General features: G+C 40.4%; 1 protein-coding gene across 1 annotated transcript; it reads left to right on the forward strand.

Moving 5' to 3' along the window:
- The first annotated feature begins 3,246 nt into the window (after positions 1-3,246).
- pcdh17 (protocadherin 17) lies at positions 3,247-72,678 on the forward strand. The gene is made up of 5 exons (XM_004543356.4): positions 3,247-4,011; positions 4,750-7,545; positions 33,302-33,360; positions 33,792-33,964; positions 67,871-72,678. The coding sequence occupies exons 2-5, from the start codon at positions 5,050-5,052 to the stop codon at positions 68,566-68,568; spliced, it is 3,426 nt and encodes a 1,141-aa protein (XP_004543413.1). The 5' UTR covers positions 3,247-4,011; positions 4,750-5,049; the 3' UTR covers positions 68,569-72,678.
- The last annotated feature ends 71,501 nt before the right edge of the window (positions 72,679-144,179 follow it).

Raw genomic sequence — 144,179 nt, forward strand, 5'->3', positions numbered from 1 at the left:
TTGTAGAACTTGGGTTCTACAGCTTTGATATCTAAAATGAACTTCTTACATCAGGGCTGTGCTTTAAATTACATTTATTAAGACTCAGTGACTCACTATGAATTTAAAAATGTTATCTCCTTTTCAAAATTCATGGTGTCCTTTTCTTTGACTTTTTCACCCTGCTTTTCAATACGGCCACAATTTACCTTAAAAATAACAACGTGTTTCATTTGAAGCATACACACACTTTACCTTTAGATACTAAGGTATTGAGAAAGAACTGCAAGTAAACAGAGAATAAAAAGACAAAAACAAATGAAGCTGAAAGGGTATTATTTTATGTTGCGCATTTTTTTTATAGTTTTTTTGCTGTTCAATTTGAGGATATGTTGTGCCGTTAAAGTGCAGAGAGCTACCGCTTCAACAGCCTCTTTTAGACACTCAGGGATTAACTTGTAAAATATACAGTATTTGGGGTCAAATGCAGGTTGAACTAACTTTCAGTAAAGCGGATCTCATGCAAGCAACTTGTTGGAAAGAGATTAATATTTATAGAGCAGCAAGACTGGGTGGGTGCTGTAGCTAATGTACAGTGCCGAAGGCTTATCTCTTTGAAAAACAAAGGAGACACATTTCCTTAAAAAACATCATCAGTGTGAAGCTCTAAGCTTTCATACCGTCATGTGAGTAAAAACAAAGCCTTACTGATACATCGTTCACCCAATATGGCCATACAGTGGGCTGATAGATACACAGGAAACCAGCTTTTCTCTCCTGCTGAACCCCAGCAAAGTCATGTAAACACCCCCTCTCCTTATATGTGGCAAACCAGATGAACAGTGTAAAGAAGAAAAAGAAGAAGAGAGACATAGATACAGATGGCAACATGGCAAGAATTTATGTGGGAGACAAACAACAGCCGAGTAAAAAGTAGTGGTGACAGAGGTGACAGTTTGCTGCTGGAAAAAACTCTCCATGTGTAAAAGTCAGCTCTGATTTTTTTTCTCCATTCTTCTTCTGACAGAGGTAGCAGAGAAAAAGAACAAACTCTGGCTTCGTATGGTTTAAATTTCTTTGTAGTGGCAGGAGTGTTAAACTTTTCATTGTTGGGGGGGGGGGGGGGGGGGGAAATCAGACTATAGGAAAAGGAGGAAAAGGGAATTAAAAAAAATGTGTTAAACAGTGTGGCAGGAAGAGGCCTTCTTCCTCTTATTATCACCTGAAGAAAGGCTATTGCCATTAGATTGAAATTTAATTTACAAAATAGGGTTTTAATGCAGCTGTTCACCAGCAGCCCATTCCAAATACGGTTTCTGTCAGTGCATTTCCTGAGGGCCATTTAATTGGGCTAATGAAGAAAGCTGCTAATGGCTGGGTTTATCTCTGGCAGCACTGGCGACATTTCATCAAGGCAGGTGATTTTCCAGACATTGTTCGAGCTCACTACGTAGCATTTCATAGCTGAAAAGCAAAATAAAGCAATCATTTTATTTAGGAAAATTATGAAAAACCCAACGGTGAAGACAATGCGGTCTTGAGGAAAACAACTAATTCGACTTCAGTTCAAGAGCAGGCTGAATTATGTAGAAATTATTTCAGAGAATGCTGCTAATCAATCGACTTTAAAGAAGAAGAAGAAAAAAACTGGCTTGGTACAAGTCCACCACGTCAACTCTTAATTCTTTGAACACCCACATGAGAAAGTTTAAAGAAGGCCACAGTGAGGGAGTGGAAATATGCACCACAGATCCACACAAACACACACAGCGCACAGATAGAGACAATGATGTGACATTTACCTTCATCAGTTATCAACATATGGACATTAGTACATCAAACCTGCTGTTTAATAATGAGCTTTGGTCGCCATCTGACTGAACGTATCTGACACTTTTGTCATTCCCCCTGTCAGGGAGAAAGGTCAGCGGGAAAGTCAAAGAGGTTGAGACCCATGTATATACATGATTATATTGAGCAAAGCTGACGTGTTGAAATAGCAACACCAAATGAAAGGTTTAGTAAAGCCCTGGCGAAGCAGAAGCTCTGCTGGCGCTGAAGTGATGATGAAGCGATAGTTGAGCCAAAAGTACCACTGAAAATTCTTGACCTGTAATCTGCCGTTTTTGCAGATACACACCAGTTACTAACCGTGGGACGGATGATGACGAGCAACAGTGTGACACAGTGGGTTGATTGGAAAACTTTTTATTACTTTTTTCTAATCAGTTTTTCTGAATGCATGTCCTGACCCAGCTAAGGTGGAAGTGTCTCTGAGTTAGCTTGCAGTTAAAAGCTAATTGTATTATTAATATTGTTGAATCTGAATATTGCCTGAGTTAGTTGTCTGCGATGCTGCTAGGGAGAAAGACTTTAAAAAATAATAATAATGCACATCACATTTTCCTAAAGTCTGAAATGCTTTATTTAAATTCCTTATTTTGTCTAGCACACATTTAAAAGCACAGATAGTCAACATACTCTTACTTATGACTGAACAGCTTAGCCCTTGTTCCACTGCTTAGGGGACATTTACTGCTAATTGTTCTCGTTTGAAACAGCCATGACAGTTCACTGTCACTATCGAATAGGCTGCCTGCTGCAGTCCTTAATTCAAAATCTATCATAAATTCCCATCATACAGTTGCCTAGACATTTAGCAGCTTTAATTACATAGGAAATGATTAACGCAATCTCTGCTGCTTCTCAGGTGGCACGGCAAATAAAGCCTCTAGCTAGAACTTTAAATAAAAACCGCGAAAGGAGACCGGTAATTGCGAAGTGTAATAAGTAGCTCCTAAAACGTGCACTTCCCAAACACTCACAATCCCTCTTAAGAAAACTAAGACAGTTGTGCACCAAAGAACTAAACTGGCGCTTTTACGTCGGGATCAGGGAGGTCTCTGCTCTCTGTACCAGAGAAATTTACTTCCACTGGATTCAAATCTGTCGTCTTGTTATTTTTTGATGCTCTAACGGACACTTCCAACCACTTCATCCTGGCCCCAGTGCATATGTCGGCGAGCCTGCCCCCCCTCCCCGACGCACCGTTTCCTTTATTGTAAACAACAATGAAGTGCGGTTTGAAAAAAAACTCATCCGCCACCGGTGAACTGCAAGCCACCAATCATTTGTAGTCGGTACCCACAGCGGCTTTTGAATCCCCTCCTTCTCTTCCCACCTCTTCAAATTCATTGGCTGCCAGAGGAGTAGCGACAATGTTTAATGCACCATGCGGTGTCCGGAGTTCAGTCAGTGAGAGGAAGCGCTCCGTGGGCTTAGGGCTGTGCTGCGTGTGCGAAATAGTAAATAACGACTGTGCGTGCGTGCTGAAGGAAATCACACATTTCCTGACAGATATAGGGGAGACTTGTGCCGGAATGCGGCGTTGTTGTTGACCACCTCAGCAGCTGTCTCTCTGTGTATCTGTGTGTATATATATAAATATATGTGTGTGTGTGTGCATGTGTGTGTGCGTGGACTTTGACGGGGACGACGGGCAAGGACAAAAATGCCACTACGGGAATCAGTAACTCTGTGCTGTCTCGAACGGCGGAAAAAACACTGACTGCCTTTCAAATATTCACTTTGGATCTACCTTACCACACATCTGGATTTTTCCCCTCCTTTCTTCTTCGTAGAGTATTTCTCAGTTTTCCTTCCTGAAGAACGGTGACTCACTGCAGGCAGAAGGCGAGCCGCTGCATCCTAATCAGACAGCGGAGAGGACTTCAGCTCATTGACATTACAGTCATACTTTTCTGGAGCACTTTTTTTTTTATTTCCACTGCGCTGCACTGTAGCCTGCGTGTGCATTGGAGGCTTGTGGCTTTCCCCCCTCTCTCCCTCTTCACAAAGAGGAGAAGGAGGATACGGGTGGCACCTACCGAAGTGGGCTAAGGAGACGAAACTCTCCCTAAACCCTGCTGGAACTGACTGTTTTTAATTTTTGTCTTTCTCCTTTTGTTGTTATTATCTTTTTTTCTTTTTTTGTACAGTTCTATCCTTGGACTATTTGCGCAGTTTCTTTTGGTAAGTTATATATTTGTAATCATTTGACATCTCTTCTCTTATTTTTCCGCTGTCTGTTGCTCGTTTCCAAACCTTATCTCGCAACCATCCCCATGCATGCGGATGCAACAGCTTCTTCGTCTTCTTCCAAGGAGCGATGAATCTCTCTCACAGAAAGAGGGAGAAAGAGAGGCAGAGAGCTGACATGTTGGCAGCTCATTTCTGAATTTTTATAAGGCTCATTTTAAATATCCGGATTATGCGGATTTGTTAATGCGTGTAAGAGGCTCATTTTATACACACTTATTCAAATAGCCGCCACAATAGGCCGTGTTCAGTTGTACGCCTGCAGTGATACCACATTATTGAAGTTGTCCTATTCCAGTTTGAGTTCTCCTAATGTGTGAATGGGCCATTATCGCGCTCGGGTCAGGTAGTCCATTGTACATTAGAGATAGATTGAAAAAACATGCACTGAGGATGTGGTATTTATGGAGTAAATAAGCTACAAGGAGAATCATTATTTGCCCATATATTTTATGCTGCGTGGAGTGTCTTCCCAAGGTTAACTAATTGACAAGCTTCCTCCGTAAATGTGGAGATGAATTACACATGAGCTTTGTTTCATTTTTGGCTCAGAGGTGGATCTGATTTCTTACTGGCAGAATGGCCAGTGCGGCTCAGTGTCTTTTCATTTGAGTGGCTAATTGATTCATGTATATTATAACATCTATATCTTGTTTCTGTTTTCCTTCTTAGGTGGTTTTGAACACTTTGCAGTGACTATTCTGTTTGGAGACTGGATCCCGATTATTGCTCAGATGAGTCTGGATGCTCAGCTGAATATAAATTAGGTGCTCAGCGCCACCGATTGCTCGCAGAGGAAGAGAGCGACAGAGCAAAAACAATCCACAAAGACAAATGTCAAGGCCTTGCATGATGAACAGAACTCTTTATTTTGTCCTGGATAACAGAAATACCACATTTGAGCAAAATATCAACAGTTAAAAGGAGGGGCTAATCTCAACACAGATCATAGCAGCTTTTAACTGAGTGGAGATGTATCTTTCTATTTTCTTTTTCCTGCTCTTGTGGGCTCAAGCCCTGACATTGAAAAACTTGAATTACTCTGTCCCAGAGGAGCAGGGTCCGGGTACAGTGATTGGGAACATTGCCAAAGATGCCAGACTTGGAATTGAACAGACTGGGCAGGGAGGACAGGGTAAGAAAGCCAACTTCAGAGTGCTGGAGAACTCAGCCCCGCATCTCATCGACGTGGACCCACAAAGCGGATTGCTGTATACGAAACAGCGCATCGACAGGGAAACATTGTGTAAGAGAAACCCCAAGTGCCAGCTCTCAATGGAAGTGTTTGCCAACGACAAGGAGATATGCATGATCAAGATAGATATTCAGGACATCAATGACAACTCACCTATGTTTCCTTCGGATCAGATTGATATTGACATTTCTGAAAATGCAGTCCCAGGGACACGCTTTCCCCTGACCAGCGCACATGACCCAGATGCAGGGGAAAACGGCCTGAAAACCTATCAAATAACACGCGATGACTACAATCTCTTTTCTTTGGAGGTAAAATCCCGTGGTGACGGGACTAAATTCCCAGAATTAGTTATTCAACGACCACTGGACCGGGAAGAAAGAAGCCATCACACCCTTATATTGTCAGCCACTGATGGGGGCGAATATCCTAGGTCAGGCACCATGCAGATAAATGTTAAAGTTATTGATTCCAATGATAACAGCCCTGTGTTTGATCAGCCCTCGTATGTTGTGGAAATTCCTGAAAATTCACCTCCTGGAAAAGTCTTGATTGATCTAAATGCCACCGATCCTGATGAGGGGAACAATGGACAAGTAGTCTATTCCTTTAGTGGCTATGCTCCAGAGAGAATCCGAGAGCTTTTCTCCATAGATTCAAGAACAGGAGTCATAAAGATTCAGGGTGAAATTGACTATGAAGAAAGCCCAGTTATTGAGATTGACGTCCAGGCAAAGGATCTAGGTCCCAATCCAATCCCAGGCCATTGTAAAGTGACCGTTAAAGTGCTTGACAGGAATGATAACTGGCCATCTATAGGCTTTGTGTCTGTGAGACAGGGGGCCATCAGTGAGGCAGCTCCTCCAGGCACTGTCATTGCTCTTGTCCGTGTCACAGACAAGGACTCAGGCAGGAATGGGCAGCTTCAATGCAGAGTCCTAGGTAATGTACCTTTTAAACTCGAAGAGAACTATGACAACTTTTACACAGTGGTGACAGACAGGCCCTTGGATAGGGAGATGCAGGACGAGTACAATGTCACCATTGTGGCCAAAGACAACGGCATACCTCCTCTGAACTCCACAAAATCCTTCACAGTAAAGATCCTGGATGAGAATGACAATACCCCTCGCTTTACCAAGTCAGTCTACCTTCTTCAGATTCCTGAGAACAATATACCTGGGGAATACCTGGGGTCAGTTCTGGCACATGACCCAGACCTTGGGCAAAATGGCACCGTGTACTACAGCATAATTAACTCCAATGTTAGTGGGGGTGATGTCAACACCTATGTTAATGTAAATGCTGCTAATGGAGCCATCTATGCTGTTCGATCTTTTAACTATGAGCAAATAAAATATTTTGACTTCAAGGTTCTGGCTAAGGATGCAGGATCTCCGCACTTGGAGAGCAATGCTACAGTGCGCATCAGTGTTCTGGATGTCAATGACAACATCCCTGTCATAGTTTTGCCGCTTCTTCAGAATGATACCGCTGAAATCCACGTGCCACGTAATGTTGGCGTTGGCTACATTGTCACCACAGTGAGGGCGGTAGACAATGACTACGGTGAAAGTGGGCGGCTTACCTATGAGATATCAGATGGCAATGAGGAACATCTCTTTGAGATTGATCCAGTGACCGGCGAGGTACGAACGGCTCACCCATTCTGGGACGACGTGAGCCCCATTGTTGAGCTGATCATTCGAGTATCGGACCACGGCAAGCCGACTCTGACCGCTGCCGCCAGGCTCATCATCAAGGCCTCCAATGGACGACCTCCTGATGGACTGCCGCACATGAAGGACAATCAGAACTGGGACATGTCTTTGCCTCTTATTGTAACTCTTAGCATCATATCTATCATGCTTTTGGCTGCCATGGTGACCATAGCTATCAAGTGCAAGCGGGAAAACAAGGAGATTCGCACTTACAATTGTCGCATTGCAGAGTACTCGCACCCGCAGCTGGGGAAAGGGAAGAAGAAGAAGATTAACAAGAACGACATCATGCTGGTGCAGAGCGAGGTGGAGGAGCGGGATGCCATGAATGTGATGAATGTGGTAAGCAGCCCTTCCTTGGCCACCTCTCCCATGTACTTTGACTACCAGACACGTCTGCCACTCAGCTCACCAAGGTCAGAGGTCATGTACCTCAAACCCACTGCCAATAACCTCAGCGTGCCCCAAGGCCACGTGGGATGCCACACCAGCTTCACAGGCCCAGTCACCAGCACCACAGACACACCTACTAACCGCATGTCCATCATACAGGTAAGAGAAATTGCACTCCTTCACTGTTGTGCCACCATTTTTACGTCACAGGACTCACAAAGGTCCCACTTCCTGTATCGGCCCCCCACCCCTTGTTTTATAAAATGAAAGAAAAAAAAAAAGGACAAGGACAGGCAGAGAGGCCCAGAAGCACTGAGACAAAGACAAGAAAGGAGGGGGGGGGTGGGGGGGTGAGCATTAGAAGGATTAAACAGTCATTCTGGTGCTCTCATAGAACAGAGCCAGTGACATCAACACAAATCGGTTGTGCTTGGAATATGTCACGGCAGGCTTTTGAAATCAGTTTTCGGTCGCTGTCATCTCATTGCTGTGGAGTCAAGAGCTTAGCGTGTGTTATAAGCAGGTATATATCCTATTTTGGACCATTGTCATAATTCCAAAGAAATGTTCTTGCTTTAATCCAAAAAATTACATCTAGATCAGTTTTGTTTAAATGATTTTTACCTGAATATTTTCTAAATTTAAACATATACAGAGTGACAGCAACAGATGTCTTAGTGATAGTGAAGCTCCTCCAAGTAATGACTGATGCTTTTTCTTTTTTTCTTTTCTCCCTTTTCTTTTGGTGAGACATGAAATTCTATAGCTATATGAGGTTTATTCTAGTGGGTTTTAATTCCTAGAGATTAGGAGATTGTACCTATTTTCACAGCTACTTCATAAGTCTTTGAGCGGAGTACTGGGTGTATAAGCCTCTAATGTGATAACTTCTCTGTGTCTTTGGCCTTAAGCCCATTAAAAGTCTGTCGTGTCAGACAAGGATTAGAGCCTGCTTAAGACATTGGTATGTAATGCTGGGGATAATGGGCAGTCGTGGCACAGTTTACCCTTATTACGATATTTACCCGTTATTCTGGCCAAAGCGGCCGCCCACCCTGATTCTGGTTCTGTAAGTTTCTTCCTGCTAAAAGAACCTCCATCTTCTTCCCCACTCTCTCCAAGTGCTTGTTGGTTTTTCATCTGACAATGCTATGAGAGAACATATACCTTGAGAGAACATATGCTATGATTTGGCACTGAATTTTATATCATAGTCTTATACTGCTTGACACTGTTAGGGCATGACATTTTTGCCAGTTGCACTTTATTAATTTTTAGCTTTTTTCTTTTTTTCTTTTTTACATTTTTTGCTTCCCCACTGCTTTCAGTGGATGAGGACTTGATCGTGACGGTGATCAGATGTGACATATTCCCACCAGGGAGGAAGACCACTGTCTGTTGTTCTCACTCTCAGCCTCATCCCTGCTTCTATTATGAACCAGCTGCACAGGGCAAGGGTCAGCAAAAAGATCGTTAAGGCTTCCTAATCAGAGAGAGAGAATAATTGCTGGGCCTTTCTGCAGGCTGTTTCTCTGTTAATGTAGTGATGATGAATTGGACAACACAAGGCTGTCTCACACACAGACACACACACACACACATACAGTTTGAGAGCTTCCTTTTCGCTCTTTATTCAGACTGTCAAAGGGGAAACTAGCAGGAAAGGCAACAACACATTCCTTGGTGTCTTGTTTACAGACGGTCCCCTTCGACGCATCAGGCGTTCAGGGTGCTCTGTTGTATTATTCAACAGAAACCTGTGTAGAGGGAGATGGCCTGAGGCATTAAGTTTCTTCAGAGGCTTTACAGAAGCGTATCTCATTCCTCCCTCCTCCCTACTCCATCCTCGCTTCTCCCTGCGCGTGGACAGTAAGTAACCTGAGTCGGCTAGCGTGGCTATGGGAAAAATGTCAGGAAACAAAGACAGAATTCCCCTTCTATCGATCCCAAGGCCTCTCAGCCCATCTGTCACTACAGTTGTCACAAAGGAGAGGCTATATGGGAAAAAAATAAATAAGGAGATGGATAAACTTGGTGAGCATATCGCATGGTCAATCACTTTCACAAGGGCACCTCAGTGCCGCTGTCTTCATCTGTACATACAGGTTTACCAAACTTGTTCCAAGTAGAGCCGCTGTAGTTGTCTTCAACTTCCAGTCTTTCTCCATACTCCGGCCTCTAATGATGTTTTATAGCAGTGAGCTGGCAGAAAGGCTAGGGTTGGTTTCTAGCTGGGAGAAGGGAATAATACGAACACATCAGCAGAGCTCTGCTGCCCTTATCATTGTCACCACAGTGCCAGATTCATTTGTAGAGAGAATTCCTGGAATAAGAAGATGGATGATAAGTAATGATGCCTAATTTTGCTTAAGGCGTTGAAGGGAATTACTTAGCGTAGAATCAAGGTTAAGACCAGTCTGCAGCAAATTGTCTCAGTGTTCGGGAAGAAGGAATTACTTTTCATCACTTCACACTTAAGTCCAATCTGTCACGAGCATGCTTTAGGCAGCCATGTGCACCTAGTATGCACCTTCCTCTTTTTTTCCATTTCTTTTACTTTTGTGAACAGCTGACATCATCACTGTAACCAAACAGTTAGAGACACCTTGTGTCATGGCGTTCAAACGGCCCATATTTTATCATATTGATTCGTTTTGTTTCTAATTAGATTCACCACAAAACTCTAATTAAGCAGATTCTCGTCTTAGTGGGAGACCGTTCGCGTTAATAAGGTGCAAGTAATACAAAGGCAAAAAAAAAGAAATGAAAAGGGGGTGTGAGGAAGGCTATAAGAGCTGCCTTTAGGTGGCGGCATTCTGCCTTGTGTGGGGTGACGGGGAGGAACGGGGCTCCAGTCTCTGCTGACTTGACACTGTCACTTGTCATTTGCAAAGAAGACTCCCTGCTGCTCTAATGAGAAATGCCAGACATTCATACACATGAAATATAGCATTTTCTTTTTCTTGTGGATTTGCCAGGCGAGCAGCCGCACTTCTTTGAGTGACAATATCTGAATTTATGGAATTTTGGGATTGAGTTCACACACAATAAAAAGATCCAAAATCCTATTCGGTGAATTAAATATTCCTGGAATAAAAACAAACGTCAAGTGTGGTGACTGTGATCATTTGAAAAGCGTACTTACTAAGAAGAAGAAACAAACAAAATAAAAAATCACTGTTTAGACTGAGCACATACCTGCCAGCAATGTAGCCGGAGCAGATGTTGAAAATTGATGCTTCGAGGAATGGTCTTACTCTGCATAATTTAGGGAGATTGTGTGAGTGTGTGTGGATGTGTGTAGGTTTAACGTCATTGTGTATTCCAGGCGTGTGATTTAAGCCTTTAGCTGGCAGGCTCCGTGACAGAGCCCCTACTCTTTTATGAGCGTGACAATCTTGTATTTGTCCGAACGTTGAAACGCCCTTCCTCCAAGAAACGCGCGCGCTCGTGCACCCAAACACACAGATGCACGTGTGAAGACTGTTTTTGAGGATTCCGCTGAAAAGTCTTATCAAAGCCTCCGCTGTGCATTGTATTGAAATTGCTCCCACACCTCAGTGGCCACTGAGGCAGTGAATAGAAAAGCACTCTTTATTTCATTTCTCTCCCTTCATCTTTAGATAACTACTTTCCTCCAGAGCTTTCTGTTGGAACAAGTTTGGTAAACCTGTACGCACTGAAACCTTGATCGACAGCATAGCAACTGGATGCGCAGGCAGTCATTTCAGGAATGGGAGACAGTTAAAAAAACAACAACAAAAAAAACCTTTTTGGAATTTGTGTGCATTTGTCCCCCAGTTGAGGCTCTGAGTCACTGGGCAAGATTAATTTTATTTGAGCTTGCCAGTCCTTAAAAAATATCAGCTTACCTCAGGGTATATCTATATATTTCCTCAAATAAACCTGCTGCTACTGTACATAACGCTACACACTAAAAATCTGAATTATTAATAAGCGCTTTTATTTTTTTCTTTATCTCCCCAAAGCTCATATGATAGATACCAGTAGAGCGTTGCCTGAGGGAAGTGCTGTAAATTAGGACATCTCTCTTAAGCCAAAACACAGAAACGCTGTTGTTTATTAGTTGCCATTATTGGCATTTTCATCTGTGGTGCTCGCAAAGGTGCGCACTTCAACAGCGTTGCTGTAGCAGCTCTTGTAATGCACAGAACAGCAGCTATGTTTGCATCCTCTTTCATTAATAAATCATTTAACAAATCAGAGGAAAGCGGAAGATGTCACGATAAGCATCGATGGTCTCTGGCTACGTATTTGTGGAAATGGGCGGAAGACGGTGGGCAAGAACGCCGGCCAAGATGGAAACAGAAGACGCAGACTCTCTGACAGAAGCAGAATTTGAGCGTTCGTTCGCTTCGTTCCTGTCCTTAGGGTGCGTTTCGTTTTCCCCTCTGCTTGTGGGGCTGTGACGCTTTTAGATTTTTAGAAAAGTTACCTGAAAGACTTTAGAAAAGTCCGGTGTGGTAGTAACGCACACATCTGTTGTCTTTGTCTTCCTCGCTCACTGTTAATGTTTTCTTTAGACACAGAAAACATCACACAGGCTCACAGGCATAAAACTTCCATTCGTGCAATTAACAGTTCATTGCAAATACAGATGCTACGAGTATCCGGTGAATTTGCTTGAGATTTCACTGCAGCTGTAGAAGTCAATGTTTTATTTATTGCAAGTTTTCAAAAATCCAAGTAACCCTGCAGAATAATTGAAATGTTGGCCCCTGACTATATGCTCACCGCTACACACTCGCACTCCTTCTCTGTAACTTAAACTCAAGTCAAATCAAACTGTGGATCAAACTGAAACGGATATAGAAGAGACAAAAACAACGTGCTGTATGTATAGAGTGCCACGTTTTGGTGTTATTTAGATGTCCTTTTAGCGAGCTGCCGTGCCTGTGCGCTGCGTAATTTCATTATTTTTAACAGACCCACCAGGGTGACAGTGCAAGGCAATGGAAGAATTGTATTCTCTTTTTTTTTTTTGCGAGGGTAGAGAAAGAAACAGGATATGAAAACACAAGTTGAGCTCTGTGATAGCCAAATTGGCCGGACACATTAAACCAATTTGCTTGGTTCAGTAGGAAGCAGCCTATTGGAGATGACATGGGCATGATAATAAGACTGTGGCCTGTCAGTAGACATCCACTCCTTAGTTATTGTGTGTTTGTGTCTAATAGAGGTGGAGTGGATGAGCAGCACTCTTCTGCCTAATTCCCTGACACCAGAGCTTCATCTTATCATGTCATTCCATTGAGCAGCAAGTGCCGTTGATTAGCTTGGTTTACTTTTCATATGCGGGCTGGCGAGTCCTTTGCGACTTATTAATTACTCTGCTGTTCTGTAATTACAAGGCTGCTGAGACCACGAGCTGATGTTGGCTGCCGTTGTGTCTTATTTTCCTGACCACGCTGACACTGGCAGGTGCACGCCTACACCGTCGATGCTGTCACTTTACAACCATTCTACTGTAAGGTGTTCTTTTTTATAGAGAATACCCTCCAACGTGTCATATTTCATAAAAGGAGGAGGAGAAAAAAAAGGAAGACGGATGATTGCGATAAATAAACATTTGTGCATGTCCCTAGTTACGTTGTTGCTGCTGGCATTGTGCTCAAACAAGTCAGGCACAAGGAGCCAACCAGGCATTAACAGAGCTCCCAAACAAACGAGAACACAACATAAAGCATAACCTTCACAGTGGAGGAATCTAGCATTCAGCTACCATGTGTCTACCTGTGTTTGTGGGGGGTTTGTGTGCGTGCACACACATACCCTCAGAGCTACCACCAGCTGTGCTCTGAAGCACCGGTCTTGCTGGTTCCCTCAGATTGGAATGGGCTTCCCTGTAGTGGCCGCCTGCCCCCTGAAGACTCTTAGATCCCTCCTGGGGTCTTTAGACTTAACGTTTTAGGCAGCGGGGAGTCGCAGCCGCAGCAATAGATGGGTATAGATAAAAGTGACCACACAGTAATGCGCGCTAACATACACAAGCACACCGACGGCTGCGTGCTGCACACGGCGTGGCAATGCATTCTTTGAGCTGCCAGCAGCTGGGTCTCCTTGCTGTAAATCAAACACTTTCAAAGTCAAACAAAGTAGAACTCGCTCGCTCCGCTGTGTCTTGGCGCCGGTCCAACCGGAGAGAGCTTTTATTTCTGCCACATCTTCCTTCACCGTGCCCCCTAGGCATGTGCTGCAGAAACAACACGCAGCCGAAAGAATGAGTTATGCGAATCTGTTCTCACCTTCTATCTCATTAGTATTAGAGGAGTGATTTATCCCGCTCGCCTCTCTCCTTCTCTCTCACTCTCTCCCCATGTCCTTGCCTTTTACAGTTCAGCACTTCCACAGCTACATTAGTAATGAGATTAATTGATTGGAGGGATACACAATGAGTACCGTTTTATGTCCTCTAAATTCACCTAACTGCGTGTCAAAAACAGTCTGTTTCCGAACAACTTCTTTCCCTTTACGCAATCACTACCGATTGGGAGAGTACACTCTCTCCTTACACTCTTCCCAATCAGGAAATTACAATTTGCTGCAATATGAGGAGCATCTTTTTTTTGTTTTTTTGTTTCCTCACTCTGCCAGTCTCTGTTTTTTGCGTGCACGTGCTGTGAATGTCTCTGCGAACGTCTGACGCTCTAATAAGAGCGATCCAGAGATCCCACTGTCTCTTCTGTTCCAGCTTATCTGTAGCGCAGTTTGAAATCTGACTCCCATGTCTAAAGCCCTGCGCGCGTCTGAAGGGAATTGACAGCCGCTGTGTTTTGCAGTGGCTGTTATGTGTTTGTGGCAACAGAGGCGAATGAGTCGGCGCTCTCAGATGTTATTGTCTAAACAAAAGGCCCTTTAAGTGGTGGGCACACAAGATTTGTTGTCAGACGTCGCCTCTGCCTGCTCTTCGGGGTAGCGACGGCGATGCAGAGTGCTAATGGTGTATTGAAAATGGGATATTTGGCCGGTCTCATCTTTTTCTATTGTACTACACAGATGTACTCAATTGGCCCCCCTCTCTGGGTTTATGTCTTAGAAAGAAATCTTTTTGGGGCCTTTAGCATACAGATCAATTGCTGGTTTGCTCCATTTCTTATTGATTTTTGCTCTGTTTGGTACTGAAATACTGTTTTTCATTATCTATCGCTCTGAGCATTGTTTAGTAAAAGAAGAACTCGCGCTCGCTCGCTCTTCCCTGGCTTTCCCGTGCTTTCTTTCTCTCCCCATTTTAGGGTTCCCTTTCTTTCTGCTCTTGTCATCTCTGATAAGCGTCGCGATTGCTCATGTTACTGACGACCCAAGCCAAATTCATAATGATGAGATTATCTTGTCAACAGTACAGGGTGTATATGTCTGGCGTATTGATCTGCGCACTGTCCTAATAAATGAAGTACCACGATGGAAGCGTTGGCTCAGTGATGACTCTGAATGCGTCTTGCTTTTTATACACTCTCAACGCTGCTGAGATGATGAATGGAACTTTGTCTCCTTTTCTCCTGTTTCCTCTCTTCTCCCTCTCCCCTCGTCTCTACTCCCTGGATTGATGGGGTAAAATGTCTCTCTTCACACACACACACACACACACACACACACACATGCACATACACACTGTCTAAAAATGCGTCCTCTTCTGAGGTCACGTTGACATGCTGAGTCGATGTACTCCCAGGTGGAGAGACATGGGTGCAGCCGTGGGAGAAACCAATCAGGTAGTCTGCAAGGGAGGGTGAGAGTGGGGAGGAAACAAATTACCAGCGCTGGTGCCAGGGCCTGTGAGAGTGTGTGTGCGTGTGTGTGTGCGCTTGCCTCTGTGTGTGTCTTTAAATGACTGTGGTTTGAAGGGGAGTTCATCTATGCATTTGAAGAGAAGGTCACCGGGGTTTAGAGCGCGAGATTATGTGCGATTGTTTCTTCTGTGGGCTCGTTGATTAATACTAAAGCTGCTCTGACAGATTCTTAATGCACCATAGACACACTTAAAAGAGAGCGAGAGAAACCAGCGTCCGGAACTTTGACAACGGAGCATTATCCTAAAGCCTTTCCTGTCAGCCTTTACCCAGGTGCACGGACAGTATCCTTTCTGTCTTCCATTCCTTCCTTGGCTAAGCTGCCTCACCCCCGCTGACCCGATACATGTACAGTAGATAGGTCACCTTGAAGTGAAACATAGTCCATCTGCAGCAGACGGGGAGAACCCAGGTGTGTGTATGTGCACTTGTGCATGTATTGATATTAGACATATGCACGCATTCTGTGCCTTTTTTTCTGTGTGTGTGTATTTATGTATCTGCGTCTGGCCTTGGTTTGGTGCTTTGGGGAAATATCTAAAATCCTTTCATCCACAGAATGGCTCTTCCTCCATCAATTCAAACGGAATAATTTGCTCTTTAATGATTTTGTTCACAAGCGCTCAGCTTCTGTCTTGTTAACCCACAAACAAGACCACAATTTGTGATGGCTTGTTTTAGCACTAAATTACAAAAAAAGCTTTTTCTTTCTTTCTTTTTTTTCCTAAATAAAAATAGAATACATGTTGGATAAGTACACGATGAGAGGGTTTAATAATTAGTTGGAAAATGTGAACATAAGCTGAAGTCAAATACTAGCTTATTACAAATGACTCCAAAAGCTGAAGGATACAGACTTGGTGAGTTTATTTTATGAATGTCTTTTATGTATTCTTGAGTGTTTGCCCTACTCTGCAGATATTTCTAGTTACTTGTGTAAATCCCCATTATTTAATTAGATATTAAAGAAGAATTATTTTCTTCCCCATTTAGAATGAACTTTGCATAATAATTGCAGCAGTTCCTGACAATATTACCAAAATATTAGCTTGAGCCTCATTTTGACTGTGTGCCATATACAAGTATTTTAACTAGGTGTAGGTGATATGCCTAAAAGAAACTGCTTTTGTCATTGTCGTATGAAACATGCAGGTGAGGGTGGGGCTATCCTGGGGCAGTTTACAGTTTCAATGTAGTCACTTTAAACATAAACACATGGAGATGGTAACTTACATAGCCTTTGTCTCTGGCTGTTGCTATTTGCTAACTATTTCTTGCTATAGCAAACAGACTGTTTGCTTAACTTAGCTTAACAACTGTGCTTGGCTGGACTGGCTCTGTGCATCCCTTTCAATGTTATCACCCCTTTAATAGTTATTATCAGTAATCATACACTCACCAGCAAACTTTTTAGGCACACTTTGGTAGTACCGGGTTGGGGACAATTTTGCCTTCAGGCCTGCCTTAAATTCGTTATGGCACAGATTCAAAAAAGTGCTAGAAGCACACCTCAGAGAGATTTCTGTTCATATTGACGTGCTGCAGATTTGTCAGCTGCACATCCATGATATCAATCTCCTGTTCCACCACATCCCAAAGGCGCTCTATTGGATTGGGATCTGATGACTATGGAGGCAATTTGAGTGCAGTGAACTCATTGTCATGTTCAGGAAACCAGTTTGAGATGATTTGAGCTTTGTGATATTTTGTGTTATGCTGTTTGAAGCATCCATCTGAAGACTGGTCCACTGTGGTTATAGTGGGATGGACTAAACCACCAACAATGCTCATTTGGTACTAAGGGACCCAAAGTGTAGCAAAAAAACCAAAACCAAAACAATCCCTGCAAACATTGCACAACCAACACCAATCTGAACGGCTGCAGGTTAGATCCATGCTTTCATGCTCTTTACACCAAATCCACCCGTCTGTTGTCTAATTCTGGTGAGCTGGTGTGGTCTTTTGCTGCCGAGACTCATTTGCTTCAAGTTTTAACATGTTGTGTTTTCAGAGATGCTTTTCTGCACATCTTGGTTATATCAAGTGGATTTTGGAGTTAATGTTGCCTTCCTATCACCTCCAAGCAGCCTGGCTATTCTCCTCTGATCTCTGGCATCAACAAGGCGTTTTCACCCAGAGAACAGTTGCTCACAGGATATTTTCTCTTTTCACTACCTTTTTCTTCAAAGCCAAGAGATGGTGGTGTGGAGAAAGTCTCAGTAGATCAGCAGTTTCTCAGATACTCAGACCAGCCATATCCAGAATTGCTTAAATCACCTTTCTTCCCCATTCTGATGCTCAAGACCAGAGTGCAGGCCTAAATGCACTGAATTGCCGTGATTGGTTGATTCGATAGCTGAACATTCAAGTCTTGTTGTCACCATAAAGTTCATATTTAGTGAACAGACATTAGGGGGCTGTCAGTCTTCTGAACCAAAACAAACAAGCATATTTATCAAGCTGTCAGACTTTTTACTTCAAATTGAAAAGTGCTTAGTGCTCAAATACTATATTCCTGCTCCTTCCTACACTTAGATATGAACAGTGTGTTAGCTCTGCTTTAGATTTTCGGGCTGACTTGGCATTGGAATAATGAGTTAAGGAAGGTCAAAGCTGACTCATGACTTCAGTTAACTGCAGAGCTTTTGTAACTATTGATGAGCAAGTACTGAATGATTAGTATCTAGTGCATCAAGATCATCATACACTACACACCTTTTCTTTTTTTCATGCTTTCCCCTCAGTTTCAAAGGTGTATAAATAATGTAGCTTTAGCTAAAGTCCTCTATCTCCCAATCCTCATTCACTTTTCTTTTACCCCAAGTTCACATATTTTCTTTTATCAATAATACTAAGACTGGTCCCAGCTGTAAGCTTCCCAGACCAGCTGGTTAGTCTACATAAAATGTCTCAAGCATTGAGGGAAAACAACACTGCTATTTTAGAAAGCTGGCAAACTGCTGCGTTAAGGGTTTTTGTGTGTTGGAATAAATATGTATGCCAAAAGCCACATTTATCATTTACTCCTGAGGCTAAACTGCCACAGATGTGGATTGTGTTGATAGAAGAACAAACATGCCGTGTTGTGATGCCCCTCCTCTTCAGAAATGTTTTCTGCGAGCTGGCTGCAGAGATGGCAGCTAAGACTGGGCTGTATCATACCGTTCACGGTAATACTGGTATAATGTTGGGCAACGATAAGAACATGAAATATCGCGATAGAATATGGGTAAAACACACATGCGCAGTGTCTTTGTTTTCATACGCACATGGCGAAAAAGGCACGGTGGCGACGGAGAATGACAAGGGCGAAAGCGGATCGTTGAATGAAACGGATGAACCAGAATTGGTTTGTAAAAATGCTGCAACTTCAGTGGTGTGAAACTGGTTTAGCTTTCGTCCATCAGATACACAACAGAGCACTATTTTTGGTAGAGCATGCCAGCGGGCCGTCGTTATTACCGTGTTTTTTGGAAAATACGGCACACATAAAATCAATCATTTGATTTTTCTGAAAATCGACAGTGCCCCTTATAGTCCTGTGTGCCTTATGCATGAATTCTGGTTGTGTTTACTGACCTCAAAATGATTTTATGTCGTACACGGCGCTCAAAAATCTGTCAAATGTTTTAGTACGACTTTGCATTACGGCTATCGTAGGCAGGAGCCTCGCGGAGTGATACGTACGGTGCTTCAACATAATATTACCGTATTGTGTGTATAAACTCTTTTTAAGTTTTGTGGATATTATACTTGGGTATGCTGAGGATATGTCGGCCAATTTCCACTGGAAATGCCTTTTGGTTAAACTGTCAGCAAGAAGGAATTTGCATTTGTAGTGTTACATTTTTATATAAATTTAATGCAAAAAAACAGCTGCTTGTTTAAGTGAAAATACATTGATGGGTTTTTTTGCACTAATAAAATTGTGGAGTTGCAAAGTATTTTGTCTAGTGTCAATTATCGTCAGTTATATCGTTATTGCAAATTTTCAAATCTATATCGTGATGAATATTTTTGTCATATCGCCCTGCTCTAAACGGCAGTGCTGGTAGGAACTCCATCCATACAGTAATACTGCAGAAGATGACTGCAAATTTAACAAGGCCTTTAATTTTTGAGTAAGATTAGAACAAGGCGTACTTTTTGGAAAATAGAGATATGGTCACAACATGTTCCAGTCTGCCTCTTTTTTTTTTTAGGAGGCTGTAATTTAGGGCAATTTTATTTAATTTGCAGGTCCTATATAATTATTTTTGGCTTGGTATTTGAGTGCCAACTACCGAACAGGCTGCCTCATTATACTGCTCTGCACATAACTGCGACTGCACTTCATTATTCTGGCTCCAGAACAGTATATGAATATATACTCGTCTCAGTCACCACTTCATTCACATACGTTCACTGCACACTTTATTAGGGGAACCTGTTGAGCTCCTCGTTAATGCAAATATCTAATCAGCCAATCACATTATAGCCACTGAGCATCAGAATGGGGAAGAAAGGTGATTTAAGAGACTCTGAACCTGCCTGGTATTAACAGGTGTGCTGGTCTGAGTATTTCACAAACTGCTGATCTACTGGGATTTTCCTGCACAGCCATCTCTAGGTTTTACAGAGGATGGTCTAAAAAACGATAAAATATTACAGAGCTGATACAAATGCAGCATTAACTCAAATAACCACTCAATACAACCACGGTGTGCAGAAGAGCATCTCGATACAGAAGACCGCACTTAGTGCCACTCATGTCAGCTAAGGCCGGGAAAACTGAGGCTACAGGTCATAGTGGCTCGCCAAAAACGTCCTATTATTTTATCTTTTCCACGGCAAAATACAGTAAAGACTATAAAAACTGAGATGAGAAAACAATTTAATCTCAAACCTCCTCCCGCCTACCCTTAGAACACCAGAACAAGGATATAAACATACTTAGAAATGACTGATATGTTTTCTCAGTAATATATAAAAATAAGCAGTCATTTTATCTAACACATCGAGTACACTAATAACTTTGGGGTTATGTGTTAATAAGCTGCCATACTTTTAACAAAAGATATGAAGGGTTGCTAGGTAGCATAGCATAGAATTTCCCAACAGATCCTCTAATGGTGTATCTGATCTTTTGAAAGAGCTTTTGAAATGACACATTATTTATCTGATCAGATGAATGAACTATTGTCGGTGCTGAGTCTCAGTTTCTGCAGTTTTCTTCATTTGGATGGCACGTTTTAGAATTTGGTGTCAGCTTAATCACTCTGTGCACCCATCTTCTTATGGGCTCACATCAGGCAATGACGGCAACTAAATCAGGAGGAATCGTGGCAGTTCAGAAGAAAAAACTGGGTTTATCCCAGTATGAGCAAGATGTGCCTAATTCCTAACTGTTTATGATATGATATGATAAAGCAATTAAATAAACATGTTGAAAATTGGTGAGTTTGGTTTTGGAATGACATCACTAAAGGCACACTTACTGGCTAATAAATATATTCCTTCACTGGATCCACACACACACACACACACACGCACACATTTTCCCACGGTGGGACATTTATACTGACTTAGATTCTTTTTTGGCAGACCTACCCTACTCGCCTAATCATAACTTCTGTGGCCCTTTGAGACACAGTGTGCCAGCAACACCACTGAGCTCTGAAACCAATAATTTTAAATGGCTTAAGCGACACCTCAACAGTTTGTTGCTGTGTTGACCAAAGCACACCTGCAGTAAGCGCTGTCATGAGTTTGTGGACTCACAATGGTCAAAGCTCACATTGCTTGAACTTTGACTTCTGTTCATGGTGTCCAATACTTCAGGGCCATTTAAAACAATAGCAAAAATGGAGTAAAGGCTGATATGAAATCCTTCAGTCATGAGTTTGTGTTTATATCAAAACACTGGCAGGAAAATCCAAGTTTCAGTCCATGTGGACATATCAAGCAAACACAGTCTATTGGCTAGTAACAGCTTGGATTTATTATATAGTTTATAATACAATGATCTACCTATATAGGTCTGAGTTTCTCAACTTGAGTTAAATATATGCAGTTTTCATGGACTATGCTATTGAATTTGTTACTTAGGTGCCCTAGAACTTGTAAAGTATAGCCTTAAACTGAGTTTTGCCCTTTAAACATGAATTCATTTAAGTTAAGTTTATGCTAACCTGCTTTTGTCCCCAAAAGATCTGTAGGTACTCATAATGTGGCTGTGTAAACAGTGTTATTTCCTCACAACATGGATAATACAATGACACACACATGCACAGATGAACACATACACTGATACCCTGACACATGTAGAGACCAATTCCCCGGTCTGGTAGAAGAGGATTATGGCAGACTTCTCACTCAATTCCAAAACCCCACGGTCAGTCATAGGAATTCACTCAATTTGAATTTAGTTTGCAGCTTGTTAGGATGTGAATTGTGCCAATGCCACCCTTATGAAACTGGAATTAATTTTACTGCTTGAATATCCCACTTGCATGGCATTTCAGCAATCCCACATTTGGTTTGCCTAAAGACAAATGTACAGCAGCTGGTGAGCAGGCAGTGCAATTTTACAATATTGCATTCTTAGGGTTTCTTTTTTGTTTCTTATGTTTGAAAAATATGTCTAGAATGATTCTATTTTTGGGGGATGCTATAGGTAAACGAAAAAAAAAAAAGATTAAAAAAATGACAAAACTGTCATACCTCTGATTGGCAGTATTCGCTAATGCCTAATGGAGTAACTACCCCACATGGTATTATAGTACTACTAGTATCGCACTACTGGCTTTTAAGGTATGCACCTGTATACACAAAACCTCCAGTGTCTGGATTTCAAGATTTCTAACATGTATAGGAAGAGGATGCTTTTATTAACATTAAATATTTATTAAGAGTCATTTGCATTTCCCTCATTGATGGTCTGATCAGATCAATCTTCTTTATGAATGGAGCATTTTCATACCACAGATGCATCATAAAGTGGGTCACATTCATTTTGTTTACTTTCATTTAGGAAAAGGAATGAAAAAAAAAAAGAGACACTGACAGTTTGCCATAGTACATAGCATGTGTTGTGTGTTGCCAGTGTGGCAGATAATTGTAATCTTTCCCCAAGGGGATGTTGGTCAGCATTATTGTTGTTTATGAAATGTTGTTCGTTTTAGTTAGATAAGGATGATTCGCTCAGTACGGGCTTAATCAGCCAATTAATAAAACAATTACTTGCAAAGGAGTTAAAAACTGGTAATTATATTTATATATATGTATTATAATTTTGCGGTAAACAGATTGTTCTCTATCACTGCGTATTAAGACACAAGCCGTCTGTGGCGTTTTGTTTATGCAGGATGTAGTTTACCCCATCGTTTGATTTTTCATGCATTATAAAACAGGCTAGGTTGTCAGATCTCCTGTACCTGTGAGAGTGTGTGTGTGAAGTTTGTGTGTAAGTGCAAGCCAGGGAAACAAGTTCAAGGATATGCACTCTCTCCAGAGGTTTGCATTTTCTTATTGTGCGTGAGTTGATTCTCAAGATGATAATGACAGGCTTAAGAATAAGATTTTAACAATGCTTTGTTGACCATCTCTTAGACTCAGGCTGCGTTTATCCCCCAGAGTGTTCTTTTCATGCTCTCCAAGTAATTTAGTCTGGAAAATTAAACGACAAACATTATTACAAATAGATGAATGTGCTTTACAAAAGCAGCTCTTAGAACTGATAGACTCTTTCATAGCTGTTACTCTTAAAGGCAGATGCAGCAATCCCAGTTGCACATAAAGATCCTACCTTAGAAATGCTACCAAAGTAGTCATTTGTAGACAGAAGAGAAAATTATATATATTATGCACTTGCTGAGGCTCTTCTTCAAATGGAATGATATATCATCAGTAATCACACAGGCTGTCTTTCTATTTTTCTTCTCACCTATCGTTGATTTTAGTCTTTTATACTATGGTGTGGTTTGAATAACAATTCATCTCTTTCTTTTCTGTTTTCTGATTTCTTTTCAGTGCAGCGTTTCTTAAATAAAGACTAAGAATAATAATTTTAAAAAAGCCCTTGTGCCAGTTGGGCGACTCCATGCACTCTGCTGGGCCCCTAATAGTTTCTCTAATGCTGCTGTATGGTCAACCAAAAATAATAGACAATCAATCAGAGTGGTTGCATACAAATTATGAATATTGTGTGTTTGCTGGCGAGGAATGAATATGCAATGGAGAGGTCACGCTGTTTATGCGACTATACATAAAAGCCTCTAAAGTGCTACTTAGCCCTATCTAATGAAGAAAAGCCCCCACTCCCACTAAATGAATATGAACAATAAATATAAAAATTTATAAATGATAAGAATAAAAAGAAATGCATTTGTTATGAATAATGAATTGCGGCAAACCATGATTAACAAGATGAGACTATTGAGTTGGATTAGAGCTGTCTGAGTCACCAGCTACATAATAAACCAGCAATTTTACAAAAAGCCCTGTAGTAGTTTTAATAAAACACAGTATTTCAAGGCAGTGGCACCTTTAACACAGTGGCCAAGTTTATTCAGCCCGAGTTTATTAGATTCATGGTACCGAAGTGGAGTTCAGTACAAGAGATTGGAAGGCTGTCGGTAAAGATGCTTTAAATGACAAATCACTACAAGTGGGACAAATAATCAATATATTCTGAGATAAGCCCCACTGATATGTTTTTGTTGTGCTGCCACTGATTTCACAAGATGTACTCTGCTTTCTTCTCTTCCTTTAGAATTTCTGAAAAAACAAATCAAATAAAATGAACCCTCTTTCATAATGCATGGACAAAAGGATGCAGCATTGTGAATGCAGGAAATACATATAGTAATGTTCAAAATTCTTCAGTCAACCTTCATTTCCTTATGATTTGATAGAAAAATGGGAAATAGCTGCTGTGATTTATTGAAATACACGCAAACATAGATGTTAATACAGCATATAAGACAAAAACAGAGCTTGTACAATTGTAACGAGCTTGACAGTCAATATTTGGTGTGACCACATTTATTCTTCAACACAGCCTGAACTCTCTTAGGTATGCTTTCTTGTAATTTCTATAAGTAGTCTTCAGGAATAGTTAGTAGTAGTAGTACTTTTTTGCATTCATATTTGTCAATCCAGCCATCCAGTGGTCCAACACCACTGGTTGAAATGCAGCCCCAAACCAGTCTCCACCATGTTTTACAGATACCCGTAGATGCTTACTGTTGATCTCTTCTGTGCATATTGTTTAAACTGAAAACTTTAAATTTGGATTCGGCCTCCATAAGACTTGTTGCCACTGATTCTCAGACCAGTTCTTGTGTAATTTGTGTACCTCAGCCTTCTATCAGTTGCTTCTTGACACTCCCCTCCCAATGAGACAATTTCTGATGAGACTTTTTTGAAAGAGTAGGTGGATAAACTGAAGGGCCAGATGCATTTCTCAGGTCCCGAGTCAGGTCTAGGGCTGTGCGATATGACTAAAATCTCATATCCCAATATAAGACGTTTCTCTTTTTATCATTTGCGGATTTTAGCCAAAGTCAAGTCTTACCTTTGCAGGAACGATCTAGAAAGAGTGGTCCATGCTTTTATTACTTCACGGCTAGACTACTGCAATTCCCTCTATGCTGGCCTAGATCGTTCCTGTCTACATCGCCTTCAACTGGTGCAGAACGCTGCCGCTCGCCTGTTGACCGGTTCAAAAAAAAGAGACCACATCACTCCAGTTCTCTGCTCTCTCCACTGGCTCCCAGTTGCCTTTAGGATTGATTTTAAAATCTTATTGCTGGCTTTTAAGGTTTTAAATGGCACTGCACCTTCTTACCTGTCAGAACTCCTTAGTACTTATCGCCCCAGGAGATCTTTGAGGTCAGCCGACCTGATGCTTTTAGATGTTCCCAGGTATAAATTAAAGACAAAGGGAGAGAGGGCGTTTGCTGTGGCTGCACCCAGACTGTGGAACAGTTTACCTCCTCACGTCAGACTCTCCAAAAGCCTAGAAACTTTTAAAACCGCTCTTAAAACTCACCTCTTTTCATTGGCTTTTAGAAAGGTTTAATTTATTTGTTTTATATATTTTTATTTTATTTTTATCAGCGAGGTGTTATTACGAAATTGTGTTCTATTGTATTTTTATCTGTATTTACTGTACAGCACTTTGGTCAGCCTTGGTTGTTTTTAAATGTGCTCTATAAATAAACTTGACTTGACTTGACTTCTCATCCCGATAACGATACATCTCAAAATAGTGCATTTTTGTTCCTTCTCATCTGTAAACTCTCTCCATACGCTTTCACGTGATTCTTGTTTAGGTGGTTGAAGAGGTTTGTCGTGTTTGAACTTGTGGTGGGGATCAGTTTGTGGCATAATTTGCATAGTACAGTTTTCTGTCCATGTCAGACTTTTCAAAACCAAACCATGTCCATGCTGCAGAGGTAGCCGCTCATGTAGGAATAAGGTCCTCGATTTTTTGTGACTGGTCCTTCTGTTTGGAGCTACCTGGTTCTGCCTCATCTTCACTGTCCATGCTGGTTTTCTCTGTGCCTGCATCCACGTGGTGACCATCTAAACGATGAAAAAATATTGCGATACCATGAAATAGGGCTGTGCGATATGACCCAAAATTCATATCTCGATATTTTTTAGCTGCATGGCGATATAAGATATATATCTCGATTTTTTTTTTTAAAGCCATAAGTTAAGAACAAAAAGAGAGTTCTTAGTCACACTGTGTCCCAGATGTCACACGGGCACTTTTATTTACATACAGCGTAGATGTACATGAAGAAATTACTCAAAAATAAATTATCAGCATTTATTAAATAATCATGGTCCATAAATAAAAGAAAACAATGTTGTTTTTGTGCATAACAAAAAGCTCACAATTGTGCAGTCAAAATGTAAACTAGAAGACGCTGAGCATAATAACAAAGACAGATTTCACAGCTGCACCACGTCTCTGAACAGGTGCCATTTGTGGTCCTTATACACACACAGTACGGTAATATTATGTTGAAGCACAGTACGTATCACTCCGCGAGGCTCCTCTCCGGTAGCCGTAATCCTCCGACAATCCATCAAGCGGTGCAGCTCCGTAGCTTAGCAAAGTCATATTAAAACATTTTTTGACAGATTGCTGAGCGCTGTGTACCACATAAAATCGGTTCGCGGTCAGTAAGCACAACCAGAATTCATACATATTGCGCACTGTCGATTTTTGAGAAAATGAAAGGATTTTAGGCCGTGCAGCCCTTCCGGGCTGCATGTCGTTAGCGCGGTTAGCTCGCTAACACGTTGACGCCGTCCAGCCCCACACATGGTAACTCGCTAACGGAGATTTTCCGCTTTCATCTTGTCATTGCCTGCAGGTGAAGCTATGGGGGAGGGGGAGTTGTGTTCAGTGAAGGAGAGGCGAGGCCGAGTAACGTTGCGTAGAGACAAAAGTGGACGAAAGAGAGGCAAACCTGCGGCTCCACAAGTATAATTATAACGTAACATAGACTATATCGATATAAACGATATTGTCACATCTTATATCTCGTATGAAAATATATCGATATTTTTAAAAAAACTCGATATATCGCCCAGCCCTACCATGAAACAAACAATAGTGTATAATACGAAACGATAGATATTTTCATTTTGTCATCCGATATATTTCGTCATATCGCACAGCCCTAGTCAGGTCTAGTCAGGCTGCGATTTTCAGATACTATTCATCTGCTGTGCGTAGTTTTCAGGGTCACCACTTCTTCTTTTGTCTTTCACTGCTCCACTTTTCTCAAATGCACACCATAATGAGACATTATGATGTGCATATGGTTTTTAGCTAATAGCTTTTTGAGAATTACCTTGTTGGAGCAGAAATAGTCTTTTATGTCTGTGACACTGTGTTATCTTTGGCTTTTTTTAAAATAGATTTTTATCAAGTCAACTAAACAAATTGCCTTTTTGCAACATTTCTACTGGTAACAAAGTGGCTAAAGATACATTTAAAACTGTTTTTTTTGCTAATGTGTCTGCTTTATGTAGACAAAACACTGATTCTTTTCTCCACTTAGGTGCCCTTTTTTGTACTTGAATGATTCATAGGTCAGTGTTGTGGCTCAAACAAAACGGTCAGTTACAAGGACTGAGCTGAAGTTAGTGAAAAAGCAGCCAGTGTCAAAAGAAATAACTTTGAAAAGACCTTCAGAAAGTCTTTAAAATTTTGGCTCATTGGAAGCAAAATATCAAACCTGCTTCCCAATATGTTCTTATAATCGATGTGTTTTTGTTTTCATAAGAAAAGACAACCACAGGGTTTCTTTTCATGTGTACACATAATCAGCATATCTGTAAAATTAAAGTAGCTGAATTCAAAGGTTGCTGTACTAGAGGTGTGGCAAAATAAACAACAACAGGCCAGGTGTGAATGCCCCTTCCTGATGATTCACAGCACTGCATAAAGAAACCTTTTTTTAGCCTTTTCTCTGCTTTATACAGAGGGCTGCTGAGCACGCATGCTTGATTTTAGCTGTGCCTCGTGTCATTTATACAGCTGCACTCGCTCACACATGGGAGACACCAGTTTAACTACTGCTTTGAACTTCTGTCAACAGCACGGCTCACCCGGGCACCTTAGAATTATGCTAGAGGTTGTATTTAAGTGTTTGAGTGCCGCTGACGTGTGGTAGAAATGCAACCAGCGGAGAAATGTACAGAGTTTTTTCCTTTTTGCTTGTCATTCTGAGTAGAGCGACTTCAAAATAATTGCAAAGGATTTTTCTTTTGTCCCTGCATACATGAGATGATTTGAGACCTCCATATAAGTGTGATTTCCCCCCCACAAAAGAACTAAATCAATGGCACATATTTTTAATTTGATACAATTTAATTAATAATTACATTATTACAGTTACGTTTTTTAGGTCAGAAGGTTCAATAAAATCTCAGGTTTCCCCCCAAAATGTGAACTTTCTAGCAATTATTTCATGGTTGAGGCTTTACAGGGCTAAATCAAAGCCAAACTAAAAGCACTTACATTTAAAAAAAGATATAGAGTTGAAGAGTGGAGTCAGATAGGTCCGTGTGCAACATACCATAAAACGTTGCAAAAAGATGTTTTCCCTTAGAGAAAGCCTTCATAGTCCTATCGAAAGGCATATTTTCAGCCTGCGTATCGTGCCTGCGCCACATATGTCTAAAGAATGCCATGTCACCTTGAAATCCAAAATTGTCTTAATGTGAAAAATTCTTCTTTCAAAGACTATTTTATGATGATGTTTATACATTAGAGCAGCCCATTACCAGGGGGGAGGGAGGGTATGGCATTTTGCGTAGTAATGTGTAAAACTATAAGAAGCTTCTCTGTATAACTGAAGGAGTGCTATTAGTAAAGATTTAATCGTTCTGACTATATTAATGAGGGCGGTTTTGTAGATGACTGTATCTGCATACAAAATGCATCTCGTTTCATCTGAAATTGTAATTTTTTACTGAAATTTTTTTTGAATGCAGTGCCTCATTTCTTCAGACATAATGCTGTAAATGACTTTAAAGCACCAAACTCTGGAGACAAAGCCCCTCTGTGCCTCTGGCTGAGGGACTGTCATTATTGCTTCCTTATTCAGGAGTGAAGCTATTTCCTCCTCCACTGCCAGTCTCTGTGGTGTCGAGGGAAGAGCGGCACGTGGAATGCTGTCGAAAAAGGTGGAAGCTTTGTGGCAGAGTTGTAATGCGTAGCACTCGCACAACGTGCTCGTGGAAGGGGGATGCTGCAGATACGCACCCCTCTCTGATGCTGCGAGCGCTGCTTCTTCTGTCTGTGGTGGAGAAACCTGAAACCTGAACTCTAGTGTAAAATAACCTGAGTCTGATATGGTGAAAGGCTCTGCCATCGTTGGTGTATTATGATTGTTTTTATTCTCTCTTGTTCCTTGTTCATTAGACTATGTACACACAGAGCCTGCAGGTCACTCACCATTACCTGTGTGCTTGGTAGTTAAAAAACAAATAAAAAAAATGTATCAAAAAACCTTTAAATTTGCAGTGTTATATCGGACGACCTTCTCTTTGAGATTAGTCACAGAAAGTAACAGTCCAGTGGGGGGTTTTTTTTGTATCACATAGCAAAAAGAGGCCTTTCTTTACACTAAACATCCATTTGCACAAATCACCAGTTTGTTGCTGAAACAATGTTAAAGTAGTATCTAGACTCACACAGGCTAACTGTGGTTGTTGAGTTGTTTACTTGTTTGGACTGGACCCCTTTTAGGTTATTTAGAAGTTAAGTAAGAGCCTTACTTAACTGACGACTGATTGATTGATTGGTTGATTGTCTCTAGGAAGATATTTGGATGTTAAGTTGATCTGATCCCTTGTGCATCTGAGCCAGTTGATTATCATTGCAGTGTAATTATTGTCTCCACCCCTTTCTTAAGATGTTTTTCCCTTTGCTTTTATGCCTTTCGTTTTCAGTTTTTATGGGCGAGGCGTCCACCGTCTGCCTGTTCCTGTCACTTTACCTCCTGGGTAAAGTTAAGATGTTGGTGAAACTTGCACACAATGATCAACTAATTAGCCTTTATTAATCAAGGTTGCATTTGTTGCTTCACAGGAATCACTGCTCCCCTACAGGATTGGTCAGATTTTAGTGAAACGAGATAAGTTTGTTGTGGACATTGCTGTTTGCCAGCCTCCTTGACTTCTCGCTGGATTTTAGTTCTTATTGGTGGGCGCAATAGAGCCAAAAGACAACAAAACCTGTAACTCTGTGTTTGCACTTTGCACATTACAATAACCTCTAAATTGTGATGAGTCATGAACAGAAAGAGCTACTATGTTACTGACGTTCTGTTTTTTTTTTTTGTGTGTGTTTTGTTTTCATGTATTTCCAGCTTCCACTGCACAAAAATGATCGGTTCCTTTAATTTTCTCTGTTTTACATGTTTTTTTTTTTCTGTATAGCTTTAGCTAATCCGCTCTAAGTTTTCCAGTAGGAATGATGTCACTCAGATACATAGCAACGCATAATAACAGAGGGTTTATCTTTTAGCTTACAGAGAAGGGGTTGAGTAGGAGCCACTCGCACTGCCTGATGTGAAGAAACGCATGTGCTCACAAGCATACACTGAATGAGAATAATGTGTGTTTGTGTGTGCGTGTGTGTTTTCCTGGCAGACAGTAAAGGACAAATGCATGTATCATACCTAACAGGGTAGGTGGAGGGAGGGGGTGTACTCTTGTTCCTGTGAATAAAAGAGAGCAATCCATTGATGTGTGAAAGAGAATCTGCAATTTGTCCTCGTTCACCATTCCTACCTAAGATATCAAATACACACGCAAACACACACATAGGCTGATATGCACAAATATAGCCCCATAGAAATGAAGAGTGCCCCAAAATGCACCAGCATGCCCTGAGAATAGAATAGCACTCCAATATGCTCGTCCCATTTGTCTCAATCGGCCGGCTGTCTGAGCGGTCAGTCTTGGGACCTGAATGGGAATACAGAATAGAGTGCAGCTTTTTACACTTACTCAGCCTCACTGTACTCAGTATCTTTCTGACCTCTGTGGCCTTGCTACATGGAGCAGATACAACGCATCATTCACTTCAAATCGACAACATGCTTTTGCAATTTTCATCCACGCTACCAAACAACCTAACCTCTGATCATATCTGCACAAAGTAGATCGACCCAGAACTACTGAATTCATCTCGCGTTAAATGGGTTCAGTGCTTCTCTGAGCCTTTAAGGTCTAAAACTCATATTTTAGGCCAGTAAATGAGTCAGATTTTTAACCATCATAGGCCAAATATACAGATACTGCAGTTTTGGTCAGTTTAGTTCCACTCAATTTACTTAGATTTTTTTTTTCTTTTTATTCAGATCACTTTCATGAGGTTTCACATTTGGGAAACACGCAGTATGAAACAGTCAGCTGCACTTGTAATGTTAAACTAATTAATTAACTCTTTGATACAGTGTTTAATAATACTACTAGAAATCATAACAGTAAGATAACAGACATGATCCACTTTTTATCACCTTCCCTCAGATTATCCTGTATTCATTGCGGGCGCTGACCGGCTCAGTACAAAGCATCTCGTGCCGGCTATTATCGACCCATTAATTGGAAAGGGGCCCATTGTAGTGAAAGGGTTGGGCAGTACAGACAGGCAGGAAGAGATGGAGCCTTAAGATCAGCCTGGAATAGTTGGCAGGAAACAGGGTCCTATGAAGTGGCTTAATGTGCTTTTTATTGGCTCGTGCGGGGTGGAGCATGTAATTTAGGTGTGAAATGTCTCTTTTCCCTTTTTGATAACAAACCAAACAAAATACCATCGTATTTACCGTGCAATGGGGATGTGCATTTCCATTCATCGTGCTAATCAAAGCAAATTTAATGCTAATGTACAACAGACCGTTGACATTTCAAGGTTTTTTGGTCCATGTGGATGACAAAAAATAACTTTTTGAGTCTGTTGTAATAATGAAAAAGTAAAAGTTCTGTTCACAAGGATATTATTTGTTTTGTGTGCACAGGTGTGGAAAATAAATTAAACCATATAACCGGCAGGAAAACTATTTTCTGTTAATGTCCTTTCCTCCTGCTCAGTGCTAACAGAGCTGAGTTGATTGAAAAATATGCCCAAGGTTGATACCCTGGTCATAAAAGTACAGAAGGGGCACATCAATATAAAAACTCCCAACTCTCTTTTTCAAAAAAAAGAAAAAAAAAACGCAGGCTGTTATCATTTCAATGCCAAACGATTTCATTCATTCTTCTCCTTACTTCGTGGTCAGATTCCAGTCTTTGATATATTCTGTGGGTGTTTTCTTTTAGTATTGGTTGAAGGCTGAGGCAGAATAAAGTGTTTAGGTAGAGATAAAGGTGCTGGTGAAAGCATGGAAGGTCAAAGAACTGAGGTGGCCCGCCTGACCTTCACACACCCTTTTTCATACCGAGCCACCGCTGCGCACGGATGACATTGAAATACTCTATCGACTGTGAGTCAAGCTGTGCATGTGAAAAACTCTGGCACAAGTAGACATTACTCACTAAACATGACATTTAACCGCCACGAATTCAAGACACAGAGAGTTGTGCACAACACAGGGTAATTATTTGTGTTGCTGTGATGAATACTGCTACAACACTATGAAAGCTATATCTCTCAAAGACATTTGTTTCCGCCATTCCTCCCTACCTGAGCATGACTTGGTTTATATCCTCGCAATAATTTCGCCTAAATATAAGCATATAACTTTCCCTCTCCCTGTGTTTTTGCTGAGAAGTGTATATATCTTGCAAGTTTTTTTCATTTTTTGTAACTTTAGCTATTTCTGGAAATTCTGAAGATTTTCCTTTAACATGATCAAAACCACGACACTGATCTACCCTGTAAAACTTCAAGTCATACAGTGCTTTATCCTGTTTATGCAGTAGGGCTTCTACCAGTATTTCATTATACTGCTATGCTTTATCACAGACGTCATTCTGTTTCTTTGCATCCATGTGCATGTGTTTTAGTTTCCTATCGATTCACGTTAGTAGAAGGCCCCTGTGTGCGATCGGGTTACCCATATGAAATAAAGCACCACAGGGTCCAGCACATGCAAGATGCGCTTCCTCACAAACAATTTATTTTTGTGCACAAAAATAGAAAGGACAAAAAAAAGTGCAGGATATTCTTAGAGTGTCAGCAGATTCCCGTGGAGATGTTGTTAAAGGAACAAGGAGCAAATAGCATTTTAAATTCTGCACAAACAGTCCGACTAGGACTCCAGAACCGTATCGGCAATGTTCTCTATTTTCATCGAGACTGTTGTCCTAGCGCTCATTGATTATATGATGTCTGCCAGATTTGATGTTCAGCTCTGTGGTTTACTCTCAAATGGCTAATTAGCCTGCCTTATGTGGTTAATGAAATGCTCAAATCTTGGCCATGTAGGGCTCCCTTTTTTTAATTTTATAGCTTTTATCACCCCTAATCTGTCCTCTGCCTTATTTTTTTATGCATAATTAATCATATGTCACTAGGAATTCTTGTTTCGCAGCAGGACTCATTTCTTTCGTGCTTACAACATACTTTTGTCTCTCTCTCTTCTCAACAGACGGACAATTTCCCCACGGAGCCTAATTATATGGGTAGCAGACAACAGTTTGTTCAAAGGTAAGGGTTGAGATCTGTGGCCTTGACTAGACATCAGACCCTTGTTTGTTCGTTTTTTTCAGCTTTATTTTATTCCCCACAAACTACTTTAACATTAACTGCGCTGACAATGAACTGTAGTGAGTAATAAAAGGAAGAAGACGGTCGTGTACATTAAATTAGCTTGAAAGTCGGTCACTAAAAATATTCTGTGTTACTAGAACATTATCACACTCAGGATTGGACTCAAAGCAGACAGCAAAGCTTGTGCAGTATTTTTAGAAGCATTTTATTACATCCTAAATCCTTAAATCATTATAATAATGTTCCTTGCTTGGCATTCAAGAATGGTGTCTCTAAACTTCCTTGGAGGGTTAAAAAACACCCACTAAGAAATCCTCCACCACACTCAGCACTCACAGTCCTTTTTTTTTATTTGTTTGTTTGTGTAGTAGTTCAACATTCAAAGACCCTGAGCGAGCAAGCCTCAGAGACAGCGGTCATGGTGACAGCGACCAGGCTGACAGTGACCAGGACACCAACAAAGGCTCCTGCTGTGATATGTCTGCAAAAGAAGCCCTCAAGCTGAAGGCTGCAGGCGTGAAACCACCACCCCTGGAGCAAGGTGAGCCCTTACCGGAAAAAAATGTGATTACACGAGAAATAAAGGAGCGTCGTGCAGGCCAACACACTTGAATAAGGGAAAAAGAAAAAAAGGACTCAATTCGTTTTCTGTGCTCAGCTCAAGTTATTTGTATTAATGGTTGAGCTTTTGACTTGCCTGAGCGCTCCCAATCTGAACTTATACTTGGCTACTTTATTTCCCCTACTTTGTTCTCTGCACTTTTCACATTTAAAGTGCATGGGGGTGTGCGGTTGTATCGGAGGGTGTGAGCGAGTGTGCATTCTATACACGTCCTCAGTTTATCAAAGCAGACAAGCCCATTATGTTTTTATAAGCCCAACTACTTCAGCTTCTCCATTTAGTCCCCTTCCTCGAGCACCCATCTCTGAAACTTTGATAATGTAACATGGAAAATGACTTAGTGAGCGGCAGGCGATGTAGCTTTGTACTGCGGTGATTAAATATGAATAATTATTCTAAGCGCTGCGGGTCGGGCAGATTACACATGACATGTGTAGAACAATAACTCCCCAGATATGAGTTGTTGGGGTCCCTCGCACCCCAGCGACCTCACATGATTCGTGCAGGGTCAGGGGAAGGAAGCAGGAAGTCAAGATCACACACGGGTGTGGTGTAAGGTGATAGGGCGGGAAGGTGAAATTCTCCCTGCGGTTTCAGCCAGTCGTGTACATCGGCGTGCATCATTACCTGCTAGGAAAAACACAGATTCCCACAGAGATACAGATTTCCCAAGTCTGGCTGACAGGATGCGGCAGTACAGTCCTGTATCCTGAACATGGATTCTCAATAATGACGCTATTAATCCAGGGAACAGACGGGCTGTTTTTACTTCTTGCGGAAGGACAATGACAATTTGTGCAACACTCTGTGCTGCAATATGCATGTCTCACTGGATAGCGTTTTTTTTTTTCCTTTTCACTGGTTTTTAGAATGGGAAAAAAAGCCCACACATGTTGGCAAGAGAAATTGGACAATTAAAAAGCTCCATATGTTTCTCATTTTGAAAATGTTCTCATTTAATTGTCCAAGAGGGAGTAAATGGATCGCATTTCTACACACAAGACACATGACAAAGGGAGACGAGAGAGTTTGGGGCATTAGTCGGCGTGCAAAAGCTGTTGCTGGTGGTGTCGGACGAATGCGTGCTGACCCCGTCGGCCTTTGCGCCAGCTGCGACCCGTCCTTCCGCCCTTCCTGCGTGTTGCTTCGATCAGGAATGTCTTGTTCTCGTACAAAAGATCGCATCAATACGCACATATACGCGCGAAGGCCAGCGGTGCTGGAAGCTCAGTGAAGGGCTATAAACTGCCTGTTCTCGCTCACTTTATTCTCACCCTCTGCTCTGTTTTCAGCCCCGCTCCATGACTTTCGTTACACTTCTCTACCGCTCCTTGTTTGGGGAAATCGATTGATGTGAGATTAGACAGTTAACTGGCTGCAGCTGGCTGTGTTTTGCCAATAACATGCAGGCTTAGCTAGGCCTGTGGGGGAGGGCTGGAGCAGGAGGCCAAACCCTGGTGCTGGAGTGGTAGTGAGAAGTGAGGTGTGGTACACATCGCTCTGGCGGTGTTCCAGCTTGTCTTTATTAACTTGCAAAAATACCAGTTGAATGCTGAAAGGCCTCGCTGTGAGTTAAACCACACCTAAATATTACACGATGCAGTCATGGTCAGTCACTCTTAGTGCTACTGTTGTCTTTATTGGTACTGAATCATTTTATGCCTAATTGATGAGACTTTCTTTTAAAAAAATAACCAAAAATCAAAGAATAAATGCAATAGAGGAAACTCAAACGTGAACTATTAAAAGGGAATATGATGTGGCCACAGTCAGGTTCTGCCTAATATTTAAATAAAACTCTGTGTGTGTGTGTGTGTGTGTGTGTGTGTGTGTGTGTGTGTGTGTGTGTGTGTGTGTGTGTGTGCGCGCGCGCACTCTCGTGCTCCACATGGAAGGACGCAGGTCTGTCTATTATCAGATGGGAGAAAAAAAGGAGAAAGAAAAGGGAGATTGTCATTGGTCACTGTCTCTGGGGTCGTATTCCTGCAGGCTTATTTTCTTCAGATCTCAGCACTTAGCATCTCCTTCATAGGTCTCTCTCTCTCCCTCTCTGCCCCCCTCCTCTCCTTCCCTCGTTCATCCCATCTTAAGTCCTCTGTTTCCCTCTAAGCGTAGCCCTCCCAATTACTCTCTGTAGCTCTCTCTGCTTTCCTGCCAGAACACTGCGGCCTCATTCACTGGCTCCGTATAAACAGAACTACAAGTGCACAAAGCATGTAGTTCAAGTCCCAATCAATTCCCAACCCTGTTTTAGTCATAGCCCCTATACTTGCTAGGTTGTAGCCTACAGCGTATCTACAACTGTGTCTTTGTTTTTTATTTTAATTTCTATTTTTAACATTCTCGTTGGCTTTTTTCCTCCTTTCTCCTCTTTTTCAGTAACTGCCACGAGTAACATACATTAACCTCGTACTGTCCGTGCAATCCATCGCCTCCTCTGATGCCCAGTGTTCAGCAGTATCCTGCTAGACAACATCATCTGGACATCTTCGCACCACAGATCACTCTCAAATTGATTAATTAGCTCCGCAAAAGTGGTAGCAATGTATTAATTAAGCTTATATTGAGCTTATAATTAAGCGTATATCAAATGCATTTTTTTGCCAGTTTTAAACGCCGATTAATTGATTCTCCAGCGTGCCTGCTGCAGCAGACATTAATGCGGGCTTGTCTGGCTCTAGCGGAGTGGCTGGCAGCACATCGCTCGCCTCTGTGGAGATGACTGCCACAGTCGCTATCACGAACAGACAGGCGGCAGTGGTGTTGGGAGATGTTACCCACTGATATAGCTGTCCGAGCAAATGGAGAAAGAGAGAGAGAGAGAGCTGATGATTGAGGAAGAGCAGAAAGAATAGAAGGGGCCGGATGCTGTTTAACTGTACCAGCTGACCTATCCTAATTAGCTGCGACTGGATTATGATAATCAAAACGCCTCTTGCCTTGTTTTAAAGAGAGATACTCGAGTGTGACAGAAGAGGAGGGGGTGGGGGGCAGGGGGAGGATATGATACTACAAGGACAGTGTGGGTACAGTGAGGGAAGACAGCGAGAGACGTGTTTCTGTGACGGCATGGTAGAAAGTGATGAAATGTACTTTCCTCTGTTATTTGTTGAGGGGTGATAAAAAATCCCCACCCCCACAGCATCCCACAGCTCGTGAATGTCTCAGAATAAGGGGAAATGTCAGACTTTTGTCAATTTTTCGCACGCACACAAACTCCTGGCACAAATATGACTAAACAGTGATGTAAGTGCACGCACAGATCTGCTACATAAATAAATGATGATGCCGTATTTAGCTCTTTGTTTCCAAGATGGTTGTCTTCTCTGTAGGTGTTCAGCAATTTATGGTGATGAGAAGAGAGTGAGTCCTGGGAGCTGGGAGGCGAACAGTTTATATGTATAAATATATATATAATGGGTACATTTTATGAAATTGGATTGCCTCCCTGGTGGATTTTAAACATTTTCCTTGCCTAAAAAGTTGGTAAGGGATCAAGAACGTTACAATTAGAACCCAAGAAATTTGAAGTTGGTCAGCATTGGCTTCAGATTGACTTCATCTTTATTGTCAGTACTCATACTATGTCTTGGTCAAGGTATTTGCTGCTACAGTGGCTTAGTAGGTGGCTAAATGAATGAATGAATGAATGAATGAATGCTTTATTGGCCATATGCAGGTTGCCCCACAGAGGAATAGGACACCCCCCCCCCCCGACTTACACACACAACAACAAGACAACACAAGGGAATACAGCTATTCAAATAGACAGTTGAATAGCTAAAAACATACTCTGTTATGTTATGTGAACATAATGTGCATAATGTGGGGAATATCTGCAATTTCAGTATAAAAGTATATAATGAATTCCTTACTTTTATACGTATAGGATATCATAGAGTCCTCACTATGGCCTTGCAACACTTTGGAGATAAAAAATAAAAGAGGGCATGACTTTACATTTTTACATCCGAAACAATCAGGAGGAAATTAAGTCTTTTAAAAGTTATGTTGTTGAATAATAAGCTTTCTCTTCCATTGCACACTGGAAACAAACTAACTATTCAGACTTCAATCCATCTTAAATATTCACCCATCTTCCCCCCGTGGCAGCCTTAATCTTAAGACTCCTGCGTTACTGTATTTTTTCAAAGGGTCTTGATTCCCCACAATTTCCTTCTTTTTTTTTTCCTTTTTATTCGGAGCAATTAATTTTGAATCGCGAGTGAACCTTTTGATAAAAGAAAATGCAATTCCAAGATTAATTGACTGGTCAGAAGTCTGATCAGATGCCCTTTTCACACTTGTAGCCATGGCAACCTCTATCCTTCTCACTCTGGCCTTCAATAAACCTTTATCTGACTTGTGGAAAAGGCCGTTCCATTCAGCATCATTCATATTTCATGGACAGATAAATGCAGACACGTTTTTCATAGGGTGGGTAGATGTGTATTACATCTCTAATTTGAATCCTTCTGAAATTGTATTCAGAATGCAGCTCAGTAAGTACACTGTCTGTTCGCTATGTGCACGTACATTATTGATACAAATAGTGAATTTTGGCCAGTAAACGGTGCCTATTGTGCTTAATCATGATCACAGTGTTTATGTCATTTGAAGATATTCATATTTAGCCTTTTTTGTGGCCAACTAATTCTACAAGGAGCAAAAACACTGCACACACATATTACTGAGATATCATTGTTTTCTTGGTTGTATTTGTTAGCGCAAAGTTTTATTATAAATAGTTATGGTGAATTACGGTTTGTCACAGTCTGATGGATGAGTTCATGCCACTCTTTTTTTAAATAATAATTCTTTTGTGGGTTTCCTTTTAGGGATGAATTGTTGCTTAGAATAAAAGTAAAGTTTTCAGTCAAAGTGAGTGAAAGACGGAGCAATCAGAAAGAAAAAAAAAAGTCATTAAAAAAAGTCAAACTGCTGAAAGACAAGCTGCTTGAAGATGCATCCTTCTCCTTGAAACATTTCCGCTGGGCATTGAATCCAAATTGGAGTCTTGATGAAATTACGGCACAGCCAGAACGTGACTCCGATTTATCGGATGAAACTAAAAAGCAACAGCGACGAAGGAGCTGAAAAATGATGACTCAGTATCAGAAAACGTGGTTAATGGTTCACATTCCTATTACTAGATCCTCCATACCTGTGATAGTTCTACACAGTGTAGCCTGCACCTAACTTAACCCCTGCCCAGTACTCTGTTTGTCCTGCATGAGCTGCTCATTAAAAGGTTTAACAGGCAAAGGCAAAAATGAATATTACAATTGGATACACTCACAAAGGGCAGCTGTAATCCTTCTGGCCTGTCAAATAGTGGGCTGCTTAGGTGTGAAGGGTTTGAGCTTTAGAACTCGCTGGTTTTCAAATCTGCTCTTAATATCACAGCTTAATGTGCATCAAATTTTTCTGCAGATTCATCTTCATACCTCTTATAAATCTTAACGTGCAGTTAGAACATTTGTACATAATCAGCTACGACAAATGCAGCATAATAGTTTCAGTACTGTGCAGAAGCACTGAACTTTCTGCACAGTACTGCTACTACTGAGCCTTTCATGTATGTTTCATTTTTTCTGCCTTTTAACTCATTTTCCGTCCAGTTCTTGTATCTGACCTTTCTTTAAAGCAATTACCACCGAGCTATAAATCATTTTGAATAAAAAAAGCACCTAATTCAATGAATGAACTAGTGTTGTGTCTATATAAAATAGACAACTTAGATGGAACCAATTTTAAATTGTATCTTTAGGCACATTGTTACCATCAGCATGTCACAAAAGCACATATTTTCCTCCCATGTCTTTAGCTGAATGAAAAATGCCAGTTTGACAGGCACAAAATAGCATTTGTGAACCAACAAGGTGATTCCCAAAGAGCTATTAGCTGGAAACTTGGCATATCTCAGCGTGGTGTCCAGTGTGTCATAAGAAATTGAGAAAACTGGACCAGTGGAGGATGAAAAAAAGTAGTGGAAGGCCTGAAAAATATCTTCCACATTCGATCAGTACCTAAAAACCAGAAGAAACAGGGAAAAAAGTCACCAAGGACCTGACATAGGACCTCAGAGATGCAAATGGCCTTTCACTCGATCCATTTAGTACTGTTTAGTGAAGCCTCATCAGATTGTCTCAGTACAAGTTTGGTAGTCAACAAGCCATTCTTAGGAAAACAGAGAGAAAAGGCTGAGGTGTGACAAGTTACACAAGAACTGGACTAAAGTGATGAATCTAAATTAGAAGCCTTTGATTCAAATCATCATATGTTTGTACGATGGAGGTCAGGAGAGATACAGCAGTGACTGTTGGGAGCTGCATTATAGCCAGTGGTGCTGGAGATCTTGTCAAAATTGATGAAATTGCAGATGCAGAAAAGTACCATCAGATTTTGATCCACCATGCAATACCATCTGGAAAGCATCTGATCAGCAACGGCTTCATTTTTAAGCATGGCAGTGATCCCAAACACACTGCAAGTGCAGTAAAAAACATATGTGACTAGAAAAATACACAATTGAACACCATCAGTGATGGACTGGCCTCCCCACAACCAACATTATAGAAACAGTTTGGCTTTTGTAGGCTTTAAGAAGCATGAAGAATACTCCTGAAGACTGATTTTGCATCATATTCTGTATTTCAATGTATGTTTGCACATATATGTGTTTCAGTAAATGAAAATGGAAACGCATATATATATATATATATATATATATATATATATATATATATATATATATATATATATAGATAGATAGATAGATAGATAGATAGATAGATAGATAGATAGATAGATAAAGCTAAACTTTAGTGTGCACCCTGAGAGAAGGGGCATTGTTAATATGTTATTCTTCACACGATGTTAAAGTCTTTTTTTCCTGCAGGTTAATGGACAAACATCTGCTGAGAGAGAGGCTTCGTCAGAGACTGTTGTAATTAGTCAGTTTGCAAACATTACTCCAAACAGGTAGCATATGGAGGAGTCATAGTTTCGTGTGATGCCGTCACATCTGTCTTTTTAAACATGATTAATTGAGGCCATCGAGGTATGTTTACACCCAGTGCTTTGTGTCTACACCAGCAGAGACATGCATGTGCATGGTTCTGATGAACTCTTGCAGCGTGAGCGTCTTTTTTATGCCTGTTGGCTCTTTTCGTGAGTAATCAGTAATTTAAAAAATAACAACAACAAAAAAACAAGCAGAGTTTTAGTTTCTCCTTATTAAGTATCTGTCCTGTCTTAGTATCAGACCACTAGAGAATCCATTTATAAGTGTGTAGCATGGCCTTGGGTAGTAGATTAGAAAATCGACCGTCATCTGAAAACAGCAGATGCTCGTGTTTCTTCTTACTGTTTGTGCAAGCCATTGAGAAGCGAGGATTTGTCTTTCATCTTCTCGTGCTCCTCGTCTTCTCAGCTTTCTGTGTCCTGTCCCTGACTGGGCTGATAGTCTGATTCATGGCAGCATCACCAACCACTTCCCTTGTGGGGAAAATGAGAACCATCAGCAATCTGGACTTCTCACTCAAAGTCAAATAAGATTTGTGAGTGTTTGTGTGCTCATACACATGTGCCAGATCCTGTGTTCACCCCGTTCTTAGAGGATGTGGCGGTATCGCACACAGTGAGGCGATTTGCAGCTAAGCTAGTGGAATCCTGTTGAAAGCCTAAAATCTTGTGGGGTGAAGGGAGGGGAAATATCACAGTCTTAGGATTTCTTCTCTCTCATTACGGGAGATTGAAAGGGATTATTCTATTTTCCTCAATACACAAAGTTTTATTAAATTCCACTGTTATGATTGCAGTTCACGAAGGGTAATGTCCGTTCTTGTGTCCTTCCTCTCGAGCTGCAGCTGATGAGCTTGGCTGCAGGAGTGCGAGTTCCACCTCTAAACCTGGGCCCGACTGCATGGCGCATCACCCCCTGATCCTCATTCAGCTAGTGAAGCCTCTCTCAAGCACTGTGGCACCACAGTGTTGGAGAGGATTGATGAATATCTCTGACTCTTACCACTCGGGCCGTAAATCTCTGACATTATCCCTTTCCCCTGGTAGCCGCAATGAATAATTACGGCATGTTTATGGAAGCAGTGAGTAAAAATATGTCTTATTTCATTCTAAGCACCATTATAACCTCTCGACATAGCATGATTGGACTTCTGATCTTAAAAACTCTGCAGGAAAAAAAGAAAAGAAAAGAAAAACAACACAGGGAATGCGTTTCTCCCGCTGAACCTGAATGCTTACAGGTGCCCCGGCCCCTCTCTCCTCGCACCGCTGTGTAATGAGAACATGACAGGGCATTAATCCAAGTGTGTGCCCGCTCATAATACATCGAGAGGACACACAAAGCCGTTAAACACTGTGAGAATGTTACTGGAAGCTTGATGAAAAAAATGTAGGTGCCCTAAGTATAGGGATTAGAGTCATGGAGATTTAAACATAATCACACTTCAACCATATTGTTAGGGCTTCATCCACTGTCAGGCCAACTGCAAAACCTCAGGGACGATACCGAGTATTAAAACACTCTGTAACATTCAACTGTTAACCCAGAACTGCTTCTATCTTCTTTGTTTTGTATCAGACGCCACACCTGGCAGATGAATTTGTATGCGTTTGTTTTACTGCCTCATTTGAGCGTAATAGAGCTCAGAAAGCTGGGCTGGGCGGTTTGAATAGTTTGCATGTTTCATATTTACAGTTTATACACGCACACAGTCTTGCTTGCTGTAAACACACTAGTAGCTCATATCATCATCGTCGTGTTCATCATCCAGGGAGCGTAGGCTTTCATTCTGCAAACGTAACAAAAAAATAACTGCCACACGTGTTTGCGCTCTACACACCATCACTCACCCTGCGTGCGTGCACGAGAGAGAGAGACACAATCCAGTTATTTATCAGTTCCATCATCGTGACAGACGTGTCTCCTCTCCTAGTTGTTCTCGTTGTAATCACATGAACAACAACCTTGTAGATGTAGTGTCTGTACTGTAAATTAAATTAACATTGTGTGCCTGAGCCCCATGGCTGTGCAGCTCTTTTCTTTTTTCTTTTTTTTTTCCAGGCGATAACCTCTCCCTGGAAATTAAATTTGCGATTACAACAAACACAATTAGGGTATTATCTTTTCTAACTTTTGATTCAAAGATATTTTAAGATAGAAGATCTCGCACGCTAAATTCCCGGGGTTCTGGGGTTTTTTCAGCTCCTGGGTGGCACGTGGAGTATTCGTTTAGCGAAAAACATCCGACAGGCTTAAACGGTTATTCGGAAGTGGTGTGTGTCTGTTAGATGCACAGACTGAAGGGCAGCAATAACTCCTGTCACCCTGGTTTGCAAAAGGCTGATTTAGTGGGTTTTAGAGCGGGCAGTGTATTACAGTCAGACCGTCCTTGTGGCTTTCTTTTTCTGCATTAAAAACAAAATCATCGATCATTGTGTGACACTGAATTGTGGGCTGCAAAATGATCATTTTTTCCCTCCACACCCCCAACTATCCAAAAGTTAAACAAAAGAACAGTTACGAGGCAAGTTTGTTGTCACAGCGCCACTCTTGGAGTATGTGCTGCAGAGCAGCAGCAGAATTGTTCCAGTATCTGCTCTCAGTGGGTGAAACATGTTGTCCAGCACAGCAGTAGGGAGGATACTACGGAGCAGATTATAATGATACAGAACATCGTCACTCCCTGGACCAGAGCCACTCCGCGGCCATCTGTCCTCTTTCCATGGACAGCTGGGCATTTGTGCTTTTGTGTGTGTGTGCGTGTGTGTGTGTTAGAGAGTTTCCGATGTAATTCTAGACATTAACCAAGCTCTTTTACATATGCTTTGATAGCCTCTGCTTCCCCCCTATCATTTTTCAGCCGTATACATGACCATTCTCATCTCTCTCTCTCTCTCAGCGCTCTCTCGCGTACACCTCTGGGTTTCCAGTTTTGAGGCACGCTAGGGTTTTACAAAGTAAAAATATCTAACTTGTACTGTTAATGAGCAAGGCGCTGCTTGTTTTGCTGCTCTTCAAATCATTATACATTAGATTCAAATGGAAATTAATTAACTGACTAATTGACGGTTGTCATTCTTTGCAGTGCTTACAGGCAAAAGATGAGTTTGTTAGTGGGGGAAAAACAGTCCTTGAAGGTTTACTGCTGTTGCAGATATCTGTTGCTATCTTGGCACTCAGAGCAGTGCTGGCCTCGGGAGTTTTTGCCTTTTTGTTTTTGTGGTAATTTATGACCTACTTCCACTTTGGAAACATTTTTACACCGGTGAAATATCCAGATTTGATTTGATTTATTTTTTATTTTTTGAGGCCAAAGTTAAATCTTTTATATGCCATCTTACAATAGCTTCCTTTAACTCTTTCCAAGTCAGCAAGCACCTGCAAAGAAGAAAAAAACAAACAAACAGTTATTTATGAAAGTAAATCTGACCTTACCTGTCATTAAAGAAAGCTCCTAGACTTCAGGAACATCCTGTATAACTAGTATTAACCCTACATGCTGTTACCTGCCAGCCGTTATGCTCTTAAATGCACTGCACACGAACTTAATGATAGGGCTTAATATAATTTCTACTGTGCTGTTCCTTTGCTATGGACAACACGAGGTGAAAGTAAAAACTCGCTCTCTGCAGCTGCGGCATGACCAGGCAGTGAGTCGCAAACACCAAATGAAAAGCAGTTGTTTGCACGGAGATAATGATAATGTCCAGAGCTGTTATAAAAAAATACAGTTGAAGGCCTCAGCGGAGTACAGTGGAACCCCGACTTAAAAAAGTAATTTGTTCCCGAGGGTCTTTCGTAAGTCGAAAATTTTCGCAAGTCAAAGCACCCATCGCGCCTTTTGAGTGAACGATAGGCTATAAGCTAATTGCTGACTGCAACAACAGCGAAGCGCAAGTCACATGATTCGAAAGGTATTGTGGGCATTCTGGGCTCAGCCAATCAGAGCCAGCGGATTTCGTTACGCGGGCATTTTGCCGTAACACGTAGGGCTGTGCGATATGACCAAAATCTCATATCCCGATATAAGAATTCTATCGTCCCGATAACGATATAAATCACAAAAATTGAACATTTTCTGTAAATTCTGTGAATCTCGGGCAGCTCGACTTGAGTGAAGTGTTTCCAGCTGCGCGTCGTGTACCTGGAGTCGAGTTTTTTAACAGATGCATGAAACTATACATTTTTAGACATAAGTTGTAACGGCCGCCGTTTTCTTTGTATTTATTACACGGCGTGCTGCGGGGAAAAGCCTGTTCTAACGTTTGAGTCTAAGGTTTATTTTTTTAGCACCTGACGGCTTTTTTACTTCTCATCCGTAAACAATCTGCTCTTTCACGTGATTCAGTTTATTTTGAAAAGTCTCAACAGGATTTTGAGCTTTATTGTGAAAGGTTTACGTGGAATATAAACAAGCGGACACGCAAAGGTGTTACCGTTGCTGTTGCTAACGACAACGCATAAAAACAGGCGCTTGTCCGTCCGTAGTGTGGTTATATTACATATAAGAGAAAGAGAGAACTTTAAGAAATGAATATAGCCACTACAGTGACCATCAGAACGATGAAAAAATATTGTCATAAACAGTTTATTTTGCGACACCACGAAACAAACGCTAAACGTAAAATGAAACGATAGATGTTTTTATATCGTCATCCGATATATATTGTTTTATCAAACAGCCCTAGTAACACGGGCAGAAATATTGCCGTTAAGTGCCTTCGTAACTTTAATTTTTTGTTAAATGGGGTATTTGTAAGTCGGGGTTCCACTGTATATGTGAGTAGAATATGATAGTGAGTGACAAAGTGAAGGTTATGTTTTTACTTTAAGTTAACACCTATCAGACTGCTTAAAAAGAATACTGATTTGATTAAACTCCCACCTCCAGCGAGCGTGATCGCTTTCAAATCACGAGAAGCTAAAGAGCCGAGAGGATAAAGGCTATAAAATTTGAGACACATTACAAAGGTCACAGGAAGTGACATGTGACAGTTCATGTTTTAGTTTTTACGATCATATAATTGTATTTACATGCTGTGTTTTTGCACTTTTTTTTTTGTCTTCAGTAAAATACTAGAAATTGGAAGTTGTGCCTTTGACAGCAAGAGTTGCCTGTTCTGGGTACAGTTCGTATTTTTAATGGGCTGAGGATTATTCTATGCTTTACTTTAGCCCAACTTTATGCTATGGCTTTAAATGAAGCACATATAACATCTGCCTTCGTTACAGAGTGACTGACGGAAAGACACAGCTTTTACCTTTAAGCGGGGCCGTGTTACATATGTCAGATTCACACCTCTAGACAGTTCACACAAGTAGAGATGCCCGTTCTCTTGTCAGCTTTAACAATATCGTGGGAGGTAAAGCTATGGGTTGCAGAGATCTTTCTTTTTTTCCACATGACTTTGTTTCTGATCTCACCATCCTGCTATCTCTTAATGAATTCTTGTCTCATTTAAGGCAGAAGCTCCGGTGCTGGATTCGGAGACTGCAGATATTGGTGCATTTTTTTTTCTTCTGCAGTGATATCTGCTTTTACTGACAATAATAGTCTGAACACTGAATCCCTCGTTTCTAACAGGTGCATAGTTTATTTGAGGTTCCAGGTCTGAGTTGGTGTATGTTTTGCATGTTTCATGTCCTCTGAAACGTAAACATTACACCGGATATCTTTTCTTCTGAAAGTATTTAACTTAAAAAAACAGACCCGGCTTAAAGAGGGCATCTCAACATGATGTTATAATACCAGTGGTTTTGTGCGTGTGCGATTTAATTGGGTGGTCACAATCAGTTGACTAAAATGTTTTGTGAGATTTGGATGCCACAATGCTGTATAGTTGGACTTGTATTGTGCTCAGTTATACAATATTGAGTGAAGTACCAATATAAATTATAAAAACAACAAACGACAGATTGTTTGATCAATTCTGTGCAGTCGGCTACAAAGTGGGCGAATTACTCCGCTTTGATTATGTGAAAATTCCTGCAGTGAATTCTGCACATCTTCCTCTGAATCACTGAGATGCGAGTGCGAGTGCCCCTCTGTCTGGGCTATTTTCTTGGCTGATGTAAATGAATATCTGTGGTGCCCTGGGGCATTGTTTCCCCATGTTACACAGCATCAGGAACCAGGGAGATAAATGGGCTTGGCCTGTCCAAGGCATCGGGACTTCTTCTCTGCTCAACCATAACTAGTAATGTCCTTTCATCCTCTGCCTGCAGTGCTATAGATAATGGAGTATTTGAAGAAGAGGAAATGCTAAAACAAAGAGACGAGATGTGGTTTATGTGATGGCAGTGGATGGGATAATCAAAAATGTCAGAGGAGAAGCAAATGTGATATAATATAGAGAAATAGCAGTGGGGTTTGAATGCATGAAATATATATATAGACAAATATAAATGGATTAAAATATAGGAAATCTAAGAAACAGTTGCCGAAAAGGAAGGAAGAATATCTCAGGCAGTTGTAAATAATCAGAGGATGAGAAAATCTCATGGGTGGTTGGATGGAAAGATGGATGAAGAGGGGCGGGACAGCAGGCAGGCTCCATGGGAGATTGGCTTAAGTAGCATGGTGCCTGGCTCCCCTGCAGTCACTGAGCCTCAAGTTCAAATTCAAAAGAAAGAAAACCTGTCAAAGCAAACACATGCCCTTCTAATACACGCCTAAACCCAATCACATGCACACAAAATCAGGAAGTTCTTTGGTGTCACTGCAGCAGCATAAAAAGAAAGAGCCCTGATAAATGTGGGATGAACCATTTGTAACATAAATGTAACTTTGTGCTGTTTGCCCTAGTAGCCGCAAGAATTTCATCAAACATCTTTTTCACATGCTTGATGGCGCACTATAGCTTTCCCTTACCGAAGGAGATCGAGAGCATGTGTATATGTGTCTCTTTGCGAGCATGTGAGGATGGCGACTGGGAGTGTTTTTCTCCGATAACCTCAGTTTGTTACTTTTTGATCCTGCTAAATTAAGATAAGGGGCTTGGTTAATTAAACTGTCACATGGCAATACCTTGAGGAATTGCCAGGCCAACACAGATTTAATTGGGTGGCTGCAAATGTCCCCGCGTTGCCTCTCTTTTTCGCGAAGCAGCCCCACAGATGGGGAGAAACACCCTCATGGCTACTGGCAAAAGACTCACGAATGACAGACATGAACATTTTAATAAAGAGGGGTGGAGCCAACGAAAGGTTGATCTGATTACTAATGTGCTACTGTAAATGCTGTTCCCATAGCTTCCTGCTTTACAGGGTTAACGCTAGGTTAGACTTAACGGGACAGATTTTAATTGCTACTTGAGTATGCGCGAGTGAGATTTGTGTAATTCTTCTGTACATTGCAGGCGTCTCCTAAGTGCATTAGCTGCAAGGGTCTCCAAAGCCCGGTGGACAATGTCAGCAAGCTTAAGATGCATCTGTAATCACCAGCAGCCAATTAACAAGCTGACCTCACCTTCCCACCTCAAACCACAACAAAGATCTATTATGGAGATTTGGAAGGCTTGCAGTGTAAACAACTAAGTGCGATGGATCTTCCTACAGTGCTTATGGGTGTTTGCATACATGTGCTTCATTGAAATTCAGAGCCACAGTGAGGTAGACGGATTGATGTTTTGCTGATGTGTAGGTTTTTCTGTAACAGGTTTAAAGAAAGCATTTGATCAAAGCACATATCCCCCAGATCCATTCAAGTTTTGCTTTTACTTTAGGAAGCTAAAAGTATTTACCAGAGTGTCCTATCACGCATAAACACTCAATGTTACTCATTTTAAAGGGAAGTGGCAGCAATTTGCGGACACACAATGAATGACGTTAATTGAAATGTTTTAATCTGATGCCGTTTTTAGAAAATCAGCACCGCTGAGATTAGTGTAGGCTCTTTAGCGGCGTTGTGGGGTTAGTGTTGCTGGAGGACATTTCCTTGATAGCGTAGCGCCCATTCAGTGGCGATGTTTTGAAAACAGTTGTCCATCTGCCCCTAGAGGTGATCAAAATCTGCCTTGATTAACAAGTGGGAAATCTCGGTAATGGTCCCTTGTGCTGACTCTCATCCCCTCCCAAGTGGGGATCAAAGAGGATGAAGTTTTGAGCCCAGGGATAATCTAGTTCCCTAGATTGTGATAATGCTGCTCGGGATGATCGTGTGGATCAGAGCGGGTTGGGGCGTGCTCGTGCCTGTGGGTTTTATGCTTGCATGTACTTGTGCGCCAATGTGTTGGTGCTTAAAAGAGAAGAGGCAGACAATAGCAGAGTGAGCCACTGGAATAGTACACATAGCCTGATGGAAAATAGGATGTTGCTGTATCTAGGCAACCACATCAGAATTCAAGACATATCAAACAACAGGTGATCGCCACCATCTTCCTTTTTAATTTTAGGCGGATTAATTGTGATCAGATATTAATTGATGGTTTGCAACAATGCAGCTGTTTACAAACAAATTGCAGTTTGACATATTTAGACAGGCAGACATACGTGGGTACTGCTCTTTGATACAGCACCTACAGATGAAGGTGAAGGACGTGTACTCATGAGACTACAAGGACGGTTATCATTTTTTCATTTATTCCACAAAGTTTCAATAGATGATGTGTTACTATGTGGATACAATTAATAGATCCTTTTCGAAGAAATTACCCCTTTAAAACATTTTTCACAAGTCTCTACAAGTCTCTGACATTGACTGTGCTTCACTTGTGAGATGTTAGCAGGTGCTGCCTCTTCAAAAGCATTTAATTAGAATTGATAACTTGAATTGATTCATAGCCAGCTTACGATTCAACAAAGGATGACCCCGGGTTAAATTTAGCACTCATAACATAATTTCTAGTTGAATCAAATGACTGCAAGTTTTAAAAGTCTGTGACACTGCCTGTGCAAAGATTCAGAGTTGGTTTAAAGCGGCTCAATTTTGACAAAAAACTATTGTGATCAGTATCTTCATCTTGATTTTTTCACATGATTATTCATTTACCTAACAAGCAATATGGGGTTACTAAACTTTAAAGTATGCATTTTCATGTGCTTCATTTCCTCCTAACTTTTAACTTAACTGAAGTGCACGAATGAAAAAAAAAAAAGGTTCACGTTATATCGAGTTTAACACCTGCCAAGCACTCATTGCCCCCTGCAACTATCTTTGATTCATCTGTCCAGAACACATCATTGTAAAAACGCCTGGTTTGCATTATTCCAATCTGTAATTTAGCTCTAATGGGTTTTTTTGGCCAACAAAGGCCATTTTTGTGGCACATGTCCCAAATACATCAGATTTGCCAAATTTTGTTCTGACTTTAGACTTGTGTGCCTTGACATCATCGACTAAAAGAGTTAGCAGCAGATCCAATCGTTTGAATTTTGAGGGATTCTTATGAGCTTCTTGGATCGTCACATGGTCTTGGAGTTTCAGCGTCTCTCCAGTAGAGCTGAATAACAAAGTCTTAGCTGTGCTTTGGCTGGTTGGTTGGTTTGTTGGTCTTGTTGAATTTGGAGAGGGGACCAATACCGGATCAGATTGGCAGATATTTGAAATCTTAAGGATCACAAACTTTTGAAGATCTTAGTGATTATTTGAAGTGTTTGGGATTAGACTGGATGACTGAATCGTCATCAGGTTCTCTGGCTATTCTAGTTACGACTGCAGCAAGTTCAGTATTTAAACCGATTTAGCAAAAAACATAGATTTTAATTTGAAATGATGGAAAGCTGCTAGTGCTAGCAAACACTCACTTTGCAAACCAATCTGTTGTTGTGTGAAGCTTTAAATTGTGCTCAATTTTATTTTGAGTTTTCGGAGTGTTTTCTCAGTTTTACATTCGATTTTTTTTTCTTTTCCTTTCTTAGGAAATAAGTTGGCAGGAAAATCACTAAAACAGAGAGCTCTTCTTCTTCTGCCACGATGGCACCACATGCTTTAAACCAAAAGAGATTTAAAGCACCGAGGCTGTATCTGTCAGATCCTAAGGAGCTATTTATTAGTTGCCCTAATATGAAACACATAATTGTAATCTTTATGGCTTTAAAGGTATCCAAAATTTATATCAATTAATTTTTAACAATTTATTTAAATAATGAAGATGGTGCCATTTGCTCAGGAGCATCACTGTTATTTCTTGCCATTGTTTTAAAAAAGTTGCAGTGTTTGGTTGTTCAAGTCTGTTGAAAAATTCAACAGTTTATGAGATGTTATGTTCATCCAGTGCACCTCTTTTGGTAGAAAAAACCCCCAACATTTGCAGTGTGAAACAGCAACAAACTGGGACTTTGTTTATGAGTTTGTTTGGTTTTTTTGCATTTCTTTGCGACTTACAGTTTGCAAAATGACAGTAAGCTTAAGCTCTGCTGAATCTCATTTAGGTCTTAACTTCCCTGTTGTTCTGCATGGTCTCCTCCCACCCTGATCTGTGTCTGGTGTTGGCGTCCAGCTGTTCCATCAGCACGACAAGTGGTTCAGGAAACTCCCTCATTGTTCACTGACCAATCGCAAACACACCAGAATGCTGTCAACGAGCATTTTCCACCCAGTGGTTTGCATTTGCCTGCACCTGTGGTTTCGGCCCAGAGGGCATGGGATGCATGAAGGGGGTGGGGGGCAAAAAAGGAAGAGGCTGGGCACTGGCGTGGAAAGGAAGTCAGATTTCGGATTAGACTGTCTTTCTGTCTGTCGAGATTAAACGTAATAGATTCATTCTGAGTTTCCCTCTTTTTGTTATGTTTTCCTCAAAATGGATCAGAGGCCAGCTAAGCCTTACTACCCACCCGTATTTGCATTTTCGCAATTTGCATGAACTCATTGGAGCTCGGAGGCAACTTACGGTTGTGTGTGCACATGTGCAGGCATGCGTGCGTTCCTGGCATGTGCTTTGTACTTTGACAAGCAAAATAAAGAACTAGTCCAAACAATCTAATAAACGTGGCCGAAAGAAGCTGCGCCGCATTCCCTGGGTTCTTGGCCCCAAATCACCTGGAAATACAAAGCGTTTATTTTCCAACATTTACTGGAATGTTAAGAAATTACATTCACCGCCCCTCGCTGACTTATCACATGTTGTTACACTGTATCACACTGCAGCTGAGAGCCTACTGAGGAGAGTTACTAGGATAGATGCTCAGTCTGCACTGCAGTGCTTTGCTAGCCTGGGTTGTGAATCTTATCAGGCAGAGTTGTGGTAGTGGATTGTGTGTGTGTGTGTGTGTGTGTGTGTGTGTGTGTGTGTGTGTGTGTGTGTGTGTGTGTGTGTGTGTGTGTGTGTGTGTGTGTGTGTGTGTGTGTTTGTGAGTTTGTGTGCCTGCGTGTGTGTGTCCAGGCCCCTCTGGAGTCCATTAATCCCAAATCTAACAGACTTACTGCAGAGGCAGCCTTTGATGTGTGCTGAATCCCTCTCTGGAATATTGGATGCTGCTTCCATAATACCCACTTCCCTCTCTCTTGTCAGGAATACATTGTTTTGTTTTTCCCCCCACGACGCTGATATTGTCCGGCAGGACAGGTGGCTGCTGTGTTATGAGTGTGTTTTTAGTGGTTCTGTGATCTGTAATTTTACATCTCTGAGCTCCTTTAATCCCATTCTTATCTTGTGTAAGCCTTCTAATCTTTGACCCTAATCTTAAAGCGTCACATAGAATGGAGCAGTGCAGATTGACAAGAGTTGTTTTTCTCACCTTCAAATTCAATGCATACATTTGTCAGCGAGAGCTGGGGTCCTCCAGCCTTGGGGTTTTCTGTCTTATGAGTTGAGTCTGAAAGGTATTTATTGTTATATATTTCTATTTATTTGTGTTTTATTGCAGTGGCCGGGACTTGAACCCAGCCTATTTTAAAGCCTCGCGCTTATAACCCTCTAGTCTCAGGAGTGAAACAGATGGAGAGGCAAAGAAAGTATAAATTAGATAGTGAGATGGAAAACACATTTCTATTTGAAATGATTATCCTCCCCGACGGCTATACTAATAGACTGTTATTGCATTTCCGTCAGTTTCTTTTAATCTAATCATGCTTATAAACAGATGAGTGAGAGTGTTAGTGTTTGCGTATATTCATCCATACAGAGACATAAGCAACCAGTGTCTAGACGGCAAACACCAATTTGGCTGGCGCATGGAGGAACATCAATGCTAAAGCAATGCTGCTGAAACACTAGGCATGTTCTTCTGCATGGAGAGGAGATTGCAGTGACAGACAGAGAGCGATAGGAGGAGGAGGAGGTGGCGCAGCAGAAATAGAGAGGCTGGCAGAGCTCGCTGTTGCTAATACATCCAAAGTGTGTCAGTTAGCTCTCTAAATGTGTTAGGCCCCGGGGCTGAGAAAGCCAACACCATCGACTCAACCTACCGCACTTCACCTTTCCACTTAGCCTCTGTTCAACACCCGCCAATATCCTTGGAGGGGGTGGGTGGGGTGGGATGGTTGGGGGTGTGGGGGTTTTTCCATTGCTGCTCATTGGCACGACTGATCAGATGACTCGGTGCTAAAGTGTACAGTTTTCCTATTATACATATTAGTCTCATGAGTACACGTCCTGAAGTGCTGAATTTAGAGAAGGTAGGTGGTATGCAGCGTGGCAGGTAGCTTTACAGTTGGTGTGCTTTCACACTTACTTCCCTCCTTTGGCAGCTTCGCTCCAGTGTTCAGCAGGCAGTCGGGGTGTGGGTGATCCCATTTTATGACAGTAAGTCATCATACTATTTTTTATATGACGGATCATGCATACAGAAGAAGTCATTTTAACTTGAATATATGCCATTTATTGTGTAGCTAGTATTAACTTGTGCCATAATATTTAAAAATACATGTAAATGGTGTACATTCCTGTAAAGAAATTACATATATATATATATATACATACATATATATATATATATATATATATATATATATATATACATACATATATATATATATATATATATATATATATATATATATATATATATATATACACTGAACAAAAATATAAACGCAACACTTTTGTTTTTGCTCCCATTCCCCATGGGATGGACGTAGAGACCTAAAATTCATTCCAGATACACAATATAACCATCCCTCCCAAACAGTGGTCACAAATCAGTCCAAATGTGTGGTAGTGGGCACATCTGCTATATTGAGATAATCCATCCCACCTCACAGGTGTGCCACATCAGGATGCTGATCTGACATGAGTAGTGCACAGGTGTACCTCAGACTGCCCACAACAAAAGGCCACCCTGGAATGTGCAGTTTTTTGTTCTATTGGGGGTCTGGGGACCCAGAACCGGTCAGTATCTGGTGTGACCACCATTTGCCTCATGCAGTGCAACACATCGTCGCATGGAGTCTATCAGATTGTCAATTGTGGCCTGTGGAATGTTGGTCCACTCCACTTCAATGGCTGTGCGAGGTTGTTGGATATTCGTGGGAACTGGTACACGCTGTCGTATACGCCGGTCAAGCACATCCCGAACATGCTCAATGGGTGACATGTCCGGTGAGTATGCTGGCCATGCAAGAACTGGGACATTCTCAGCTGCCATCTGCCCTGAACAATGTGAACCATGATTCATCCGTGAAGCGCACACCTCTCCAACGTGCCAGACGCCATCGAATGTGAGCATTTGCCCACACAAGTCTGTTACGGCGACGAGCTGGAGTCAGGTCAAGACCCCGATGAGGACGACGGGCATGCAGTTGAGCGTCCCTGAGACGGTTTCTGACAGTTTGTGCAGAAATTGTTTGGTTGTGCAAACCAATTGTTCCAGCAGCTGTCTGGGTGGCTGGTCTCAGACGATCTTGGAGGTGAACCTGCTGGATGTGGAGGTCCTGGGCTGGTGTGGTTACACGAGGTCTGCGGTTGTGAGGCCGGTTGGATGTGCTGCCATATTCTCTGAAACGCCTGTGGAGACGGCTTATGGTTGAGAAATGAACATTCAATGCACGGGCGACAGATCTGGTTGACATTCCTGCTGTCAGCATGCCAATTGCACGCTCCCTCATTGCTTGTGGCATCTGTGGCATTTTGCTGTGAGACAAAACTGCACATTCCAGGGTGGCCTTTTGTTGTGGGCAGTCTGAGGTACACCTGTGCACTACTCATGATGTCAGATCAGCATCCTGATGTGGCACACCTGTGAGGTGGGATGGATTATCTCAATATAGCAGATGTGCCCACTACCACACATTTGGACTGATTTGTGACCACTGTTTGGGAGGGATGGTTATATTGTGTATCTGGAATGAATTTTAGGTCTCTACGTCCATCCCATGGGGAATGGGAGCAAAAACAAAAGTGTTGCGTTTATATTTTTGTTCAGTGTATATATATATATATATATATATATATATATATATATATATATATGTAGTGCATATATATATATATAGTGCATATATATTGTGCATGATCTCATATTCTCGTGTTGCTGTTCTTCCTACGCCATCATAGTAATGTTAGTTAAACATCAACATCGCAAATGACCAATGATGTTGTTAACCAGGAAGTTATCAAAAGCAAACCCAGCATTTACTGCATTTTATTAATGAATAAAGCAAAAGCTTAAAGTGTTCATCATTTCTTCTAAAAGATTTCTTATATAAATGAGGGCCTTTTTCTCTATGACATCAGAACAACATGACTAATGTTGGTCCTGAACCAACATTATTATGATGATGCAGGAACAACAACGACAACACGGCGATATCAGATACTCCGTATGATGTAACAGCTGATCCATCCCTTATTTATTTCATCATTTACTCCAACATTTTTGCACTCTGGACCTTTGCGCATATAAATAGACAATAACAATATGTAGAGCATATGTCACGCTGATACTGTCCGTATCCGGAGGCAAGTTCCCTGTATGTGTGCGCGTACTTTGCCAGTAAAGCCGATTCTGATTAAAGGAATTGTGATTACACTCGATTAATGTAGACAGACTGACTTTCTGTGCTCCAGTGAGTCAAAGTGGAAGAAAAATGAAAATATTATGCACACTCTAACAAGCAGGCTTGGTCTGTCAGATTAGTCTGTTTGAAAACATCTGAGTGGTGTCATGTCAGGTACGTGATTAAATTCACAATTATTATTATTTTTTTTTTTTGTGGGGGGATTTTCACCCAGGGGATGCTTTTAGTTCAGCCGAAGTAATGTAACAGAAATACACATTTTTAAAAGTGTCACTAAGAAATGCGAAATGCTCTGGTTGGTTGGTTTTTCAATTCTGTAGAATTTAGTCTGAGAAAAACGAATGTCATAGCAAATCACAAGGGTTTGTCCTCCATCGTCATCTAGTAATATTTAAGGCTTCTTGCAAAAATTACGATTAAAAAAATTGTGATTTGCAACACCGATACTGATACTTGGTAATTGAAAAATCTGATAGATTGCACAAGATTTTCTTCTTTCACACACATTAAACAAATTTCCAAAATATTTATCAAGTATAATTATTTATGAGTTCTTGCTATGACAACATAACAATGCGGTTCAGCTAATATATAATATGTATTGCTGATATTATTGATCAGGCTCTGCTGTTTTACTTGCTAAGGAAACAGTATTGCTAGTAGCAACAACCTGTCGAATATCCACAAGGCTTGCAGAATTTTCCATTTGCCCTTCTTTTGTATGATAATGCATTTTATCTCAGACTTCGGTTGCAAAGCAGAATAGTGCTATCATTTGATATGAGGGAGAACCATGTCCTAATGCAATAGTAAGGTTAGTACTATTCTGCTTTATGCTGTGTGTGTAAGTGTTGTATTACAGTGATGGTTCTGTGGAGACAGAGCGTCAGAAGCACTTTCCCTAATCCTGCTAAAGCAGCACACATGGGAATGATTACTTGCACAAAGCCATGACACTCTGAGTTGTTCAAATCCTTTTGTTCAAAAGAGAGCGACAAACAGAGGGGCAGACAGAGAGCGGGAGACAATAAAAGAAAGTGATTTAATTCAGTAAATGTGACATCATTTTATGTCTAGTTGATCTTCTTGTTGTATGGGTTGCCCGAATGAAGCCTCCACAGTTCTTCGTGTTGTTTTGGGTCGGCTATCAGGACAGGGCCGCGGCGCTTTATTTTTAGGCAACAAATCGAGTCAGTTTAAGAAAAGATCCCCCAATTCTAGAGCAATGGAAGTGGATCATTAACGCAGCATGGCTAAAATGTAAAAATTTGTCGGAGGGAAGCACTTCAAAAGACGACCCTATGTGAATTTGAAACAAAAGGTTTCCTTTCATTCTTTCTTTAATAGGGTGTTTTAAACCTGTTTTCTCCTTGGATAGAAACAGGATTTCTGTAATGAGCTGGTGAGTCACTGATTCTCTCGGCTTAATTTTTTTTTTTAATTCCCTGCCTCCTCCCTCTTTTTTTTCTCTTTCTCGCTCTCACTTTATTTCTTGTGCTCACTGTCTCTCTAAATGGGCCAAGGCAACTTTCTTTGCCGTCTACTGGGGGAAGGAAGTAGATTAAGGCTGTTAACAGGCAGAAGGATGCTGATCAGCCTTTCTGGTCTCTGCTCTAATGCTCGGTCCATACTGTGCTCTCCTCCTCCTGAGGATCCTGGGCTATAGGCTCCCTTTGAACACATTGCGTTTGTTTTGAACTGGCATGCGGTGGAAGAAGTGCTGTTTAACTGAAAAGCCCATTTGATTCACACAAATATACCCCAAAACGATTTAAAAGTGTCATGCAGAGACGAAGACAAAAGAAGAGAAAAAATAGAGTGCACTGTCTTCACATCTGCAAACAGTAAGTAGTAGTGAGTAGAAATAAAGCATTGTGCAGGCCTGCTGTGTCTATTTGTGTTGCTTATGAGTGAACATGCTGTGATGCGCACACTCTAAAGACAAGGCACACACAAGTACGCTATATTTAGATGACAAACTGCCATAAACCCAGGCTAAAGGGGGAAGAAATAAACAAAAGAGAGAGGGGGGGAGAGAAGCAAGGCGGTCCAGAAGCATCCCCTGTCACGGTGCAATCCCCCATGTCCTAATTACACAGGCTCAGAGGAAACGGAGGATTAGCCACTGATTCACCACGCTTCTCGCCTCATCTTCTAATAAGTTCCTTTCTTGTCTCCTTGCCACCCTTTGTGCCACCCTCCATGTCTTTCTCTCCAGGTAAAGGTAGCAAGATACTATTGACTTGCGGCTTTCTCTCTTTCTTTGTTACATCTTGTCGGCATGCCAGGCTCAGAGAGCATGAGCATGTTTTACTTTCAAACACGTCGCCATAAAGAGTCTTAAAGAGGTGTTTGAAAATATTACTCACCTGTGGATCTGTTTTTGAACATTTATGTAGTTCTACATGCTTTCAATATAAGAAAAAACATTTAAAGATTATTTATAGTACAATTTCTATATTTATTTTTACAGATATTTAAAATATTTTTTGTAATCCTGTATTTATATGACTTTATATGGCTTATGCCAAATGCATATTGATAACCCATTGCAGGATGTTTGTGAGGAATTGTCTTTAAAGTCCTCTGGACTCTGGCAACATTAAGATTTTGTTAAATTAACTTATGATAAACACATTGCATTGGAGCTGATTAGTGCAGAGTTGTTGTAGAGTTAGCTTGTATAAACAATGGCTAATGTTCTTCAATGCTATAGATTTTTCAGATTTATTGTTTGCTAGGTATAAATAGCTTAATGACAGTAGGATAGATGTCTGAGGGCTGTTCCTCTCAGACATCTATATCTAATAGCTTCCCTGTGGCTACTCTCCTGAAATTGCTCCACCATTAAAACACTTACAGGGTGAAAGAAAGAGGAGCGATCTATTGCCAGAGGAAATGTGAATTATACAAGGTCTTAAGTCACAGGTTGGAAAGGAAGACTTTTTTTTCGGGGGGTTGGGAGGATTGTCTGTGGAAAGAATCTGTCTTGACTGACCATACAATATTTAGTGAGCGTCTCTGACTGCCGTGAACACAGAATACTCAGATCTGCTGCATGCTCGATAATATATATTTTTTCTTTGTTTATTCTGCGGTTAGCCTTCTTTTCCTTTGTTTCTGTGTCTCCAGCATTGAAAATCTCTTATTGAAGAACACGCAGAACTTGGCTGAGCGGGTTTCTCAAACACAACAGTGGGAACTTTGTCACATGTCGAAGATGTGGTTACAGATAAACAACAGTTTGTCTGTTCTCAGCTCTTTTTTGGCTTTGAATAGGTTCCCGTGGCCGTTTATTACTGTGGAACCTGTTCTTCTAGTCTGAGATTTGCCTGTCAACAAACAGAGAAATGCTGACATTCACCTCTTTTTTATCGCACTTGTGCGTAGGCTGACCTTTGCTAACAATTAAGCGGGTGGAAATCTTCTGTAATTGATATTTTTGTCAGGGAGCTCATGGATTGTGTGTGAATTGCAAGTCTAAAACATGTTCTCAAAATGCACTAAATTCAGGGAAGTCTATTCATATTCGAACTGGGTATATTAATCGAGGTTCATTAAAAACCAATCGATATGTCCTCAAGTTGCCTGCACACTGGCACGGGAAAACTGTAAGTGGTCACTCCGCAAGGACGTCAACAGGCACACACATGTGCGCTCACAAGCAGCAGCGGTTATAAAACCACGTAAATCATTTGCAAACACATTTGTATTTATAAGGACTGCATCCCACATTTTACTGCCCTCATTTCTGCTTTGTGTTAAAGGAAAAGTGCTGTTTGAGCACACCGTGTCATTTAAGCTAAGGAGCATCCGCCTGCCCTCATCTACACAACCCACAGACCCTTCTTGCCACCCACTGCACACAGCAGTGCTTGCTCATCATTGATTGGGCTTTGTGTGTTTGTTTTTGTTTGAATATGAGCTTATGCTCCTCTTCCTCTTCCTCTTGAGTTTTTATCCCTCTCTCTCCTATGCACAAAGACTCTTTCCCCAAGGTGTTCTTTGAACAACTTAGCCAGGCATTAGCTGACGGAGGGACTTGTAGCTCATGAGGGAACGCCTGAAGAGAGGACGTGTTTGATCCTAAGATATCTGCCCTTGATTCTGTCTCTTCTGTGCCAGCCACCCAGTGCTCCCCACCGCCGCTGCCAAGCATTTCTGCCTATAAGTCGGCATTCTTATGCCTCCAACTGAGATAAAATCTATCACGCTGGAGAGGACTACCCTTCTCATTGTGCAAAGTCACCCACTGCACATGAAAAATAAAATCTACTCACTCAACATCTCTAAGGTATGCTTTACATCGACTCCACAATTTAGCAGGAACATAAGTTAAAGAGGAGCAAAAAAGTCTATTTAAACATTCAGCTTGCTCCAAATTACCAATTTATATCACATCACAGGCAAAATTTAGTGTTGTTTTTGGTTTCAAGCGGAGCAGTAGACCGGCGTAAAATGCTGGTCCCCTAGCAAACTGTGATGAGTACACCAAAGCAGCAGTTTCATGGAAATACTATTGTTTTCCAGCCTCTTGAAATTAAGTTGGCAAAATATACTGGCCAACTGTAGAGAACAGCCAACGTTCCCAGCACAGCTTTGTTTTAGATTCATAACAGTATCGGATGCAGTAATTCACTTGAGTAATGTCCTCATTTTCAACACAGCAAAACTGTGCTGCTAAAAAGAAATATAGACTGACTTTAATCTGGAAGAAACTAAAGCATAACAGGTCTGTCAACAACTTAAATGACAGAGGCAGCATAAAACCACTTCCATAGATTTTAAATGCATTTACATTAAAATCTATTTCATTAATAATCATTAATTAATACTGCTTTCTTTTATATATAATTTATTTTCTTGTGTAGCCCCTCCAGTCTACCTTGACAACTGAATTCTTGACAAGATAATGTAGCACAGTCGGCTCACTAAGGCCCAAAGTCTGAAATACTCTATTTAAGTACTGTTTTTGGTCGACCGGCGACCTGAGAAGTCAGATATTTAGCAAACATTAGGCTCAGTCAGAGTGGAGACTCTCTCATCTGTGCAGTCCAAATATTTAGTTACCCTGATTGGCTGAGAATGTGGGAATGTGTGTGCGTGTGGGGTGGGTGGGTGTATACGGATGGATCAGCTGGGCTAGATAGAACTAGGTGAGGAGATTAAAAGGAAAATGACACACACACATGCACACCTAAACCCACACTGCGAGCTCCCCCAGGTGAACAGGTGCAGTCATGGTCTGTCACAGATGCTCTGCGCGATTCGTCAGCTGCCATTCCTCCTGTCCACCTTGGGTGGTATGGGAGAAATTCACCACAACACAACCGCAAATATACACAAATGCACTGACTGATTTTTTTTTTTTTTTTAGCCTCATAGGCTACTTCTGTAGCTTATAGAGCTGTCTAAAGACTCCCCAGGTGTGACTGTGAGGAAAACGACTGATGAAATTTATGATTTGTAACTTTTTAACAAGTTCTTGAACTTAGGGAGCACTCTAACATGCTATGGATTTTCCCAGTGTTATGTTTTTGCTAGCCGCAGCCTTTGAGTACACCTCCCTCTTGGTTCACCCCTCCCTTCTCAGGAACCACAGTGTGTGACAGTGGGACATTAATCACAGGGCTGGGTAATAAAGCGAGGAGGGATGGGCATGTAGGGCCAGGGGGGCAGGCGTCTGGAGGGAGAAAAGGCTGTTTAGGGAAATCACACCATGCTTTATGACACACACTGATACACAGGCACACTTTTACACTCACAGGTTTCGTTGCACACCCTGTGCACATCATATTGAAAGCATCCAGCCTAAAACTTTGAAAAATTAGTTGAAGAGGAGAGAAAAAAAACAACTCATTATTTAGAGAGATGTGACCATTACCTCTCTATTAGTCACTGCTTTGCCTGCTTGTGTCATGTCATGTGGTCCGGTCCTTGTTAATGAAGTGTTAATTTAGAAAGACTTTCTTTTTGTCAGCAAATGAGAGGGAGGTTTTTGGTTTTTTTGCAATTTAGAAAGACTCAATAGGTGTTTGCGGCTCATTAAAGAATAACACCTTAACTGCTGCTGTGCTGCTGAGGTGAATGGAAATTTCTGTTAAGCTGAAAATGTGAAACAGTAAAAGAGTGTGAATGCATGTGATCACTTACTAAACGATAGCACGACACAGTTCTTTAATCTACTGGTTGTGTAACTTTTCAGCCTCTTTTTTTTTTGGTAACATCATCTTCATTCTTTCTTGGCTTTTCACTCTGGAAACTCGATTGTTATTCATGTAGTAGGTTTATGAAAGGTTCCCGATTATAGATCCTACACTTCTGTGAAACACAGCTTCAGCCCGGTAGATCCTTAAGATCGACCTATTGAACTGACTGAAAGCAGAAAAAAATGTAAACCAAACTTTTGGACTATGTAAAGACTCTAATTCAACCATTACTAATAAATCAGCTTTAAATCTTCCTCAAAAGACGTGTTTTTTGCGATAATTCTTAAATTCTTAAAACTTATTTACAGTACATGGATTTCCTTGGAAAACAAGGCCAAGGACAACATCACAGAGGAATTCAAATTGGTGTTAATAAGTATTAATCATATACAAAATGTTCTGTTCTAAATTTGATCAAATGTAGCATAACAAAAAAGGGTAATGGCTAGCTTTCAGTTTAGCTAGCTCTCAGAGAGATTTAGGCTACGTTCACACTGCAGGCGAAAGCGCATCAAATCCGATTTTTTTGACCCTATGCGACCCATATCCGATCATGCTATGACAGTGTGAACGGCACAAATCCGATATTTTCAAATCCGATCTGGGTCACTTTCGTATGTGGTACTGAATCCGATACATATCCGATGTTTTAGAAAGCGACTGCTGTTTGAACGGTCATGTCGCATTAAATCCGTCTTCTATGTCACCGACACAAGACAGACGCCAATTATCAGCTCCGGAGAAGACATCGAAACTGACAGTGAAACTGTTGGGAAGAAATCGTTGGAGAAACGTGAACATTTTATTTGTACTGTATAATCTGCAGATTCTGACAGAAATCTGCAACTATCCTTTGAAGCACCGCTCCTCTCTAAAACAGCAATAAGGATCATTATTAGGTTATTTGCATTATTATGTAAATTTACATTATTATGTAAATAACAAAATAACTTAAAGCAAAAATTGGGAAACGGAAAGTCCAAAGTCTTTATATCAACGGCCATCTGTCAAACAATATTGTTTGCTCTTGGTCTAAACAGAGCGCGTTGTGTGTGACGTCTTCTTTGAGCTTTGAGCGTTCACACTAGAGCGTGTTTGCTGTCGCATTTTATTTGTAGTGTGAACGAGCAGACAAAAAAAATCGGATTTGATCAAAAAATCTGAATTGAGCAATAAGACCTGCAGTATGAACGTAGCCTTAATGCTCAATTCCGATTTTTTGATCAAATCCGATTTTTTTTTGTCTGCTCGTTCACACTACAAATAAAATGCGACAGCAAACACGCTCTAGTGTGAACGCTCAAAGCGGCCCGCATGCGCAAAAGAAGACATCACACACAACGCGCTCTGTTTAGACCAAGAGCAAACAATATTGTTTGACTGATGGCCCTTAATATAAAGACTTTGGACTTCATGTTTCCCAATTTTTGCTTTGTTATTTTGTTATTTACATAATAATGTAGATAACCTAATAATGATCCTTATTGCTGTTTTAGAGGAGCTGTGCTTCAAAGGATAGTTGCAGATTTCTGTCAGAATCTGCAGGTTATGCAGTACAAATAAAATGTTAACGTTTCTCCAACGTTGTCTTCCCAGCAGTTTCACCGGATGGCCAGGAAGCGTTCGCGATGTCTTGTCGGGTGCTTCTCTGGCGCTGATAATTGCCGTCTGTCTTGTGTCAGTGACGTAAAAGACGGATTTAATGCGACTTGACCGTTCAAACAGCAGTCGCTTTCTAAAACATCGGATATGTATCGGATTCAGTACCACATACGAAAGTGACCCAGATCGGATTTGAAAATATCGGATTTGTGCCGTTCACACTGTCATAGCATGATCGGATATGGGTCGCATAGGGTCAAAAAAATCGGATTTGATGCGCTTTCGCCTGCAGTGTGAACATAGCCTTAATGATGTTGTGGGTTACATGGTGTTACTACTGATCATTAGGTCATTTTAAAGACAATAAAGTTCCTTCATTCAGCGTTTTTTTTTTCTTTTCACCAAACGTATTATCTTATTCTGGCTCATCTCACAAAACTGATGTTGACAAATAAAACAGTGAACACGAATCATGTACTTATTTGCTTTCTTTTGAAACATTGTGTCCTTTTGCTATTGCTGAAATATTTCTTAGAGCAGCTTTCTGACTTTTATATCCATTTTAATGTGCTTTTAGCATTGAAGATAACTGGCAGCTACAGAGATGTCCTATCAAAGTCACTGTCGCGCATTCTTGAAATTTTGCCCGTAAGTAAGGCAATTAACCCTGCTAAACGTAGCAGCTCTGTTTCTCTTTAAGAAAGTATTCAGAAGTTTAAAAAAAAAGGTGTGTGTGGAATTAAACCTTTTTGCTGGCAATAGAGGTATAATACATATCTGATTTCAATAAAGGATTCAGGTCAAGAGTCTACGATATGGCTACAAAGATACAAAAATCAACCCTGCCTGACTTTGACTTGGAATTTTGATAAGTGTTACAGTCCCACTTTCCCTTGAAGCTGCAGCTGAATCTTACCTCTTCTTTCTAACGATAAGATGTTCTAGTCATCAATCGCACATTTTTTGCTAAATATGAGTGGATCACCCTCCTGCCTTTCATGGATTCCCATTTATTTCACAGACACTGTACTGGCCTTTTTGAGACTTGAATGTAAGATGAAGTCTAAAAAAATATATATATCTCTTTATAATGTCAGTGCCTGGTGTTTAGGCCAGTTTTGTAAATGAGTGAACAAAGAAAGATAAAAAAAAATCTCTGTGCATGGTGAAAGTATATATTAATATCTTCATTTTCATCTCAAGGTTTTGATTTTACAACAAATATCTAGAATACCGACTTCAAATTGAAGATGCCAAACGAGTGCAGGTATAAAGCGGTGGAGATATAATGCAGGTAATGTGCTTCCTCGATGATTGGCTAATATAAATAGGAAATATTTATACTGCCGTATCAGTTCAGATGAGCAGATTTTCAGTCAATCGGTGTAGCTTATATTGGACCACATAATCGCAAGAGAGAACCTGCTGAGCATGCCCCTGGTGGCCATATCAACACAGGCAAATGTGTCCTTGATCCAGACATCTACTGCCCATCCCAGAGAGCTGGTGAAGCCTAGGTGAAGAAAGTGAGAGAAGGAGGGAGAGTGCGAGATGAATGTCACCTCTGCTCTCATATGTCATATTGGTAGTCATAGATATGAGGAGAACGCCTCAAGGTTGAACGTGCAGCTGAGACATGAATAATCTATCAGAGGATTCCTCCAACTAAACAGAGGGAAATATGTCAAAATGGATTATTTATAATTTAATTTACACGTGTTGAATGGACAATCACGAGACATTGCTGAGGCCAGATGAATTGTTTGTGTCTGGAATTCACACACTGGTTTGTTAACCAAGCGTGGTTACATGTATTCCCTGTACGCTGTAGCTTGGTGATGGATCACAATAACAGCGCGTTGTCATTAGAAAGTGCATTCAGGTTTGTTTTTTTGTTTTTCATGCACAAGCTTTGGACCGAATCGCTTTGACATGTTGTTTATACTTTCTTACCCAAATCACTTTTTGCACAAAACACAGGCACACACTCTCCCATTTCTCAGTGCGTGCAGACGCATGCACTCACCCCCACACTATTTAAATGTAGTCCGTCTCGTACTGGTCTGGCCTCTGCTTTCCAGCTCACCTTATTTCTTCTTCAGATGACTGCTTCAGCATGGGAAATGTCAAGCTCTCTTTGCCAGCACTGTTTGGCTTCTTCAAACATTTGTGAAGTGTTAAGCTCATCTCTACAGCTTAGGAGGGCAGTCTCTTAGGAATCTAGACTGCTGACCCGCAACACAGCAAAGACAGCCTAGCCAAGTGCACTCAAGCACATCCACTCTGCCTGCTCATTCGTATCAACCAAAGATTGTATTAGTCCCAAGTTTGTGGTCTCTAAAGCAGCACCCTCACCGTGCTGCAGAGGTTCATGCATTGCATAATGGAATTGATGGGGGTAGCGTCGCAGCTCTTAACAGCAATGTTGTCTTTTCACATTTAGTTGGAAACAATAGTGGAATGCTGCACTTAGTAGCCTCATTTTAACTGCAATTAATGTTGCCTTTAAAACAAAGCCAAAGCAAACACTCTCCTTGGTAACAAATTCATCTAAATTCCACCTACCGATTTGCATTTCAAGAGCTGAAACCACAACAGGCTTGTTAGACGAAGATAAATTACGCTGATTTTTAAAATGTGCTTTGGTTCCAAACTTAGTGTGCAACAATGAAGAAATCAAGGTTTAAATCATTAACAGTCAGCCAGAGAGGTGAAAGAGGTGACAAGCTGTAATGAAAATGAGCAAGAGAGATGGCTATGTTCAATAATTTCTGTCTGCCACCTGTTCTGCTCTCACTTTTACTGAGCTACATAAACAGATATGAAAATCCTGTGACTAGAACTGCCTTGCTTCTCTCCCTGGAGACAGCTGCCTTAGTGTTGCATTTCTGCAAGAAATTGGAAATATGGTGTTTACCATATATGGTTCCACAAACAGAAAGAGGCGCATGGCGTATCTCAAAAGTAATATGCAATTAGCTTGAGCTCTTTAGACGTCTGTGCAAATAACCTTTTCTATTATACCGGAGATGGCTGTTAAATTTTCCTGTGTGTTATAACATTTGTGAGATTGCCCCAACCTGTCCCTTTTTAAGTTTATGCGTCTTTAACTAATGGCGTGATAATGTTTTTCTGTCACATTTACAGTATATTTCACGGTCACATCTCATGATGATGGGAAACAAGGACCTATTTGTGTTCATTTTATTTGTGCTCTTGGAACTGTTCAGATATTGTCTTTCTGTGTGTCCTCTTGATTTCGTCCCACCCAGCCAATGTAGAAATTCCATTTAGTATGGGACAACAGATGCTTTTTTTTGGTTGTTTGTTTTGTTTCATTTTTCACATTTTTTTTTCACTTATGCCCAAAAGGAGGGGAAAAAAGTGCTTCTTCTTTTATTATTATTCTTTTTAAAACCAAGTTCTGGATCCGTTTGACACAGGCATGAACACTCCCATAATCAGCCAGAGTGTGCATCCTTCTGCATAGAGATGAAAGCGGGGAACACACACACACACTTATACACACATGCGTGCACACGCCAGCAACAAGAGCACACAAATAAACAGGCACAAACACACAGGGAAGAAGCACAAGCCATTTGGCACAGCCTCTCTGTCTAGGGAGGGCTTCAAAGCCCACTGACATGAATTTATGATAACGGCACTATGCCTTTGCCAAACCTCAACTGTTGTTGTTTTTCCTCTTGCTCCCTCCCCATCCTTTCTGTATGCTTTGCCATCCCCTTGATCAGGGCTTTGGAAATTGCTAGCAGGTGTCCCCCAGTCCCCTTGAAAAGCTATGTGCACGTACTATATGTGCATGTGTTCATGAATATAAGTGTGTGTGCATGCGTGTTTTGATAGGGGGAGCCTGATCGGGCACTTCCTTTTTTGCATCATTTCATTAGGACTGGCTCTAGTTCTAAGACTTAAGGCTCCAACTTCCTGTGCAGCTCAGTTCCATGATACTTCTATGAATCTTCTACCCTCTCCCTGTGTGGTTGTACTCAATTCTGTGCTCACTACTGACATAAAGATCACTTTCTTCTCCGTCCACTCACTCCTTCTCCCTTTTTTTCTCTCTGCAGATGAGGATTGTCTGAACTGTACAGAGGAGTGCCGGGTACTCGGTCATTCTGACCGCTGCTGGATGCCCCAGTTCCCCACTGGAGGAAACCAGGCAGAGGGTATCGACTACCGCAACAATATGTTTGTGCCAGCAGGGATGGAGACTGTGCCAGAGACAGAGACCTACGAGACTGTCAACCCCAATGGCAAGAAAACATTCTGTACTTTTGGCAAGGAGAGACGTGACCACACCGTCCTGGTTGCCAACGTCAAGCCCTACTTGAAGGCGAAACGTGCTCTCAGCCCACTGCTCCAAGAGGTACCCTCAGCCTCCAGCAGTCCTACCAAGGGCTGCTTCACCATGTCTCCTTGCTCCTCAGTCAAAAGCCCCGCCGACGGGGCCGAAGGCAAACCACCTCCGGCCACCTGCTCTGGTCACTATGGTCCTCCTGATGGTCAGTACCTGTCACCCACCAAACAAACCAGAGAACAGGGGGTCTACCCTTCCTTGCCTCCTTCAGACCCAGTGGCCAAGGTGCTCGCAGAGGCTCGCTCTAGGATCAGCCAAGAGGCAGCAGGTGAAATGGAGTGTGTCCTGGAGCAGGTGGAGCCAGATGCAAGCCGTGACGGAATGGACGCTGACCAGGTGGTGAGAGACATCGACAAACTATTGCAGGACTGCAGGGGAAGTGAAGCCACTGGCACACTCAGGAAGTGACACAAAGAACTGCAGCAAAAAGAAGTCAAGACGGTAGAGAGAGGAGTAGGGTGCTATTCCACAAACTCTCATACCAAAACTCTCACCAAAACAAACTGAAAAAAGCTTAAATGGCTCTTATGACAGGAGCTCTTTTCACTGTATTTGTCGTAAGAAAACACTGAACATTTAATATATCAGTCATTCAGCACCAGTTTCGGTGCTGAGATCCCTACCAACAGAAAGGAACTTGGTAACAAACATCTGAATTCTTCTGAATTTATAAACTCTTATGTTTTGGATTCCTAAGCAAATTGCAGAGGTTCTCGCCTCAGGCACCTCGCAAGCTTATTATCTAAGTGCCCACCAGCTCATAAGTGTGTTGTTCATGGTCTCGTGAAATCCTACATATTTAAGTGTGTAGGTGGATTTCTGTTATGTGTGATGGACATGAAAAACGATCGAAAAAGGACTATTTATGGTCAGATGCGACAATCGACGCGGACGCAGAAACAAATTCTAATCATTTTGGGGCAGTCAAAAGACCGAAATCCACAAGCCGACCTTATCCTTTTTGAATTTAATCTAAGTGTTTGGATCCTGTGTCTGAAAAGATTGGTTAATCAGGGGTGTGTTCGCAGGGGTTTGTTATGAACTGGGGGGTCGGAGTGGCTTCAGTGTCCCGCTGAAGGTGAATTATTACCAGTGTAACCATGCTTCACCTGTCATCTGTAGCTACATGTGTAAGCTGTGTCTGTCTCACACCTCTATTTAAATGTTCACGTTGCTGACCGGTGTAGCTGCACGCACACAAGTTTACACACGTGCACTACACTTTGCGCAAACATACGCTGACACACGCACTGATGCCTCACCACACTCAAACAAACACACACACGCACACATAGACACAAATGCTTAAACACAACTGTCCATCTGTGGAATTGTCCTATACATGTACGTCATCAGCTTTCAGTCCCTTGTGTACGGTGAATTATCATGTGTGTGGCTCTGCCTTAAGGCAAGTTGTAAAAAAAAAAAAAGGGACATTTTTCCTCAACTGTGAAAAGATGATATCTATATGATTATATAGATGACTGTATGTATGAATCCATGTATAGTGTCCAAATATTAACAAAAATATTTATACATTTTGTAAGAAAACGAAAAAAAAAAGAAGACGAAATGAGGAAACTAAACGAAATGTGTCCTGGCGTTAAGGTCGAGAGCGGCGTATTAACTGAAAGAACTACAGAGGACACTGCCATTGTTTCGAAGACAAATATCCAAAAATATAAGCGAAGAAGAAAATGTCCCTTCACATTCTCACTATACATAATATCATTATATGTGTAAATGTATCCAATTTAGATGTGTTTACATCAAAAAAATTGACATATTTTTTATTGATTTTACTGCAATTTCTGTGCATTTGAGCCAAATTGTTATGTGTACAAAAGCTATATTGTGTATTTTATTAAATTAATATATAGTTGTGTTGCAATATACTTGGGCTTATATTGTATTTGGCAAAAGTTGCCTTAGTAGTTGTCGAACTCTGTGAGTTTGCTTTAGTTTGGGTTTTATGTTGGTGTTTTCTCTTTTGTTTCGTTTTTTTCCATCTCTATTCTGCATCTTTGCAGGCTGGCTTCAGTGCTTTTGAGATGTCGCCTCTTTTTACCCTGAGATCCAGCTGGATCAGATACAATAACTGTTGAAAGCTTCATGAGCCAGCTGATCTAGAATACGGTTCGAACCAACGACAAAAAGCAACAACCACAAGAAAAAAAACAGTTCAAATATTTTTGCTGAGCAGATTTTTACAGGGCAGCTATTTTCTTTAACTAGTATACGTATTTTCTGTTCATTATGTTTTTACTTTATCTCCAAAAAAAGAAACCTGCCATATGGAAAGTGGAGTGGTTTCCTTGGTGATCATAAAACTGCCTTACTGTCTCTGCAGAGAGCTTGTTGTATCTGTGGAGCTTGTGACTGCTTATAAAGCCCTGGTCCACCAGAATGTGCATTTTCTATAAAGGACCAAACGAGGTTCTTTTTTCAGCAGTCTGTGTTGTTTATGTATGTACTCAATACCTGTTAGAATTATCATAGTTTGCAGAGAAACTTGACATCTAAAATTCTATCTGAAGTTCTCTTTTTTTTCCTTTTTTTTGATGTCTTTGCTGTTTAGGTACATGGTTTTATAGAGCCATGTGACTTCGCATTCAGGCTTTCTTAAGAGGAATAAAAAAGATACAGACATTTATTTTTGAAACAATTTTGGCACATTTCGGCCACTCTCTGAAATAATAGCGGGAGGTGCTTTTTCTAATATTCTCTGGTGGTAAAATACGCAGAACAGTAGGCTACTAGATTAGATGTGTTTTGGAAAAATGTGACCACAATCACCAAATGTATGTGGAGATGCAGCCATGAGAGGGAACAGTGACTTCAGATCCATACGACTCCTGGTACGTTTAACACCGGGAAGAGCTGAATGGGAATCTCAACAGCAGATATAACACCCTCAGTCCTGTGAACACATCACATCCGAGTTCTTTTGCTTCCTTTTTCTTAATTGAGATGCATGTTTGGACATTCTCTTGTCAGTCTGCCATTTTGTTGTACCTACTTGCCATGTTTTTTTACATTTTGTGCATTCTACCCTTCATTTGCTTACTTTTCTCCTCCTAAGCCACTGGCTTTCTCGCCTCTGTGGAGCAAAGTATGCGTTGCCTTTTTCTCCTCTCTTTCATCTGCAGAGTATTTGGTTTCGTCTTACCCTTGCTCTTTTTCCTGGGAGATGGCAGAGGCTGTTTTTAGAGAGGACTTGGAGGATTTTGACAGAGGAAGAAAATATTTATGGCTCTTTTTAATTGAGTTTTTTTCCTCTCTCCTTGTTGTTATCTCTTTCAAATATCTGGATAAATCAAGCAAACCTGACATTCACAACATACAAACAGTTAAAATGTGCTGTTCTACGAGCACGCTACAACTGTGATCCATAAAAAAAGTCTTGTCACACACACATACACAAAAATAACACCAAGGCACTTCAGCTACACACTGCCTTTTATTTAAATGCTAGCCCCTTGGAGGTAAAGGCTCAAAGAGAGGGCAAAACACTACCCAGACAAATGTGACACTTCCACACTTTTCTTCATGCTTTATTTTTCTTTTTATCTCTTTGTGCTCAGTCTTCATGCTCGAACAAGCTTTCTGTGCGTGTGTGTGCGCGTGCAGAATTCACTTTCATGCCTTCATATTTTGACTAAACACTCCTTGATTTCTGTTCCTTCTTTTCGAGAGGTTTAATTCGCCCTTAAATTAAACCGCTTTTGTTGCACTGTCTCTTTCTTTTTTTCTTTTTCTTTTTTTTTTTTACTTTGACATTCACTGAACAACAAAGGTCAGAGGTCATCCCAGGATTCTTGAGCCCTGCTGCTGAAAGTGCTGTCCCCTCTAATGGCGTTCCACAGGCCCAGCCACTGTCTGTACGCTCCCAAACGTGAGGGCAAATGGGGAAATGAGCTGGGTTCAGTGGACAGAAGGTATTCTTTAAAGCCATGGCCCCTCTCTCAGGCTTTTTGCTGTTTAATAAAGCAGAGGCTGCTGCTGAGGTCAACACATAGTGGGAGGTGGAGCACAATGTAAGGCCTTTCATTGTTGTCTAATTACACACTGTTGGCATCATACACTGTTAGCAGTGCATTACTGAACTCTAGAGTGGGTTATTTTTGCCCACTTGAGACTGTTGGTTTTATCAAGTGATTAGGACAGGGCCTTGTTGAATGTGGCTAACCACCTCTGGTCTCTGACTCACACCGACGCAGGTGCACATGGACTCAGACAGCCACTGCTTCACACACACAGACAACATGCCTTTTTTTTTTTTGGTAGTTACAGCAAGCACCCAATGTTTGTCAGTGTTGTCCCCTCACCCTCCAGGCCCGCACTGATAGCATAGGACTCCACGCTACAATGGGCAGCTGGTGAAAAGACCAGAGACATTCATTTGTATGGATTATTTCAACTGCTATTGTCTAAAGGCTGTGTTCATTGTGATCTATCTGAAAAAAAAATGAAAAAAAAAAGATGAAAAGTTCAAATAAAAAAAGCAATTACTAATAACGTTTGCTCTTGTCCTTTTATGAGCCGGTTGAGGATTGGTTAGTCGCAGCTTTGTTTTGATTTCCCCTTCGTCTCCCGAGCGATAACCTCGCATTTGCGTCCACGGAGCCAATCTTTTTCTTGTCAAATGGAAATGCATTGTTTACTCAGCGAGTGCCAGATTAGTTTGGAACAGATAAAAGACTTCAGAAATATTTCCAATTGTGTTCTTCAATGTTAAATTCACATGCGCAGAGCAAATCCTACCAAAGTACACACACATAGAAACTTGCTGTGGGCAAATGATCCTCGATTCATTACATTAGTTCACATTTTCACCACATAAAGATTACTGCTCATGTCTCTTTTTCTTTTTTTTTTTTGAATTGCTTAGGGGCAAACAAATTGGCGGTTGAAATTATGTCTACTACTGCTTCTCAAATAAGATTTTGTATTCTACCCTTCAGCTAGATTTTCATTCAGCGGCCAATTTGATGCCTTTTCAATGCTGGTCTGGTTAGATATACCACATTGCTCCCAAATCTGGTTTGCTTAATTCCTAATTTGTTTGTGTGTTACGTTAGAGATGCTCCGAGTGGCAGGTTTGACCTTCTTTTTAGTGTTTAGTGTAGACAAACTTTTTTCTTTCTTTTGAACTGCTGACTGGTGCTTAAAGTATTATTGCTTTGAAATGGGTTTTTAATGTCTTATTTCAGTGTTTCCCAATACAAAATGACAGACCATGGGAGCTAATGATACACCATTACATTTATCTAAGGAAACTATTCCATCATTACTGTTTAATTGCAGAAGTACATATGGCTCTTTGTGTTTGCGACTCCACGGATCCATCAGCGTACTGCTGTCTAAGGATTCGAGTCAGTAATTTTCCAGACTGCGGTCCTTCTAAGCATTCACACGGAGATGTCCTACAACCTGAAAGTGGATCATTTCTCAATGCTGATGTGATAAAATATCACGATTTTTTTTCCCCACATACTTGCGTTTTTTATTCTAAATACGCTAAAATGAATTGTATCAGTAATATCGATGTGTGCAACATTTCAATAACAAAAAGAACAAAAAAAACTTTTTTGAATTGGGCTCAAACAAACTCTTTTTATTTTGGCCACAGAGAGAGTGTTTTACTCCAGCCTGGATTTACAGACCATTGGTATGCACCAAAGCTTTTTCTATGTTTTTCATCTAACTAGTTGCCTCGAGGCAGATATTAATTAAAAAGATAGTCGAGGCGCTCACACACAGCTTGTAGGACTGCAGTGGCTGTACACGCATCGCATGGTTGTCTCATTTGGCCCAGTGATAAGAGTTTCCTTTCAACCTAAATTGTACCTTCCTACCTATATTATATGTGCCAATCGTTTCTAATCAGAATTTCTCCGAACTCACACAAGTTGTTATTGAAACTGCAGTAAAGTGCGAAACAGTAATGACGTGATGTAATACGCGATAAGTAGAAGCCACAAGTGCGCAATGTGACTGTAACTGAGGTAAAAGACACCTCTCAGTGTCTGTTAGTACATTGTGTACACTGTATTTCACAGCATGCATGAGTAAAAAAACAAACTGATGTCAAAGAGAGGACAGAATCATAAATTCTATTTATAGCTTCAGTAATAAGAACAGGAACATGGTGTTTCTATTTGTTTGATTGTTTGCTCGTTTTGTTATATATATTGACCGCAGTCACTAAAATGAGTTTGTGATTTAAGCCTAACACAAGATAGCAAACTCATATTTCAGCATTTTAATCAAGGTCCTTGATCCAAATAACTGTGCTGATGGGATTTAATCAAGTGCTGTTCTGTATTGATCTGGCTAAAAGGGCAAATGGAGAGAAGATCTTTTCAACATGAAGACAAGAAAGTATTCATCATATTCTATTGTTAAAGGACAAGGATCCTCCTTTCATTTGTGGTCAGGAAGGTACTGCAAATTGAAAATATGTGCGTTATGTGTATGGCTGTAACTGTGTGTGTGTGGTTTCATAAAAGAGACGTGAGGGACCCTGGTAATATAAATGTATGCCTCACAACACAACCCTGTCACCTAAAAATGATGTTCCTATACAGTTAAACTGCTTTCCTTTCTTGTGCTTTCCCAGCTTCAGCTTTACTGGAGTCAGCCAGAGAAGGTTGTGTTGGATGGCAGGTTTACAAAGTGCAACACCTTTACGCCTTAAATAACAGTAATTGTGGATTTATTTATTTTTTAAAACCAGATGACCTTTTTCTAACTTTCCTTATTTCCATTATATAACCTAGCGAAAACCAGCGCTACGGGCTGTTTCTGCCCGGCATGCATTAAACTCAGTTACAGCTGAGAAAAAGAAAATGTTTATTTACTAACAATTTGGAAACGTTAGAAATGCAGTAGGAAAGTATAACTCAGGAGAAAAGAAGGAGTGGCAATGGCCCCATTCTGTACGTGTATATCATCGTTAGCTATTTACGCTGATTGTTATACATTTCTTTTCTGTTATTCGGAAGCATCAATGCACCTATAAATCATTAGCCTTAATAGCTTCATTGCCACCAAATTACTACTAAACATGATTTAAACATGACTTCATTTGAATACTTTTGGAACTGCTCACGATTCTTTGACCATAGCATGCAAATGTCCGGAAAGATTCCCGTCTCTCTGCCGTCTGTTGTGACCGTTTTTCACCCTCAGTTAATGTTAAAAGTTTGGCAGATGAGAAAAATTAAAACTTGCCAATTGTTAAAACTCAACTTTTAAATGAAGTGCAGACTTTCAGTTTTAATTCAAGGGGTTTAACAGAAGTATTGCATTTACATTTTAATTTATTTTGTTCCACTTTCAGAGGCTGAAAAATAATTGGACAAACTAACATCATTTTAAATGTGAACGTTTGTTTTTACCACTTGGATAAAAATCCAATGACTGCCTGACGTCTAGAATCCACAGGTATCACCAAAATCTGCTTTTTCTCCAGTTGCTGCCTGCTTGTGTGTCTCGCTGCCTTCGTTTTTGTCTTCAGTAACTGAAAAGCATGCTCTATTGGGTTGAGATTAGTTGGTTGCCTGGGTCACTGAAGAATATTCCATGTCTTTGCCTTGAGAAATTTTTGGGTTGGTTTTTGCAGTATGCTTTGGCTCATTATCCATTTAAGTGCTATTCCACTTTTGTACACTTTAGGAGTCAACCTGTTACTTTTGTTATCAATAAACATTAGTGAGCCGGTTTCCCTGGCAACCATACATGCCTATACCATAATGCTGCCTCCACCATGTTTGACGGTAATGTGGTATGGTTCACATCATGAGCAGAATCTCTCCTTCTTATCAGTCCCAATCATTCTGGTACAAATTATATCAAGTTGATTATTTCCAAATGTTTTTCCAGAACTGAGCAGCCTCTTATTGATCCTTTCTGGCAAAGTCTAATATGGCCTTCCTAATCTTGAGTATAACCAGTTGGTAAACCCTCTTTATCAGCATTCATGGTGAAGTATTCTGATTGGAGAATGATACACCTACCTCCTTGAAAATGCTCTTTCCTTAACCAAAGAAAGATTTCTGTGATTCTCTGCTTTTATTGTTTTCCTTGGTCTTAAAGGCCTCTCAGGCTTGCTGAACTTGTGAATGCATTCCTTCTTTTTAAGATGTATTTGGTTATTTGTTTGTTTGATTGTTTGTTTGTTTGTTTGTTCGTTTTGCGGGGGGGGGGGGGGGGGGGGGGGTGTAGCCTTGTGGTGGCCTCCTTAATTTTCTTCAACATCTCTTTGGACCTCATTCCAATGAACAGCTCCCAAAATGCAAGTTCACCAACTGGAGTCTTTTATCTGCTTAGTTTGTCATGAAATAATGAGGGAACAGGCCTCAACTGGCTGTGAGACTGCTGTCAGTCAAATGAACAATTACTTTTGAGCCTCTGAAAATGGGAATATGCATGAAAATAACTGTAATCCGTTCACATTTTGCAAAACCCCTGCAATTAAAGGTAACAGTCTGCACTTCAATCAGAGCTTGATTGTTTGATTTAAAATCCACCGCGGTGGCGTCCAGAGACAAAATTACAAAGACTGCATCATTGTGTAAATACTTATGGACCTGACTGTACTTATTACTGCACCCAGTACCTTAGACTGTCGGTTCTCTTCACATGAAAACCCTCCTTTCAAGTGTGTAAGTGTCCACGTGTTTCTTACCCGGAGCAGAATCAAAAGCAGCAAAATAATGGCTCTAGACAGCTTCCGTGAAGGGGCCAGCTCACATCAGTGAGGGAAAATGCTAGATGAAAAGGTCAATAAGCAACACGGGAAACTTAATATGAAGTAGACATATGAATTCCATCACATGGATTAGCGCCCCTGGCAAAGTGCAGGACTGACTGACACTGCTGAATCAATTCATAAATATCCAATGTCTCATGTGTAAGACACTCAAGTGTTAAGAGGACCTTTCACTAAATGCCACCTAGACTTTTAAAGCAATGCTGTTCACCTATTTTGTTTCCCATTATGGGTATTATGATTACTTCATTTTATCTCATTTATTTATTTATTTTACTTTTTGATGTTTCAGCTCAAGTTTGAGAACTCTGAAGTTGTTGGAGTCTCTGAATTTCTTGCAGTTTCACTACCTACTACTGTACATATGGATGTTTGAACATGTGGTCTTTCATGTTTGTTCACATTTATAGCAGATAGAAAGTGGTGCGTTCCACTAAACATCTGCAGTACACTGCTGCCTGTAATCTGTAAATCTGTGGACATGATGACAATTTCCTTTCACTTCCTTATTGCATTATGCTCGCACCGTTATTTTAACAGTGAACAAGCAAGCGATTTGGTTGTTAGGCTTTGCGGCTTTGTTGATAGCTTGCCACAGAGGCCATCACAGAAAGGATGTATTGGATGAAAGAGAAGACAGATACCTAAATGGCTGGACGATAACAACAGGATGTGATTTGGACAGAATGTCAGGAGGGAACAGGAAGGTCAATATTACAGTAACAGAATATGACCTTCGGGATATTCTTCTTACTACTGAAGCTTTTCTCCTTTGGCACAGCTGCACCATTGATCCTATGCTCTAATATCAATTAGCCATGCCATCATTAACTGAGCCTTACCACAATGTCATTTTGACAATGTTCCTTGGAATATATCCTGAGCTACCCACTCAGTGAACTCTATATTTAAACTTTCTTTGTCCAAGAGTCATCTTTGTGAAATAAGTTCCCGGGTAGGACTAAAGACAAGGTTAGAAAACTTTAAAAAGAACAAGCATCATCCAATCTGAGGTCAGCGCAACACAAAAAACAAACCGTGCACGACGCTGAGTTAAATTTCACTCAAATATGTATGCAGGCAGAAAAGCAAACACACACACGCATACTGAAGTGATTCCATACAAACTCCAATTATGTTTTGTTGCACAATAAATCTCATGATAAGGAAAATAAATTAGTGGGGCAGATAATTAATTTTAACTAGCTTGTGCTCTTTATCTGCCATATTGACTCTCTTTGTTAAAAGTAAGAACATGAATGACATTTCCAAGCAATTATACAAATCAGTGCTACGAGTTCTGTCTGGTCTGTGGGCTTTTTCCTCGCCGGCACTGCCGCTATCCTGAAGTGGCCTACGCAGGGTAGTTGGTAGAGGGTGTGGCAGAGAAATACATGGCAAACCATTAAACAGAGATCCACTGATCCAGTGAAAATATGCTTTGCAGTTTTAAACAAAATGTTACACATTTCCTGTCATCTATAGAGTGGAGAATTTATGGCAGCTCATTGAAAGTCTGCATGAACTGCATGATGAATGGTTTTACCAGGAAAATTCTTCACTGTGTTGGCTTAAGGCTTTGGCCTTGAAACCCAACTGTCCGCTGAAAATCTGTGAGACATTTGTCTGTTGGCACATTTTCAATTGTTCTATTTCAGTGAAACTACTGGCTTTGGTATGCTATAGCGTATACAACAATGGCAACGGGCAACTTTTAGTCGGATGAAACCCCTATTCTTCTGCCTTGCACCATTGTTTTCAAAGTTTATGTATATCCAGTATGAGCACAGCAGTGGGTATCATGCAGGGATGTCGGCCCCTCTCTGAACTCAGAGGCATGGCTGACAAAGGCGATTAAAGCCTCTGACAGCATGCCTGCATATGATTAGACCATCCTTTAGAGCTCTGAACCCCCCCAACTCCACCGTCAACTATTCCCCAAACTTATACAATGAAACACAATGAATACGCAGTCCACATCTAGGAGTGAGAAACTGAACGATCAAATAAGAATCAGCAAGGGAAAAACAAACAAAGAGTTGCTAAATAAGCAGCGCGACAGACAGAGGCCTTTTCCTCGGCTAATGGCTATTGCAAATAGAATGGGCCTTGTGGGATTTAAAGGGCTGCGGCTGACAGTTAAAGCAGTCTAAAGCTGATCTCCAACAAAGTGAGAATGTGATGAATCCGCACAGCACCAACCTCGACAGGATGAGAGGGTGTAAATAACAGGCACTCCCCAGAGATGTGTGCCACATAGCACAAAGGCTCCCTGGTTTGGGTGTTTGATTTGTTTGACTGCTATCTGACATTTACTTAACCAGTTGCACGGAAATTATCTTAAAAGATTCTCAGTTTGGCTCAACAATAGTAAAATCATTTTACCATTTGCCTGTCTGTGTTTGAGGTTCCACTGCACAAATGTCTGCACTGCATATATTGGATTAAAATATCTTGCACATAATGGGTAATGCACTGCACATACAGTATTTTGCCTGTATTTGGGCGGGGTAGTAATTCAACTTTATATGAAAGCGCAATTTAACACTGAAGCACTGCTGCAAGCTGTGCATTAGGAGTCACAGTTAAGTCATGTTACCCTTAGGTTATCTGTGAAAAAAACATTGGTGCATCTCCATTTATGTCTCTTTCTGTGCTTATCTGGTCAAACATCCTTGCCATCACATCTCCGTTACCTTAATGGAAAACATTAGAGATGCCCTTCTAATGTTTCACCCTTCAGATATACTGCTCTTTTCCTGCCTCTCTTTGCCTCCCTCCTCCTCCAGACCACCCAGCAAACGAGTTACGTGAGTGTGTAACTGTGCGTGTGTTGTGCATCTGGGCTAGTGTTACAGCTCAGATCACAGCCCAGTGCACATCTGAACACCCTGTTTTCGAGTGTCAGTTGAGTGGCAGGGGGATAGTGACAGTGCTGTCTCAGATCCTCTGCCTGTGTGACACAATGTGCCTGACACCCGTTTACAATAAGGTGACACACTGTGCGTCAAAGCCTGCGAACGGGGATAAATTAATCAAGCCAAATGGCTCATTTTGAGTCTAGAACTCATGTGTAGTTCTAAGTTGATTAATGTATCAATTTATTGACCAGATGACTGCTCAACAGATGGCACTATTGATAAAACTATTGATTGTTTTCACACTAGATTCACATACCCAAGCTGCCTAGCCCATATTTGCTAATGAGACACATCAATATACCAGTGTTTTGCACATAAACATATTTCTACAGAAAAGGAAATAAAATCCTTCTAAAGGAGAAACTAGAAGCAAAGAAGCATTGGAAAACATTATCATGACCTTGTTTTTCTGCCTCTACACTTTGTATAGCAAGTCTTATATGCATATACTGTATTATGTAAATGCATATAACATGTGTTTTTTCTAACCATAGAGTGATCAATCTTACTTGTCAGTAATTACCATAACGAAGTAGCTTTATATCTTAATCATAGAGGTGGCAGATTAGACCACACAAAATGACCACTTCATTTGTATTCATACGACAACTAATCATAATCACAAGTCATTTCAGTGCAGTTTACCTACAAAGGTCAACAATACAGTACGAGACAATATTATAGGAGAAATACGATTATTCCCCTTTGAGCATGCACTTGGAAACAGTGGGGAGGAAAATATCCTTTTAACAGGAAGCAATCCCCAGCAGAACCAGCCACAGGGAGGGTAACCATCTGCCTTCACCGGTTGGGGTGAGAGAGACGCAGAGTGAGAAAAGATGAAAACTTGAGAAACAACAAACAATGAACACTTGGCAGGGTGGTGGAGCCAGTAACCACATATCAGAAACATGCAGTTCTGGAGGCAGAGATACCTGCAGAAAGAGACAGGGAGAGGGCGAGCGGAGAAGCAAGAACTACTTCAGAGAGAGGAAACAAAGGTGCAATAGAGGATCACTGGGTTATTGAACTGACAGCAAATCTTATTTGATTTATACATATGTGAACTGAAACTCAAATATGATGTTTTAGAGATGAAAGAAATAAAAAATTGTAAAAATATGTTAAGATGAACTTGGAAAAGCAAACAGCCTTAAAAGGTGACAAGTTGGCTCTGTGTAACATGTCCAGTGACAGGGATTCAGATTTCGTGAAGCACAGAAGGACAGATATGACATATAATTATATTTAAAAATAAAAGTGTGGCAAACATTTAAACGACAACACCCTTTTTAATTTTAGTGTGACAAACTGAACTATGTGATCAAGAAGCATAAATTATAAAATAAAAAAGGGGAATTTTGCGCTGATCATGTTGTCCATTCATCACCTCCAAGGTCATTTTGACATGCAAACACTCTTTAGAGGGCCAGATGGTTCAGACCTGATGTACATGAACCGTTAAATTTTCAAAGGTTGAGATGGTGCCACGAGTGGCAAAGCTGCATCTGGCATGGTAGTGAGAGGCCTGTGCGGTATCTAGACCACATCCATTCCTGATGGCACCAACCACAGGGGTACAGACTGATGCCCAGTGATGACTAACAGGGTCATTTAAAGCATTTCCCAATGCCTGCATGCCTGTGATGTATGTACATATGTATGTATGGTTGTATATATGTCCAGTGCTTATCTGTCATAAAAACAAAATACAAATATTTTAGAAATCTATCAAAAACTTCTTTGAAACTATAAATTGTAGGTTTTTTGTTTTGTTTGCTTTTTAAAGAAAATAACTAATCAAATTCAAAACTTTACACCCAAATTTGCGCCGGCATAATGGACTTCTTTAAAAAAAAAGTCATAAATTAATCAAGCATAACATTCAACCACTAAAAATATTTTTTTTGTCCTGAAATGCAAGTAAACAACCAATTTAGCATATTAATTAAAAGAATAATCATGTGTTTTACTATTTTGTCAGCTTTTCTTTGGGTGAAACAGTTAATATGAAAATTAATGGATAACAACAACAATAATTAGATTTTAGCATTATAAAAATCATTTTTATCAAAGAGTTTGAACATGCTGGTAGATTAATGATTATAGAAACAATAAATATAATTTTGGTAATTACCAGCACTGTTAATTTAGGGCAGCTGTGACATAAAGTTTACATGAGGTGGTAGTTTGTAGCGTTGTATGCATGTATTTGTAGGAATAATGTATGTAACACTACCAGTCCAAAGTTTAGACTACCTTCTTTATTTTTAGCAAGATATATGGACTTATATAGCAAAGGAAAAATTGATAAATAACTATGTCTTATATTTTCCTCAAATTACTCAAAGTAGCCGCTCTTTGCTGTCAACAAAGGTGTTGACAGCTCTTTGCTGTCAACACCTTTGTGTTGACAGGTGCCTGAATTTCTTGCCTTCTTAATTGGGTTGGGACCATCAGTTATGTTGTGCAGAAGCCAGGTTGGCAGCTGACAGCCCTATTTGACAAATGTTAGAATTCATATTATGGCAAGAACCAGTCCAGTCAGCTAAGTACATGATGACCACCCCAGGAAAGGAAGACTGAGAGTCACCTCTGCTGCTGACGAGTCACCAGCCTCAGAAATGGCAAGTTAACAGCACGTCAGATTAGAGCCCAAATAAATGCTACACAGAGTTCCAGTAGTAGACACAGTAGTAGTAGAGACATCTCTACATGAACTGTTCAGAGGAGACTGCATGAATCAGGCCTTTATGGTCAAATAACTGCTACGAAACCACTACTAAGGAAAACCAGCAAACACAAGAGATTTGTTTGGGCCAAAAAACAAGGAATTGACATTAGACCAGTGAAAAACTGTGCTTTGGTCTAATGATTCCAAATTTGAGATCTTTGGTTCCATCCGCCATATCTTTGTGCGATACAGAAAAGGTGAACGGATGGTCTCTACATGCGTCGTTCCACACCGTGAAGCATGGAGGTGAAGGAGTGATGGTTTGGGGGTGTTTTGCTGGTGACACAGAACCACCATGGCTACCACAGCATCCTTCAGTGAAATGCCATCCCATTAGGTTTGCATTTATTTGGACCATCATTTATTTTTTGATATGACAATGACCCCAAACACACCTCCAGGCTGTGTAAGGGCTATTTGACCAAGAAGGAGAGTGATGGAGTTGTGCACCAGATAACCTACAGTTTCCTAAATCCAGTCAAGATGGTTTGGGATGAGACGGACCGCAGAGTGAAGGCAAAAGGACCAACAAATGCTCATCATGCACATCTCTGGGAAATCCTTCAAGACTGTTGGAAAACCATTTCAGGTGACTGAAGCTCATGGAGAGAATGTCAAGAGTGTGCACAGCAGTAATCAAAGCAAAAAAAAAAAAAAGGCTATTTTGAAGAATCTAAAATATAAAAAATGTTTTGAGTTATTTCACACGTTTTTGTTTACTACATAATTCCTGTGTTTTCATCCATAGTTTTGATGCCTTCAGTGAGAATCTACAATGTAAATAGTCATGAAAATAAAGAAGAACCATCAAAAGAAAGTGTGTGTCCAAACTTTTGACTTTTTTTGACAAACTTTTTGGTAGTGTATGTGTGTAGCTTTGTTTTAAGCTATATTCATACTGGGATGATCATATTGATTAAAAACAAATAATTTCATAATACCTTGTAATAGTGAAAGTAATAACCAGATACAATTAACTAAGGCAAGGTAAAAAGGTTATAATAGCCAATGGAAATATCTGGATAATAATAGAAAGCGAGGTAAAATCAATACCAATAGTATTACAAGAAGTTAATAACATTGTGGGGATGTTTCTAATAATTAAAATGCTTTATTTGTACAAAATTTGGATTCCAAAATGGTATCATGATGACATATTACAGTGATTTTTTTTAATTGAATTTATATTTTATTCTTTTATTTTTTTTACATTATAAAGTCTTAATCTGAATAATACTGCAACTTCTTACCTGGAAATACTTGTGGTAGCCTTTCATAAATCACGCCTGTAAATTGGTAAATATTAAATTACATTACCAAAAATCAAAAGTCCTAAGGCAAATTGCTTCTTTAATTAGCACAGCCCTTTTTGGTTATGCTGGCATAATTGGATTTTTTTTTTTTTTTTTTAAATCAATCAGCCTTTTAACACGATATACTTGCATTAACAACACACTATGGTACTTGAAATCTTTATTGTATTTTTGTAGGGTCTTTACCTTACAATATAAAGCGCCTTGAAGCCACTGCTTTTGTGATTTGGTGCGATGTGCATAAAACTGAATTGAATAACTACCAATTTCACATTTCTGGTCATTCTAACTTTAAATGCACAATTACATTCCACTGACCTCAATTAAAAGTAACTCTTATCATCACACTTTCAAAACCTTGGCATTTTACACCCAAAACTGTCTGCGTAGATCTTCCTTAGAGAAGCTAAATATTATGATCGCTGTGAAGTGGCATTTCACTGTGTACCTATAGCTCAATGAATAGGTATTTTGCACATTAAATTGCATGAGCTGCCAGTGTGTATGGAACACAAAACTTTCCCTTGGATAGCAGACAGCACTCAACAGACGACTGCTTGTTGTCACATATAGGTTATGTAGGCCAGGATATGTAGACTGGAGAGTACACAGAGTGAGAGAGCACTCAGTACCTCCCCCTAAAAACTGTTCATAAATACTGCAGCGTGACGCTTTGTCTTGCTGCTGCACTAAACCTACCCTCACTTACAAGACAGCTGTGCTTTGGCAATGTTCTTCCCAGCCAAACACAGCATACAGCCTGACAGCCACCATATATTCAGTTGTATAGTTGTTAAAGTTTAAACGCTTTTACTGTCACGCCAATACAAAAACACGGTAATGTACTTCCCCACAAGCATGAGATGTAGAAATGGAAAAAATAGGGTGTGTGAAGCCCTTGGAGATGAGAGTTTGAATATGACTGATGAGACTGCACAGACCCACAAATCTGACATCTTTACTTGTGGAATTGCAGCATTTCGCCGGCATTATTTATCTAGTTTGCACAGGTGACAGCATAAAGCTTTACATGCAGAGTACAGCTCCGTGGCGGAAGCAGAGATGTTGTGCTAAGCTCTTTAAGGTCACAGCAGTTTCAAATAGCAAAGAAGGTGAATCACACAGCAGACACACCTGATTAAAAACTTAAAGCTCTCTGCCTGCAGGAGATGTTTCTTCGTTAGAAAAGGTGTAATTTAGAGAGGTGGGAGAAAAAAAAAAGTCTGCTTTTGACAGGCGAATGTTGGCGAGGTTTGCTTTTCAGCACGAAGCCTGACACTTGTTTACGCAGTAAATTCAAAACTGTTCAGCTTACAACGTGATACAGCTGCTTATTTGGATGGAAAGTACCCCATAGAAACATTTATTTGCATAAAACCTTTGATTTAACACAGATGAATGCGCAGAAGAAAGCAACAGCCGCTTTGTTGAGATTAGAAGACTTTATTTGTCACATTAGTCAGAATTACCTGTGTTGGTGTCAGCTGTGTGGAGAAGGAGCAGCACAGGAGGTATGGGGAGAGGAAAGGTGAGAGAGAAGCACTGTAGGGGAAGGTACACAAGAGGGGGTGAAAGGAAGAAAGAAAAGGAAGAAAAAGGTGCAATCATTCAGCGCCTCATTGCCTTATAAGGTGCTCCCTCACCTTCTCCTACTGATAATAACTATCTTTGCACACTGAGAGCCACAGGAAAGAGGAAAAGCTCCCTTTGCTCCTGCTTCCTACGTCCTAGGAGGGCTTGATGTGTTGGAGAGCATCTCTGCTGGACTCAACCTCTTCTCTCCTCAGTGTGGTGGCTGGAAAGATGTCTACTACAGCAGCTGGAAGTCTGTTGTGATGAGGGAGGGCTGTGGAGTTAGATAAACTACCCACTGATGTCTGCTTTAGAAGGCAGCGGGCTCTGTGATGCAGCCACTCACACTAGCAGACTGAACTCGACTGAGAGATAGACAAAAAGATTAAAGAAGCGGCATGTGCGTGGAAAGGAGCGTGTTGACTATAATATCTGTTTGTCATCTGGTGCATCTTCTAACTTCACTTTTTGACTGAGGCGCTCGTGAGGTTCTGTGCCAGAATCGTAGAGGTCACTGTAAACGCTGCATGTAAACAAAATGGAGAAGAGAGAGCAGATCATCAAACAGTCTCCACTCACATGTCCTGATTCTTGTTTCTGTCTTGGCTGTTTTTTCCAAGAACAGATGCTAGAACAGATGAACACCATGACACTGAAAAGGTCAAGCCATCTTAGCCCCGCTGTAAAATTTGCAGTAACATTTGGCTGACCAGGCTAACTTTGTTATTATTATTAATATTGTAATAATGATTATTATTATCATTACAACTGGATTTCTACCTTGACTAACTCAGGTTTACCTTTAAACCAAAAATTTTGGTTGCCAGTCATCACTTTTGATACCTTTCAAACGAATCCATTGCCTGCACCTGGATTTGGTTTAGCGGATAGAAATACCGATAGTATTGATACCTACACTGGTATTGGTATCAGATCGATAATAGCACAATAGGATTGATACTTTAAGTACTAAGTTCAGTACACAGCAGCCCACTGAAATGTGTTAAATAATTATGTATTTATTTTTGGAAATATACCTCAAACAAATCAGTTTTATTTATATGCTGTAGCACATTTAAACAGAAGCTGACTCCAAGTGCTTTAGAGACAGGAAGGTTTACATTTCAGGTCTACACGAAAAAAAAGATTTCAAAATGAATTAAAAGCTAAACGTTTTGTTTTGTTGTATTAACTAATTAATGTAGCAAGTAATCACAGTAATCATAGTAAATTACACTGATTTAGTAGTCATTAAAATATGTTCACATTTTGTAAATTAATGAGGATTCATTTCATAAATGATAACTCACTGCTTTTCCCTGTATAAGCTTTATATTGTAAAAGTATCAGTATCAGTATGAGTACTGGTATAATAATGACCCTGCGTTTACTTGGTATCAGATTAAAACCTAAATTTGCAGTATGGCACAACACTAGCTTGTTTCACCTCTTCTTTTATATCAGTTGCGTATCCAAACCCTGGTGGGATAGTTTGATAGACTTCCATGAGCAGTTTCTGCCCTTGCCTATGTCTAGACCTCTGCTTATTCTAGCACAAAATAAAGCAGGCTATACACTAGTTAGCTGGTGTTATGCATCACTCTGCTGATGCTGCAATCTCATTTGAGTTTCTTTCCTCCCTGTTATTTCATGATATTTTTTTTTGTTTCTGCTTCTCTTGGCTTTAAAGTCTTTTTGCCAACTTTTCACTCTCATCCCCCACCCACCCTGCCACCCTCCTCTCTTCCATTATATCTCTCCTTGTCATACAACTCTATAACGATGTCTTGCTATGCTTCATGAATTGAAGTGTTTCCCTGAAATTAGAGTCCCATGCTGCCTCTTATCCAAATATAAGTATGTGGCAGGCCTCCATATTTAGGTGTCAGTCAAAGCTACAAGCCTCCACTCATCACAGTGTCATAGGTGCTGATGAGAAAAAGACTGTAACCTGTATTCTCATACGAGCATTCGGCAACAGCTCAGCGGCCCCATCAATTCTGCCTCCATCAGCTTGACAGAGCCGTAATAACACAAATCGCTGCAACTTTCAAATGCAAAATGAAGGCATATCAGTAGTCTGCTCACATCTTCTGCCACTTTCACAATGATACAAAAAAGAAATTAGGCAAGGTGATGTTATGAATTATAAAATGTACTTTGATGGTTACAGTATAGTATCTTAAGACAGCTCTTAAAAAACAAAAAACAACCTGATTTTCTAATGTCGACTTAACAAAACGAGGCAAGGTAAGAGTCACAGCAGGCAGCCAAAAGCTTGCGAGCCTGACACCCACTCAGGGTTTTGCTCTCACACTTGGCCAGTACCATTACAGGTTTTTCTATGTTGGCAACTATGTAATACCCCCAGAACAACTGATGCTTCAGTGCCTTGCTCAACTGCATTTTGATGGCTGCTATTGAGGGTAAGAGTGGTATTCACTCAGCTTTTGTAATCAGCTCAGATCTGGCAAATTTTCAGTCAGACTGCTGTTTCTCTAACCTTCAAACCTCTAAAAAAAAGTTAAGTGTGTGCAGTGCTAGAAACTCTGGTTGGAGGATGTTTATCTTTGTTTAGTCAGGAAGTCAGAAAGCTGAAAAAATAATAATAATATTATTTTAATAGGACAATTTTTTTTACAACAAATAATTATGAAATAACCAAAGCAATAACCGATTAACTAAGGTAAGGTAAGGTGAAACAAACTGTGCATGTTTTTGTTTTTTTATTTTAGGTTGCTATCTGCCAAATATTAAAAAGTCTTAGAACTGAAAACTGATGATGATGTATTAAACTTCAACGACTATCTGTTTTATTGTTTTCTTTTCTTTTAATGATTAGTTTAGAGAATGGATGGATGGATGGATGGGTGGATGGATGGATGGATGGATGGAAAACCTGTTTTGAAAATGTCTATCTTAATGCTGATTCAAGAAGCTGGAATAATAATGGCAGATTAGGTCACGAGTTACTAGTGTAGAAAACCTGTCTAACACGGGTTTGTAAATTGTACTTTTTAATACCATACTGCAACTTACTTTACAATTATCCTATCCTGTTTAAATCACTGAACTTTGATCTAAACAAAAATCACCTATCAACAGGTTTAAGCATATACTAGAAAGGCAGTAGACTTCCAGGCAGCCAGTAGTAGCAATCATGAATCCATTGCTATTGCTGTACTGCAGTGTCTCATCACCTTTTTGACCTGCTATCAAAAAACCAAGAGGGGATTCATACCAATTTAAATAAGGTGTAGTTTTTGATTTTTGTTGGGCGGTTGAAATAGTAAATCCATTTTTTAACACTTATCAACAGAGAGAGAAATGTCCGGAGAGTTATCTTTTACGATTTTCTTACAGTACTTTCAAATTTTGTCGATGTGCACTCTGGGTTTATTGCTTGTCTTCCATCCAAACATGTTCAAATCAATTTTCTCCTAAAAAACAAACATACCCAGAGTAGATAACAGGAAATGGAGTCATCGCACAAAACATCTTACAGTATTTGGCATTTTTTGTAATACACAGTGAAAAAAGGAATATGGAAAATTGTAACCAAGCTTTTGATTATACTTTAAGACTTTTTGATTTGATTATACTTTGAAATTTGACAGCTAAATTACTTAACTTTTATTTAATTCAAAATACATTTTACTGGAAAAAAAACCTCATCTGATTTCCTATATTTTTATTTGTATGTTTTTTATAAAGGAAAAGCATGGAAATCTCCAAGTGATCCTATGTTTCCAAGCTAATGATGAGCCATGGCTCACCGAAATAACCGCACACAATCTACTGCAATCACTGCCATGTAGGTGCATCCTTTAACTGCAGTAATGAAGCCATCTCTCATTTTTATTGCATGATAATGTCACATACCACAAGGCTAAGTCTGGCCAGAAATGGGTACACAAACATGACAAACTCAGCACACTGCTGCCTTCCCTGTCAGTAGATGCTATCGCATAAGCAGCAGGCTGATTTAAGTAGGGAGACCACCCTTCAACTGGAGTGCCTGGTTTCAGTACCCTGTGACTGAAGGCCACACAAAGACTGTCTTTAAGCTTGTGCAGCGTCACAGACTGTATGGGCTCATCAGCAGAATAATTTCCCTTTTCCACTGTTGTTAGTGAAATGTGACCAAAAAAACTGGGTCAATATTAAATGAAGATTAAATGCACTTCCAGTCTTCACATCGTATTTAGTCAATTTAACACCACTGTAAATATAGGAGTCACCATGAGCCTGTGTGTGTGTGTTTTCATACCATTCGCCATCTGCACTGCAGTTAACTAAGGCCATTTTGAGGGCAAACCTCAGTGTAAAAAGATTATCTTCTATATTTGTATCTTTTGAATATATTACACATGTTGCATCATAAAACATCTGCCAGTAGTACTCACATAATCACTGATGCTAAATATAGATAACCCTGTGCTGCCAGTTTCAACCAGCAGAGAGCTATCAGGGGAAAGAGGTGTTTAAGGGAAGCTTGCCAAAAGTGATTTCAGACAGAAATACACTAAGCCAACTATTTGGGTTTAAAGTGCACAAAGGGCTGCTGCAGATGAATCAAGCTGGAACGGTTAAGTGGAAGCACCGAGCTGCCCTCCGCTTTGCAGTATTTTTCTTCATTTGACATCTTGTGTTTTTAAATCTATTATTAATGTACTGTAAATCATGTGTGCTACATTGCTTCTGTTTGGATGGTAACAGAATAATAGAATGAATGGATTGTCTCCTGTTCTCCATGCATGAAATAAGGAAAGCGAAACAAACAGACCATGTCATCCGTGGACAGCTGTATTGAAAAATTACTGAAGAGGATGCAGATTTTGAAAATGTCTGCATTGCAGTTAATGTACACCCAGCTTAGAGAGGCTACATGATGGCAAATCAGAGCTTTTTCAGCAATTTAATTCTTTATTAACAGAAATGGATGTGAAGCAATGACAAATTTCACCTCTAAATATTTGCCCTTTGTTGTTGAAGCTTATTCCCAGTGTACTTTGAAAAAAAAGTTACTGCACAGCTCTGATAGTGACATTATGTTCAAATAGTAAGAGGAGGACAGTGCTCACTTCTATTAAAGTAAAAACATATTTAAAATGTGCTGAAATAGAAGACAACTTCATTAAGTTTGCAGACACAGACAGTTGGAGACATCACAGATGAGGAGTCATTCCTGTTATATTGCTTTGACGTCAGCTTGAAGTCTGCCTGATGAGTGCATGCGCAGTTGGTGCATTGTAATGTAAAGTCTAAATGGATAATTCTGCACACTCACAGAAAATTGGGACGGCGACATCTGCTCAAGCGCTCTGTCTGAAGACAAAATTGGCATCACCCGGGCCTAAGTGGAGCCTAACAATCTCACAGATGCGGACACTATAATATACCTCTCATGCTGGGAGGAAGAAATTTATGTATGATGTTACAAAACATTGTACTAAGATTATCTTATCCGGATTCAACTTCCAGACCAGCAGTTACTACAAACAAAAACTCCTTCAAACTCAGTTGCCCAGTTAACGTCAGCTCAGGGGAATTTTTTTGCTAACAACAACAGATTTCCAACTCGGAAAGTTCCAATTTCATAATTCAAAATGGCAGCAGTTTTGGCAAAAAACAAGAAAAAAAGCAGGCATTGTGTTAAATTACTGCTGATACATACATGGCTCTTCTTTGCTTCGGAGCAAAGCAAATCCTATCCTGCAGAAATTCACTATGGTGGATGTAAAACTTAAGCAGAACATGAAAGAAAACTAACCTTCAAAGAAAAAAAAACAAGAAATAAAAGAATAGACAACTAACATTATAGACAATAAATATGAAATCAGAGGTTACAAGTCCACAGATGAAACAGAAGGAAAACAGACAGGAAATGCTAAGGAAACTACACACATGAGAAGGAAAAATAAAGTCTGCACAGGAACACCCTCAATAAAATCGGAAATTCATAAAAATTAAATATAAAACCATTAAAGTGATCCAAAAAGGATCTCAAAATGTCATAAAAAGCCCCATCAGAACTCAAATAATACCACAAAGCTCAGCATTGGTAAAGACAGGAATGAAAAGAGGAATCCAGACCGAAATCCAACACAAAAGCCTGTGTCTCCTATTATTAATTTTGGTCTTATTTTGTTATTTGGATATGCAATGATGATCACCTTGGAGTTCTCTCATATAAAGAGATCTCCCTTTATTGCCTGTGTCCTTACTATGATGCTCAAATTTGGAAAGTCATTCTTTGGCTTCGCTCTTTGCTCTGGCTTTAGACGGTGTGTTGATGTTGACGGGATGCATTTGCCAAACTCCTGAGCAAGAACAGCTGTAAGCAGTTTCAAAGTAATAGGTTTTTGGCTTTAGAAGCGTAAAGGGACATATGGTGAAGGTACATTTTCAAATGAATTCCTCTCATATTTATGGACAAATGCTACAGCGAGACAATGCCAAATTATGGCTGTCAAAATCCCAAAGCAGATTTATGCTTTGACTTACAAAGAGCGGATAACAAAACAGCAGATTGTCACAAAAGCAAAGTGTTTATTTTTATTCATTGTGCTATCACTTCAGATTGGATTTATTAAATAAGAAGAGATAGGAAGAATACTGTGTTTCACATGCACTTTACGTGTGCACTTAATTAATCCTGATCATCAGAAGCTGTTGTGCATATTGGTTAACTTTATGCAATGTTAAATAAACAGAAAAACAAATAGGAAAACAAATTGATGGATTTCTAAATGTTTCTAATGTCCTTGATTGCATATGCACTTATTCACATGCCTGTAAACAAGATCTTTCAATTAACCTAAGCAAGTAGTTTTGGTGTGTAAAATTAACCAAACCACATCTGCAGACAAAGTCCTGGGAATAAATCATGTGTACAGGGAGTGCAGAATTATTAGGCAAGTTGTATTTTTGAGGAATAATTTTATTATTGAACAACAACCATGTTCTCAATGAACCCAAAAAACTCATTAATATCAAAGCTGAATGTTTTTGGAAGTAGTTTTTAGTTTGTTTTTAGTTTTAGCTATTTTAGGGGGATATCTGTGTGTGCAGGTGACTATTACTGTGCATAATTATTAGGCTACTTAACAAAAAACAAATATATACCCATTTCAATCATTTATTTTTACCAGTGAAACCAATATAACATCTCCACATTCACAAATATACATTTCTGACATTCAAAAACAAAACAAAAACAAATCAGCGACCAATATAGCCACCTTTCTTTGCAAGGACACTCAAAAGCCTGCCATCCATGGATCCTGTCAGTGTTTTGATCTGTTCACCATCAACATTGCGTGCAGCAGCAACCACAGCCTCCCAGACACTGTTCAGAGAGGTGTACTGTTTTCCCTCCTTATAAATCTCACATTTGATGATGGACCACAGGTTCCCAATGGGGTCCAGATCAGGTGAACAAGGTGGCCATGTCATTAGTTTTTCTTCTTTTATACCCTTTCTTGCCAGCCACGCTGTGGAGTACTTGGACGCGTGTGATGGAGCATTGTCCTGCATGAAAATCATGTTTTTCTTGAAGGATGCAGACTTCTTCCTGTACCACTGCTTGAAGAAGGTGTCTTCCAGAAACTGGCAGTAGGACTGGGAGTTGAGCTTGACTCCATCCTCAACCCGAAAAGGCCCCACAAGCTCATCTTTGATGATACCAGCCCAAACCAGTACTCCACCTCCACCTTGCTGGCGTCTGAGTCGGACTGGAGCTCTCTGCCCTTTACCAATCCAGCCACGGGCCCATCCATCTGGCCCATCAAGACTCACTCTCATTTCATCAGTCCATAAAACTTTAGAAAAACCAGTCTTGAGATATTTCTTGGCCCAGTCTTGACGTTTCAGCTTGTGTGTCTTGTTCAGTGGTGGTCGTCTTTCAGCCTTTCTTACCTTGGCCATGTCTCTGAGTATTGCACACCTTGTGCTTTTGGGCACTCCAGTGATGTTGCAGCTCTGAAATATGGCCAAACTGGTGGCAAGTGGCATCTTGGCAGCTGCACGCTTGACTTTTCTCAGTTCATGGGCAGTTATTTGGTGCCTTGGTTTTTCCACACGCTTCTTGCGACCCTGTTGACTATTTTGAATGAAACGCTTGATTGGTCGATGATCACGCTTCAGAAGCTTTGCAATTTTGAGACTGCTGCATCCCTCTGCAAGATATCTCACTATTTTTGACTTTTCTGAGCCTGTCAAGTCCTTCTTTTGACCCATTTTGCCAAAGGAAAGGACGTTGCCTAATAATTATGCACACCTGATATAGGGTGTTGATGTCATTAGACCACACCCCTTCTCATTACAGAGATGCACATCACCTAATATGCTTAATTGGTAGTAGGCTTTCGAGCCTATACAGCTTGGAGTAAGACAACATATATGAAGGGGATGATGTGGACAAAATACTCATTTGCCTAATAATTCTGCACTCCCTGTATAATATATTATTCATTATTATTGAACTTCCGGACAGTTGTTTGGTTTTTGCCTCTTTGATTGCCTTGCGTCTGCTTTCCTTCATGTTCTAATCTGTGCATTGGTGCATTTGAAGCCTGCCTTGGGCATAGATTTAAGTGCTGCCACTGCTGCACATTCCACTTCTTTCTAGCATGTCGTTTGGTTATTTTAATCATTTCATAATTTATTATCTTATCTGGTATTTTATCGATTTTCACGACCAGCTCAGTGAATTAAAGACGAAAATTTTGAAATTGACAATGTTTGCTAATCGTGTATTTTGTGCGCTGATTGGTTTGGGAGGTTTGGGAAGTTTTTCCTCTGCTCATGCATCAGACCAACAACATACCCATCAAATATACATTAGAGGGTTTCCTTTCTAGTGGGCAGGATATTCCAGTTCTCCTCCAGCCTAACCCAGATTGCCCTTTCCTGTCTTATCTGCCCTTCGGGTGTTACTATTGAAACATTTTGCTTCCAAAAGGTTTCAGAATGTTCAACAACAGAGATGTTGGTTTTTTCCAACTCTTACTTTACAACCAATTGTTTAATATATCTAGTATTTCTGTGAGCTCAGATTGTTGTAATTAGTCATTGGAATTCCAGGTTATGTGATTGAAAACAAAAATGAAAGTCAGTATTTTTTATGACAACTTTTACTTTTCAATACATCCTGAGCTCTCTTAGCAAGCTTTCTTGCATTTTCTTTCAGTAGTCTTCAGGAGTAGTTCTCCAGTCTTTTTGAAAGACTTTCAAAGCTCTTCTCTGGATGATGGCTGCACTTTGTTCTGATCTCTGTCAAGATGATCCCACACTGCTTCAGTAATGTTGAGGTCAAGCTCTGGGGAGGCCAATTCATAACTGATGGTGTGTATCATTGGCATGCTGTAAAATGAAGCATCTGCCAATCAAATGCTTTCCAGATGGTATTGCATCATGGCTTAAACTCTGATGGCAATTCTGTATGCTTATTTTTCTATGTTACTTCCATTAATATTGACAAGATCAGTGGTCAGTGTTAAGTGTCTTAACAAACAAAGACAGACACTCAAGACTGGACTGAAAATGAGTGAAAAAGCGACTATTATCCAAAGACAACCACCTTCAGAAACCCTAAAGAGCTATTGCTCAAGATCAGTGCAGACAATTACAAGTCTGGATCCTTGGGTGGGGAAATAAGGAAATGTGGAAACACGTGGCTCAAGAGTTTTCCACAGTAATGTACCTGAAGCTTTTGTTGTCTGATCAAATACCACATGAGTGTAAATGCCATCACCTTCCTCAGCTGAATGCCTTCAGCTGCTCTTTATAGATTCCTGTGCACATAATGGGCTGTAATAAAGCACTAGGATATCTTAACAATACTGCAAAAGTAATAGAAATCATTACTGAAATCATGGTTTTCTCAGTTATCTAATATCTCAGTGTGTTACTATTTGGCCTTACTGAGCCACAGCCCAGTTCCCATGGTCATCTAAGCAGATCATTACTTTGGTTTAAATTATAAGTGTGAAATGTTTAGCACTAATCCTTGCATCTGTTTTCCAAAAAACAGTTTCAACATCACTGCCCTCAACAGGCTTCCCCCAATATTAACCATTCTCTCACATGCCAACACCCTGCACTCACTGTACAGTCGAGAACTTAAAATCAACAGGCCATCTGTGAATAGATAGCAGGGAGGGCTGGGACGGGGCAGCAGTAATTCTCCATTCCAGATGTGACCCTGCGCCAAGCTTGGCAGGATTAGGGCGTTGATTCGAGGGGAGGGTTGGAGGGAAGGTTATGGAGGTAGGATAGTGATGGGGCCTGTACTGAGTGGAGAAGGGCAAAATGGTTATGTGCACATGGCAGTCAAGAAGAGGGCACTGAAAAATACAACGACTAGCTTTGGGGCCGATGTGGCACCACAATAAGCACTCAGAGGCAGCCAATCAGTGGTTAGAAAAACAAACTATGGTAACTGAGGTGGGAAGGCAGATGGGGCAAGAGCCAGGGCCAGCCGAGGACAGCCATATGTGAGAGGCAGCTGATGTGTGAAGTATTATGCCCAGCAGTCGCTCTCTCTACACACTGCTGTGTATGAGGGCACCTTGGCCCCCTCAGAGTCACATAGATAAACACTATCCAAACCTCCTCATTTACAGCTTCTCATTAGTTAGAGTAGGGAGGAGGAGGGGGAGGAGTGTGTGTGTGTGTCTGCCCGTAACCCTGGCACTCCCACTGGAATGAATTAGTATGTTTCATATTGTGTTGTGTTTTAAGGTAATATTTTATTTCAGAGCTTGCTTGACCTCTAGATTTTCATGGACAGCTAACGAAGGTTTTTAGGCTGACTCTTTAAACGTCCATCAGTCCACCTCATTGTTATTCATACAGAACATTACTGAGGAACATTCATTTGCTGTCCTTTGGAAAATGTCCTTCTGACTTGTCTTTTCTTAAAACTGCAACTTTGAGGCCAGCTGGGCAAATGTTCAGCCGCTTGCTGTCCATTTTTCTTCTGCATTTATAAGCCTTTAAAAAAAACACTTTGGGAAATTGTTTAGCTGTATTTATCTGTAGGACCGCACAGGACAGGCACTCAACATTTAAAGACGGACATATTATGGCAAATACTCTCTTTATCATGATTTGTTAAAGACCTGCGCAAAAAACCTGTAAAACCCCCCCCCCCCCCAACTCTCTGTGGTTTTAGTCCAAGAGACCCACTCCAAATGAAAGAGTTTAAGGGTACTTTCTCAGAAGCTTCCTGTCAAGGAGATGTATAGCCTGCAAGAGTAATAAAATTTGCAAGCTATTGGGTTGTGTAACTATCAGTTTTACATTTTATTACATAGAAGAACTATAGACTATATATAAGCATGTAAGTTATGGCAGTTCCCTCAGAAAGTGATGCTACTATTTAGAAGTTCAGGATAGGCCACTTGGAAGATTGGGAATTCTCATACTGGAGCGATTGTCAGTACTGGAGCACTGCTGCAGATGTAACTGTTTTCCTTAACTAAGCTGAGCACAAAGCAATTAAGACAGTTTTTAAAAAGGGTAATCATCTTTAAGTGTGAATATGAAAAATTAAAAAAGAATGTACATTTGTTAATTTTCTTCTTGACTACTAATCAGATCCTTTTCACGTTTTAGCCTGTGAGGCATATAATATTTAACAGCCAGTCGTGCAACATGAATTATTTATTTAATACTTACTCTGCAATCTAAATGAACGGGTGAACATGGCCCTAAAAAAGACAGGGAAATGCTGGAGCAGAAACCATCACGACCAATTAGAGGTGGAGTGTTAATTGCAGGCCATAGTCCATTCATAACATCATCATGAACTACTTCATTCAATTTAGTTAATATCATATTACAAGAAATAGAATTAAGTGCATGTATGTTGCATAATGCACCACATTAGTTACAACATTAAAACCACTGACCAGTGAAGTAAATAACACTAGTACACGTTCCTGTGCCTTTGTTGCTTACAGTCCCTATTCTCATTCACTGTATGTTTGATGGGAGAAATGAGTGAGCTAGTGCCAATGATGATGATAATATCACTTCAAAGCAATCTATAGGGAACCAAACTTTTCACATGACCAAACTCATTATTTAGTTGCAGTATATTCACTCGAGGCATGTCTATATTTATTGAGAAAATATCGGTAATGGAACCACTCGGCTGAGCGTACTGCTTTTATTGTTAATGAAAACAGGTGAATTAACGGGTCAAGGCTGGTGTCAATCCCTGTCATGCCCACCTCTAATGTATTCCCACTAATCTCAGCCAGTGTCAAACTCCCTCTCTGGCTGTGGAACTGGTTGTGGAACAGTGCACATACTTGTTTTTATTTTTGCACATCCCACTCAGAGTAACAAAGCCCTGATGTTGAATTTTCAGTACAGGTGCCTTTTCAAACAAGCCAGTTCTTCATTTCACAAAGTCCCTTTTTGACCTTGTCTGAGTGCAGTTCTGAAATGTTTCTGATCCTTTGAAAGATGCACTGTTCCAAAGCACTTGCATCCTACACTAAAATTAATGAGACTACCTGTTATCTTGATTTTTTTTTCTCAACCTAAAGCCTTGCATGTGTGGGAGTAGATGTCAGCTTTTGGTGTCCAGGCTTTCAGACCTTCAGATTTGAAAACTAGAAAGACTCTCTTGTTGTGAATAAAGACTCGACTAGTCTTGTTAAAGCATTTAGGATAAAGAAACAAGGCCAAAAAAAAAAAAAAAACGTCCATCAAAATCACAGGAGCGCAGGGAACAGTTCATGACTCCTCAGGGGGCCGACCCGGAGGGTGACGGTCCGGAAAGTCATAGTTCGTGTGATCAGGGGGCCGTCCGTGCGGACGGCAATGGCGGCGACACGGAAACGGTTCAGGGGGCCGACCTCGACGGCGGTGACGTGGAAACAGTTCAGGGGGCCGGCCGTGCAGAAGGCGACGGGGCGGGAACCGTTCAGGGAGCCGGCCGTGCGGAAGGCGGCGGCGGCGCCCAAGTGTCAGGCGTACCGGCCGAGGCTTGGAGGGCACAGGACCAGGTGACGCTGAAGCAGAGGCTGAGGCCGGACCAGGCGTAGCAGAAGCAGAGGCTGAGGCCGGACCAGGCGTAGCAGAAGCACAGGCAGAGGCCGGACCAGGCGTAGCAGAAGCACAGGCAGAGGCCGGACCCGGCGTAGCAGAAGCACAGGCAGAGGCCGGACCCGGCGTAGCAGAAGCACAGGCAGAGGCCGGACCCGAGGAGGCTGAAGACGCAGAGGCCGGACCCGACGAGGCTGAAGACGCAGAGGCCGGACCAGACGAGGCTGAAGACTCTGACGAGGCCGGACCAGACGAGGCTGAAGACTCTGACGAGGCCGGACCAGACGAGGACGAAGACTCTGACGAAGCCGGACCAGACGAGGACGAAGACTCTGAGGCTGGGCCAGACGAGGACGAAGACTCAGAGGCTGAAGCCGGAGCCGGACCAGGTGGAGCAGGAGCAGCTGATGCAGAGGCCGGACCGGGCGAGGATGAAGGCCCTGAGGCTGCAGCTGACGAAGCACAGGCTGGAGCTGCGGCTGACGAAGCACAGGCTGGAGCTGCGGCTGACGAAGCACAGGCTGGAGCTGCGGCAGACGAAGCAGAGGCTGAAGCTGGACCAGGCGAAGCACAGACCGGAGCTGGTCCTGGCGTAGCAGAGGCAGAACCAGGTGACAGTGAGGCAGCCACAGGTGGTGAAGCAGAAGGTGGCCAGACGGGCTCCTCAGGCCCTCCAGCTGACGGAGCATGAGGCTGAACGGGCTCCTCGGGCCCGCCAGCTGACGTGGCGTGAGGCTGGACGGGCTCCTCGGGCCCGCCAGCTGACGTGGCGTGGTGCTGGACGGGCTCCTCGGGCCCCCCAGCAGACATGGCTTGAGGCCGGAAGGGCTCCTCGGGCCCCCCAGCAGACATGGCATGAGGCCGGAAGGGCTCCTCGGGCCCCCCAGCAGACGTGGCGTGAGGCCGGAAGGGCTCCTCGGGCCCCCCAGCAGACGTGGCGTGAGGCCGGACGGGCTCCTCGGGCCCGCCAGCTGACGTGGCGTGAGGCTGGACGGGCTCCTCGGGCTCGCCAGCTGACGTGGCGTGGTGCTGGACGGGCTCCTCGGGCCCCCCAGCAGACGTGGCTTGAGGCCGGACATGGCGAGGCTGATGTGGTTCTCCTGAACCTTCAGCAGACGAAGCATGAAGCTGGCTGGATTCTCCTGAACCTCCAGCAGACGAAGCATGAAGCTGGCTGGATTCCCCTGAACCTCCAGCAAACGAAGCCTGAAGCTGGCTGGATTCTTCTGAACCTCCAGCAGACGAAGCATGAAGCTGGCTGGGTTCTCCTGAACCTCCAGCAAACGAAACATGAGGCTGGCTGGGTTCTCCTGAACCTCCAGCAGACGAAACATGAGGCTGGCTGGATTCTCCTGAACCTCCAGCAGATGAAGCATGAAGCTGGCTGGGTTCTCCTGAACCTCCAGCAGACGAAGCATGAAGCTGGCTGGGTTCTCCTGAACCTCCAGCAAATGAAGCATGAAGCTGGCTGGGTTCTCCTGAACCTCCAGCAGACGAAACATGAGGCCGGACGGGCTCCCCGGGCCCTCCGGCTGACACTGAAATTGGCTGCACCAGCTGTACCTCCGTCTCCGGCTCCAAACCGGCCTGGATAGCAGTCCCACAGCAGCTTAGCTGAGCCTGATGGCTAGCTTTTCCAGGGCAAACAGTCTCTGTATAGCCGGGCTCATTAACCGGAAAAGTAGTGTCAATTTCAACAACTTCCTGAGAGAAAACATGAGGAGCCAAAATGTAATCATTCACTTGCGTTTGTGATACGGAGCGTCGGTGGTGCGCACGCCGCTTTTTCTTAGGAGTGGAAGACGGCGGAGCGATGGGTGGAAGTCCCTGGTAACTCCGAGGTCCCCCGAGAGCCAGTCGAGTTCCCCGGAAAGAGTGCCCGTGCTCCGGAATGAGCCACGGCTTCCACCGGAGCTCCTCCTCCAAGAGAGCGCAGAATATAGACTGGCGCTCGTCGTCGTCCAAGTCTATGGTGTGCGGCGCTTCCTCGCGCTGAACTGTGACAGGAGTATGGCGAGACTGTGATGAGGGCGTGGAAACTGGTGAGCTGAGAGGTGGTGACGCTGCGGCGAATCTCAGCGAACCGACACGAACACACTCAGGTTCCGGAGGCAGCAATGGAGATGACTGATTGTGGGGTTGTTGTGACTGGTGGGTGCTGGAAGCCATTTCCTGACTCGACAGTCCCTGGGCCTGCAGCATCTCCTTTATCCTCGTAAAGGCATCAACTATGGCAGGTGAGTCCGGGAGCTGGAGAAGGCGGGGATCCCTCTCCATAATAGCTTCAGCAGCGTTAATCATTACCAGCTTGCTCTTCAAATCGGGCGCTGTAAAGAAGCGGTCGAGGATCGCTTGGATCCGAGCAGTCTCCTCCAGACACTCGGTGAGAGCAGAATCCGCTGGGTCCATGACTGGTCAGTTCGTTCTGTCACGGCGGGGTGCGCCGATGTGTGCGGAAACAGGACCCAAAAGCAGATGATGACGAGGAATAGTAATGATTAACAGAAAAGTGAACCTTTATTGCGATGACGGCAGGAAATGAACCAAGAGACCAAAGCAAACAGGCAAAACACTAAGAAACAAAACACTGAACTGGCAAAACACTAAGAAACAAAACACTAAAGGTACTAAGACCAAAAACTAGTGATGGGACGTTCTGTATCGAGGCTTCGGAGCGTGTGTCGAGTAATGGAGGGGGCGTTTCCGCGAAGCGCGTATCGAGGCTTGCTTCATTTATGGGAGGAGCTGAAAATGATGACGTCCGAAGCCTCGCTGCCCGGCTGTACCACGTGACTGGTTCATGAAGTGGTTCGAACTTTGCCGCGAGATATGACAGCGATATAAACCCCTCAGACTTCATTCAAAATGTGGGTGTTTGATGGAGAGATGCGGTTAGTGAGAGTTTGGAGACCGTTTGGAGGTTTATGAGAGTGAGGAGAGAAAGTCAGGAGAGAATGGAGCCAGCTAAGAAGAGGAGGATGTCCTCCCCTGTGTGGGAACATTTTGATCTTATTCCTCCCAACAAGGTATGTAAATTTCTACAGAAGATGTATTTTCATGATACTGATGGTGCAATACAATTTATGTTAAGCTGTCTGTACTTTTGTACAAGGTGAAGTGTTTGCTATGTGCCAGGGAGCTGGGATATAACAACACCTCATCCATGCTTAGGCACTACAGAGCTTTGCATGAGAATAAGGGGAACAGCGATTGTGGAGCAAGACCAGGTGAGCCATCAAATGCAATGATAATATAGGATGCAGTAATGTTACTAAATGATATAACAATATTATACAACTGTAATAAGTTACGTGTGTGATATTTATATTTGTGCTTTGTTTTTGTTGTCTTTCCTCAGGAGAACAATCTCAAATAGATGAAGACCTGGTCAGCATGGTGATTGAGGACTCACAGCCATTTAGCATTGTGGAGGACAAAGGATTCAAAAGATTTGTTAAATCATTAAATCCTAGCTATGTTCTCCCCACTAAAAAGGTCATAAAAGCAGTGAAAATTTAGTTTTTACAGAATAAAATGTGAACAGGCAGGACTGAGGCTCAAAGCCTCAGTGTGTAGCTGTCCATACCTCAACGTTACAAAAGCACAACTACTGTCCACACCCCAACCACACCTCACCTCACAGTAAATGATCATTTCCATTTCAAGCATTTCCAAATAATCATTTCCCATACTGCCAGTATAAATATACACAGTATACTGCCATCACTACAATATACATGTTTTACACACTCCTTTTGTTGTTGACATTTACAGGCTGTGTGCAAAAGGCCACACTCTTCAAATTCATGCCAACTAATATTTTTACGTCCAGTAGGTGTCCTGCTAGAGCAAATGAAGCTTCACGAAGCTTCGCGTTGGGGTGAACCAATTGGATGAAAAGCTTCAGTGCTTCATGGGGCTTCATCTGCCCATCACTACCAAAAACTATAACTATGACCGAGGTGGAAAATAAACAGGCTAAGACTATGACTATGACTGTAACTCTGGTGAGAATAAACAGACGAACTGACAATGGCATGAAGAAAACAAAAGGCTTAAATACAGACATGAGGTGATCAGGGGAAGTGGCGACACATGGGGGAAAACAGCTGACAGACATAAACCTAATGACAGGACCAGGAGAGGAAAGCTAAATACAATGAACAAAGAACACATGACATTGTCAGAATAAAACAGGAAATGACAACACAACTTAACAGACCTAATACGTGATGAAATAAATAGAAAACCCCAAAACATAGAAAACCCAGGAACAATAACTGCCTAAACTAAAGGCAAATAGGAAATAACACAAACTAATAACATATCAAAAAATACAAAGAAAACTCAGAGTGCTGGGTCGGAGACCCAGCCTGTGACAGGTACAACACGTTGAATGGCAATTACTGATAATAATAGCAATAATAGCAATTATACACACAATTACACGCAGGTCAAATATAATCAAAGAATTCATTCTTATGCTTTAGTATTATTCATTTTATTAATTCCAAACTATTTCATTTATACTGACTTTGTCTGGACTTTGTTAGAGGTAGTCTCAACATACTTATGCATGCAACCACAAGCCACTGTTTTTCTGAAATCCATGAGCTCTGAGAGCAAATTTTGTCAGCATACATGAATCTCACATGAAATCTTGTTATCCTTGTGTGCAGGTCTGCTTTTAAATTGAATTATCAGTAGATTTGAACAAGTCATTCAATTCAGTGTCATTGTTGGGAATAAAACATGAGGTGTAATATCATCCGTGATGGAAATTCATGTATCACTGTTATATTCACTTATCATCATCTCCAGCACTTCCAAAATACCAACATGTACAGTTACTGTTGCTGCACGCCTGTACAGTTACACTGAATGCGGCCTGACTCACTTTGCCATTCATCAACACGCTCCTCAGTCAGAAGTCACGTACCAACAGCTAGTGAGTCTGAAAAAAAACATCTTATTGGTTCAACTTTATAATCTCGCTTTTATCAATCCATTATACTGTATGTCAGATGTATAAGACATAAACCACTCTGTGGGAGGTCACTTAATTGATTTAAGTTAGATTCCTGCTGTGTGCTTTTAGTCCAGTGAAAGGCCACTGGTAGAAAAATGTTCTGATCGTGATTAAATGATTGCCTTATGAAAATGTCCCTGGTGAAAAATCATTAAGAAACAAGAATTAAATTGTTAAAACAGAATCTGCAAGACTTGTTGTTCCTATACATCTCATATTTGATGTAATCACATTTTGCAATATTTTTTTTAATAGCAGCATTTTATGTTTTTAAGGTTTTTGTGTTACAGAAAATTTAAAATAATGTCTTCTTCTACATATTAGTGGGTGTGTATGCATGTGTCAGGCTAAGTAAACAGTTGATTTGCAACTTTCCTTCTATTATTGCTGTTTATATGCAGATGGTTGTTTGTATTTCTATACTGAAACCCAGTAGCATGCATTATCAATTCTTATGACTAAATGTACTGTCCTTGGTCCATTTGTAATTAAGCAATGTGAACACAAACTGGACCTGAGTGGGCAATTTATCTTTTTTGCTTTCCTTGCTGCAGACAACACAGAGCTGACTTGACTTCTGAGGACAGATTTAAGCCCAAGAGCCACTACTTTTCAAATGCATCCTCATTCTGAGTGTTTAAGCCCCAACTTGATTTCTGTCATAGACAGTGTATGCACACTCACACATATAGATATATGTATATTAATGTACAGCTTGCAATATCAGAGTCTTTCCTTCTGGAACTCTACCCACACTTTCTCCTTTTCCAACGGTATTCCCAGAACTAAGCCTCTGATTGCGCCACACAGACAGCTGGGGTAGACGTACGTGCAGACGCATTTTAAGCAGAGCAAATAAATCTATATCAGCTGCTTTCTGGAGCTCTCAAGTGTGTCTTAAAAACATGTATGTATGTCTTCTTGTCAGAGCCTTGGGTAATGTGCTTTGGTCCGGTCAGGCAACTGAGCACAACATGCTTGACATGCCCCTGAGAGGACAGTGTGTAAATATACCCAGTATGTGCGTGTGTACATCTCTGGCAAACCATCTTCAAGGTATTCTGTGAAAGCTCTGGATTCACTAGATGAAAAAAAAAATCAATGAACTAAGATTTAAATATAAACCGTCACTGATTTGATTATCTGCGACATCACAGTGTTACACAGATTTGTTTTTGTTGCTTTCTGTGCAACTAATCAGACATTTTTCTATTGTGTCTCTGGGGAGAGTATCCCCCATTCAAAGTATCGCATCACTGACAGAATGCCCTGACCATTAAAACAAAGGAAAGCATAAGTATTGATTGTCACTTGAATCGCCACCTTATCGTGCTGGAGTAGACCACTCTATTTAGAATAGACTACACATTTCATTGCGTGTCTATCTGTCTATCTACTCTTAGACACCAAACACTTTTGGGTTGATTACTGAAAAAGTAATGTATTGCACATTACTCATCCCTTTTGTTTAAAGTAATACTGTACATCTTATACTGTGCTTAATTATTTCCCAAATAAAGTCATTTGTTACACTGCTTTTGCATTACTCAGCCACATGATCTGAAATAAGCTGTTTCACTAGCTGGGCCCACGTCCTCATTTTAGGTTTGACAGCATTTTAGTAGGTAAAGGTGAATGAACTGAGCTGCGGTTTGGGGAAGGCCTCGAAGGGGCCTGGCGACGGCTCCCAGGCCTGGCAGATCCCCATGTACTAAATAGGAGTAAAGAAGTTAAAGAATCGAGAACAAGGTGGGAGGGTGGGGCACGAAAACGAGAATGAACAGCTTGCAGAACCTCAACAAAAATATAAACGCAACACCTTTGTTACTGCTCCCATTCCCCATGGGATGGACGTAGAGACCAAAAATTCATTCCAGATACACAATATAACCATCCCTCCCAAACAGTGGTCACAAATCAGTCCAAATGTGTGGTAGTGGGCACATCTGCTATATTGAGATAATCCATCCCACCTCACAGGTGTGCCACATCAGGATGCTGATCTGACATGAGTAGTGCACAGGTGTACCTCAGACTGCCCACAACAAAAGGCCACCCTGGAATGTGCAGTTTTGTCTCACAGCAAAATGCCACAGATGCCACAAGCAATGAGGGAGCGTGCAATTGGCATGCTGACAGCAGGAATGTCAACCAGATCTGTCGCCCGTGCATTGAATGTTCATTTCTCAACCATAAGCCGTCTCCACAGGCGTTTCAGAGAATATGGCAGCACATCCAACTGGCCTCACAACCGCAGACCTCGTGTAACCACACCAGCCCAGGACCTCCACATCCAGCAGGTTCACCTCCAAGATCGTCTGAGACCAGCCACCCAGACAGCTGCTGGAACAATTGGTTTGCACAACCAAACAATTTCTGCACAAACTGTCAGAAACCGTCTCAGGGACGCTCAACTGCATGCCCGTCGTCCTCATCGGGGTCTTCACCTGACTCCAGCTCGTCGCCGTAACAGACTTGTGTGGGCAAATGCTCACATTCGATGGCGTCTGGCACGTTGGAGAGGTGTGCGCTTCACGGATGAATCATGGTTCACATTGTTCAGGGCAGATGGCAGCTGAGAATGTCCCAGTTCTTGCATGGCCAGCATACTCACCGGACATGTCACCCATTGAGCATGTTCGGGATGTGCTTGACCGGCGTATACGACAGCGTGTACCAGTTCCCACGAATATCCAACAACCTCGCACAGCCATTGAAGTGGAGTGGACCAACATTCCACAGGCCACAATTGACAATCTGATAGACTCCATGCGACGATGTGTTGCACTGCATGAGGCAAATGGTGGTCACACCAGATACTGACCGGTTCTGGGTCCCCAGACCCCCAATAGCGCAAAAAACTGCACATTCCAGGGTGGCCTTTTGTTGTGGGCAGTCTGAGGTACACCTGTGCACTACTCATGTCAGATCAGCATCCTGATGTGGCACACCTGTGAGGTGGGATGGATCTCAATATAGCAGATGTGCCCACTACCACACATTTGGACTGATTTGTGACCACTGTTTGGGAGGGATGGTTATATTGTGTATCTGGAATGAATTTTAGGTCTCTACGTCCATCCCATGGGGAATGGGAGCAGTAACAAAGGTGTTGCGTTTATATTTTTGTTGAGTGTAGATGACAACCGGAAGGAGCTTGTTTGGAGGCGTGGCGTTCCTGAAATTCCGATACATAATCTCCAATAGTTCCAGATGCAATCGCTATTTTATATGATCTTTCTTTTAGTCTTTACATGTAACAACAAAAATGACGACACAAAACAAAACTGAAAACCGGTCCAAAGAGACAACACTGCAGTGATCTTACTGTAGGAACATGCACAGGCTACAAGAATGACATCTTCGTTACCTGTTAAAGTCTAGTTTCAAGCTTTGCGGCTGGGTTCTTTGGCAGCTATCTGCTAGCATGGTCTCTGCGCAGATGCTTGAAAAGAGCCAATGTTGTGTTCTTTCGCTTAAAAGGGAGTTTTTCCCTCCTACTGTCACCTAGTACTTTCTCATAGAGGGCCATGTGATTGATGATTGGGGTTTCATTCTAATATTGTGGTGTCTTTAACTTACAGTTTTAGCAGTTGGAATCAATTGTTGTTGTGAATTGTTGCCATATATAAATAAAATCAATTTAATTGGATTGAATACACCTAACATTGATGAGGATCTACAAAATACTCGACATTATTTCTGATAAATTTCAGGACATATTGTCAGTTTTATTTCACAGTGATAATGACAGACCTAAGTGCATGAAAATCAATGAGCATCCTGGAAAACACTGTGCAAAGTGGAGTGCAGCAATATTTACCCTTGCCTCGTGTTGTTGTTTCATGTTCGTGAAGGTGGTGCAGAGCTCATGAGCGTTTCCAGTTTGATCACTGCCATTTCTCATGTCCTGTCATTCAAGCTTTGCCCCTAAATGATTAATCTCAGATCATTCGCACCTGCAAATAATCACGGCCAACATCATTAACCTGGTTGACCCCCTGTTCCCTGTCCAGCTCATTTTTCTCGACTGCTGAGCCTGTTATTCTGTCATTCATCACTCCACTCTGACATCATCTCCAAACACCATGAGAGGAGAACAGCATGTCTTATTGATCTACCGTCATTGCCTAGAATTGACCAAGACGAAAGTGATATAATACTCAGACTTTGGTATTACGGTAAGTGTATAAAAGAGGAAAAGAGAGACAGCCCTTTGTTACTGAGTATAAAATCCTTGCCTAGAGAAATTATGGTGCTAATAAAAACGTATATGATGCTTTCTTAATTTTTTAGGAAACCGTTTCTACTTTTTGCATATTTGTGACACTTTCACACTTTCAGATCATCAAACAAAGTTTAATGTTAGAAAAAGATAAATACAAAATATAGCTTTTGAATGGTTAAACCTACCTGGTCCTATGTGAAAAAGTGTTACGCCCTCATACAAATTTCCATCAATTCATACAGTTCCTGAAGCAGCGACACAGCCCCCGATGTCACACTACCACCATCACATTTGTCTGTTGGTATGATGCTCTTTTTATGAATCTTATGCCAGATGTAAGCAGAACCAAACATTTCTGACTTTGTTTCTCGGCTGTTTCTTCAAATTGTGGCAGGATGTGTTACTTTTTGAGATCTTTTAGCCCACTTTACTTTGTCAGACATGTTCTGTCTAACTGATTTCTTGATTTAACAGCTCTGGCAGTAATCAGGCCTGGCTGTGGCTAAAGACATTTAATTCAGTTTTCCCAAAAATGTGGTTCATCACAATTCTTAACTATGGGGCCAATTCGTTTTTCACATCTGGCCAGGTAGATTTGGATAGATTTTTTTCCCCTTAATAAATGATCAAATAAATTGACTTTATTTTTGGATTATCTTTGTCTAATATTAAAATTTGTTGGATGATCTGAAATATAAAAGTTTGTCAAATGCAAAGAACTCAGAGTTCTTAATTATATACAAATCATAGATGGTAAGAGTGTTCGCTTAAACGAGGACCTCAATAGAATTTTGGAGATGTGTGTTTTAATGTAGTGTTCCATTCATCTTTTTTTCCCACAAGAAACAGCTATGAACTATTTTTCTTGCCTGTTACATTTTTCCCCACTTTTAACACGAACAAACAGAGATGATGTGATACTGAGCTTCTTCAACTGACAATGTGCTGATAATGTATTCACAACTTCACAAAAAGCTTTATTTCTTCTGTTTCTGCCAGCCTTCTGCTTCTGGTGTCCTAAAGCTCCATTCACACAGGAAGCAATTAGCAACAATGTGGTGACCAGAGACATAGAAAATGAGCGATACTCACCGACTTCAAGTGATGACAGGCAGTTCTTTTCCACAAGCGGCGGAAATACCTAATCCATAATGATGCTGTGCATTTTCACTGAGAAATATCAGGTTATATACAGGTTGGCACTGGCACATTACTGCAAAATGACGTAAGTTGGAACCTCTGCTTTATGATGGAAAAGAAGTAAAAACAAGATAAGAGTGCAAACAGTAACATCGAGAAGTCATGGTAAAAGTCGAGCTGAACCTTCAATATTTAATATTCAATTATGAAAGCGATTTAAATGCAGGACAAATCTCAAAGGCAAAACAATTAATGAAAAACAGTCTGTAATGACCCTCTAGTCAACCTTCTCCCTGCTGGGGCCCAGTGAGCAGAGCTGTACTGTTAGGGAAATTCAAATTACTCAGTCTAAATCCACAATGTGAAGAGGTGTCAGCCAGCTGTCTGTAACCCAGTGCTTACTTTGTCTTTAGGTTAATATTCCTTTTGGTTTTCTAAAATTCTTTGTAATAATCACCTCTAACATATTTGTCTAGCCTTGAAGTTGTGAAGACACAATAGCACACTGGTATTGCTTTCTCTATTTTTGATAAAGACTCTGGCTATGGACTTTAAATCTATTGCTTTCTAAATATTTATTCAGCTCACCGTATAATACACAAATGCTTCCCTCCTTGAAAAATAAACTTCAAACAGGACTTACTCATCTTCATGCTCTAAGGCAATGTTTTAATTTCCTCTGTCTGCACCAAAAACTGTGTGCACAAAATACTACTTTTAAAAGACATCTGTTGTAGAGAAGCACAGAAAATGAGCATTATAACATTTTTTTTTTAAGGTTTGTGTTGAAGGTGAAATTTCAGCTGTTGTGAGACTAAGGTCATGCCTTTGTAGAACAGTTCTTCAAGATATACGGTCCCTTCCTTTCAAAACTTTACTAAAAGAAATACTTGTCAAAACATGTTTCCCATTTGTTAGTCTCTTTTTAAAAATTGAAAAGCATTGAGCAAGCCCAGGTGTGATGACAAAATACATCTTAGGATAGTCAGAGAACTGAGCTTTTGTTTCTCTGTCGTATACCAGTCAGCAGGCATGTCATATTTGTCACAGTTTATATGGTACTTTCTCTTTCAGTCATGAAGCCTTGTCTCAAGTCTCCAGAGCTTGTGTGGGAGTAATTGTCCCAAACAGGGAACTGAAGTTTCTGTCATCAAGACATCAGACCGGATAGCAGAGGCTTCTGCCAGACATCAGTATCTTGGGCTTAATCAAAATGGGTTTGATGGCAGAGCTATTGAGTTTCACAGTTATATCAGTTACCACATACTTGTCGAAACCATTTGGGCATTGCAAATACTGCACCTACTGAATTCTATATGATCTGTGTTAGTTATAACTACTGCATGCATGCTGCACTTGCTCTGCTTGACACCAATGGCAAACTTGAGGGGCACAAAAGCTAATGTCATATTTTGCATGTTTTTCATCTCTCTGCCACATTTCATGGTATTTTCATGGTGTTTGTGATGAAAGCTGTACATATCAAAAATCACATCTAGAAATGCACAACTGTGGCAAGGTTAACATGTAGGCAGACAAACGTCATCACATGTCTTACCCCAACCTACACGTGAATGTTTTTCCCTTACGTGATCAGATAATTTGGTATTCTTGCTGATTTTTAAATAAATTGGTAAATCTAATGGAGTAAGATTGTCATTGTTTCAAGCTGGAAAGATGATTTCTATGCATGTCAAAATATGACAGAAGCCACAACATTTTTATCATAATGCCTAAGAATAACCTAAAGCGCTGACCATAAAACTGACCTCTGGAAACTGGCCTGATCAAAATAACTTATACTTACTTACCTGTAGTTTCCTATTAAACCAGCACAGATTTGTGAAGATATTAAGATAGAAAGAAGCTTAATCATTAAACTATTTTAATCATTAAATTTAATCATTAATTACTTAGATACAGATACAGGAAAATGAAGAATGACAAAAAGGTTTTCTCACTATTTTAGGTCACGTGTTATATGATTCTTTTTCCCCACACAAAATGATCCATATGAGTTCCACCTACTCTAGTCAGATGATCTAGGAAGACCTATAAAGAACATAAAAACTGTAACAGTAAAATGCAGCATTGCTAAAATAAGAATAATAAAGTATAAAGGAATAATAGAGAGGTGTGATCTGTGGCTTGGCTGTAGGTCAGCGTGGTGCAGTAGGTTCAAGGGATCTTGACCGGCGAGGCCAGCAGCTATCATCTAATCATGCCTCCCCTATTTCTGTGGCACACCAGGACCTGGAGGAAAGAACTGAATCTGGGACTGTAAATAACTAAAAGGACTGTTAAGCACTGAATATATTTATTTTATATTTTCAATTTATGTTGATATTTTTTTCCAATGTAATGGCGGCACTTTCAGAGTCTGACAATTCCGCATAGCCTAATAAAGAGGATGTGGAAATTACATTAGTTTGAAATTAATTTTATTTATTCTTGGTGATAAACGGTTTCAATCTTCTAATCTGCGTGATAGTATCTGCAATTCCAGGAATGTAAAACAGATGTAACAGCAGATTAGATTGAACTACGAAAATATTTATTCATTTTTTTTGCATTACCAACTGAATGCATACGAATTCCAGTGAAAAGGTAATGCACAGTTTGTGATGCTGTAACTTTACAGCTGGGGTTCATTTGGTTGTTTTAGTGAGGCCCAGCATAAGTTGCACATATAAATCATATTTGCCAAGCAGAGAACCACTGAACCCATGCAGTAAATAAAAGAATTTGCACTTGTAGCTGATTCTAAACCAAAACTCGAGCATAACCTGTTCCCATAGTGACGTAGAAAAAAAGCCACTGTCGTGACACTGAAACTCTGGCTTTAAGCTCAACGTAGCTCTCTAACTCTTTAATCTCACTTTGTAGTGTGCACCTCATGGCTTCCTCAGCCCTCTTAGACTCTTCCTTTTTTAGTGTGTAGCTTCTTCGCCCTCGTAGCTCTTGACCTCTTACCTTTAATGCTCTCGCGTTTTTGCCTTGCTTTTTTCACTTGTCCCCATGTTGGTCTCTTTAATTTCATTTTTTCTTATCTTTCAAAGATTTTTCAGTATTTGTTTTGCAGAAATTAATTTTGATGTGCGCTCTCCATGTGGATGTTTTTCTTTATTTTTTAATAAGTTAAAGCCAAAAACCATGCCACAGATTCTATTGCTCCATATAGATAAGGAATGTAAAAACACAGAGATTAAATCACAATCAAGGAATCAAGGACTAAAAGCTTCTTCCTGCCAACCACTTTTTCCTTGACAAGTCAAAATCAAGTGGCTGTGCCCTGGCTGAACCTGCTCCATCTACTCTGGCCAGACTGTCAGAGTGTCTGAAAGGCAACTATAAATGAAGGCCTCCAGAGCTGAATTAGGAGAAGACGTTCGTGTCATTGTCGGTCATCTTCAGCACAGAAGGATGTGTTTATCTCCCAAGCCAGCTTGTGATTTCAGCAGTAGGCAAACCAGTTTAACTTCATCTGCCTCGTGGTAAAAGTAATGTCACTGGTACACTGAAAATAATCATCTGAAAATAATAATAAAAATATATATATATTGAAATTGCTTTAAATTACTCTGAATAATTTATTCAGTCTCAGAAAAATGTGATTAACTTCAATGGCTCTTTATTTTATTCATTTGCAACATGAGATTCAAATCTATAACTTTCTTTTTTTTATTGCCTCATGAGTTTATGGCACTTTGCTCATGTTTCTTTCTAAGCTCGAGCATTCATCTGCTCATCGCTTCTCCTTGAAAATATCTGGTAACATCAATTATTGCATTCTTGTTCCTTTTTTAGATAGATCCTTGTAAATACACATATTTTACACATTTATTTTTAATTCTTGTGTTTTTTTCCTTCATGCAGAGGTTTAGAAGAAATCTATGAACTGGCCAAAGATACCTTCTCTGGGAGATACAAGTGTGTGTACAGTATGACATGCACTAAATAAAATGGCTTGAAAAAATGTAAAAAAACAAAATTTCAACTTGCTGAGCAAGAATTAAGCAACAAAGTTGAGTTTTACACAATAAACCTTCTTAAGAGTTGTCATCAAAATAGCTTACAGGACTTAATCATTCAGGATTTCAACCAAATAAAGATAATATACCAAGTTCTGACTGAAAGATTTCTAAAAACAAACAAAAAAAAATATCATACATTTGGATGGAAATGGAGATAGACAACTAAGTAACTAAAGAGCTATGACTAGGATAATATGTATATATTAGCACAGGTAAGATGAGGGTTAAATTGTTTTCAATTAAAGTTCATGTTGAGGGTCCCCAGAGGACAGAGATCATGTGGCAGAAAGAAAACAGTGAAAATGGACCAAACGTCAACTAATAAATTACTCACTATGAATACGATTATTCACTATGAAAAAGTTTGGATTCTGAGCTTATTGTTCAAACTGAAATCTTAGTCCGCCTGAGAGTAATTATTTTCTGAAGTGTTTAAATATTTGGTGTCTGGGACACTGAGTTATTAAACATTTAGCTTTAAGACGTGCTGCACATGAACAGTGCTAAGCTAGAGAGGCCATCAATGACCACATATCTTTTCTTTTTTTAATTTAATGGCTTGTTTCTATTAAATAAAACACAAAGCAAGTGCAGGAGTGCAGGAGATGCTCGGGTGTGGAAACACAGTCATCATTTCATCAGCACAACAAGTGGATAAAAACCTGTTTTTTCTTTAGCTTTTCTAAATGTGGGAACTAAAAACCTCTTAATCAGAGTGTGAACTGGAAGCAGTGTTGTAACACTTTTGCTGCCTACTTTACCCTACCAGTAGAAGAAAAACAATGAAATGTAAGTCACATGGACACCTTCTTATAGGTCTTTGGCTGTCACTGGACTCCCCCCACTCAGTCAGACTGCTAGAAACTGTTTATCTTTATGTGAATTGTGACACCAAATACTTTAAAGGAAATGTATTTAGAATTTTACATTTAAAAAGTCATACTGTCAATCTTTCACAATCATTATCAGCTGAGGACTAAAGCAAGAGGAGACTCCAAGAACAATCATATTATTGTGTATCTTATGAAAAGGTCTTGTATCAAATGGCGTGCACGTTCTCATGTGGCAGACATGGTGATGTTAAAAATGACACTGTGGAAACAAGGACTTCTCTATTGGAAGTTTCAGGCCTTTTGTCCTTGTATTGCTTTCTTATTTTTAATGAGCTCCTGTGTGTATAACCTGCATGACAAAAATGTTATAGTAAAGCAAAAAATTAATTGTGATTTGGAAACTTAAAGCCACTAGTACATTTGAACATTTATATAAATGTAGAGAGACATGTCTGAACCTGCATTTCACCTTTATGAAACAGTCCGTGCTTCATGGTAGTGTTAGCACACTCCACCATACAATCACTTTCAGGCCCCATCTTATCTTAATGACCTTGTAGTACCATATCACCCTATTAGAGCACTTCGCTCTCGCTCTGCAGGCCTACTTGTTGTTCCTAGAGTATTTAAAAGTAGAATTGGAGGCAGAGCCTTCAGTTTTCAGGCCCCTCTTCTGTGGAACCAGCTTCCAGTTTGGATTCAGGAGACAGACACTATCTCTACTTTCAAGATTAGGCTTAAAACTTTCCTTTTTGCTAAAGCATATAGTTGGGGCTGGACCAGGTGATCCTGAATCCTCCCTTAGTTATGCTGCAATAGACGTAGGCTGCCGGGGGATTCCCATGATGCATTGAGTTTTTCCTTTCCAGTCACCTTTCTCACTCACTATGTATTAATAGACCTCTCTGCATTGAATCATATCTGTTATTAACCTCTGTCTCTCTTCCACAGCATGTCTTTTATCCTGTCTTCCTTCTCTCACCCCAACCGGTCGCAGCAGATGGCCGCCCCTCCCTGAGCCTGGTTCTGCCGGAGGTTTCTTCCTGTTAAAAGGGAGTTTTTCCTTCCCACTGTCGCCAAAGTGCTTGCTCATAGGGGGTCATATGATTGTTGGGTTTTTCTCTGTATCTATGAAGCGCCTTGAGGCGACTTTTGTTGTGATTTGGCGCTATATAAATAAAATTGAATTGAATTTAATTGAATAGCTAAAAAAAGACGCTCAAGAAAACAGAATGCCCACTTAATCAGTGATTGCTCCAGAGAAATGGACTTGCTGACCACATTTACAATATTGTTTGACCACAGGAATTAAAATTAATATCCTCTATTTGTTTCCATTTAAAAAAATAATTTGCAAAGATTTAAAGAAATTTTTAAAATGCTGTATTCATAGCAAAATGTAAATGAAACGTTTCTGTGCACAAAAAGACAAAATCAGACGTGCCATGCAGAAGAGACAAGCAGAAGAGTAAGAGTTCAGTCATCACTTTTAGCTTCCTTTCTGGTGCCATTTATCTAGCGAAATTAAACTTTTCTGGCCTCTGCAAGGTTCCCATATGGATTACTATCAGTCTCCACGGAAACTGTTACAATAACTTTAAGTTTTATTACTAACCTCAGCCACCTCATATTGGACTGCATCTTTGCACATTGTCCCCCTGGCACACTTACGGCAATTACATCAAGTTCAGTGGTAGAATTATATATCCAACCTACCCAGCAGATGTAACCCATCCCATGCCATTAAGGCCAAAAAACTTTTTTTTTTCTTTTAATACTTGACGATAATCTATAGTATTTTTTGGCATGTGAGTAGCTCTAATAATGCAAATCAGTTCAAATAATTCAAACAGTGAATGAATTTGCATGAAAGTGATGGAAATGTTCTCGTGCCCTGCCTTTTCACATACCCCAATAATTAGGTAAAACTTTTTCATTCACATTTCTACATACTAACATGAAGTAATAACAATGGCAAACACTGTAACAGTCTAAAGATTTTTGTGTTAATGTTCTCACTGTGAGCATCTGGCATAAAGTACTGCTTTGAATAAACAGACACATTATCAGAGCTGTAGAGTTTTACCAGGTGATGACTGAATCTTTGCAGCTTGCGTGACTGAAAATATCAAGTGTCAAAAAGAACCCACCTTACACACGTTAAGTGCCCTCAAATGGATGTGGTTTTGCTCAAGTGCTTTGCTTAAAAGACTTTATTCAAACAAACATGTCTTTGGACTGTGGGACGAAATCAGAGAACCTGAAGGAAAACCACACGTGGAGAACATGCAGACTGTGCACAGGAAGGCTCAAGCCAACAAGAGAAAACTTTTAGCTGTCAGGCAACAGTAACCACTACATTATTGTTCGGTCCCATATGAGATTAATTAGTTTTCAGGGCCTCAAATGGAAATGTGTGTTGTGATGTTTCACTGTCGTTGTAACTGCACTGTGATTTTGCTTTGCTTGCACGTCCCCAAAGTCTGAGGTTAGAAGGATTATGTCTTGGCAGGATTGTGTTCATCCTGTAATGCACAAAAGGTCCCACTATTTATTGAATCAAGGTTCAATTTTCCAATTCGAACAATGTATGAGACTTACAGAATTCAACATGCAAAATCAATCTGTCTCTGTGTGGGACTGGAATCATGCCTTTATCACAGCTGAAGGGCACAAAGTGTGTTCTAAGTGTTCATTCTATTTGTTCAGCTCTTTGAATAAATTTTCTGTTATTCCAAGAACAGCTCAGGTCTGTGGCATGCTGGCAGAGGTTATTGTTGGAAGCAGCTGCAGAGTCCAGGAGTGACAGGCGCAAATACAGGGAACATAAAGAGGCCTTTAAGGTGCACAAATAGTTAATGTGGGCTAAGGGTCAATGACCTCTGCTATTGAGCAACCATGCCTGGTGACTGCACAGCCTTTTGCATGGGACAGAAATGCTATTACATATTGTATATGCATGTTTTCTGCACTTTCAGCATCTGAATCTGTTTCCCCTTTGTGGTGGGAATTGTCTGGTTTGTCAGCTTGTTAATTATTCTTTAGAAAATCTGTATTTATCTACATGTCACACTGACATCATTCACTTTGAGCTTGCAGTAAGGAGCATAGTTTCTAAAATGTTGAGCTCGTTTAGGAGATGTGTGAATTTTAGCGCTGAAATTTATAGGGGCAGATTTTCATACTGAGATTTTTATACATTATAAAAATGAAGGGGATCCCGTGGGAGTGCAGTCAGATTTCTTCATACCTAGTCAGCTTTAAAAGCCTACTGCTTTGACATATGCGCAGCTACAGCCTCAGAATTCACAGAACTTGGGCCCTTCGATGCCATGTGTTTGTGTAGAGGTGAAAAGTAAAAGAATTTTAGAGCTTTGTGGAGATTTCACTAGTGTGCCATTTATAGAAACCAGTTTACAGTTTGCTGCTGGAAACTGAAGAAAACGTCTCAGAATCCTGCAGCTATATGTCAATAAGCCCATAATATGCATTAAAATGTAGCCACAACACCCTTTTCTCACACAATCCCATCAATGAACACAACTGAAGTTTGACATTTTAGATACGAACTGATAGATAACCCAGCTCTTATTGACTGTAATGGGAAATGCAGGCAGCATTTCATCTGTGGTGCATAATACTTCATTTTTTTCTCAAGGTCAGCTAGCCAAGCTTTAACTACAAAGAGAAGATATTTGTGATGCTTTATAGTACCACTGTGAGTAGCTCAGAGGATAAGTTCTAGAGGATCCATCATAGTTTTTGAGTTTTTCATGTATGCACCCATACACAGTAACAATGAGAGCTAGGCAGTTCGCTGATTTCATGTAAAACACAAAATTTTAAATAATTTCAGACAACTTTCATTAGTGAAACATCTGCACAAATAATTTCTTCAGCTTTCTTTTTTTTGTCACCCTTGGAAAGTTTGATAAATGCCCTCTCACTCGTCAGTTCTCCAGATCAAAATGAATAAAACTAAGAGATTCAGATGGTGATGCTCAGTGATGTTAAACTAGCAAATTATACAGATAGCTCTGTGAAGATCTGCATGTAGAGGCAGCAGCCAAGGAGCAATTTCGCAGCATGATTAATCATGCCGATTCCATGGTGGGCTTCATTTTGAGGAAATAAAATATGTTTCTTCTGTTCAGTTTAAAATGATATTAGGGTTAATTTAGTGTTAACTAACATGAATATAAGGATACGGGGGTGTCCAACTTTCACTATACAAAAGTCTACGTATATACCAAGCACACACAACAGATATTTAATAAGATCCCCATGTCTACTGTATGTGTGTGTACTAGCTCTAATTGGGATTTAGAGAAAGTACTTTTAAATCTATTACTAAAACTACTAATATTGAGTGCACGGGGGTCAGGCCAAAATGATAATTGGATGATAAAATTGATTCTCACTTCTGTTTTATTTGCTTCAGGCCAAGGTTGTCCTATTTCTATTTCTTTTTCTATCCATCCAATTTCCCTCCATCTGTAGTAGAAGCTGGCCACCATCGGAGTGTGGAGGAGGTTATTCAGCAATCGTGCACCCACTCAGACGTGAGGGAATAAGCGGGGCGGAACACAGAGCTATTTTAGTTTAGCTCCTCTGTATCTAGGTCTAAGTGATTAAAACAGAGGCTTCCGCCAATATTCTTCTCAATGAAGGTGTTTCTAAATCGTCACTTCTCTCAAAGTCTCCAACAAAACTTTGAAAACTATTTTCTTTTATTGAGGATGGCTCCTTTTTGTTTGTTTGCTTTTTCCCCCTTGTACTGTCAGTAACACTGACAAATTATTATTTCCTCTACAGTATTTCTTGTCTTTTTTTCAGCTGGTACCCAATGCATAGTGCAAATGCCACATTGACTCTCATGGGCCTCACATCTAACCCAGATCCTTCTTTTAACTTGAAAAATTGCTCCTTGCGCTACCCACAAGGGACTGCAAAGAGGAATGTCTGGTATGCCCACCCTGCTCTATTAGGTTACTTATTGACTTTAGCATCTCTCTTCATTCTGCCTTACTTCATTTTCCATGTCTTACTCCCAGAGTCCTTCCTTGTTCACCCCTTCGATTCCATCCCCCTCCCAACCACCATACAGGTTGGCCAGTTTCAGCTTCAGCTTTCCACAGTCAACACTGCAAAGAGGTTTGTTATGGAGACCTAGTTAAAGCAGTGAGCACTGGGGCAAAGCCTTCTGGGGTTGGGCTGAATGGATGAGCTGTCAGGCAACCAGCTCTGTGATGAGAGACCCAGACTTCATGCAGGCTCAGATGGGGAAGATACTGGTTTCTGTCAAACCCAGAGCAAAAGAGGGGCCCCACGTCTGAACTGCCCTGAAAAAAAATGGGTGTGAAACTAGGAGGGGTGGGAGCCTGGAGAAATGCTAAGGGGCTGTCTGGGGAATATGGATATGGACTTCGTCTTCACTTTATCAAGTCCACCTGTGAAACACACACATCCAAAGCCACACAAGTGTACATATTCACATTGTTCAATGGGTACTTCACTGTATTTTAATTAGATGGTGTTACATCCCAGTACATGTTACTGAAACATTTCATTGTCAGTGCAATATTCTTGATCCTCCAGTGTCTATATTCTTTTTAACTCTGTCCATATTTCATTTCCATCTCTGGATTGTTTGTTCCAAGATGTACCGCTGGGAACTTGGGAAGTGACAAGAGACTCCTGAGGAAGAAAGAGAAAGTAGGAGGGGAGAATTGGAGAGGAGTATGTAGAGGGAATAAGGAGACAAACAGGGTTCCCAAGAGAGTGTGAACAGATGAGAGAATGATGGTGTCTGAGAGCAGGACGTGGAGTGACAACATAGAGAAGAATTAGTAGAAAGAGCAGAATGGGAACGAGTACAGAACTTAGAAAAGAGAAAAAAAAATGACAGTATTGGGCAGAGATGATTAAAAAATATCATTCTGAGCACATGTGACTAATATAATGCTGTTTTTTGTTGGTTTTTACTATTTTTAGCTTCACAATGACACTGATTATAACTTTCTCCTGATATGCAGCATAGTCAGTGATTACAAAACACCTCATTTTATTTGAGAAACGATCTCATTTTATCTATCTTTGACGTTACAGTTTATCTGTTTGAAGCTAGAGACAGGATGTAAGAATTCTACAAGTATAAGTTTATAGTCTAACTTTCGAGTCTGAAAACAAAACAACCCCAAAATAGATCCTGCTGAAATGAAAAGCCTTACTTCATTAGCTGTGATGGACGTCAATGCAGCAGTTGAGATTGTTAACAAGCTGAATTAAATGCAGAACCATGAAAGCTGTGATGAGAATGTTTTGCATCAGCTTTTGGAGTATATACATATATGCACAGTAATAACTGAAAAAATCTTTATTTAAAAATCTGTGGATCACAGTTTGGTGAAGTTAATGATAGTTGAAATAAATATAACAAATGTTTTGGTATTCTGAATCCACTATCAAATGTGTCAATATAAAAAAAACCTGTTTAAACTGTAGAATTAAGATTGCTGAGTAGATAGATACAGTTTTAAAAATAAAAAGCGCGTGCTCTAAAAAGCGTAAAATCATACCCTACTTAAAATGAGATGTTATCCTCAACATGAAAAAGTTGCAAAAACCAAGGTAAAGTGCATACAATAGTATTATGACTTCACTAGAATAGTCAGTGACATCTTTGAATCTTGATATATTTATTTACTGCAAAATAGTAATGAAATGAGTGCAAATAACATGCACATGAATTCAGCAATAGGCTAGAATAAAGGGGCACAAAGTAGCAGACGTATTGAGAAACTACACCACGCTTGAAGACAGGCAGGAGAGAAAAGTAGAACTGGCAGAGTTGAGAGGAGCAAAAGCAGGAAAACATCAGTGGAGAACTCATCACAATGCAGTGCAGCAGAGCAGCTCCCGGCCTGCACCACAGGAATCCCATCTTCAGGGCTCAGAGCAGGTAATAGGAATGCTCTAGCCATTAATGCTGGGAGAAGAAGAACAGGAAAAACCCTGTGTTCTCTGTTGAAGCCTTAGCCTTTCTATTGCCCACCTCTGATTCAGCAGCAAGCCACACCAGCACACCTAAAAGAAATGGATTAAAAGCAGTTCAGAACTCACATTGTGCCCAACTTACATACAGTGTCCTGCAAAACAAGACAGTGAAAACATATAAATACGCCTTAAAAATGGGAGGTATTGCTCCTGCTTTGTTTCAGTTGTAAGACCATACATGGAACCCTTGTTTATGCAGTCTTCTGCATATCTATCAGTTTCTTGAAGCTCACAGATTACGCTGGAACTACAAATAGAGGCATGTTTACACTAGCTCTTACTATGCTCCAGTTATCTTCAGGTTGACATTGTTGAAGATTTCAAGGAACACAATACACAATCTCTTTATAGTGTGTGCTTTCATCTTTTATTCTAAAAAGAATTACCAGAAAACAATTTCATGAGGTTATATTTTTCGAGATCATTTACAAGGAAGCCTTGATAAGATAACCCCATTTTCAGTTCTCTGTAGCTCCTTTGAAAGAAAAACAAAGAAAATTTAAGTGTTTTACATTTTAAAAAGTCACTCATGGGTGGGCTGTATTGCGTGTCTGTGCATTCTGGGATTAAAAACAAAAAAGGATTTAACAGATTTGATAGTTATCTAAATCTACTGCAAATTTGTAATGTCAGTGTTGAGATAAGTATAGCTGGTAGGGTGCCTGAAAATATAATAATATGCAGACTCACCAAATCTGTTCAGTTTAGCTTAGCTTCCTCAATGCCATATTCAAAGAAAAAAAAGCATAACTACCTCATCTACCTCATGTTTCACTGCAGATTCATGTCAGTCAAGATACTGATCTGTTTTAGGGAGATGATTTTTTTAGGGAGCCACAACCATCTATTTCCTCCAAATTATTAATCTAAGCAAAACATTTTCTATCAGAACAATGTAAAACAAACAATTAAACAAATAAAAAGACCAACTTGTCCAATTTTCTCAAAATTATTTAAGACACTCAAGATATGTAAACACTTTACCAAGGGTGATTTTTGTTGCTGTTTTGGTTTTTTTGGCCTCTTTTGGTGTCTGTGATACTTTAACTCACAAAGATCGAGAGGTTACAGCTGCAGGACAGGGGCTGTGGCACCAAAGCTGTTATTTTGCAGACATTTTTGTGTTTGCAGACAGTTATTCTATTCATTGCGCAAAGCCTATGTTTATTCAACTATTATACATTTCCATCAAACATGCCTTGTCTATGAGAAAGGGCTTTGTTTATTCATATTTTGGTGGGCTAACTAACTGGCTTAAGGCGTGCAGCTCTGATCATGACACCATCTGTTTGCCTGTGTTCAAAAATGTTAAAAGCAAGGAGTCAACATGCTCACGTTTGGCAAAAATGGGCCGATGTCTTTCAACAATACCTTCTACACCGTCTTTTTCTAAGAGTGCAGTGTGGTTTTTTTCCCTTAATTTGGGAGGTACTTAGGTGTCATTCATAATTAAACTTTGACCAAATTGCTAGGTCAGACACTAAGTCAGTTGTTCATTAAGAAGGCATCTTCGAAATGAAGATGCTTGTCTCTCTTCCTGCTAACTAATCAGCAGCATAATCAGCTCAGTCTGTTTCATGGTCCTTTGTGAACAGTGGAGTTGAAGCCATGTATGCCAGCTTTTCTAGGTGGCAATCGCCATCACTCTGTAAGTAGATCAATTGTTATTGAGCGAGTGTCTCTCATTGCTTTTCCATATTTGTGAAATCCTGGCATGGATTTAAGTTTTCCCTTGGACCAGTTCATCTGGTCATAATCAGATTTTTTTAAAATCAGTTTTCGTTCTTGAAGGTTAATATTACCTCCAAATCATTTCTGTTCTGTCGTTTGGGTTAACGTTGACTTAATGCGTGCAGCTCTGATCCTGACACCATCTGCTTTGCCTTTTTCCCCCCTCACAGCCAACAATATGCAACAGCTATTTTCCTGCAAGTACAGGACAGTCACAGCGTGACTAAACAAGATTTCACAGAGACAATAGTTATTTGGCCCAAACATCAGCTAAAAATCAGCCGCAACTGCCAGCTTCTTCTTTTTTTTTTCTGTCAGGGAAATGCTGCATTCTGCTGCACTGCACATAATAGCTTTTAGGTCATGGAAAGATATTCATCTGGAGCTTCCAAAGATTAGGAAGCCAACTGCTTTGCTATGTCTTATGGTAATGAATGGTTGTTTTTAATAAGCTGCCTCTCTCTCAGGAAGTGAGACTAATATCTCAGCCTAAGTAGCAGGGTCACTCAGGTCAAATCCAGATGAAATTGCTGCTCACTTTTAATTCCAAAATCTTATCTAATGAAACATAAAAGGAAAAAAAATTAAATATTAAAACCTTTTCTGTGGTATTAGAGTGCCAACGTAATGACTACATTATGAAACACACTGTTCTTTAAGTTAAACTTGCGTTGAACTTAAATATTTGCTTTCATGGTTTGCAAAAAAATGTTTATTTTATGAAAATGATTAGGTCCAGTCAAACATAAAAGTCCCAGAGGTAACATTTCCACTGACTCTAGGTTAAATGTTAGTTGAATAATAGCATTAGATGAAGGATCAATCTCCTCTTCCCAATAAAGCTCATCAAACACTACTTTAATTAGCAGATGTGACTTATCAAATACATCTTTGAGACTAATAAAACATTATTTGCATGTTTTAATAGATCAAAGTGCACTAAATTGAAGGTTATTCTTAAAATATTCATACCACAGCTTAATGAGCAGTTCATTTTCACCCAGGCTTTACCATCTCACTGGCAGCAGGTATAAAAATAACTAAAGTGAACATAGGTTCACTAGTGGGGCTGCTTTATACTTCAAGGGCTGCTCCAAAGCTCATATACTATTCACATTTTGAGTGTTGTACTCAGCATTGAGGAGGGAAGTCACATCTGCCCCAGTGTTTCCCTTCTCAACCTTCAGAGGTCCATCCCCTCTATTTCCAAAATTAAGCAAGTATGCAAGAGGGACCCCAGATCGATGAACACTCATCAGCCTCGCCATCTGGCCCCAGTTTGTTTTCTTAGCAAATGAAGCTGATTATTGAGCAGGGCGGCTAATGGCATTGAAATCTACTGGGCTGCTCCTGGTTTACTTGGCCATCTGAATTTTCCAGAGAAATTTGTGTAATAACAGGTATTGAAAGAGCTTCAGATGCAACCCATTTAGTACGCAAGCATAGCGACATAATGGCTGATAGTGCATGCAGGTGTTTTTAGTCAGCTTTTTATCGCCCACACATAACTGATTTGGGTGTGGTTATAAGTGAAATATGCTTGAAAACCTCTACAGAGAGCTGTGCAGCTGCAGTTTTTTTCTGGCCTCGTGTGAGCTAAAGTTACAATCTCTTATCACCTGAGAGCAGGACAGCAATATGGCCGTGCCTACCTCATCGTGTAGTTCACCCAGAATTGAAATACAATGAAAATAAATGAATTGTTCATGGGATCTATTTGTATGTCGGATTCTTTAAGTGTGCTGTCTCCTTCTGTTAGTCAGCTTTATGTTGTTGTTCATGCCACCTGTTTTTGACAAAAGTCTAAAAAAGCCAAGATGACTTCATATTCTGATTTAAATTTTATTCTACTTTACCAATAGTTAAAAATGTTTCAAGAAGGAGCATTGACTGTATAACTCAGTGTCCAGCACAGCTATCATTTCTATACATTATATACAGATACTGCAGCAGATGGTTTCTTCCTGTTGAGTCTTTCTTTCTCACTGTCGCTAAGTGCTTCATTGTAGGGGGCTGTTTGGTTGGTAGGATTTCTATGTATTATTGCATGTTCTTTACTTTACAATATAAAGTGTCTTGAGGTGACTCTTGGTTTGGTTTGTCATTCTATAAATGACATTAAACTGAACTGAAATGAATAAAGTATGAATAAGTAAGAGTAATGAAGTATGAATCGAGTAAATAGAACAGTGGGGGTTGTTTCCATAATTTAAGACATCCAGACATTTTAAGGTTATCTGCTCATTTTTACCAACTTTGAAAAAAACAAAACAAAACAGTTCTTCTGTACTCCACCTGCTTTACACAGGGATGTAAATTGTCAGATATGCACTGTGGTGCTAAATGCTGTATTCTCCCCAGCCAGAAAGACCCCTCACCCCACACAGATGTTCATCCAATTCCCTGAGTTCAATGAAAGCACCCAGAGCAACCACTAAGTCATGATTGCAGTGACAAGGACACAATCCTACAACACCTTCACAAGCACAACTACTGCTAGTTCTGTTGGATTAAATTTATGATGAAGCTTAACCTGACATGACAGATGGTTTATTACACAAAACCATCTGAGAATTTAACCTTGAAAACTGGAATGGGGTGGGCATTTTCAAAACATATTTGGCAGGTGTTTGGATGAGCCATCTGTCTATCACAGGCTACCTTCAACCAATTGCAAGTGTACCCTATCATACTTTTGTCAAAGCCAGACTGAAAAAGAGCAAAAGTAAATGTTGAAGCAAAGCCAAATCAAGTCAAAATCCAGCTCCCTTGCAGGTGAAATAAGACACTGAAGTCATTTTATTAACTACTATAGAGGGCTTATTTTACCTCTGTGATATTCCCATAGCCCATTTTCACTAAAGGGGTGTGGGAGTAACGCAAAACCCCCTCTCCTCTTGAACAAGTATCCCATTAGCTTCATTTTTAAGATGCGGTTTTAGGTCTAGTGGTAGTTCAGTATGTTTTAACTGAAGTTTCTAAAGGTCTGAAATAGCCAAATATTCTGTGCTTGTGCTATCAATCACTTGTCTACTTAATAGCAAATGAATTGGAAGAGAAGTTTGTCTAACATGTGGTTAACATTATTAAAGGGTGTATTTTGACCCAAATCATGCACTATGCCTAACCAAAGAGTGACGTGCCAAGTTATGGCTAAAGACGGTTATACTGAACATTTTTCATTTATAATATCTAAAACTGCTAAAATCACTGTTTATTTTGGCTTCAAAATATTACACTATTAGCAGATCAGTCTATCTTCTCCAGCTAACTTTCAGTTTTACATTGTGATGTTGACTCTCACCACAGTCGGCAGACAGTGGCAGGCACTCGTTGTTGCATTAACGAAGCTGAATGATCTGATTTCCTCACAGAGAAGAGAGTTCTCTCCGTGAATACCACTCAATTAGAGTACTTCCTCAAATATAATAAGAACTTTATTTTATTTTTATTCTCAAGAAAACTCACGGAGCCAATTCATCACATGGCTACTGAGAAATATATGCCTTTTTGGATACTCATGCTGAAGGAAAACAGACACGTGTAACCTGGTACCTGAGTTACCAGTGCAGACATGAAATGCACTTCTAAGTACATTATATGTGACTCATAGACAAGGAGAAGTAAACTTCCATACTGTTCATGCTTCTCAGGATCCCTGGGAAGCATACAAACAGCAATCTATTGTGTGATGTTCAACAGGCCCCATTTCAGAGAGTGTTGCTGGCAGACCTTTGTGCTGTGTCATTCATTTGATGTAGGTGGTCCTCAGCTAGAAAAGCTGATGTCACTGCTGAACACCAATAAGGATTTAGCATTTTTTGAAATAAAATTGCTGTTATTTTTGTGGGCCTGGTGGTTGTGTTGCCAAGTAACTGTTAATTATTTTCTCAAATATTAATTTGAATGTTGTGTTTTCAGCTACTGAAAGCAAAGGACTTGTCGAACAGGTTTTTTAGGTGCTAACAAACTTGGTTATTGTTGTACTGCTTATACATAAACACATCTACACATATATACTCACTATCACATGCATATATTCAGTCAACAAAGTGTGTATAAAGTATAAAGCCATGAAAACCATTAGGTTCTTGTGAGTTTTTTCTGTGATTAAATCAACCAGCTGCAGTTTTACTTTGACTTATTCCAGACAGCCCAACCTCCTCCTTGAAATGGGCCACGTGACAACCCTTAAGGAAATAAATGCCGTTGAAAATTTAACGGTAGAAAGTGCCCATCCCCCAAGAAGTCTATTGACACTACCCTCTGGCCGGTGCCTGTGTTTGTGTGAAGCACACGCCAGCAGTCCAGCCCCTCCCATTCAGAAAGATATACTTCATTAGCTTTCTCAATACCCAAGCTTCTTTTATTGCTCTTTAACCCAGCTGCCTGCCTTTCAAAACTGTCCATACAAATTCAGTTGTGTAACTCAAAAATTATGGCCTTGAACGGCTTTGACACAATAAAAAGAGCAAGTAATGTATCAAAAATACATTATTATTATTATTTTTGACTAAATAAAGACAAGCAGTCTTTGCCGGCATACTCACAGAGTTCTGGATTTTTTGTTAGAAGAGATTTTGAACGTACGCTCGTGAATGCTACAAGATATCTACTAATCTAATGCACATACATCTTTATATGTTTTTGTGTTTATCAGTATATAATGTGATCATACAGTGATCTGAAAAACACATCCTCCTTTATTTTGGCACATTGTTATAAGTGTCTGACTTCTGTTTAAGTCATTACGCAGTATTTATTTTTGTGCTTAAAATCACTTGTAAATACTGTATAATCAGATGGTATATATACGCGATTTCTGCATAGTACTCATTCTTCTCCAATATAAGAGCATTTTAAATAATTTTCCACAATATCTTTATTTTTAAATGTCCTTTATCATCTTGGGAGAGTGATAGAAAGTGGTTGTATATCATATAGAAAATGTAAATTCATACAGGGATATTTCATTGGTCAAAACAGCTAAACACTATGAAACGTCATGATGTGATTGGTTGAAATGCAGGAATCAGATTTTTGGTCCTGTTTGAATGATGCAGCCGCCAGATGCCAGGGTTGCTGGGGTCCCACTCACAGCAGAGTATTGCCAAGAAAATCTCTTCATCCGTTAAAATACCGTGAGGCCCTGTAACTCAAGATCAATAGCTCTGAGACAGGATGTGATATAGTTCTCCGGTCAGCTGATGCACACTGTGTGAGTGAACAATTCCAACAATAGTGAGAGCACGTGCCCCATTGTTGCAGTGAAACTGAGACATAAGGCCTTTCCCCTGGGGTTTCCTTCCACCTCCCATCTGTCTTTGTGCCTTTGATTGGTAGACAGCATGTGGTTCCAACGGTGTCTAAACAATGTCAAGACCTTTGGAAATGTTTTGGTTTAAAAACCCACAGCCAGCAGAATTTATTCGCACACAGTATGTGGCTGTTTTAACTAGACCATAAAAGTATAAAATATGCTGCTGCTGAGCAATACCACTATGTTGCTATTAATGGAGAGCTACATTTTTTTGTTTTGTTTTTATTTTAACGTTTTTTAACCTCAAATTACAAAAAAGTCACAATTAAATAATACATGTAAATACAATTAAATATAAAATAAAAATGTACATACTTGCATATATATACAGAAATAAATCTGATAGCTTGCATTTGAAATACTCCCTCAGAATCGTCCTTTGCTTACTTCAGTTTCACCTCACTTTTCAGTAATTAACATGACCATCTGCTCAATGAGAAAAGTGTGTTCAAATTCATCTAGAACACTAAAACAAAAATGTAACACGTTTGGGGGACCAACTTCCGTCAAAAGATGGATCTCAGAAATCCATTTTTTATTCACATTACACCATAGTAAAACATGTGTTTGGACACAGAAAATTTACAATGATAAGAATTAAAAGTGTATTCTAAAGTTAAAACTTTAGAAATTGATGGTAACAACACATAAAAAAAAGAAAAACGTTGGAATAGCATCATGTTTACCACTTCTTCCCTACTTCTTTTAACAACAGTCCATATATTTCTGGGAACAAAAGAGCATTTGCTGGACTGGTCTTCAGTCTGCTCAACAGTCCTGTTTAGCAGTTCTGAGTCTTCTTGTATTTTCAATTTAATAATCCTCTAAATGTTTTCAGTTGGTCAGTTCAGCACCCAGAGTCCTCTACTACAAAGCCATGCAGTAGAGCAGTGGTCCCCAACCTTTTTTGCGCCACGGACCAGTTTATTCCAGACAATATTTTCACGGACCGACCTTTAAGGTGTCGCGGATAAATACAACAAAATAAAACTAGTATTAGAATTTATTTATTCATAAAACACGTGAAAAGACCCAGGAAAACCGTGTTAACGATAAAAACAATAACAAAATAATGCTGAAAACCGATAAAAACCCTGAAAACCATACATTTCACACCTGAGCCTCAACTCTACCAACTCAACGGTACCAAACGACTCACGGACCGGTACCGGTCCGAGGCCCAGGGGTTGGGGACCGCTGCAGTAGAGGGTTTAGCATTGTTGTGCTAAAACATGCAAGGTGTTCACAAGACCTTCGGAGAGAAGTCATTTGGATGGGAGCACGTGTTTTTCTAAAACAGTGGAAAGTCACCATCAATACCTTTCAAGATTCATGGTGCTCTTCCTCATGTACACACTGCCAATAGGAACCAATGTACCCCCATACCATCAGAGTTACAGGCTTTTGAAGTAAGTACTGACACACCAGATTTTCTGTCTTCTCTTTAGTTTGAAGGATGCTGCATTTTCCAAAAAGAATTTCAAATTTCAATTTGTCAGATCACAAAATAGTTTTCCACTTTTCCTCGGGCCATTTCTAGTGAAATGTGCCCCAGAGAAGCTGCCCTCTTCTTTGCCTGATAAAGCGTTAACCTGTATTTTTGAATGAGATGGGAAATTGTGTTCAAAGAAAAGTATTTGTGGAAGTGTTCCTGAGCCCATGTAGTGATTTCCATGGCAGAAACACACCAGTTTGCAGTAAAATCTTGGCATCCAATACCGATGTTCAACCTTGTGCACAGAGATTTCTCCAGATTCTCTGAATCTGTTGAAGGTATTATGAACTCTAGATTATGATTAATTATAGCATTCGCACTTTTACGTTTATTCTGACATTGTTCAACAATTTATAGATGCAGTTTTTGCAGATCAGTGAACCTCTGCCAGTCTTCACCTCTGAGAAACTCTCAGATGCTCTTTTTACACCCACCCATTGACCTGTTGCCAGTTAAATTAATTTGTTACAAAGTCTTCCAACAGTTGTTTCTTTTTGATACTACTTACTTTTCCAGCCTTTTGTTGACCCCAGTCCCAACATTTTTTGAGCAAAGTTGCTACCATCAAATTCAGAGTAAGCTAATATTTTTCTTAAAATGATAAATTATCTAGGTTCAAACATTTCACATAGTTGATATGTTTTGCATTTATGGTCTGTACCACACTTTTCACAAGTGTTTTCCAGAGGGGGTCACGAGCTGTTCCTTAGGCCTGTGTGACTGAGGTCAAAGTCATTCTGTTGTGTTTTGTTTATTTCATCTTAATCTGTGAGCATGGAATAACTTACCTGTAGCTGCATGCTATTTATTTTCCAGACTATGTTTTTCATTACAAGCCTGCCCTATTAATCACTACAGTCCCTAGTCATTGCCACTTCCAGCATTAACCCTCTCAGGCTCAAATTAAACTTTTCGTTGTTAATGCACAACCAAGTCCTGCAGTGGTACTTCTGAGTTAAAAAAAAACAAACTCATAAAATATGTATGTGGGGTAATCAGGTTGTTAGTTTTTAACTGTTGCAAATCGGCAACGCCTGCCTTGAGATGGTTAATGAATGGCTTTATACTACTTTACCAGCATTAGTTTTAAAAGCCAAAGACATGTAGATATTTCTCAAGACTGATGGGATTCTTTATTTCCATTCAGTTTTATTTACATAGCACCAAATCACAACAACAGTTGCCTCAAGGTGCTTTAAAGATCCTACACTAACTTGGGGGGTAAAAATGCAAAATACTGCAACTCAAATTTATGTTGCAAATTAATTGCCAATGTGACTGTCAATCTAGTTTTATCAGAACCAAAAGTGCAATTTGGATATTTTTTCTTTCTTTCTTTTCTTTCTTCCAGAATCTTGTATTAGCTTGTTGGTGCACTGGCTTCAGCTGTTGAGTTCTACATTTGTTCATGAGCTTTTTTCCACACGCATTCAGACTCTTGTATCTTCACTCTCACAAGAGGAAGATACACTTTTCATTATTCGTTAGCTATTAACAAAAACACGAGCGTGTTCAAATAATTGTTTTTAAATCTGCACACAACAGCGAGACTACAGGAAAGATTCGATTTTTCTAATATGCAAACTATATATTCTCTATTCATTAACATGTCACCATGAAAGCAAAATAAAAAAAAATGGATTTCTTAGTATGTCGAAAAAAATTATATAAATATAAACAAAAATTATAAATCTTTTTTTTTTTTAACTTTGGTGGACTGATGCAGTCTTCTGGCATTTTAGCCCTTCAGTGACATTTGTTTGAGTGATATTATTTGAACTGGGTCAGAAAACGTTTGTGTTCCAATACAAGCTCTTAGGGAAATTAATGGGTCACATTTGTTCACACAAGTGCGCGTTGTCTGGGAGGCATCTTGCCCTGGTTTACCTCTGGGTGATGATGGAATTATTTGATAAAGTTATCAGCCACAATGTTAAACCCACATACAATATTCTTCAGGTGCCTTGTAAGCCACTAAGACATCCCTGAACATGGGCCTCGACCTGCATGTGTAACACTTGTCAAATTCTCAATCAAATTGAAATCTGGGAATCATGACCTGAGGGTTCCTAATAGATCATTGAATTGTAACACTTTGGTCCTTATTGTTCATTTAACCTGGCTTTAATATTGTGTCTGATTTAATTGCTTTTCCTTCTGTATTTTTCTTCTTCTTGAATTCTTGAAGCGTAATGCACAAACGTAGCCTTAGATTTGCTCCAGCTGGTTGCTGAGAGTATTTTTCTCTTTTGTTTGCTTGTTTTTGGTGAAATAATTGCCTCACCTTAATCTTCTTTTTCTTGCAACCAGCAATTTCTGGGTTATTTTTGTTATCGTTGTTGTTGTTTTCACTGCTGATAGTTTTTATTTAACCGTTGGCACTTTTACGTACCCATCAGTATTTTTATCCACACTTACTTCTGTATAGATTGGGAACTCCTCCTGCACTAGTATGATGTGTTTCTTTCTCTCAGAACATCAATACAAACCTTGTTAGATATATTGTGCATTACATAAACTAATATAATGTTGCCAGTGAGAACCCTTCATTGCGTTGTTTGTTCTATCATAGGGTTGCTACCAAACTATAGATGCCTTACTGGCATTTGAATTAACTGTCTGTGGCTTGTGGGTGTCTTACCCTGAAATGAAATTTGTATATTCACAGAATATACATTTTTATTAAAAAAAAAAAACAGTAGTTGTCATAATTTGTGGGAAAACTATCACAAAGTTTTTGTAAGATTCAAATCTTAGCTGTACCACATTCGTATAGATATATCTCAACCTACAATTTGAATTTACCCTGCACATTACACCTTTACTATATTGCTGTTAGGCATCCGGAAAATCCAAATCCAGTGGCGTGAAATGGGACAGTCTTATTGTGTTGCAACGATTATGCCTATATGTACCTTCATAGGTCATACTGATATGAAGGTAATTGAAGGTGCTGTTGTGGTGTGAAGAAAGACTTCATCTATTTTGTATTCAGTACACTAGAGTTTGTTAATGTTTTTTTAAAGCCGTTGATGACAAATATAATTAATAGTCTGAATCATACTTTTAGCTCCCAGATATTAGTCTGGGAGCAAACAGAAACAGTCATACTGGTTCAGATAGCAGGAATACTATCTCTTCATCCAAATAGTTTCAGTCTGATTTGGCAAGGGTCGAAGATGTCTAGAGTAGATGTCTGCCATTGCTGCAATACAATGTCTCACACCAGTGAGTCCATATATTAAAAAAGTCAGCAGCATTCCAATATGTTCTTGTTTCTGTTATTGCAGAGACCTATAGCTTGATTACTTTTTAAAGAAAGGCACTTCAAGCTGATGTATACTTTATATCATAAAATGGAATATCAGAAAAAGGTAACTCTGGGTCCAGGATTTATTACCATAAGATAAGACTGGCATTGTTTTTGTTTTTATTACTTTGCTTAGGATAAATAATCATTTTCCCCAAAATATTTCCTGATTGTAATCTCTCATTTGGGTACCCCTGTGAAATATGTATTGTGCACTGTATTGCATGCATGCATATGCTATCTAACAAAGGTTTCAAAATGTTGTCTGTTGCTAATTAATGAAATAAAGCAATGATTTTTTCCATATTTTTAACTATGTAATGTTTTATTAGATAATATACTTTTACATAAAAGCATTTATTCTCTGTTTATTTTGTTATACCTTCATTCTTATTAGCTGACGTCCCAACTGATACAAAATTCTCAGAAATATCAATCACAGGCTTTGCAATTCATACTTTTTTCCAAGCTAATATTACCTTTCTCATCCCAAAATGCAGAAGCAATAATGAGTAGAAGCATCAATCTAACTTTCTGACACTTTACGCTTGAAGAAGAATTTTCATGTCAGGCAATAACTGCTAGTGAGCCTCAGTGGCACAAGCTCTGGGTCTGTGCCTACACCAAAGCCTAATGGGATAAATCAGCTCTTGCATAACTGGGGGCAATCACTCACTTCGTCTCCTTTCTGACAGGACTCAGTTATGGCTTCTGGGTAATATCATTTCTGTTATCTTAAGATATCAAATTTCTGTCTTTATTGGGAAAGACCTTAGCAAATGGAAGACAGTTTGCTTGCCTTGGCAAGGCAGGATGAAAAATGAAAGCATATTTATCCACCTCACAAGCCACATTTAGGATTGAGAGCTCAGGACTTTAGTGACACATTTAAGGAATCAAAATATTTCACTAACTTTGGTGTTATGGCTCTTTTTTAAAGGCTTACTTATACTGCCTAATAGATGCAGAACTTCTCTAGAGACCTTCAGATTTATGATAGTAGGCCATAGGCCATGAGAATAATTAAACAATAGGCTTCCCAAAATTTGTTTTTTATAATAACAATAATAACAATGTTGATGGTGTGCACAAAATAGCAGTATAATGGATATATGGATTTTATCAATACAGTTAAGTATGGACTTAAAACTTAAAAAACATATAGTTAGGGCTGGATCAGCTGACCCTGGATCCTTCCTTAGTTATGCTGCAATAGGTGTAGGCTGCTAGGGGATTCCCATGATGCATTGAGTATTTCTTTTTCATGTGTTAAAAAGAAATCATTGAATCATACTTGTTATTAATCTCTGGCTCTTTTCCACAGAATGTCTTTTATTCTTTCTTCCTTCTCTCACCCCAACCGGTCGCAGCAGATAGCCGCCCCTCCCTGAGCCTGGTACTGCCGGAGGTTTCTTCCTGTTAAAAATAAGTATTTCCTTCCCACTGTCGCCAAAGTGCTTGCTCATATGATCGTTGGGTTTTTCTCTTTATGTATTATTGTAGGGTCTAATTACAATATAAAGCACCCGGAGGTGACTGTTGATGTGATTTGGCACTATATACATGTAAATAAAACTGAATTGAATTGAGTTGAACTGAAAGAGATTTGTGTGCTTGAGAGGAGTTTTGTCCAGATGACCACTCCCTCCCCTTAGATTTACATATACATCCAGCTACACTGCATTTGACTGTAAAAAATTTAAATATGATACATTTGCTATGTTCTTACTTTCTCACCACCTATCCTTTTCAGGAAACCAAACATGTTAGAACAGGCAGGCCAAGACTTCCTGGTAGCTCAGAAAATGCCTGGTAACCTGATTAAGGTTATGCTATGATATGATATTTGAATCCTAATCATTATCTTTTCCATTCTCTTCTTTAGATCTAACCAAATGCAAAAGAATAATAACTAAAAGTCTAAAAATCCTGTTTTATAACTGCAGTCACAGTCTCCTGTATTAATATCTTATGGATTAGAGCTCCACCACCCTGCCTGCCTACCTCCTTACCTGAATGTCATCTGTCTTTTAAACTGTAATGTATTTTGTCTGAGAGAAAATACACTTCCTTTGAAAAAAAATGTGAAAGCTCTTTACCTGTATGGAAACATTTTTAGGAAACAGGACTGAACTGTAGACTGCCGTATTCTAATTTAGGCAACTTGTATCTATTCCTACCTGATGACTTTGTGCTGTTTTATTTTTATTGCCATAGATGATGTGAAGCAGTGGAACGAAAAGGTAAAAAAGGAAAAACCTCTGAAGAAAGTCACTGTGCAAAACTATTAATGCCGCTGGCTTTAGCACAGCAAGAAAGCCTAACACACTGATCAGAAGACTTATGATTCATCAGGAAAAATCTACTGATGTCAGATCTACCACTGTGAATGAAATCAGTTGTGCTAACACTCTTTCCACACTTCTTTTGGCAGGACAGAGTGATGCTTTGGTGTAAGAGTCCAAAAACATAACAGAAAAAAACTGATCTCTTGCAGCATTACACATAAAAATAGAATTAGAAGTAACTATTTGGAGAATCCTGCTGAGTGGTGTAACTCCCAAAAGGGATAAAACTACCATTCAGTGAAATCTTGTCAGTACAAAAAAGATAAGAAGTGCGGGGATAAAATGTTGGAATTGTGTTTTACAAGAGGTTACAAGGTGCTGCACCAAAAACACTATTGTGATTCCTTTGATTGCAACCATCCAACCAATCTGGAAAAAAAGCACAAGGAGGGTTTCATTTCAGCACTGTATACAGTGGGGCAAAAAAGTATTTAGTCAGCCACTGATTGTGCAAGTTCCCCCACCTAAAATGATGACAGAGGTCAGTAATTTGCACCAGAGGTACACTTCAACTGTGAGAGACAGAATGTGAAAAAAAAATCCATGAATTCACATGGTAGGATTTGTAAAGAATTTATTCGTAAATTAGGGTGGAAAATAAGTATTTGGTCACCTCAAACAAGGAAAATCTCTGGCTCTCACAGACCTGTAACGTCTTCTGTAAGAAGCTTTTCTGTCCCCCACTCGTTACCTGTATGAATGGCACCTGTTTGAACTCATCATCTGTATAAAAGACACCTGTCCACAGCCTCAAACAGTCAGACTCCAAACTCCGCCATGGCCAAGACCAAAGAGCTTTTGAAGGACACCAGGAAAAGTATTGTAGACCTGCACCAGACTGGGAAGAGTGAATCTACAATAGGCAAGCAGCTTGGTGTGAAAAAATCAACTGTGGGAGCAATCATCAGAAAATGGAAGACATACAAGACCACTGATAATCTCCCTCGATCTGGGGCTCCACGCAAGATCTCATCCCGTGGGGTCAAAATGATCATGAGAACGGTGAGCAAAGATCCCAGAACCACACGGGGGGACCTGGTGAATGACCTGCAGAGAGCTGGGACCAAAGTAACAAAGGTCACCATCAGTAACACACTACAACGGCAGGGAATCAAATCCCGCAGTGCCAGACGTGTTCCGCTGCTGAAGCCAGTGCATGTCCAGGCCCGTCTGAAGTTTGCCAGAGAGCACATGGATGATACAGCAGAGGATTGGGAGAATGTCATGTGGTCAGATGAAACCAAAGTAGAACTTTTTGGTATAAACTCAACTCGTCGTGTTTGGAGGAAGAAGAATACTGAGTTGCATCCCAAGAGCACCATACCTACTGTGAAGCATGGGGGTGGAAACATCATGCTATGGGGCTATTTTTCTGCCAAGGGGACAGGACGACTGATCCGTGTTAAGGACAGAATGAATGGGGCCATGTATCGTGAGATTTTGAGCCAAAACCTCCTTCCATCAGTGAGAACTTTGAAGATGAAACGAGGCTGGGTCTTCCAACATGACAATGATCCAAAACACACCGCCCGGGCAACAAAGGAGTGGCTCCGTAAGAAGCATTTGAAAGTCCTGGAGTGGCCTAGCCAGTCTCCAGACCTCAACCCCATAGAAAATCTGTGGCGGGAGTTGAAAGTCCGTGTTGCTCGGCGACAGCCCCAAAACATCACTGCTCTCGAGAAGATCTGCATGGAGGAATGGGCCAAAATACCAGCTACTGTGTGTGCAAACCTGGTAAAGACCTATAGTAAACGTTTGACCTCTGTTATTGCCAACAAAGGTTATGTTACAAAGTATTGAGTTGTATTTTTGTTATTGACCAAATACTTATTTTCCACCCTGATTTACGAATAAATTCTTTACAAATCCTACCATGTGGATTCATGGATTTTTTTTTTTCACATTCTGTCTCTCACAGTTGAAGTGTACCTCTGGTGCAAATTACTGACCTCTGTCATCATTTTAGGTGGGGGAACTTGCACAATCGGTGGCTGACTAAATACTTTTTTGCCCCACTGTATATCTATATGACCAGTCACCCTGCGACTGCCAGCAACCTTTTGCAACCATTTGCCATTTGTTGGGGAATACATATTATTCCCTAGTCACTAACAGTCAGGGGGCCACTAGGTGGTGACTGGGGCCTTAGTAAGAATAATCAGTGCACCTGTTTTCAAAGATATTCAAAACAGAACACAACCCCCTTCCCACTTTAACACAACAATAGCGACAGACTAATGGCCTCAGTAATAACGTTTTAAAGTAATGGAAACTCACCCAGAAATGACCAAATTGATTGGACGTGGGAGGATTGAGAACTGCTGGAACCAGTTTCAAAGGTACTGCTGCTGATAATTAGGCTCATACTGTGGTTCTGTAACAAGCTAATGCCAAAGAGAAAAGCCTGACTGTTGTTGGACTGTTGATGCTAAAAACTGCCACTGAGCCTTGATGATTTTTCTTTTGAAAAACACAATTGCTTCTTCTAAAAGGTGGAATGTTGTATGAAGTGTAAAATGCAAATTAAAACAGAATTCACCTACTGACAGCAACATGTTGCAAAAGAACTGTGCAATAATGCAGAGTAAAAATATATAATGGTGAAAAATCTCACAACTAATTCGTTTATTTAGTAACATATAGTACAAGAAGACAAGAAGAAGAGACAAGTAATGGAAATCGTGCATGAGGTCATGAGCAACTCCACTATCAGTGACCAAAGTTGCACACACAATGCAGCTTAAAATTTTGAGATGCAAAGATAAAAAAGATATGCAAACAAAATTCAGAAATGGAAATAACAGCAGTGCCAGATGATCTTAAGTGAGAGATCGATCAAATTGAAAGGTATTTGATCAGCTGCCGCAGAGGTTAAAGTGGGCTGGAATAATCAGGAGTGGTGTTCCAGCACCTTCAATTAATGATCAATTAATGATCATTAACAAAAAAAAAAATTTTGTGCCACGGACCGGTTTAATGTCAGACAATATTTAATTGCGTTACTTTATTAGCAGCGTCCCCCTGAAATGCGCCACAAAACATTGAGAGTAACATCCTCCTCTCTGCCACTTAATGCTCTCAGTTCGCTATGGGAACGCGTAACTATTCCTTTCAAAATAAGACACACAACTACAACACGGGAAAAAACCCAGAGAAACCAAGTTAATGATAAAAACTCTGACAACTCATTTCACACCTCAGCCTCAACTCTGGCGGGCCGGGGGTTGGGGACCGCTGTTATAGACAGTACTGCTGAATGAGTTACTTATAGTTTTTCATGTACTCCCAGCTGATAGCATTGAGAGACTTGCTGAGTAATAGGAACATTATAACAAAACATGACCTGCTCACACATCCTCCTTCCTTCTTAGTCCTGTGATGTATTCAAGGTGCAGATGGAAAGTTGCAGTCAAATTACACTACCAGTGCAAGTCTGGACACACCTTCTCATTCAATGTTCTTTTCTTTGTTTCTACTGCTTTCTACATTGTGTACAGTAGAAAATAAACCAGTTCTGTGGTTGGTGGGGATGTACACAGAAACTGAAGGAAGTTTACCATAAAAAAAAAAAAAGAAATAGTTAGCAAAATGTGTTAAAGGAGGAAGAACTAGTTATAACAACACTGTTAGATGATGTTAACTGCTTCCAGTTACAGAAAAAAAATTTACATTTCTTTGGATCTGTTAATAGCATAATTTCTCTGTGGTAAACTTGGTTATCTAAATAAATATTTAGTTATATTCTTTTTATTTGAAAGGTTAAATTAAAGATACATAATTGAATTAAATGTAACTGACAAATAGGTCATGTCCATATAACTTAACCAGATCACCTTAAGCGACCGTGGCTCAGGGGGTTGGGAAGTGTATCTGTAACCGGAAGGTCGCCGGTTCGATCCCTGGGCTCTCTGTCTTGGTCGTTGTGTCCTCGGGCAAGACATTTACCCTACTGGTGTTGGCCAGAGGGGCCGATGGCGCGATATGGCAGCCTCGCTTCTGTCAGTCTGCCCCAGGGCAGCTGTGGCTACAACCATAGCTTGCCTCCACCAGTGTGTGAATGAATAGTGGCATTGTCAAGCGCTTTGGGTGCCTTGAAAAGCGCTATATTAAGCCAACTTAAGCTTTTAAATTGAAATATGGTGGCATGATAAAATTACATTCATTCAACAGATTACTTTTTTGAGTGTACAAATCAGACAACACCCTGGAGCAAGCATATGGCGACTCCTTTTTAACAGGAAAAAACTTCTGGCAGAACTAGGCTCATAGATCAGGGTCAACTGATCCAGCCTTAAGTATCCGGTTGTTCAGTCTGATGTCACTAGCCGTGTCTGGGTCTAAACTCCGCTGCAGGTCCATATATCAAACGATCACTATGGCATTACTGAGAGTTGAAAAACTGTCTAAAGTCTTTCATCTTTAATAAAATGATCAGCGTTCTGCTCTACCAGGTGTAACAATTGAGTTTAACATCCAGGCATCCATGAAAACGGAATTTATGACATTTAACGGAGTTAGAAGTTAGCAGGGAGTTAGCTCGCTAGCTTCTATCTAAATACAATATAGCATGTCCTGACTGCGGGGTTTTGGAAACAAATTAAAACGTACAGCTCTGCTATCACTTCCAACATAAATGAAGACCGAAAACTAAACAGCAGTGACGTTTGTAGGGTTACTGAAGTTTGGCTAGCTGGTATATAATGATGTGCTACGTGACCGCTAGCGACACAGCTATGTTAGCATAATATAAACAAGCTAACTTTTTTTCCACTCGATAAAAGTTACCGTGAGTGTTCTCGGTGGTCAGGAACAAATGTAATCGCATGGCAGGATGCTGTAAAAGGACCAAACTTCAGCCAGGAGAACAACTGAGATAATCCATCCACAATACGAGGTTAGTCATTCATATACTGCTGCATGGGCTGGGCTGTAGTTACATCCTAAGGTTTTAAAAACTGAGCTTAAATAAATGATTAGCGGTAATAAAAGCAGAGGGAGGTCAACAGTGATCACTGACTGTTTTAGGAGCTTTTTGAGATCAAATAGAAGAAAATACATAACATTAAACATGTTAACAACACAAAAGCCATATTAAATGCAGACTACTTTAGACCCGGAAGTAGGATTCGTCACGTCATCACTGAACAACCGGATAGGCTTTATCATAAAGTCTTAAGCTTAATCTTTAAAGTAAAGAGGGTGTGTGTTTCCCAAAATCCAAACTGGGAGCTAGTTTAATAGATCTGTCTCTGTCAATATTCTTGCTGCTGTATTTTGGATCAATTCCCTTTCAGGGAGTTTAAAAGACAAATTGATAATAATGAATTATAATATTTGTAGAAAAGTCTGTGTTAGTGTGAACTACATTATCCAGCAGCCTCTGGGCAGTCATGGAATTCATGGGACTCCTGAGATAGCCTGACTTCATTCCTAGGCTAACGATGTAGGAGAGAGCTGCTGGGAAGAAAAGCGAATTGTCACGGCGAGTGAGGTGAGCCGTGTGGAGGAAATGGAGGATCCAAGTGCAGGCAGTCGTGAAGGTGTAAAGGTGGTTTATTGAACATGAAAGTAAATACAAACGGAAAATGGAGCTGGAACTAAACTATACTGGGAAACAACTAAACTACAAAGCACAAACCTGAATGAGAACGAGCAGAGGAGAATGACGATGGACAGCAGGGAGAGCACACGGATGTGACATGGTAGATACACAGATGACGCAGGGTGGAATACACAGACGGACCAGCAACAACAATGACTGAAGACATGACTTAAATACACAGAGAACCACAGGGGAATTACACACAGGTGGTGGACACAGCTGGGAATAATCAACAAGACGAGACAAAGGTAAAACTGAACACACTCACATGAGACGCAGACCTTCACAATAAAACAGGAAACAAAACACACTTTACTAAGACACAGACTAGACAGAGACAGACTCGAAATGACATATGAAACTAAACCCACATCTTAAACCCAGATAAACAGAACATGGAACTCTAATAATAGACATAAACATTACCATAACACGACAAGAGAACAAGAACACAATCCCTGATGCAAACTTAAATCAAAACACAATAAACTCAAAATACTGGGTCCAACGGACCCAGAACCGTGACACGAATAGCCCATTTGTTGTGAATGGTGTGTGTCATATAAACAAACCACACCATATCACCCCTCCACATCCTCCTACATTATGCCATACCTGATTGTACCATCAGTCTGAGTGCAAATAAACCTCACCTATTACAATCTACTCACTGGATGTAGGCCTCTCCTTCTGACCGAGAATAGTTATTGCAGCACAAACCAGCATTAACTTACGTACACCATTCTGTACAATAGTCAAGTCTAGAAGTAACAAATGTTCAGCATCACTCTGATAAAGGGTATTTCTAATTTTAGAGATAAATGCAAGCAAAAAAGTCACATTTGATGTACAGTGTAAATAGAATTTGTCCTAGCATGGAACCCTGTGGAACTCCATTATTAACTTTAATGTGTGTCCATTTACATACAGAAATTGGAATCTGTTAGACAGATATGATTCAAACCATTGCAGAGCAATATATTTGAAAAAACTGCATGCTCTGATTTTTGTGATAAAATATTATAGTCAACGATATTAAACACTGCACTATCAGAGGACATAAAAAGATCACGTGTACCTTCTCTTCAGATGTTTCTGTAGAGTGATGGATTCTAAATTCCAACAGAAACTCAAGTAATAAATAATAAATTAATGAGAATAAACCATTCCTCTGCAGATAATCAGTTATCTCTTTAACAGCTAGTTTTTCAATATTTTTTGTGAGAAAAGAATGGTTGCAGATTGGCCTATAATTAGCTAAGGCAGCTGGGTCAGGTGATGGCTTTTTAAGTAATGGTTTAATTACTGCCACCTTATAGGCCTCTGGTATGTAGCCCAGTATTACAGATAATCTGATCATATTTTAAATCAAATGATATTTTAAATCAGACCTAAATGCAGGCACACGGAGATGAGGGTGGAGAGCAAAAGGCAAGCCTTTATTTCTGGCAGCAATAACACCACGAACAAGAGGTGACAAGAGGATCTGAGAAAAGCTAACAAAACCTAAACTGGGAAAAACTAAACCTAAGGACATGAAGAAACCAATAACGAAGAACCAGAGACTTGTGAAAACCTGGAAAATAACGCAGAGGAAACACAGAGGATGACAAGCAGTTGATCCAACAAGGAACAGGGGGCAACACACACTATATATTAGAGATGGACCGATCCGATATTACGTATCGGTATCGGTCCGATACTGACCTAAATTACTGGATCGGATATCGGAGAAAAATAAAAAATGTAATCCGATCCATTAAATATCACGAAAGCAGCTCACAAAACTTGCGACACGCCGTAACTCACCTCAGAACGTTAGCACGTCGGAGCAGTATGCATCACGTGATAGAGCGGCCGTGGCATGCAGGACCGGTCGGTGGTCTGGATAGCATTTGGAGCTTCGCTAGCAACCCGGCATTTCATCTCCGACAAAGTTATCCCGAGAGAAGTAAAGCAAGTGTGTAAGTCCATCTCTGAATGTTTGTAAAGCATTCCTGCATTAAGCTTAACAAGCGACTGCCTCTTCTTGCTGCTACTTCAATCATGAAACTGCTTAACGATCAGCTGATCGGCTTTTCTGTCGCGAGTCCGTGTCTCTAGTTTGCTTTTGGCCCACTTTGCACCAGAAAGAGGAAACCAGCGGATAAACAACAGCAGCACGTTTAAGCTTGATAAGCTGTTGTTAGAATTTATTTAATATTACTTTCTACTCCAGGATCTTTTTCTACGTAGCTGACGCTGGTAACTGTGCAGGGGCGGATCTAGCAAAGTTTAGCCAGGGGGGCCGATAGGGCATTAACAGGGAAAAGGGGGCACAAAGACATACTTTTCTTTCTTATTCTCATTTAAAATGTCTAGCTTTTAATAAATAATTATCTGACACCCAAAGTTTTAATTTGATGCAAAATGAATAGAAGTCCATTACTGTATATAGTGACTATTAAGTCTAATATATATATACTGTATATACCCTAGTAAGCTATAGTACTTTTTCCTTTGGGAAGGTACCATCTGTGCAGTCTGCAATTTTGTTGAAGAAAGATGTTGAATCTATTTAATATTTCTTGAAAAATAATTGATTTCTGTGCATTTTTTTTCACACTGCATCAAATTAAGGTTGATTACGTCGATTAAGCGTCATGAGGTGGAGCGTGAGGGGTGGTTCCCTATTTTTTATTTATTTATTTTTGTTGTTGCTGGGAGTTGGAACCCTATTAGTTAGGTTGCTTAATATTTATGCTAAGTACTCTTTAAAATACCAGAATAGGGAGGATGGTGTAGGTTTAAGTTTATTAGATTGATCAGTATTGCTGAACTATGAAATATTTTTTTTGCATACAGGTATAACAGAATAGCTTTAGTGTAGTTGTTGTTTTAAACTTGAGTATGAACTTATACAAAATGCAGCAAGATATTTAAAAAACAGCTTTGTTGATTAAAAAACACTATATCGGATTCATATCGGTATCGGCAGATATCCAAATTTATGATATCGGTATCGGTATCGGACATAAAAAAGTGGTATCGTGCCATCTCTACTATATATACCCACAGAGGGTTATGAGGAAAATAGGAACAGCTGAGACTGATCAGACATGATGAAACAGGGAGAAGAGCCAGTAGCTGTGTCCCTGCCTCGGTGGAGTTTAATAAAATCAGCCGTCTGCTCCTTGCTATCTAAAATATAACAGGGCACTGGCATAAATTCTCGACCATCTCACACTTCTGTTTAATCAGTTTTCTGTTTGACGTTTTTTCAGCTGTGTGAAAATCCTGGAGGAACCCACCCGATGGATTAATAAAGTTTTATTTCATCTAATCTAATAACTTTGATCTCAGCCAAACTGATTTGGGACAGCCTTCGTCGCGTCGCTGTGACGTAATCGGCCTACAAATGCGGCCTCAGGAGGATGCAGCCTACGTTTTGGGACACAGCTACAGAATACACTGACACAGGACACGGACTGTCAAAGTAAAACAGGAAATACGTGAACATAGAGACAAGAATG

Source organism: Maylandia zebra, linkage group LG1, assembly GCF_041146795.1.
Source record: "Maylandia zebra isolate NMK-2024a linkage group LG1, Mzebra_GT3a, whole genome shotgun sequence".
Lineage (NCBI taxonomy): Eukaryota > Metazoa > Chordata > Actinopteri > Cichliformes > Cichlidae > Maylandia > Maylandia zebra.

Bases quoted from the DNA above. Each gene is read 5' to 3' on its own strand.
- pcdh17 (XM_004543356.4), top strand. From the start codon at position 5,050: ATGTATCTTTCTATTTTCTTTTTCCTGCTCTTGTGGGCTCAAGCCCTG. The intron at 7,546-33,301 runs GTAAGAGAAATT...TCTTCTCAACAG, and splicing joins ACCGCATGTCCATCATACAG to ACGGACAATTTCCCCACGGA. The intron at 33,965-67,870 runs GTGAGCCCTTAC...TTCTCTCTGCAG, and splicing joins ACCACCACCCCTGGAGCAAG to ATGAGGATTGTCTGAACTGT.